The sequence below is a fragment of the Thrips palmi genome, unplaced genomic scaffold (genome assembly GCF_012932325.1).
Source record: "Thrips palmi isolate BJ-2018 unplaced genomic scaffold, TpBJ-2018v1 HiC_scaffold_19, whole genome shotgun sequence".
NCBI lineage: Eukaryota > Metazoa > Arthropoda > Insecta > Thysanoptera > Thripidae > Thrips > Thrips palmi.
Genome location: NW_023144628.1, coordinates 3,096,039 through 3,230,070, shown reverse-complemented (window position 1 = coordinate 3,230,070; position 134,032 = coordinate 3,096,039). Strand labels below are relative to the sequence as shown.

At 59.5% G+C, this 134,032-nt stretch overlaps 12 protein-coding genes across 24 annotated transcripts in view; 5 read left to right on the top strand and 7 right to left on the bottom strand.

Moving 5' to 3' along the window:
• Positions 1–36,539, bottom strand: part of LOC117646232 (amphoterin-induced protein 2) — a 208,054-nt gene extending 171,515 nt beyond the window's left edge. Inside the window, exon 1 of the mRNA XM_034387065.1 lies at positions 36,123–36,539. The gene's annotated coding sequence lies outside the window, so the exon portion shown is untranslated. The remainder of the gene's footprint in view (positions 1–36,122) is intronic.
• A 6,469-nt stretch (positions 36,540–43,008) lies between these two features.
• LOC117646000 (elongation of very long chain fatty acids protein AAEL008004-like) lies at positions 43,009–48,392 on the top strand. The gene is made up of 8 exons (XM_034386603.1): positions 43,009–43,139; positions 43,292–43,361; positions 47,149–47,339; positions 47,422–47,502; positions 47,589–47,645; positions 47,724–47,829; positions 47,903–48,039; positions 48,118–48,392. The coding sequence occupies exons 1-8, from the start codon at positions 43,119–43,121 to the stop codon at positions 48,283–48,285; spliced, it is 831 nt and encodes a 276-aa protein (XP_034242494.1). The 5' UTR covers positions 43,009–43,118; the 3' UTR covers positions 48,286–48,392.
• Positions 48,393–48,757: 365 nt separating this feature from the next.
• Positions 48,758–57,602, top strand: LOC117646024 (DNA damage-regulated autophagy modulator protein 2). 4 transcript variants are annotated; one of them, XR_004587757.1, is made up of 8 exons: positions 48,758–48,965; positions 54,302–54,375; positions 54,661–54,782; positions 54,861–55,087; positions 55,423–55,573; positions 56,025–56,182; positions 56,586–56,667; positions 57,351–57,602. XR_004587757.1 is itself a non-coding variant. In XM_034386652.1 (7 exons), exons 2-7 carry the CDS (start codon positions 54,305–54,307, stop codon positions 57,399–57,401), a joined length of 780 nt encoding a protein of 259 aa, XP_034242543.1. In that variant the 5' UTR covers positions 48,758–48,965; positions 54,302–54,304; the 3' UTR covers positions 57,402–57,602. The 4 variants fall into 4 exon arrangements, 3 of the variants coding, with proteins under 3 accessions (XP_034242543.1, XP_034242545.1, XP_034242544.1); XM_034386652.1 differs by lacking the exon at positions 56,586–56,667; XM_034386654.1 differs by lacking the exon at positions 56,586–56,667 and having other exon boundaries at positions 48,759–48,965; positions 55,423–55,561.
• A 77-nt stretch (positions 57,603–57,679) lies between these two features.
• LOC117646023 (prisilkin-39-like) lies at positions 57,680–61,020 on the bottom strand. The gene is made up of 3 exons (XM_034386651.1): positions 60,867–61,020; positions 58,717–58,819; positions 57,680–58,643 (listed from the first exon to the last, which is right to left on the bottom strand). Exons 1-3 carry the CDS (start codon positions 61,014–61,016, stop codon positions 58,096–58,098), a joined length of 801 nt encoding a protein of 266 aa, XP_034242542.1. The 5' UTR covers positions 61,017–61,020; the 3' UTR covers positions 57,680–58,095.
• Positions 61,021–64,405: 3,385 nt separating this feature from the next.
• Positions 64,406–67,453, top strand: LOC117645650. Of its 2 annotated transcripts, XM_034385929.1 has the most exons (8): positions 64,406–64,549; positions 64,686–64,802; positions 65,111–65,282; positions 65,389–65,489; positions 65,571–65,722; positions 65,830–66,014; positions 66,099–66,323; positions 66,460–67,453. In XM_034385929.1, exons 3-8 carry the CDS (start codon positions 65,157–65,159, stop codon positions 67,045–67,047), a joined length of 1,377 nt encoding a protein of 458 aa, XP_034241820.1. In that variant the 5' UTR covers positions 64,406–64,549; positions 64,686–64,802; positions 65,111–65,156; the 3' UTR covers positions 67,048–67,453. The 2 variants fall into 2 exon arrangements, with proteins under 2 accessions (XP_034241820.1, XP_034241819.1); XM_034385928.1 differs by lacking the exon at positions 64,406–64,549 and having other exon boundaries at positions 64,636–64,802.
• LOC117645648 (rootletin-like) lies at positions 67,117–72,775 on the bottom strand. 5 transcript variants are annotated; one of them, XM_034385924.1, is made up of 15 exons: positions 71,963–72,136; positions 71,379–71,569; positions 71,107–71,308; positions 70,858–71,021; positions 70,577–70,776; positions 70,326–70,506; positions 70,052–70,240; positions 69,891–69,944; positions 69,730–69,798; positions 69,592–69,630; positions 69,472–69,508; positions 69,042–69,388; positions 68,914–68,956; positions 68,574–68,788; positions 67,117–68,455 (listed from the first exon to the last, which is right to left on the bottom strand). In XM_034385924.1, the coding sequence occupies exons 2-15, from the start codon at positions 71,550–71,552 to the stop codon at positions 68,225–68,227; spliced, it is 2,145 nt and encodes a 714-aa protein (XP_034241815.1). In that variant the 5' UTR covers positions 71,553–71,569; positions 71,963–72,136; the 3' UTR covers positions 67,117–68,224. The 5 variants fall into 5 exon arrangements, with proteins under 5 accessions (XP_034241815.1, XP_034241816.1, XP_034241818.1 ...); XM_034385925.1 differs by lacking the exon at positions 71,963–72,136 and adding an exon at positions 72,649–72,775 and having other exon boundaries at positions 68,225–68,455; XM_034385927.1 differs by having other exon boundaries at positions 68,225–68,455; positions 70,861–71,021; positions 71,963–72,145.
• Positions 72,776–72,839: 64 nt separating this feature from the next.
• Positions 72,840–82,400, bottom strand: LOC117645651. The gene is made up of 5 exons (XM_034385930.1): positions 82,216–82,400; positions 77,421–77,789; positions 77,231–77,343; positions 76,355–76,609; positions 72,840–74,058 (listed from the first exon to the last, which is right to left on the bottom strand). The coding sequence occupies exons 1-5, from the start codon at positions 82,277–82,279 to the stop codon at positions 73,483–73,485; spliced, it is 1,377 nt and encodes a 458-aa protein (XP_034241821.1). The 5' UTR covers positions 82,280–82,400; the 3' UTR covers positions 72,840–73,482.
• Positions 82,401–90,879: 8,479 nt separating this feature from the next.
• On the bottom strand, positions 90,880–96,173 carry LOC117646034 (peptide transporter family 1-like). Of its 2 annotated transcripts, XM_034386676.1 has the most exons (16): positions 95,971–96,173; positions 94,623–94,729; positions 94,188–94,255; positions 94,029–94,106; positions 93,759–93,900; positions 93,599–93,685; positions 93,222–93,493; positions 93,055–93,137; positions 92,777–92,962; positions 92,494–92,621; positions 92,317–92,416; positions 92,003–92,242; positions 91,819–91,922; positions 91,513–91,726; positions 91,302–91,442; positions 90,880–91,225 (listed from the first exon to the last, which is right to left on the bottom strand). In XM_034386676.1, exons 4-16 carry the CDS (start codon positions 94,033–94,035, stop codon positions 90,932–90,934), a joined length of 1,998 nt encoding a protein of 665 aa, XP_034242567.1. In that variant the 5' UTR covers positions 94,036–94,106; positions 94,188–94,255; positions 94,623–94,729; positions 95,971–96,173; the 3' UTR covers positions 90,880–90,931. The 2 variants fall into 2 exon arrangements, with proteins under 2 accessions (XP_034242567.1, XP_034242566.1); XM_034386675.1 differs by lacking the exons at positions 94,623–94,729; positions 95,971–96,173 and adding an exon at positions 94,420–94,616 and having other exon boundaries at positions 94,188–94,292.
• Positions 96,174–96,729: 556 nt separating this feature from the next.
• On the bottom strand, positions 96,730–97,430 carry LOC117646036 (wiskott-Aldrich syndrome protein homolog). The gene is made up of 2 exons (XM_034386678.1): positions 97,395–97,430; positions 96,730–97,253 (listed from the first exon to the last, which is right to left on the bottom strand). Exons 1-2 carry the CDS (start codon positions 97,413–97,415, stop codon positions 96,807–96,809), a joined length of 468 nt encoding a protein of 155 aa, XP_034242569.1. The 5' UTR covers positions 97,416–97,430; the 3' UTR covers positions 96,730–96,806.
• Positions 97,431–98,871: 1,441 nt separating this feature from the next.
• LOC117646035 (wiskott-Aldrich syndrome protein homolog) lies at positions 98,872–99,681 on the top strand. Its single transcript, XM_034386677.1, has 2 exons — positions 98,872–98,914; positions 99,082–99,681. Exons 1-2 carry the CDS (start codon positions 98,894–98,896, stop codon positions 99,658–99,660), a joined length of 600 nt encoding a protein of 199 aa, XP_034242568.1. The 5' UTR covers positions 98,872–98,893; the 3' UTR covers positions 99,661–99,681.
• Positions 99,682–100,236: 555 nt separating this feature from the next.
• On the top strand, positions 100,237–101,596 carry LOC117646037. 3 transcript variants are annotated; one of them, XM_034386680.1, is made up of 4 exons: positions 100,237–100,251; positions 100,874–101,071; positions 101,185–101,298; positions 101,380–101,596. In XM_034386680.1, the coding sequence occupies exons 2-4, from the start codon at positions 100,897–100,899 to the stop codon at positions 101,529–101,531; spliced, it is 441 nt and encodes a 146-aa protein (XP_034242571.1). In that variant the 5' UTR covers positions 100,237–100,251; positions 100,874–100,896; the 3' UTR covers positions 101,532–101,596. The 3 variants fall into 3 exon arrangements, with proteins under 3 accessions (XP_034242571.1, XP_034242572.1, XP_034242570.1); XM_034386681.1 differs by lacking the exon at positions 100,237–100,251 and adding an exon at positions 100,252–100,263; XM_034386679.1 differs by lacking the exon at positions 100,237–100,251 and adding an exon at positions 100,537–100,664.
• Positions 101,597–118,528: 16,932 nt separating this feature from the next.
• LOC117646278 (putative fatty acyl-CoA reductase CG5065) lies at positions 118,529–127,532 on the bottom strand. 2 transcript variants are annotated; one of them, XM_034387119.1, is made up of 9 exons: positions 127,304–127,532; positions 122,395–122,596; positions 121,878–122,126; positions 121,433–121,578; positions 121,209–121,318; positions 120,950–121,139; positions 120,163–120,411; positions 119,775–120,035; positions 118,529–119,656 (listed from the first exon to the last, which is right to left on the bottom strand). In XM_034387119.1, the coding sequence occupies exons 2-9, from the start codon at positions 122,587–122,589 to the stop codon at positions 119,515–119,517; spliced, it is 1,542 nt and encodes a 513-aa protein (XP_034243010.1). In that variant the 5' UTR covers positions 122,590–122,596; positions 127,304–127,532; the 3' UTR covers positions 118,529–119,514. The 2 variants fall into 2 exon arrangements, with proteins under 2 accessions (XP_034243010.1, XP_034243011.1); XM_034387120.1 differs by lacking the exon at positions 127,304–127,532 and adding an exon at positions 124,472–124,493.
• Positions 127,533–134,032: the final 6,500 nt, after the last annotated feature.

Here is a 134,032-nt window from a genome sequence, read left to right as displayed (position 1 = left end):
GGGAGGGGAGGGGGCACCGCGCAACCAGCCGTGACGGACCGAAAACTAGTTGCGGCCCGATGCCTGGACCTGGCTCTTGTGCGCCTGTGTACGCGTGTTGGAGAGAGAGAGAGAGAGAGAGAGAGAGAGAGAGAGAGAGAGAGAGAGAGAGAGAGAGAGAGAGAGAGAGAGAGGCGGGTGCGAAGATGAGGGTCCGGCTCCCCGTCGGCGAGGTGAGCCGCAAAACGTCTGGCGACTCGTTACCCCGGAGTGTTAGGGCGCGCGGCACCGGGGACATCGACGGGGTGACGGCCTCCACGACCACCAGGCGGGAGGTGCTGCTATCGGCTCGACGACGGCGTCCTGGTGGCGGCTGCAACGCTGCACGGCGGCCCGGCATGGCGGTACCTGGTCCTTGGTTCCTGATCCACTGCGCAGATAGTGGCCCGGCCCCCGGGCCCCCGGAGGAGGGCCCAGGCAGGCCGCGCGGGCTCCACTCCACAGACGGCGCACGGCGTCCCGGAGGCAACCCGGAGGCGGCCGCACATTTCCGCCCGTACTCCACTTCTTCTTTCCGCCTCGCCTTCCCCTTTCGGTCTTTCGGTCGCCGTTCCAGGCCCGGCCCAGGCCCAGGCCCGGCCCAGGCCCGGCCGGGTTATTCCGAAGAAGGCGAAGGGAAAGTTTTTAGTGGGGGCCAAAGGAAGAGGGCGGTGTAATAACGTCACCCTTATCTGATAATGTGTCTCCATTTGGCCGGGCCGGGCCTGCCGGGCCCAGGTAGGTAGAGTGAATCTTTGCGTGGTGCCGACCACTTTCCTTTACTTTTATTTTGTTTCTGCTTTTTTTCTCTCTCTCTCTTATTTTTCAGAGAGAGAGGTTCGTGCTCTTCCCAGAAAAATACGTGGACGCAACTACTAAGTTCGGAGTGGGAGGAGCGAGCGAGGGCCGCGTTGCTCCGCGTCGCGTTATGGAGAGAGAGAGAGAGAGAGAGAGAGAGAGAGAGAGAGAGAGAGAGAGAGAGAGAGAGAGAGAGAGAGAGAGAGAGAGACGACCGTTCTGATTGATGGCAGTGGTGACGGTGTCTTCCTTGCCAGCAGACGACTGATTCCGAGCGGGAAGTCTCTCTCTCTAATTTGGGACGTCCCGCACGGGTGCGAGAGAGACAGAACGAGACAGCTCGCTCGCAATCAGAGTGCAGGGGTCGGCCGGGACGGGAACAGGGGCGCCCTTCCAAAAACAAAATTAGATAAATGGGGGTAAATTTTCCCTTGTCTTTTCCCGGGAAAACGGTGGCAGGGCGGTGGGGATGGCCGCCTGTAATAGGGACGGTTTCGTCCCTTCGGGTCCCTTGCAGGGCCTTGCAGGGCCTCCCTCGGAGGGACTGCCTTCTCACCGCGCCGCCGCTGCGTAGCGCCGCGCGCCGCCGAACACGGGTACCGCTTATTGTTAGTATTCACAACAAACCGCCCCGGTCCGGTCCATCTCGCAGCGAAACGGACCGAAAACTCTCCGTTTCCCAGGACTGCTGCTTCTGTTCCTCCTTCCTCGGCGTTGCTCGGCGCGCGGCGAAGGCCCGCCGAGAAGGATTACCCACTTAGTGAGGCGCACCAAAGCCGCGGGCTGCCGCGGGCTGCCGCGGGCCCGGCAGACTTTCATCGAGTTCCCGAGGCGTTACTTTGGCGCGGCGGGCGCGGCCCCGCGGCATCGAGCGCTGCGACCGCCCCGTCTTGCTTCGTCACAGACAGAAATTGAAATTGTTCAGAGAGGCCCCAACTGTCAACGTACTCGCACAAAAAAAAATCAAGGTGTTCACCTTGTTCGACTTGACAATAAGCTAACTCGAAACATAGCAACCTCAAATAGGAAACAATAATTATAAATTGCACAGTGAAGATGATTACATACTTGGAAAACCGACGCAGCACGAAACCGAAATATGTTGACCGAGTTGAGACAGAGGCAGGCAGGCAGGCTCACGCACACAAAGGCGTGCGCGGGGCCGCGACTCGACTCGACCCGGCCGCCGCGTCACTCTCGCAACGATTTATTACGGAAACAAATCTCATATTTTCCCATGGCTCTGTGAATGTCCACCCCGAGGCGTGCGACGGCGGCGGAGTAAACCTCTCTCACGCACACGCGCGCGCGCACACACACACACACAAGCAGGCGCGCGTGGCCGACGCTGACACCGCGAGCGCGAACCAAAGCACCTTTGTGACCCTGCCCCGCCCTCCCCACCCCGCCTGCCCCGCGGGCTCGGGGGGCGGGCCGGGACCGAAAGGCCTGCCAGCCTGCCAGCCCCCGCCAGGATAAGACCGGCCTTACCGCGTGCTGCGAGTGGCGCGGCTGGCCGGCTGGACGTCGAACAGCGCGCGACGACCGCAGCGGGATGGCCGAACAAGAGCCGAGGGGACGGCGGCACGGAGAGTGGATTAATTCATTAATTAGCCCCGCCCCGCCCCGCCCCACCCCGAGCTACACGTGTCGGCGCAAACGGAGCCAAGGAAGCCAAACAAACAGCAACACGCCGCCCGGCGCAGCCCGCCAGCCCCGCCAGGCGACGTGTTCGCCCGGAAAACAACGCTCACATTCACTTTCGGCGGCTTGGGGCGCGGGGCGGGGCGGGGCTGGGCGGGGGAAGGGGCTGCTGCTGTGCTGCTGTCGAAGGCGGGCCCAGCCCTGCGTTGTTCTAATCTCAACACGGTCCGGGCGGGGCCGGGGAAGGGGCAGGGGAGGGGGCAGTCAAACCGCAGGGGGTCCATTCTTGTGCATGTCGGGAAGCATTACCGCCAGCGCCAAGCACTCACGGCCACCCCCACCCCTTCGCCTCCGGGAGCCCCTCGGGCCGTAAGTCTGACGCGGCTCCGGATATCTGGCGCGGAGTCCGGCCGCCCGAACGCCCGGCCGCGAGGCTCGGCCAGGCCCGACACGGACGTCGCGGGGACGTGTAAAGAAGGGACCGCGATGGGTCGGCCGCCCGGCAGGGATTGTCCCAGACCGCCCCTGGCAGATGCGGTCTGATTTCCACGCGAGCCTGGAAGCCTGGAAGCCTGGAAGGACGTCCCCTATCTCTAGCGCCACCGCAGCCTGGCCGCGCAGGCCGCGCTGGCCGCCCCAGCCGCCACCGAGATAGCAGTGGGCTTGGCTCGCTCACCGCGCGCCCCGCCCCGCCCCACCCCGCCCCTCTCCGCGGCGCCACACCGCGCCTCTGCACCCGCAACGCGAGCGACAACCCTGACCCACTTTGTCAAGACCCGCACCGCCGTGCCGCCGCGCGCGCCCTTCTCGGAGTCGTGCAGGCGGTGGTCCGCGATCCCTGCCGGCCCTGCCGCCCTGCTGCAGCCCTGCCCGTCGCAGCAGCGCGCCGCGCGAGCAAGCCTTAATGCGCAGCCAAGACTTCGCAGTGCGCTGCAGCTGAAGCCCGAAGTCTCTCTCTCTCGCACTCAGGCACCCACATGACGTACCTGCGAGAGGAGAGGGAGGGGGCGGGTTGGGGCGGTAGCTCTCGGAGTCGGTCCGCAGTGAGCAGAGCGGAGCAGAGCCCGGTGGAGCCAGTTCCAGGAAGATGAGTTGTTTCCACCTGTCTCACCGGAACAAGAGAGGCCGCAGGACACCGCGTCGCCGCCACCGCCGCCCGGCACAGCCAAACTTGCGACAGCTTCATCTCAACAGTCCGCGCCGCCCCCCGCCGCCCCCGCCGCACCACCCCGGACGCCCGACAGCGCAGCAGCGGCGGAGCGAGACGAGAGCCATTTTAAAACGCCGCAGCGGACTGATTCCGGGAGGTGTTTTCTTCGTTGTCGTCTCTCTCGCTCTCCTGGGGCGTCCCGGATAGGCGCGGAAGAGAGACAGCGTCGAGACCGACTGTCGGTGCGCTGGAGGCGTTGGAGGCGTTGGATTCCCGCGCGTCCTTCACACGCCTCGTCTCGCAAACAATTATCCGCGCAATCACAACTTTCTTCATTTTACGTCCGCCGCGACGAGATGTCGTGCCGATTCCAATTGGCGCCAAAACGTCGGCGGCTGCTTCGTGCTTCGTTCGGCAACGAGGCCAACGAGGTTAGGCGGACGCCGCCGCCCGTCTCGCTGCGGATAATGGGGGAAAACGCTGTCGCGCTGCGAATAGTCATCAGGGCCCGGGCGAAGCGATGCGTGCACAAGGAGGTGAGCATTTGCCTTCATAATAGACAGCGAGCGCGGAGCGCACCCCGCCCCGCCCCCGCCCCGCCCCCGCCTCGTCACGGCGACGAGTTGAAAACTCTGGAAAGGCCGCGGCAGCGCAGCACTGCCGCCATCTCGAGCAAACTTTGAATGGACTGCCGGTGCCCTTACGAGTTGGATTCGTTTCAGTCGGTGCAGGGAGGGACGCCGCGGGGACGCCGTGGAGACGGGGCCGGCGCCGAGCGGGGCGCCGCGATAGGTGTTAAGTGGCCCTTTGCGGGCCCTGGTGGCCCCCGCCCTGCCCGCCCCGGCCGCCCTGTCGGACAGGGACAGACAATATCCACCTCAAGAGCGAGTCAGCTTATCTGGAACAGCCAGGCCGCGGGGCCCAGGCCCTCCTCGGCCTCGGCCCTCGGAGCGCGCAAATGACTCCGGTGCCGCGGGCCCCGCTCCGGCACTGGTTCCAAAGTGCTTCCTCGCTCTGTCTCTCTCGCGCCCCGACGGAACGCCCCACGGCTGTGAGACAGAGCGACGGCCCGCTGGTCCGCGCGAGTGCCGAACAGAGACAGGCAGATGCGGGAAACAATTGCGTCTCGTTTCCCGCACGGTAAAAACGGTACCTGGTTTTCCCAGGAACCCTATGGTAGAGACATAGGCGATTTCCAGGGAGTTCCTGGGAAAACCAGGAACCGTTTTTACCGTGCGTGCGTTCTTTCTCTCTCTGGCAATTATACGGCTACATGCGTTCCTCTTTGCTCCGTCTCTGTCGTGCGGCTGCACGAGGCGTGCCGCAGAGTCGCACAGGGCGGCCCGCTGTGTTCGGGACTGCGAGCTTGTTAGACAAACCTGCGCATCGAACTCGTTTTGCTGCTGCCCGGCCGTCCCACTGTTCGCGACACACTGGTACACTGTTGAGAAGGCCGCCTCGCCTATCCACTGTTCAAGGAAACCTTGACGTTTGTACCACATAAGAACACCTCCTAATAGAAAAATCTCATTCAACGAACGTTAATGTAAGCAGATGATCCGTCGCGTTCCCCAACTGCTGTGATAGCCGAGAGGTTAAAGACGTGGGATCGAGTTACCGCAGGCCGGCGTTCGAATACCAGCGTCACATCCTTTTTTTCGACTTACTATCCTAAGGGACGTGGTTCGAGGCCATCCGAGCGGAGCCGTGTGCAACAGACCCACATGCCGGAGGTTCGACTCCTAACAAATATTTCCATTTAATTTTACTGCCTCACCCAGTGCGGTTCAAACCCGTAAACGTGAGCCCGCTCCGTGCATGGGACGTGGTGGTCCAGGGAGTAGAGGCGTCGGTTCCCAATGCTAGGGCCGGCGGTTCGACTCCCCCAACTTCTTGCGAAATTTTGACCGGGTCGGTCGAGTCCTGTTGCGTCAAGAACCCACCTCACGCCGGTCCCCTCATCATGGGCCGTGGTGGCCGAGAGCGTAAAGTCGTGTGATCCCGATGGCGGGGTCCGGGGATCGAATCCCATCATTTCATTACATTTTTCGACCGCCTTCCTCCCAGTGCAACTCAAACCCGTCGTCCAACACGCTGCCAGACGTACAAGCGTGATAGCGTAGTGGTCAGAGTCACATTCACCTGGCCACTCCGCTGTGGGTGTCTAAAAAGCAATCCGCTTCGGCGGGTTGGCCTCGGCACTGGAGCGATGGCGTATTTGATCCATCAATCCAGACCACCCGGTGTGTGGTTGCGGGTGGTGCCTCCTCGATTCGTCGGGGAGGCGATGATAAGTCCTTTGAAGCTGGCCTAAAACGCTGTATGTTCGGTACGGGAGCGCCGGACAGTGGGGGTACCATGGGGTACACAACCAACCCTACGAAAACAAGAAGCTCCCACCAAACCTCTTCTCTGTCTGAGTCTCTCTCTGTCTCTCTGTCGTCTCACTCTACGTCCCGCCCCTCTAAGAGCTTCGTACTGGGTGCTCTCACCCAGCTGCCTGAGCTTTGGGGTCCTACTGGGTCCCCCGGCGAACGCTTAGAGTCGCTGACGGGATTAACCCCAGGTACCTGATAGCACCGGTTCCCATCCCGAACACCGAAGTAAAGCAGGAGGCCTCCCCATTAAGACTGGGGAGGGGGTGTAGAGCTCAAATTTTTTTCTTTTCCCTTTCAAATTTCTCGGTTAATACTCGTTTGGTTTCCTTATACGGGGTAGTATGCGGGCTTAGGATACGCGCTTCGTTTCTGGACTCGAGAGTAAAAGCACGCTGACACCTTCATGTGTAGTAGTTTTAAGTATGTTTCAAGTGTGAAGGTATCATCTGCTAAAAATTCTAACTGCCAGAGTTGATTGGTTTGAGGTTTAAGGATGGACGTTCAACAACGGCTCCGTAGCATGAGCCTCTCACTTTGGGAGATTGTAAACCATTATGTTTATTCTACAGAATTATTGGAGACCACACTCACTTGTACATTACTTCCGTCAAAGCGGACCCCCCCGTCATTTCTCACAGAGACAACGGCTCCGTCCGCAGCCGATCCGAGGAGGTCGCCGACTCCTGGCGCGCCCTCCAGGAGGCCCAGGTCGTCGGCACGCTCGGCATGCACCTCTCCGCCGATGGCCGCCTGGCCGCCCAGCCGCACGGTCACCCTGGGCCGCCCCGACGACGGGACCACGCCGGCGCGGTCAACTTGGTCGTCCCTTTGAGGTGGCCCGGTGGGCCCCGCCCGGGCCGGGGGCGGGGGCCAAGGGGGCCAAGCCTGGCCGGCCAAGCCGCCCTTGGGCGCCAGGCCCTGCCAGGCTCTGCCGGGCCATGCCCACCAGGCCAACAATGTCCAATCTCCTGCGAGCTAAATCACGACGCAAACTTGGCAAAACGGGACGACAAGGACCGGTTATTACAATTATTGCGCCGCCATGATGATGTCGCTACAGCTGCTACAGCTGCTGCGGCGGCGGCGGGGTCAAAGGCAGCGCCTGGCAGCGCCCCGTCCTTCCTCGGCAAACAGCAGCCAACTCGACGGTCGCTCGACGGCCATGTGGGTCCTGGACCTGGCGGTCCTGACGAGCGCCTGGCGTTCTGATCGCGGACCCGGCCCGGCCCGGCCAAGCCCTCCGCTCTCCTCTTGACGCCCGGGTGCCGCCCAGCCCGGCCCGGGTGCGGTGCCATCCCGGTCCCTTGGAAGGGCGGAGGGGGCTTCTCTTTGAAAGTTGCTTGATTAGTGTGTCGGGGCGGCGGGGGCCTCGGATTGAGGTGCGTTTGGGCCCCCCGACCCCACCGGTCCCGCAGACCCCCGGCAGGCCCCATTGGCACCTTGCCAACACCTGGCAGAGTTCAACAACTCCCCCCGGTTGCCTAACTTCTCGCGGCTATCTCCTGGCGGCCCCAGGGCCGTCCGTGCCGTGCCGCCGCCCCGGCCACCCCGCAGCAGGAGATGAAGGGCGCCTTGTCCTACAATGGCGCGCTGAATGCCCCGCACAAGCCTCATCGGTGCGCCGCCAGCGCTTGCGGCGCGCGCAAAGGACGTCGAGGCCACCGTCCCGGACGGCGTGCCGTGCACGTCGTGCACGTCCCCGACGGTCCGGCTGGCATGCCAGAGACGCGCGGCAGCCAGTCGGGGCGCATCGCGCCCAGCGGCCGTGACAATGTTTATTCTCATTGCCCGGGTCCGGGCTGGCTGGTCCGGGCTGGCTGGTCCGGGCTGCAGCGTGCAGTCACTGACAGTCGTTGGCGTGTCTTTGTGTCTGTGCCCCACTCCGTCTGGCTTCCGTAATGCATTCAGCCGGGTGGGGCGGGGCGGGGCGGGGTGGGGTGGGGTGGGGTGGGGTGGGAATGTACAGAGTGTACTCAACGCCCAACGGAGCGCAGCCAACGGCCACTCTGTCCCACGCCACGCTGTCCGCCGCGTCCGCTGCGTCCGCTGTCCGTCTCACCTGGCCTCCACTGGCCGCGCGGACCGACCCGTGTCCGTGTCGATCTGCATGGCCGAACCCATCGCACTAACTTGTAACGGTCGCAGCGCCCCGGGCAAGTTAAACGCGCACGCGTGTGTTTGGGATCACAGAATCGACACAGGGCTCGGGCCCCAGCACGCGGATCTCCCCGCCCGCAGCGCGCGGTGCGCGATCTGGGGCACGCGGGGGCGGAAGAAACCGCCGCCAAATAGCGAAAAGAAAAAAAAAGGGAGAAAAGAAATAATCGGGGAAAATGTCCCCGCGAACGCCGCGAACGGTCGGTAGTTTACCCAGCCATGATAATGGCCAACCGCACGCCACCTAGCGCCCCCTGCCGGCATTATTTTGAACTTGACGCGATTTGGAAGGCGGCCAGCGAGGGGTCAGCACGGACCCCTAGAGAGTTATGATGCTCCACCTTGCCCCGCCCCGCCCCGCCCCGCCTCGAGCGAGCCCTTGACCCACACCTTCGCATCCTCTCCCGCATCTACCCCCCTCCCTTGGGGCCGGCGCACAGACACAGCCGCGTACACAGCCTCACACACACACACACACACACACACACACACACACACACACACACACACACACACACACACACACACACACACACACGTGTGGAATGATAAAATGGAACAAGGGGAACGGGGAAGGCTGGTGATTATCGTTGTCCCTCGGTGCCAAATTTAATTCAGCGTCAGCACACACACACACACACACACACACACACACACACACACACAACACACCCGTACTCACACATAGAGGAAGCGCGTACCCGTGCGCCCCATTAACTGCTAGTACCGCAACCACTCAAAATACAGCCTAATGGAGTAAATTGGCTCGTTGCGATTCGTCACACAAACTAAAACTACACACTGGTAAATCTGAAGGCCACGCAGCTGTCCGGCTTCATTCGAACAAACAACACAAAGACCTTGAGCTCGAAGAAATTCTGCCATGCATTGAGGAAAGGCGCAAAAGTACGCCTCAGTTCGCCCAAAATTTCGCCCAGCTCTCTGAAGGGCCGAAACGATTCTTTTTTATGCAGACCGATATTTTTTCTCCTATCTCCGCCCACTCCGTGCGACCTTTGCCTTTACCCTGGCGAGGGATGCGGGCGACGCCCTCGCCGAGCGCGTTTACGCAGTTTGCGGACGAACCCCGGGGGGGGGCACCACCACACCGCAGGCGGCGCGGCGCGGCGCGGCGCGGCGTGGGGATCGTTAAAGTATTTTCCTAGATTCTACAACCTCAGGCCCGCCGGCCCGGCCCGCCGGCAAAACTATGCCGAAAGGGTTGAGGCGGGGAAATTCCGGCAGCGAGGGCGACCGAGGGCCAGACAGCGCCAGCGGGGCGCCACCGCCGCCCTGCCAATACCCCGCCAATGGGGACACGCGGCCACGGACGGACAGACAGACAGACAGACACGCCGTGACGGAGCAGCACTCCGTTGTAATGGAATCAAAGTCGGCAGTCGAAAATGACGGGCGTGCGCGTCGCGGAGGAGTGATTACAGTGAGGGAAAAGAGAGAGAGAGAGAGAGAGAGAGAGAGAGAGAGAGAGAGAGAGAGAGAGAGAGAGAGAGAGAGAGAGAGAGAGAGAGAGAGAGAGAAGAAATGAGGGCGTGCGTTCGGCGCGGAAGGGACGACGAAAGGGTAACGCGATTCCGGCGGTGGAGTCGCTGCTGGCGAGGCGCGGCGAAAAAAGGGAGGGAAACGGTGTAGGGGCAATGAAGCCATTATGACCGGCCCTTGTTTCCTTGCCGATCTGCTTCCTTCCGGTCCGCGCGGGCCCCGCCAGCCCCGCCAGCCCCGCCAGCCCCGCCAGCCCCGCCAGCAAGGCCAGGCGACCTCCTCGGCCTCCTGATCGCCCGGATACGGGGCAATGAAAAAGGCGCGCGGGTTCCCTTACAGAAATGGATCACGTCGTTGTTGGGTGCTAAAAGTGGGTGATAAAGTGTGTCAAAAAAGGGGTTCTCACGGTACCTCCTAGATGCACCACTAAAAGGTGTCTAGCCGCAGACACCCTTTTAACCGCGAGAGAGGGGTCCAAAAGGGGGTCTGAGGTGGGTTCCAAAGAAAGTGCCAAAAGTGTGTGCGGGGCATGCTCCGCGTAGGCGAAGCGACGCTGTAGTCGGGATTCGATCCTCGGACCTTTCTGTTATGAGACCTCCACTTTACACCTGAGCCACAGCGCTTCTCCTGTCAGAGGATCCGCGCGCCGCCCATATGCTTCTACAAGTCTGGACTTACAACGCCAGGCTTGTTTTCCTTGCCGGGCGCGTATCCGAAAACGAAAAAAGAAGAGTATTGCGACATCGCTCCCCCCCCCCCCTCCTTTCCCCAGGTCCAGGTCCGCGGTTTCATTCTCCAGTTACAGAAACAATAATTCGCGCGAATATAAAAGTTTACGATAGACCTGAGGCTAGAACCAGATTCTAATTATAGAACGCCATCCTCTCATAGAAACCAGGACTTTGCAGGACTTGGAAAGCCGCGACATCGTGACCGTCACTCCTCTGAATAACTTGAACTTGATAGGCTGGACCAGGTATGATCGTTAGCCGATTCAGGCCCGTCCTGGCCGCGCCAATCTTGCTGAGCGCAAACCAGTACGTCCTTACTAAGAGCGACCCCATCCCCGGCGGACCGGGACTGAACGCCCACAGCGTCCGGCCCCCGGCGGCTACTCGACCCTTAGTGTTGTATCCCACAGACAGAACGGCCCGCCGGTGAGTAGCTGTATGACGTTAGCCATCGGCAGACCTATCCGCCGTGGGTGTCAGACACCAGGACGTGTGAGTCTCCGGGGACACAACCGGTTCAGGGGGACGGTCTTCTTCGCCCCCGTGAAGGGGCAGCTCCGGGTCAGCTTGGCGATGGGTGGTGCACGCGCTCCGCGAGCTCGTCGTCAGCGTTGATGTGGGGGTAGTGCACCCCGGCGGCAGGGGGATCTCCTGGGTTGATTGTTGGCGCGGGTTGACGGGGTAGTGCTCGGGCCCTGACTGGCCTGCCGGACTGTCTGCTGGGCGCCCGGCCCATGCTGGCAGCGGCAGCCGGTCGTGCTGAGCGGCCAGGGTGAGAGGAGCCCCCTGAACCCTGGAGGCTGGAGGCGTGTGGTCGAGGCAGTAATCGCAATCGCTGTCGGACGCCCGTCGGGTAGGCAACCCCTCGGTGTTCTCCGTCGTTGGTGCTGCCTACGTGCCAGGCGCTGTGGCGGCTGTCACTACAGGTGCTCAGCTGGCCGTCCCTGCGTCGCTGGAGCGGCCGCGACAGCCGTCCAAGCAGCAAGGGGGGAGGACCTACACCAAAGCCAAACCCAACACCGAATCCAAACAGGCATGCTTCTTGCTGACTCCAGGCTGGGTTGTCGGGATGTGCAGATGTCGATCCTGGGTCAGAATCTGGCAACACGGCCTGGTGCCCGCGGGTCGCTTCTGACCGACATCTGGTCATCTGGTGGAGCCGTCGGTGCGAGACGAGCGGAGCGGCGAGGGCCTGAGCCGAGCCGAACCATGCTGCGGACCGGCACCGAGCCGAGCCGGGGTAAACCCCGGCCTGCCGACTGCAGCGACGAACGGCACGGCACGGCCCGGCCCCGCCCGGCCCCGAAAAGCCGCCCCGCCAGCCCGTCTCCCTCGCACCTTACGGAATTTCCACGGGTGCGAGAGAGACCGGCCGGCGAGACGACGCTCCGGAGCCCGGCGGCACCCGCCGCATCGCACGCGCGCCGCCGCTGGGCCTCCGGACATCTAGCTCCCGTTGAACGCCTCCCTGAACGGCTTGTTGAACGCAGGAGAACGGCACAGCGGGGGCGCGGCGCCGGCGCCGCAGGTGGGCGGAAGCGGGGCACACGACCACCGCGCCGGCGGATCCTCCACCGGCCAGTTGCACCACGGGCACGGCACACTGATCTTCACGACACAAAGCACTGGTAGCACTAGACACTGCACTAGACACTGCACTGGCGACGGTTGTGTACCGGCCGCTGGAATCTTGAAGTTTTCGGCTCTGGGGCTGGTTGCTCGGATGGCGTGGGCGCTGGTGTGGCCAGGTAGCTACGGGTGGCGCGCTGCTCGGTGCCGCGCCGGGGTAAACACTGACGCCAAAGCTGACGCCAAAACTAATTTGCACAGAACTCGGACACTGTTGCACCGATCGCCGCGAAACTTTGTAGCTCGACGCGCTAGATGCTCACGGACCGACCGATACCACACTCGACCCGGAAAACCGACTTTAAACCACCAAAATCGAAGGGCCAACACGGAGCGACGTGAAGGCCCGCTGCTTCCCGCCGCCATGCCCCCCACTCTCACTCCTCTGAATAGCAACTTGGTGGCGTGCATGGAGAGTCATCACATGCGCCGTTCTGCATCGCGTCAAAGGCACCCCTTTTTGGACCCCCTTCGCGTGAAGAAAAGGGGTCCACGTCCGTTGGAGGACCCCCTGAGCTTGAGCAGCAAAAAGGGGGTACTGAAAAGGGCCCCTCGTCTCTTTGAGAGGAGAAAACGGGGGTCACGAAGGGGTTCAAATGAAGGAAGAGGGTCGCAGTGGGTGGTTTTGGTCAAAAGGGGTATGAAAAGGGGCGAAAAAGTGGTCCGCAGTACCACTTATCGACCACCTTCCACAAATCCATTTCTGTAAGGGTTGACAAAGGGGGTCTTCTTTCTCGGCGTGCACCGACCCCGGCACCCCTGGGCACCCCGGCCCGGGGCCCGCGCCCCGCCCGGCCCCGCCAGCACAACGAGACCGGCGAGAATTATATTATTTCGGGCGGGGAAACCCAGGCAGGGCCACCCACCCTCGCAGTGGCGTGCCTTTGCCGCCGCCGTGCCGGTTTCAATTGTTGCACCTGTGTCAATAAATCGCGCTAAGCAGCGAGCCGCGGCGCCGCGGCCGCGCTAAAGACCCCCCTGGCCGCGCCGCCGCGCTGCCCACACCGTTATGGCCTTTTGTCCTTTGTGGGATGCCTTAACGCGGTGCGGCGGCCCTCTCGTTGTTCTAATTATGGCGATGGTCCAGCGCGGCGCGGCGGGGCAGGGCGCGGGGCGGGCCGACGGTGACCCCCGGAACGCCACGCACTGTGCCCGCCACACGACACCTGACTTGGTCGCGGCGTCTCCCTCTCACTGCGCTGTGTGTGTGTGTGTGTGTGTGTATGTGTGCGTGCCCACACAGTGTGCCGGCGCCCCGTTCTGAATGTCTGCTAATGGCGAGCGCGCGCCAAAGACAAAAACAAAACACAATCACGCTGCGTGGCCGCGGCCCGGCCGACGCGTCGCTCCGCGTTAATCGTGTGGCGGCGCCGCGGCACGCACAATCTCACGCGCCCACACACTGTCGTTATGTAGCATTTCGACCCATTTCGCGACTTGCCCGCTCCGAGACAGTTTGACGGACTTTTGGGTGTCGCTCGTCTCACTGGACCGGCGACGCGAGTGAGTGCATATCAGTCAATCGGTCTTGATTTTTACCTGCTGGCAAAATACACCGTCCCGTTTCCCTTTTTTTGCCGGCACACCTGCCACATCCGGCATCCAGGGCAGCACGGCGACCTGCGCGACAACGACTGACCAGCGAAATGGCGCACACGCGCGGCCGCATTTTTCTTTTACTGGTGTAGTAATGAATCCCTGGGCGCTGGGTGCCGCACTCCGGGCACTGCACTGCAAAATGTCGACGCGAGCAGAGCAGCAGAGCAGCGGGCAGTGGAGTGGATTTCCGCGCGGAAGTGGGGCTAATGGCCGTGCAGCCGCGTGCACCTCAACGACTTCCCCCTCTTCTTTCCCTTTCTCCCCCTTTTTCCCTTTTTTCCCAATTGGCCTCCGGATAACGGATGGAATCGCGAAAGTCGGCCAAGAGCGGCCGGCAGCGCGGGCAGCACCCAGAGGTGAGGCGGGGCATCAAAACAGCCTTTCTTGCGCCAATAATATGGCCGGGGGCGTTTCTCGAGTGATTTACATGAAAACTTGCCGGTGCAGGGCGGCCGCGCTGTGCCGCCATGCGCCGCGCGGGGTGCCGGGCAGGGGGAGGGGGTCTTGGGGTTGGCGAGGAGCGGGGACGGCGGGCAGGTGCATGCACGCCGAGGAGCCGGGGGACGGGTAGGGTACCGCCACACCGCGCCGCCCGGAAGAGGGGAGGCGTCAAGAATACGCTCGCCCGCGGACGTGGCGGACGTGGCCGACGTGGCGGGCTGCTTGTTGTGTAGCGCGCTGTTACATCACGACACGACACGAGTTGGGGAGGAAGAGCAGCGAGCGATGCCAGCGGCTACGATGGCAGGCTGCCTGCCTGCCTGCCTGCCTGGTTAGGGCCGTGCCGGGCGGGTGGCTGGGACTTCGGTAATTGCTACACAAGGTTGGAGCAGGGCTGGTTGGCTGGCCTGGCCCGCCGCGATTCAGCCGGATCCGGTGTCAGATGCGAATATCCATCCGTCGCGGGTCCCCCCAGGTCCCCCACCCCTTTCCTCTCTCTCCCCCTCCCTCCGCAATCCAATCACTTCATCCAGCCCATCCTTTGTACCGCATCTAAGCGCGCCCCTCCCCCTCCCCCTTCCATGTCCGGCCCCCCTCCCCCTCCACCCGCTGCGCTCCAAACTTAATCCAGGCCGCGGCGAAAAATTGGCAAAACAGCGCTTTTCTTCGCGTGGTCGTTTCACGCGCCGAGCCAACGCAATAATAGTGCAAATGCAGTGGAGGTCCGCCCTACGGAGCGGCGGGGCCAGAGAGCAAACTAGCAAACGGCTGTATTATTGTAGTTTGAGGGCGCCGCCGCCTAGAGGGCGCGCGGAAGGGACCGTCATCGCCAGCGCTGCCTGCCGCTGCGCTGAAGGGCTGAGGGGCTGAAGGGCTGCCGCTGTCAGAATTCGCAGGGCGGGGCGGGGCGGGGTGCGGGGTCCACTTCGACGCGTTCGAGCGGCGCGCAGGGCGTGCGGCAAAGGGCTGCGTCGTGCAAGTGGTGCGCGGCGTGGTAGCGCAGCGGCGGCAGCAGCGGCCGTCCCCCCGGGCCGTACCGCCCCGCCGCTCCGCCGCTCTGTGCTGGCTGGCGCGCTGGCGCCCGCTGCCTGCCGCCGCCCGCCGCCCCCCCTCGCTGCTCAAACAGTCGGCCGAGAGGTACTGCCAGCCAGGGTACCGCCAGGGTACCGCTCCCTTTGAAACAATTTGAATAAATTCGCGGAGCGCGCGCTAACGAATAAGTTGGCAAAGACGCGGTGGTGGCGGCGGGCCGTCGCGCTACCCGTTAACAGAATGGGAGGAAGTGGGGGGAAAGGGGGAAGCTGGGACCTTTTATTGAGGCGGCCCGACCCAGTGGCGCCCAAACGTTCACGGTAGGCCCTCGGGCGCCCTGGGCCGGGGAAGGAGGGGGGGGGGGGCTGCGAGTCCCGGGGCTGCTAAGTTGAGCGCACAAAGTTGACAAAGGCCGGCCCGCCTCGCAGCCTGCCTGGCCTGGCTCGCTCCGGTCCGGTGCAGCGAGAGGACTTATCAGGCCAATTGGGCCCAAAGAAAGGGGAAGGGGGTGGGGCCAGTGGGGCCGGTGGGGCCGGTGGGGCCGACAAACTCCGCGACAAGCGAGTTGGACGTGATGCCACACCTCGAGAACAGCGCTAGCGGGCAGCGGCCACCAAGTCGAGCCGGACCGGTGCGGACCGCTACCGGCTTACGCCTGAGCCGGGCCCGGCGCGGGCAGTCCGGCTCGGCCGCCACAGGGGCTTTTTCCCCCTGCATTTTTGATGGTCCCGTCGGCCAATTGTACTCGGCACCATCGCGTTCCCCTCGCCCCCCCCCTCCCTCCTCCTTGCCCCACTTTTTTATCTGTGCCTCCACTACGCGCCGCCACGGTCAGTCATCAAACCGCAACAAGGGAGAGAGCCCGCCCACTCAAGTGCTTACCCCACCCCCCTGCCTCAACAGGAGTTACAATTACAGGTGCGCCTCTGAGCGCGCGGGAGGGACTGGAGAGGATGAGAGTGACGGAGGGAGCGCGGGGGGGGGGGGGCTGGAGGGATGAGCACAGAGAGAGTCCTTGTGTTTTCCATAACAAGGGCGCTAGCTGCGCTGCTGGGGCCGGCCCGCCCAGGGCACCGCCCGCCCCGCCCCGCCCGCCCCGCCCCGCCCCGCCCCGCCCCGCCCCGCCCCGCCCCGCCCCGCCCCCCCGCCCCGCCCCGCCTCAACTCGACTCGAGGACACAAATACCGCAGACGTCTCCTCCTCCCGCTCCTCCTCCTCCGCCACCGTGAAGGCCACCGCTCCGTCCGCACCGCCTCGCTCGCCTCGCTGGCAGGCGAGAGTTTTCATTCCGCCGCGCGAAACGAGCCTCGGTAAGGCGCCGTAAGGCCGGCCTGATGAACGGCAGCGAGTGGCGGCCAGCGAATGGCGGCCAGCGTGTCGAATTCCCTAATTCCCCGAAACATTCCTCCCACGCCGTGCTGTACACTGTGCCGCACTGAACCGCTCCCCGCGACTTCTGCAGCACTCTGTGGCGGCCGTCGACAGCGATGCTCGTCTGTCTCTCTCTCTCTCTCTCTCTCTCTCTCTCTCTCTCTCTCTCTCTCTCTCTCTCTCTCTCTCTCTCTCTCTCTCTCACTAAAGCGTTTCTCGGAAATCGTCATCACTACCAGGGCTGGTGCGGTTGCGGTTATTTCCAGAAGCAATCCTCTGGCAATTATTCTAGCAATGCCTGTCCACGCCTCGCCATGCCTCTGGCCATGCCTCTGGCCATGCCTCTAGCCATGCCTACACGGTAAAAACGGTTCCTGGTTTTCCCAGGAACCCCCTGGAAATCGCCTATGTCTTCGCCATAGGGCTCCTGGGAAAACCAGGTACCGTGTTTACCGTGTATGGCCGCCTGACCATGCCTCGCCATGCCTCCGCGGCGCTTCCGCACTTCCGGTCGCTTCCGATCCACTGAGTGCAGCTCCAGCCCCGCCGACTGCCGAAGGACCGACCGACCGCGCCCAGCCCCGCGGCGACAATGCTAAACTTGTGCATTTTAAACGCGCGGCGCCCCAAACTTTCTGATTAGCCAATGCCGTGCCGGCGAGAAGATCCTCCGCGGTGGCGCGGCTGTAGGGCTGCTGTTGTCCTTGTCGCTTGTTGTTGTTTTTGTTGTTTTTGCTAGTGGGGCACACTGAAAGGGGACAAATAAAAGGCGCCGCCACTGCGATGCCGCCGCGTCACGAAGCGGCAGGGCGGCGAGGCGAGGCGGCACACTGAGAGTCGATTTCGTCGCCCTGTCTCTCTCGCTCTCGCGGGGCGTCCCGTGTGGGTGCGAGAGAGACAGAGCGACGCGGGGCGGCGCCGTATCCTATCGGCCGATCCAATCCCGGGCAATAGTTCCGATGTGCATTTGCATCCCCGCGGCGCCCCGCCAGCCCCGCCAGCCCCGCCTCCACGGTTTCTTATTTGGGTCGGGAGGCTGGAAGCGCTGGAAGTGGACAGAATGATTGTGTTGCAATTAGTTGGCGGCCATGGAGATTCCAGCAGCAGTGCTGAGCAGCGTCCCAATTTGCGAGAAGACGCAACGCGCGCGCGCGACGGAATGCGTCCCTCGTGCCAATACTTTTTATTATCATCGAGGTGGCCGGGGGCAGCCCGCCCGCCCCGCCAAGGACATTCCGAGAAGGACAAAGGACACAAAGACACCGCCATCCAGTGGTTTCCTGCGAAGAGAGAGAGCCACAGAGTTCTCTTCGCTGCCAAAAAGGGAAAAAAGAGAGAAAAAATTAGCTACTGAACCTTTGGAAAAAATAGAATTTTAAAACAATCCCCGACGCACTGCACGCATATTTGCCCGCGCCAGCAGCACAACTAGTCCCCTTTGCCACTGCAATATGAAAGCTCAGTGGAGAGGACAGGAATTTGAGCGGGCAAAGCGGAAGCAAAACGACTGCGTGCACATCGAACCCCTGCCGGGCGGTGCCGGACGCACAGCCTGTGTTTGTGTGAGTGTGGACGCGCGTGTGTGCGTCCCGTGCGTGAGCACACTGTGTGTGTGAGTGTGTGTGCGCGCGCTACTTTTCCGTATTGACCAAAAGCTGGGGCCGAACTGAAACCACGCGCGCTGCTGCCGCTGCCCCTCCCCCACCCACCGTCGCTGGATGCGGACGACTCTCCTGGACGGACCCGACCTGAGTCTGCTCCACTGCACAGCCACCGTATCCGGTCCGACCGCCACCACTGGCAGAGCCTCAAGAAAAAAGTAAAAATAAGAAAACAAAAATAAAATCAATCTGGACAGGCAGTCTGCACCTCCGAACGGCCGGTATGTCTTGAAGGAGGCCGAGCCCCTGGAAGGGCCGACGGCGTACAAAGGGCCAGGTGGCCGAGAGGGCGAGGACCACGGGGTGGAGTGCACCTGCAGGGCCTGCAGGGCTGCCAGCAAGTCAGGTGGACGCAGTGCTGACGTCGCGTCGCTCCGTCGCTCCGTCCGGCGGGCTGGCCGGGCTGGTCGACTCATGTCATCCCTGCGTCAACAACCAGGACCGGGGAAGCTCGGGCCGAGCCGACTCGGGCCGACTCGGACACACAGGCGGGGGAGTGAAGCACACCGGTCTGTATTCATTACCCTAACTAACGAAGGAACCAGAAGCGTGTCAACCCCCCGCCCCGTCCCGCCCCGTCCCGCGCCGTCCCCGCCGTGTCCGGAGTGAGAGTGCAAACACACCGGGAGCAAACATCCTCCCCCTTCCGGACACGGTGTGTGTGTGTGTGTAGTGAGTGTGTCCGCAGACAGACAGAGTGACAGATGAATGGCCGGACAGGCAGGTGCTGGCCGGGCCTGGCCGGGCGGACTACGGCAGCACGCCTGTAAAAACACGCCCCGTGATGAATCCCAGAGCCAGAGGCGCCGGAGGGGTGTGCAGCAAGGATAATCATCGTCTATATGCATGTCGTGGTGGGCCGGGCAGTCAGACGGGCTCCCAGCCAGACGGCCAGCAAGCAAAAGAAATCCTTAATTTTTGGGCCGGCCGGCCTGGAAGGAAGGCGGCTGGAAAGCGGCTAGTCTTCGGGGCAGGGAAGCTCACGACAAAGGCGACCACAAAGGGCGGTCCGGGTGGGGCGGGGCGGGGCGGGGTGGGGTACGGCGGGGTGCGGCGGCCCCCTCCACGGCCATATATCTCGGGGCCCAGATTCTCGGGCCGAGGTGACGGAGGCTGGACGCGCGGCGGGTTGCTGCGCCGCTGCGTCGCTGCGTTGCGCCCCCACTGGTAATTCCGCGGGGCCTCGGCCGCCCCGCCACGCCCCACCGTGAGTCCGTGAGAGAAAGGGGGTTGCGAAATATATTCATGGAATTGGGCGCGCTGCCGGCGGTGCCGGCGCTGCAGCAGGCGAGCGAGGTTAGGATAAGAAACGGTGGCGGAGGTGGCGGTCGGGGGTGGTCTCTGGAGCTTGGCTTAGGGCGGAACAGTTGGCAGCAGTTTTGCCGTCGGGAATATTTTTTGAATCGGGTCGGTTTCGAGGTGGTTGGGTGGGCCTGGTGGGCCTGGTGGGCCTGGTGGGCCTGGTGGGCCTGGTGGGCCTGGTAGGCCTGGTGGGCCTGGTGGGCCTGGTGGGCCTGGTGGGCCTGGTGGGCCTGGTGCAGCAGGGGCGCGGCAGTCGACAATGAATAAGGAAATAGGGTAGGCAGGGGCGTAGGCGCGGTGGGGCGGGGAGGGGCGGGTTGCGGTGCAGTGGGTCAATGGACCAGCAGGTCGCTGCCAGCCCCCACAGTGTAGGCTGTGGACCGGGGCGTGGCCGAACCTAGAATAGCAGAATCCAGCCCTTTTACTCCGCCACAGTAGGTGGGCCAGGCCATGTAGGCCCGGACCCCGGACACGCCACCAGACTGCCGCGCTGGCCGCACGGCCGGGCACGCGAGGTGGTTGGGTGGAGCGCGCCGCTCGCCGCAGTCCGCCGCTTTTTCCAAAGATGCTGTCCGCCATTACAAAGTTCAATTAGGCCTGCATATACATGAGGCCGGCCGATAGGGCCGTGTCCTCCGGGCGAAGGGCGCAGGGCGCGGCCCCTGGACGTATTCCACGCACACGGCGCCAATGGACTCGAACACCGCCCAAGGCCAAGCCAGGGCACAGCCAGGGCACAGCCAGGGCCCAGCGCTCACTCCGAGTCGAGCCGCCTTGGAGATCCCCCCGCAAAAAGGGCTCCTCACGACCGCCCCTGCCGCGGCCCTGCGGCCCTGCCACACTGGCCTGCGTGAGCCCCTGCGGTACCCTTGGCTTGGCCCAAGCCTTGGCGAGCCTTGGCCCCGGGGCCCGGCCGAGCCGAGCCGAGCGCCCGGCTAACCACCGCCTAACACCCCTTAATCCCAATCGAGATCTCGATCCCAATCCGCAGCCCTCCTACACTGGGAGACCGGTCCGACCTGCAATCCACCCGTCAAAAAACACACAGCCAAGTGCTTCAATCGGCTAGGAATTTATTGGTTTTACGAGGGTTGCGTACGGTCAGGGACAATAAGAGACAGTTTCGAAAAGAAATGAAATAAAATTCGTGACGAATTTGCAGACCACATTCGACCACCTCGCCTCGTGAAAGGGTTCAGAAACGCAGAGTCGCCGGGAACGGCACGAGGAGAAGGAGCAGCGCGCTTCTCGGCCTTTTTCGGCCTCGGCCGGTTTCTCGCCGTCCTTGGGCAAGGCCGGGGCGAGGCCGGGCGAGCCACTCATTGGAGCCGAGCAGAGCTGAGTTGCGTCAATGAGCCGCGTGCGGCACGCCGGGCCTCGGCCGGGCCACGTTGCGCCACGCACGCAACTTGCTCGCCGTTATCGACGGCACGTCTCTCTCTCTCTCTCTCTCTCTCTCTCTCTCTCTCTCTCTCTCTCTCTCTCTCTCTCTCTCTCTCTCTCTCTCTCTCTCTCTCTCTCTCTCGTTCTCGAGATTCCTTTTTACTTGTTTCTTTCTAGCCGCAGTGTTGATGGGGCGCGGTCACGACACACACACACACACACACACACACACACACACACACACACACACACACACACACCACCCAAACAGGCTGAGGCTGCGGTTTCTCGGCCGACACCCACAATCACACCCTCGCATGCGCCATAGACACCCAATAACACCTGCACACACCAACCCTCTCGCGCACTATAGTGAGAGAGAGCACACGCACAGTGAGAGTAGAGAGAGAGAGAGAGAGAGAGAGAGAGAGAGAGAGAGAGAGAGAGAGAAGGAGCGAACCCCCAGCACCTTCGTACAGTACCTGTCCGCCAGCCCGCTCCCGAGCCCGCTCCGCTCGCCTCTCCTGCCAGCGACATACCTGCAACAGTTTTAGCGTTAGCGACGCGTCCCCAAGTTTTCTCGTCGCCGCTTTGCGCAGCGCAGCGCCCCCACTGGAAAGCAGTACCCGCCGCCATGCCAGTGCGCCTGCCAGTCGGCGGGCGGGCTGTGCCGCCGAACCGGGCCGCGCGGCGGGCTGGCCTACCCGGCGACTGGCGGGCGGCGACGGCTGGCCGGGTCTCGGGGGCGAACAGGGTGAACAGGCCACACGCGCGAAGAGGCCCATCCAGGACCCAGCCGAGAGGTAATCGGATCCGCCCCACAAGGAAGCTAATTAGTGACTCCTCGTCAAGGCCGGCAGCCCCGCCAGCCACGCCAGCCACGCCACTGCCCGGCCGAGGCCCACCAAGGCCGCGCCTTCAACTGCAAATCGAGCACCGCAGCAGTTTCGGCCCGAGGAAAACTAAAACTGTGGTGTGTGTGTGTGCATGTGTGTGTGCAGCCAGTTGGTCTCATCGGACGTGATTAAGCAGAACTGGAGGCGTTCCAGGCTCATTACAGTCTCGAAGCTCAGCAGCAGGTGAGGCTCGTTCGGTGAACTCAGCAGAACGATTTTCGCCCTAGTTTTTCATGTGTGTGGCCTAACTTTTCCCGGTTTTGGGGTTTCGAGTGTGCATACCCCCTCGGGGGTTGTCTAGGACCCCAATGGGCATGTTTGGAAAAAGTTTCGTTACCCTGAGTGGTCCTGTTTACAGGCACTACCCAGGGGAACACAAAAGACAACCCACGTCGAAAATCGTCCGGCAAACAGTGGCAGGCCGCGCAGCAGTAGAGGCTTGCCCCGTTTCATTTCATTTCCTTCTTCTTTTTCTGTTTTCCTCATTTTCCTTTTTTCGTCCCTGGTTTTCCTAACTTATTGGCCCGGCATCGGCCATTGAATGAGAACACCCCCTCCAACTACTATTCCGGCAGCAATTTGTCATCGGAAATCGGCTGGTTTGGCGCGGCGCGGCGCAGCTCGGCTCGGCTCGGCACGGCGCCGCCCCAGTGCGTCCTATAATGCGGCATGAGAAATGACCAGACCTGTTCATCATCGGGAGAGGCCGACTTTTGACGCGGAGCCCGACGGTCGGCAAGGAACACACTCCCACTCACACACACACACTCACACACACACACACGCACACACACACAGACTCACTCGCCTGGCCGCTCCAACGCCCTCACGGCGCAACGACGCAGTGGTGTGAGTCGACTCAGGCCGCGATCTTGGCTGGAAGCACTTGAACTCTCGCTCAGCTGAGCCGCAGCAGAGAGGGCGAAGGGGAGGGGGGAGGGGGGCTGCAGCTTGGCTGTGTACTTATTACGCTGTCCAAATCGATCGGAACACATCTCCGGTCGTGGTTCCCAAAGACGGAAGGAGGCTGAAGGGGTGCGGCAGTGCGGGGCGGGGCGGGGTGGGGCGGGGCGGGGCGGGGGCGGGAGGGGCGGGGCGGGGCGGGGCGGGGTGGGGCGGGGAGGTGGTCTAAGGGGCCGGCCATCCGTATCGAGGGGAGATTCCCATCCGCCACTCCAAACCAGCAGTACGACAGGTATAAGGGGATCTCTCAGAAACTCTCTTTCCGTTCCGTTTCGCCCCCCCCCCTCTCTCTCCCTCTCTGTCTCCCCTCTGCTTCGTCCTTTTCTGCTCTCTTTTCCCTTTCAACTTTTTCCTCGGTCCGCACAGCTGTTGCGGGACGTCCCTAGCTGCGGGGCACGGCGGCACGGCCGCGTCAGAAGTGAAATTAACGGTGATGAAATCCGGCCCGTCCCACCGGCCAATCGTTTCACTGGAAAGTCCCCCCCCTCCCCCCTCCCCCACCTGCCTTCTTTTCCCAGGCGCGCCTTTCAACCTTTCTCCGGGCCGTCACTAATTCTATTACCGTCGTCCTTTTCTTATTCGTGCCGTCGATGTAAAACGGGGAGAGGCAAAGCAGGGCAGCCCCGCCCCGCCCCGCCCCGCCCCGCCACGCCACGCCCCCAGAAGGCGCCGACGGCCGTGTTCGAACCCGGAGTAGTGTGACGGTAGTGCCCCGGTAGTGCTGGCCATTGCAGCAACGCGCAGGTGGCGCCGAGTCGTCATGGCAACGCGACTGCTGCTTGGTAGGGACACGGACGACACGGCGGGCCCGAATGGCGGGGCGGGACGGGGCGGGGCGCACAGGTGAACCCATGTCCTTCCGCTCAGGTGGGCCGAACGAGGCCTGGAACGAGGCTACCTCGTTGCGCGACGACACCGAGTCGCAACTTATTTTTTTGCTTCTTTCCTGCCGGGGCATTTAAACCGTCACGCACCAGTGTACACGCGGTCGGAATGCTTCGCTTCCGCGGCGGTGCGACGCGGGCCTGGGCCAGCCCGGGCACGTCGCGGGCCTCGCCGCCAAGGCCCGCTTCAAGGCCGCCGTCCCTTCCGCGCCATCCGCGCACTGCGGTGAGGCATCGTGGGGGAGGGGGGGAAGGGGGAGGCCGTCAACTTCATTATTTGCGCCTACCCCCGCCCCGGCCGCCCCCACCGCCCCCGCCTCTCGCTTCGGCAGAGTTTACCGTCGCCTCGGCAACCCCGCCCTCGCCCCCCACCCCCTCTCCGTACATCGTCTGCCTCGTCACGGTCGACGCACCCTTAGTAGTGACGCCGCCGAACCGCCAGCGACGCGCCGCCCAAAGGATCAGCATACTTCGGGACCGCGGCGAGGCGAGGCCGGGGGCGGGACGCAGGGGCGGCCCAGCACGCGCGCCCCGACGCGCCCACACGACGCCCACGCCCTCCATCGAGGCGGAGAGGAAGAGGGAACGAGAAAACGAGGCCCCCGCCGGCGTCAATCGTTACTCTGCCCGGAACGACGACTCGGTGGCGTCATTCCGGGGCCCTCGGTCCCCCCCCCCCCCCCCCCCCCCGCCAGGGCGGTGTCTGCGCGACTCACTGCGCTGGCGGTCCCATGGCAGCTTTTACAACTCAATGGACGCGGCGCGGAGCAAGCGCGCGAGGCCTATCGCAAAAAGGCCTGGGCCAAACCCACATGTCCCTCCCCCCCCCTCTCCCACTCCACTATCTCGCCTAGCTTCCCGTCTCTATACCGCCGGCGTTATTTCAGCCCCCTGCTGCCGCCACTGCCGCCACTCCGCCGCTCTACTCTGCAATCGAAAGCCCTGGTCATGGCCGAACATGAAATATGGTGACATGCAAAGAGCCGGTCGTCCCGTTGGACGCGATAACCCTCAGCCTCCACACCGTCCGCCCTCCTCCCTTGAGACCGCCGCCCCCCCCTCCCCCCTCCCGCGGCCACATTTCCTTGCGGTGGCCACCCTGGCTGCGCCGGAAACCGGAAGCGCTGAGCGGGCCAAACATAATTCTCCTATGAAGACACTGCAAAGCGCTGCGGAGCGCTGCGGAGTGTGGCGCTGGCTCTCCGCCACTGTAAGCGTACCGCCCCAACCCGCAGTCAAAGGCGCGTTAGTTCGTCCTTTCCATCCCCTTCCAGTGCAGCTGCAGCGTCGCTGCAAAATTAGAGCGGGCCGAAACCGCGCGCTGTCGCCCTCACTCACTGCGGTGGCGCGGGGAGGCCCACGGCCCGACACTCGCCATGCTGGTCGCTAAAGCCCGCTCCCTTGCCGTCCGATCCGATGCGATTCCGAGGGATCATGGCGACCGGCGTCAACCCCTTCCCCTTCCCCTTCCCCGCTCCGAGCTGCTCCAGGCTCTGGACATTTTTTTTCGGCTGCCACCCCTTCGGATTGGCCGGCCGTTGTTCTGGCCCGTCACGTGCGGAATCTCACTACACTTGTCTTGATCACGTGTCGCACCCCCGGCCCCTCCGCCCCCGCCAGACCTCCCACGCCAGACCTCCCACGCCCCCGGCCCGCCCCCGGCCCGTACCTGGGCGTGCGAGGACAGGGGGCGGCAATAGTGTCTGGGACCTGTTTGCCGACCTCCCCCGGGGGGCAATTCCAGGTGAATCGCAATCAAGTCGGGTGAGTGGCAGGCTGCCGGGCGGGCTGGCTGCCGGGAGGGCTGGCTGCCGGGAGGGCTGGCTCCGAGGGCGAGGGCGAGGCCGGCGAGGCGGGCCAGTGGATCACTTCCTTGAGGTGAGTGCTGCCTGCCTGCCTGCCCCGCCTGGCCCTGCAGCGCGCGGGGCGGCGAGGCGACGGGGGCTCGGGATCGTCGGATCGGCTGGTGTGCGTGCAGGTGGGGGATTGGCCCAGGGCCGCCGAGGCCGGGGCGCCCCGAAGGTGGCCGACGGCGAGGTCGGCACGTCGCGGCCGTTCCGAGATCCTGACCTTATCCGGACGGCGATCCGTCGTGCTGAGGCCGCGCCAGCAGAGAGCCCCGCCCCGCCCCGCCCCGCCCGGATACAGCTGGATTCGGCGCCAGGGCGGGGCCCTTGGCGGGGCCGGCGGCTCGGATCGCCCAAACTGAATCCAAACGGCGCAGTGCAGCGTTTCCGTTCGGGAAAAGTGCCTCACTTTAAGTCCCCCGGAGAAATAAGGCGCGGGGCCGGGCCGTCCCTCGTCGGGGTGCCCGCCTCGCCCCACCCCGCCCCGTCCCTCCCAGCACGCTCGGGTGGCCGTCCTCGTCTTCACTCCCACGACGCCCAGCCCTTTGTTTACGTCCTCGGCGACTCCGACTCCTTTGGCCCCGCTGCCCCGCGACGCAAGCTCTGCCCAGTTTTCCTGGTGAAATTTTTTCCGGTCGAGTCAGTGGGGTGGCGACGGAATAACATTGGCTTAATTCGTGGGGGAGGGGGGGGAGAACGGCGGAAACTCAATACTCATCATGATCTTGATTCGCCTTGTTGTTGCTGCCTGTTTGCTTTCCAGATTGCTGAAAGGAGATTTGTGTTCCCGGCCAAAAAGCCTCGTTGGAGTCAAAGCGCCGTGGCGGCCTGCCCGGCCTGCCCGTTCGGCATTGACATCGACGTAGCGATCGGGCCGGCGATAGCCGGATAGCCTGTACCGAATCGGCCGGGTTGGGCGCTCGGCCCGTTCGGCCGCCACGCCCCAAGCTCCTCCTGCCTCACGTTATCGATGCTGCAGTTTTTCATATCCTCCCCAATCACGTGTTTGTTTGTGTGAGTGCCGTGGGTGAGGGCGCGCGCGCGCGTGCGTGGGAGGGTGTATGAATGGATGTGTGTGAGAGGCATTACAAATTCTGACAGCCCCTCGAGATAAATCAAAGCCGCGGGAGGGAGAGAGACAGACAAATATCCGGTTTGTCGGTTCGAATCTTTTGCAGCAGCCGCTCGGTGCGCGGCGGGGCGGCCCCTCTCCGCAGCATGTGGCACAGTGCGGTCCAGTCCGGTTGTGTTCAAAAACCCGCAGTCTGACTGGGCGGGGCGGGGCGGGGCGGGGCGGGGCGGGGTGTGCCATACCGTCGTGCACAACATGGTTGTGTTTGTGATATCGAAAGCCCCGGTGCCCCACAGCCCCGCTGCTGCCGCGTTGTCCGTTTTTTCCTTCTTTACCCATGAAATATAAATTGGGATTTTGCCTGCTCGCGTGCAAAGCGCGCTGCCGCGCTGCCGCCCCCGCGCGGTGCCCTGCTGGCAAGCCTGCTGGCCCTCCAACGAGTCCTGCGGATAAAATGTTAACAACGGATAATCTCTTCCGCGCCCCGCCGTTCGGCACACGCCGTCTTGCGATCAACTCCCTAAAAGTGAAAAATAACAAAATTACAAACATAACGAAATTGTGGTGACGCGAGCCGGGAGAGAGTGAGGAGAGAGAGAGAGAGAGAGAGAGAGAGAGAGAGAGAGAGAGAGAGAGAGAGAGAGAGGCGGCTTAGAGGCAGGTACGATAAATTTGCCGGGGATAAAGCGACAAAGAGCGGCGCGCAAAACAGAATAAAGGGCGCGTCAAATGAAGAACCCGCCAAAAAAGGGAATCTTTGTTTCCCTCGGCGCGTTTTTCCAGCGGGGTGCGACCATGGTGCGTCGTGGCCGCGGACGTTGCCGCCGCGCGGTCTTTGACCAGTGTGGCGTGTGGCGCCTCGAGTTGGGGCTAACGCCGCGGCATTACAGAGTGTATTACAGCGGTAATACACTCTGGCGAATTCGGGCGAATGCCGTCGAAGGCCGCGGCGCGCAAAGGCAGAGGCGAGGGCTCGCTCGGAGCCAAAAAGGGTCCCCCCCCCCGGCCCCCCGGAAACGCGCTGGTTCCTCCGCAGGTAAGGGCTGAGCGAGGCTGACGGAGTAAGGGGGTTAGGCGGGGTTACGGTTTCGCGGTGCACTCGTCGCACTCCGGCAGTGTAGTGGTCGGTGCGCCGCAGCGTCCTTGCGGGAATAACGGCTTTCCCATCAACTCAAAGCACGAATCGAATTATGGCGGGAACACGAGCCGAGCGCGCCGAGCGCGCCGAGCGCCCCAAGAGTGCATCGTGTGTGTGTGTGTGTGTGTGTGTGTGTGTGTGAGCTGCATTACACGGTGTCCTTGCACCAGGCACTTGTACACACGCTGCGCGCCGTACTTGGTGCTCCCGTTCCGCAGCGCGCGCCATGAAGGCGTTCCGTGTCTGCGCGAGGCGGGGCGGGCGGGGCGGGCGGGGCGGGGTAAACCCAGTGAGGGGCCCACAACCTCATCCCTCCACACACACAGGCACACAGAGTGGGGCGCACACGCTTCGAGAAACGACAAAAGGATGGAAATGAGTATTAACCGAAACGCTCCCCTCCTCAGCCCGCCTGCCCCCGCTCTTCACCAGGGCCGCTACCCCCGCCCCGCGTGCCTCCGCGCCCCACCCCACGACGGCCCGCGGCTGTGGGCCACCAACGCCGTCCCCGAAGCTGCACTGGCGCACGCTGGCGCCGGCGGCCCCCGGGACGGGCAAGTACCCAGTCCCGGAAGCCGCGGGCCCGGCAAGGGGCCCGGCAAGGGGCCCGGCACCGCCCGGGAGGCTTGCGAAGTGGAGCCGAATCAAGCCGCACATTGCCGCGGTCGGCGGCGCATCTTGGGGCACTGCCAATAACGTGCGGCATACTGCGGTTTTTCAACTCGGTGCTCCGGCCGTGCTCACTCACACAGACACACACTCACACACGCAGAGTGGCGGTGCAGTTGCCGGAGCAGTAACTGGAGCTGCCGGAGTCCAGGGAGTTGGCAGTGCCATGGCAGTGCTAGGCCGGCGGGGGCGAATGGTGCAATCACAGAAGTTCTGCAACAAATTACCACATGAAGTAGCTGGAGGCTGCTGGAGGCTGCTGGAGGCTGCTGGAGGCTGCTGGAGGCTGCTGGAGGCTGCTGGAGGGCTGCGCGGCCCCCCGGCCTGACTTGCCGCGCGGCGTGTCAAGCCCTGGAGCCTCCAGCGGGCCCCAGCGGCCTCCAGTGGCGCGCCCCAGAGGACTCCAGCGAGCCGCGATGAAAGCAGTCGGCGGCGCAGCCTGGAGTGCAGGCCGCCAATCTGACGGACAAAGTAGCGGGAGGGAGGCTCGCGATGAGGACGACGAGGACCCCGACGAGGGCGCCGTGGTGGACAACTTATTGCCGGCCTTCTTGTCCGGGAGCAGCTGGCGCGGGGAGTTTGATGGGCCCGGCGGTTTATAGACTGCAGTGGCCCGGAGGGAGGAAGGGAGGGAGGCTGAGGGCCCCAAGAGAGACAGGGGCAGAGGCAGCGGCATCACCTTAACTTTGCACCGTCTTTGTCGCTGCGCGGCCCCATTTTTGCCCCCGGCCTTCTCGGACTCGCTGCGCTCGCTGCCCGCGGGGCCGAGAGTCGGCTGAAGTTTAATTTGCTGTGCATGCGGTCGACACGACTCCGCCGTCGCGCGCCGCGCAGCGCCCCTCCGGCGTGGCGCGGTTGATAAACTGCCGGCGGACGATTGGGGATGCGCCGCGCCGCCGCGGGCAAAGCTGCATTTAAATGAATCACAACAATTTAAAAACAAGCTGAGCCCGGCGAAGCACGCCAAGGTGCGGCGCCGTTATAAATCGGCGCTGTACTCCCGCCACGCCGCCTCGCCCGGCCTCGCCCCCTACAAGGAGGGCCCGGTGCCGCCGTGCCGCCCCGGGGACCGTTCCATAAATAATCCGGTTGACTAAGAAGACCTGATATACTCGCCGCGGCCGGCGTACTCCACCGGGACTCGGCCGGGCTGCCGCCGAGGCTGCCGCCGGCGCGCGGGGCAGGGGGGAGGGGGATGGCGGCAACTTTGAATTTCAAGGCCTCGCCCCCAAGGAGGTGCACTACCCGGCCAAGAGAACTCGGCCGTCGCGTCGCCGCCACACCGCAACGAGGGGCCCTCAAGGCTCAGGGTGGGTAGCGGTTCCATTTATTTTGGGTGGGTAGCGCACGACACCAACAACACCACCCCCACGATGTGTCTCGAAGCGTTCTCGTGGAGCCCTTAGCCCTCCGCCCCCTAAGCCCGACTCCCTCGCCTCCGTCGTCTTTCGCCTTTTTCTTCAATGAAGAACCCCTCCCCAAACTCGGGCGCCACTTCCTCGCAGCTCGGCGCATCCTTCAAACCCTCCCCCTCCCTCCCCTCCCTCCCCTCCCTCCGCTCCCTCCCCTCCCTCCCCCCCCCCCTCCGCTCCCTCCGTGCCCAGCAGGCTTCCAGGGCTCAACCGCCCCCTCTCCCCCGGCGCCGCGTGCTTCATCCCCGCCCCCACAAGACACCCACCTTTCACCCGGCCGTCACGGACGTCACGCGGGCGTCACCCGGCCGTCCCTCAGGCCGAGCCGGCAGGAGCGGCTGACACTTCATCATCATGCAGGCGGCGGGGCCCTCGTAGGCCCTCGGCCGGGCTGGGTCACTCGCCCTGATGAGCGCGGCGCCGTGCCATCACTCACAAAGAATTGACGCTGCCAATACCCCGTGCGCCTCGCGTCCATACGGCAACAATGAGTGCCGAGTCCCGTGCGCCTCGCGTCCATACGGCAACAATGAGTGCCGAGTGGCGATACCCCGTGCGCAGCGCGTCCGTACGGCAACAATGAGTGCCGAGTGGCGATACCCCGTGCGCAGCACGTCCGTACGGCAACAATGAGTGCCGAGTGGCGATACCCCGTGCGCAGCGCGTCCGTACGGCAACAATGAGTGCCGAGTGGCGATACCCCGTGCGCAGCGCGTCCGTACGGCAACAATGAGTGCCGAGTGGCGATACCCCGTGCGCAGCGCGTCCGTACGGCAACAATGAGTGCCGAGTGGCGATACCCCGTCGACGCAAAATTGCGACAGGCCGGACGAATCAGGTCGTACAAACGATTTCGACCCTTCGGCGGGTCGTCGACTGGAGGCCGGGCCTCCTGGCCGCCCAGGGCCGAGGCTTGGCGTCGCAGGCGATTAGAAATTAGAATGCATGGGCCGCCCGGCCCGGCCCTGGGGACCACGGAGCACACCGTGTATAGTGTATACTCAGACCAGAAAACGAAGAGCCCTGGGTCCTCGCGGTCGAGGGCTACCTGCAATGCTATCCAAGGCGGCAGATGCCATAAACCGCGAGAACTCAGGGCTCTTCGTTTTCTGGCCAAAATATAGTCCCACCACCGGTGACATCTCGCGTCCCGCGCGCTGCATCGCTGAAGCTGCTGAAACCGAGGCGGTGACTGACGTGTTTTGGTTTCGCTGTCTGCGTTGCGTGTTGTTTTGTTTCCCAGAGTGCGCGCGGTGCGAGCCGGCCAGGCGTCTCAATTCCCCCGCCGAGCCGAGCATCATCCAGCATCCAACACGACACACCCGCAAGTCATCAAAAAGTTGTTCAAGTTGTCGCACTTCTTGTCGAGGCGCGCCAGGAAGCCGAGGAGGAGGAGAAGAGTGCCGTAATGAGGCGGGGTGGGCCGCCGGGGTGTCGTCCTGGCTCCTGGCTGCGCTCTGACGGCGTCCTGGCCGGGCTCCGACGGCATCCTGGCGCGGCCCTGACGGCGCCCTGGCCGGGCTGACGACATCCCGGTGGTCCACAGTGGGTTGAGGCGGTTCAAGCCGCCGGCCAGTCGCAGGCCCAGGCCAGGGGCAGACCAGCAGGGGCAGGCCAGGGCCCAGGCTCGCGCAGGGGCAGGTCCAGCGGGACGCCACGGCGGCCACGGCTACTACGCCACTTACCCCGTGTACCCATGCGCGGTCGATTCTCCCCTCGCCCCCGCACCCCTCGCCCTTATTTGTCCCACACAGGCCAGGAGTCGAGGAAGGCGGCGCACCCGAAAAGCAGCCCCCTGCCCCCCTCCCCCCGCAACCTGCCGCACAGCTTGGCACCAGCGCTATCACTCGGACGAGCGCTGCCTGCCCCCTCACCCCACCCCCTACCGCAGCCCCCGCTAGCCACAAACCGTCAGTCCCGATCCGGCGTGCAGACAGAGTTCCCCCACGGTTGCCTCCCGCCCCCACCGCCCCCGCAGCGCGCCCACCCCGTGCAAAGCCTGCTTCCTCTGCGCCGCGCTGCGCCGCGCCGCGCCCACAACACGGCAAACATGTGCAGGGCAACTAAATCCTTATGGGCCGTTGTATGGCGGCGGCCCCCGACCGGCCGGCGCGCTGCAGCGGCCCGTGTCGCGGGGACCATTTTACGTTCCCAAATGGTTTACAGCCCGGCGGTAAAACTGTCCCCTGATTCGATGGCAATTTTGCCCCCGCTGGCGCGGCTGGCTTACCGCCTCCCGGCCGACATTGTTGTTGTGGATTCAAAGCTGGATTGTAACTGCGGGGGGGGGGGGGGGTGCATGCACAGCCACCTTCCCAGCAGCCCACGCGTCATCGCGCGCTGCGCTGGCGTGCCGCGCCGTGCCGTGCCCTGCCCACGGCGAGGAAGGCTGCTTCGACAGCGCCACCCCCGCTGCCCCCTCCCGCTGCGGGGCGGCCTGGCCCGGGCGGCGTGGACCCTCGCCGTGCCTACAGTGCTTCATCATTATCGGCGTAATTATGGCCTAACTCGGTGACAATCTCCTCTCATCGCCAGTGTCGCGTCTTGGAGCGGAAAAAGTTGGAAGCTGGCACCGGAATAAACGGGGTTGGCCGGACCGGACCGTTTCTATACAGTGTGGGGGTCCCTCCGAACCGGCCCCGCGTTTAATCCGTCTGTCCTTCTCGTCACGCCGCGCACGCACACACTCGCAGACGCTCACTCGCATGCGCACACACCGCGTCGTTTACACGCACATGTTGCGCCGAGGGTTCCGGCGGATGTTAATCTTTGCGGTCGATCGAGTGCGCACCGCAGGCAGGCAGGCAGGCAGGCAGCCCGAGCTGGCAGGCAGGCCGACAGCCGCCCTTTGAGCGCGTCGCACGCAGCCCGATCCAACTGATAGCGTCCAAGTTGGGCGCAGTAGTTGGCCGGGGCCAACAGTGGCGGCAGTGGCGCGCCCTTGCGGCAAACTGTTAAGAATTAATACGGCCACTTGGATGTAAACGGGCAGCGGGCACGGCCGGGGCACGGCCAGGGCGAGGCTGTCCCGGATGCAGCCCGACTGCCGGCCAGCCCGGACCCCGGACAACAAGATTACACGATCTTCAAGTCGGGCCCGCCCCGCCACAGCCCGCAGGCACTCTGTATCCACAATTTCTCATGAAACGGCATGCGCGATTTTCCTGTTGTTTTTTTTTTTCAGTCGTCGCTGTAGCAGGAGCATCCGGGGGAGGTGTCGGGGAGAATCCCGGAAGCGAACGTGCACGGTGAAAAATGCACGGGCGGCCCGTGGCGTAAGCGGAGCGAGCGGAGCGAGATGGAGAGGGGCCGCGTGGCGAACGCGCACGCAGCACGCGGCACGCAGCACGCTCAGACGGAAACGGCGAGAACGGATGGGGATATGAGACGCATGACTCGATCCACGCGCTCCTCCTCACCGCCCCGCCGAGCTGGCAGCCGCTGGCAGCGCAGCCTGGATTGAGTCGGTTTGGCCAAGCACCGCCAAGCAAAGCACCGCCGAGCGCAAACAACACGGCGAAACGACGCCCCCGTCGGGTCGGCTTGACGCGGCTCGGCGCGGCTTGACGCAGCGGTACAATTCAGGGAAAACGTCGTCACCGCGTGCCGCTGCTGCCGCTGCTGCTTTAATAAAATTATTTCGTCAAAAGTACGGCGGGGCGCGGAGCCAGCAGAGCCAGCACAGCCAGGCACAGCGGAAGGGGAGGGGAGGGGGATAGTCCTAGACTGGCCATGTGCTGCCTGGTGCTGCCTGGTGCGGCCTGGTGCCGCCTCTCCACCAACTCCCTGGCTCTCCCTCTGTGAGGTGCCTGTCAACTCTTTACAGCCCAACTCCACTCCGTCCACTGCTGCTTGTCTGCTGAGGGAAGCGCGCTCACACACACACACACACACACACAAAGCCCCCCACACACACACGTCGTGCAAACACGCACACGCGCGCGCGGCCGGGCAAAAACACACACACAGCCGCACACAAACACGAGCGCGCGTAGCCATTTTGGCAAAAATAAATAATTGCTGGTCCGTTTAACCGCGGCACTACGAGGCACTGGGAGGCACTGCGCGGTCCGCGCTGCACGTTTTATTGTGAAGCCGTTGGCGGAGTGGAAGACGGAGACGCGGGCAGGAAGGGGGGGGGGGACAGAGACAACAAACGAATGGCGTCAGGCTGGAAAACCACCGACCGCTTCGCTTCATCAACAAATTGGCCATTTTAATGACCGGTCGGTCCGGCACAAGGCAGGCCACCTCGCGGCGCCTCCCTGGCTTGGTTAGATTAGGTTAGGTTAGGCCTACAACGGTCCGGCCACCTCCTGGCGCCCCACTGCGCTGCTAAAACATTTCTCATATTCCCTCTGTGTGCCCGCTCGGCTCGGCTCGGCGCGGCTCGGCCGTGGCAACGAAAAGACAAACATCGCCCGGGATTACTTGGAAAGGCATACCTAACAGCGTTTTGTATTTTCTCCCGTTCGGGTGACTTAAAAAATTTCTTCCACCATCAAATGGATTGTTCTTTAAATGTTAAACCAGTTTAAATACCCCCCTCCCCTTTTTTCCCTTAGCCGTTGCCCGGGCATGGCGGCGTCGTTGTCACTATCTCCGTCACTGTCTGACACCGCATGCACTTTGTGACAAAATTATTCACACCATTCCTCGGTCCTACTGTAAAACAAAACTGCCACTGTTTTAAAAAAAACCTCTGTGGCTGTCTGTCACAGGCGAGGCCTGGCGAGGCCGTGGCGCTGGTTCCCCGACCACCGAAATGCGCGAATATAATCGGCGCGGCCCGGCCCGTGATTAAAGGGACGCGTTTGCCGCAATTATCCGCGATCCGTCGAACGGGGAAACGCAGGCCGCACTTCGGACCGCTTAGCCTTAATCCGCCGCAAGCAGAACCAACCCTTTGGGCAGGGCTCCATTTGACGTGGGCCGGGCGTGGCTGGCGTGGCAGCGCTCTGGCGCCGCGGGCCGCGCCATGGCCGGGCCGACTTCCTGGGGAGTCGCCGGAAGGCGGCTCTGTGTGGCTAAACTAACCAGACCTCGTCATCTGGAAAACTCTTGTGTCCCTCCATCGAGGCGAACGCTAAGTCCAGACGGCCAGCCCTGCCTGCCCGCCTTGTGCGGATCAAGGAAGGCCCACTCAAAGTTGCCGGAGAACAGCCAGGCCGGCTACGCGGACAAGGCGGAGGCGGCCCTGATTTGTCCCCAATCACAGAAACAGACCGCGCCCCGCGCCTACACTACAGACGCCCACGTCTGGAGGGCCTATTAGGGCAGTCATATGCCCACCGGCGGGTTCGAATACCGTTTTTTTTTCTTCGTCGCTGTGCTGCGCCGGGTCACCATGATGAGGTACGCAGAGTGACTGCCCCGCCTTGACGTCCCCAGTGGCGGTGGCAGCGTAGCGCCCGAAAAAACTGTAATTGATGAAGGACTCGGAGTGAGGGGGCAAAACCTCGCCAAGTCCGCGCTGGAGCCTGCCGCTGGAGCCTGCCGCTGGAGTCTGCCGCTGGAGCCTGCCGCTGGAGTCTGCCGCTGGAGCCTGCCGCTGGAGCCTGCCGCTGGAGCCTGCCGCTGGAGTCTGCCGCTGGAGCCTGCCGCTGGAGCCTGCCGCTGGAGCCTGCCGCTGGAGCCTGCCGCTGGAGCCTGCCGCTGGAGCCTGCCGCTGGAGCCTGCCGCTGGAGCCTGCCGCTGGAGCCTGCCGCTGGAGCCTGCCGCTGGAGCCTGCCGCTGGAGCCTGCCGCTGGAGCCTGCCGCTGGAGCCTGCCGCTGGAGCCTTCCGACTGCCGCTGAGCCCACGGCGGGCAGGGCGTGCCGGCGGCCTGAGGCCCTGGCTTGAGCCCGATAGGAAAAGAAAACTTTGGCCTGCAGAGCAGATTGGCCCCGGGCCGAGTCTGGAGGGTACCAGGCGTATCAGGGTATCAGCCTCTGGCAGGCTCGCGCGGCTCGCACGCCGCGGCCTGTCCTGCCTGCCTTCCGGCTGGGATTCGGCCCGGACAGTAAACTGCTTACTGAATGTGTCCGGGCGAGGCCGGCGGGCTGCAGGCTCCAGTTTCGGCCGCTGGGCCACTGGACCGGCCCCCCGGCGCGCCCAGTCACTGGGCCCCAGTGCCGACCTTCACCTGCTCCACATGCCACCGGCGGTACCCCTTCGCTGTGAGGTAGATGCAGCGCGGGGTAGCGTCGGCGGCGCATCGCGCCACTCCGGGCAGACGCCAAGCCAAGACGGCAGGCGCGAACTGCCAAAGCCACAACGCGCTGCGCCGTGATCGCCGGTCACTACAACCACACCATCAATCAGCACGGCAGCCGACGGCAAGCACAGCACGCCGTCAGCGCCGTCAGTCGACCGCCAGACCCACCGCCAATGCCGCGCTTTCTCCGGCATTGGGATATTGCTGCTCGGGTGATTTATACTCGAGTTTTTCTGGCGCGATGTCTTACCTTTGGCTGCGCGGTGCGCTTGGATCCGTGGGTGGCGGGGTGTTGGTGCACACGCCGGGCGGCGTCGCGGCGTCCCGGTCGCACTGTTTGTACACTGGCAACGTGACACTGGCTTGCGCTGTGGTGGCACTGACAGTCGCACTGATTGTCGCACTGATCCCTCTGCACTGACAGTGTTGCACTGCTTGCGCTGCTTGCACTGGGCGGCGCTGGCCCGCACTCGTGTCAACACTCACAACACACACTGTATCCAGACACCGGCCGGCCAAGTCGACGAGACGAGGCTTGCGCGGGGTTGCGCGGGCGTGCGTCTCGCGCGGCGCGGCGGGGGCGTTGTCGGGCGTCGAGGCGCCGGGGCGTCGTCGTGAACAGGGCCGGCGTCGCGAGGCGTCGCGAGGCGTCGCGGACACAAGGCAGAGCGAGCAGGACCAGCGCCCGAAGCCGAGCGCAGCTGGAAGCCAACTAACCTGGGTACGGCACCCTGCCACCCCCACTGGCGCCACCCGGCGCCACCCCCTCCCCCAGGCGAGGCGCCCCATCCCCAGGCCCGTCGCGGCCCCGCGCGGCCCGACGCGGCCCCGGGGGTGGACGGGACGGCAGGGCAGGGCAGGGCCGCGGCACGGAGGCTGCACGGCGGCGACGACGCCTTTCGAGATACGTATGCTTTTGGCGCTTTTGAAAAACCGCGCGGCAGAGGCGGCGCTCCCTCGAGCTGCGCGCCCACGCACACCACCAGAGCCCGCGGAGAACGGCGCACACCCACGACACAGGCACACAGCACTCCCGCACCAACACACTCACAGACGCACACACACACGCGCGTGTCGTTACGTGCACGGTTTAATTAATTCGCCACGGTGCGGCCCCCTAACCCAGATCAGGCCCATGGACAGGGTTTTCACGCCTTGCGATAGGCTCTGCACACACACAGGCACACGCAGACGCCCCCCCCCCCACACACACACATTCACACACACACACACATTGAGGTGCGGGCGGGGCGCCCCCTTCCCAGAGGACAATCGCATCGAGCTAAACTCTTTTTTAGCCCAGTTAATCCGAAAGCGGCGCTGGCCGCCGTTGGCGCGCGGGGGTCACAAATACACTTTTTGTCGAGATTGGCCAAAGTATTCGACGACCCCTTCCCCCCTCCCTCCCCCCCAGTCTCTCGGTCCCGCGGGGGGCGGAGGGGGGGGGGATGTCCCGTGATAAATTCGTTTCCATAAAGCTAATTTAGTGGGAGTTAACGAACCGTGCGCAGTCAATACGATATCGGAGATAGGCGCACGGGCCGGGAGGGCCTGATAGTGAGCCAGAGATATGAAGGAGCCACGCATGACTTCGATAAGTTCCGCCATAACCAAAAAGTTTAGGGCGGGAGCGGGGAGGGAGGGGGGGGGGAGTTTGTAAAAGTGGCTTGCGCGGTGCGCGCGCGAGTCAGGCGAGCCTAGCGGAAGGGGGAAAGAGCAACGGAGCGAGAGGCGAGGGGAGGGAGGGAGAGGGTGGCGGGGAGGGGGGTCGCGGGAAAGCCAGTTTCCGAACCAGCCGGGAAAAGTAAATGGAAACATCTCCAAAGTACAAGCCCCTCAAAATGCCCCTGGAATCCTCGGCTGCACGCAGAGCGCGCGGGGGCCGCTCAGGGCGCGCAGGGCGCAGGGGCTCTCCATAGCCGTGTGGAATTTGATCCCCAACAAAACGTTGCGAGGCGAGCGGGCGGTGAAAGCGCGGCGGCGCAGGGAGGGAGGGGAGGGGAAGGAGGGGGGGGAGGGCGCGCCGAACGGTGGTCAGGGCCCGCCGATTTCATTAGGCATCGGCCGAACCGGTCTGCAGCCTGACTCCGAAACGCTTCGTCGCTCTGCCTCCATCGCACCCCTTGAGTGCGAGAGAGACAGCGCGTCGAAAGCAGAGTCCGGAACCGGCTGGCCCGCAGGCCTGGGGGAGGGCGCAGTGGCACGCAGTGCAAAGCGGCCAGCAGCGGGTCTTGTGTACATCATTGCGCGCGAGCCTCGCGGAGCACGCCGGGCCTCTCCGGGCCTCGCCACGGCCGCGGCCGCGCAAAGTCGGGTTCGGCCAATTGAAGCGATTCCGGGCGCCACGGACTGCGGACTACGGCCTCCTGCTGCCGAGCGGCAATTTGCACAATGGGACCTCAGGAACAAAGCGTGGCACCGCGGCGCCCATACATCCCTCCATTCATTCTTCTGGTAAGCTCGAAGTTTGCTTGCCAACACGGCAAATGCGAAACACTAAGTCGGCGCTCGGTGGCGCGGTGGTTCCAGGCTGGAGGCTGCTGGAGGCTTCCAAGACTTATTGCCAGACCGGCCCGCCGGAGCGTCGCTGGGACCACGCCGACACCGCCACCACCCACCACCGCGCCGAAGCGGCCGAAGCCCGAAGCGTGGCAGCGTCCTCTCGGGGGAGCCTCGCTGCAGCAGCCAGCGAGCCAGCGAGCCAGCGAGCCAGGGCCGCCGCCGGACACGGCCTGAGGAGCATTGCTGCATCCTCGCCAGCCCCGCCAGCCCCGCTAGTCGGGCGGGTGGGTTTTCTCCCCGCCCGAGGCCCGAGGCCACAACTTGCTCCAGGCAAAGAAGGGCCCGGAATCGATTCTCAGGGAAGCCTTAGTTTGTGGCTTGGTGTTCTTATACTCCCCTGGGCATCGCTGCGTCCCGTCGGCCCCGTCCCGTGCGAGGCGAGGCGAGGCGTGTGGGCCCGCCCCGCCCTTTTTGCATGGAGAGGGCTCGCCTCGCCTCGCCTCGCCTTGCCTCGCCTTGCCGGGCCACGCCGGAGAACGGAACGCCCGGAACGCCCGGAACGCCCGCAGATCGACAACGCTGCAAACAGAAATCCGCGGCGCCAGCCATCGCTCGCCGAGCCGGATGGAAAAAGTGACACGCTCCTGGCCCGCCGGGACCCGCCCACGAAGTGCAGGTGTTTCTCGTCAGCGAGCTTCCGTAAATCGTAAGAGAGGAAGTGAAATTTTCCCTCAAATGTCACCGTTTACGTGATGACACCTGCCGACGGTGGGTCAGGGTCGAGTCACTTTTCCCATTTCTGGGCCGAGCGATGAACGCGTAGTCGCGGCGAGCGGACGCCGTGGAGGCAGGCAATCCTCGGAGTCGCAGCGCTGCGGCGCCGGGCGGGCGGCCTACCCGGGGCATCGCAGGCGCTTCAGGCGGGGGCGCCGAGCCGAGCCGAGCGCCGCCGAGCGGGCGGGAAAGTATCGGGATCGGGGCGCTGGGAATGGATTCGAAATTAATGCTGGGCCGGGCAGGCCGGGCAGGCCGGGCCGACAGTCATTGAAAAATGCGACAGCCATGGAGGGCCCGGCGCGGAGACGCGGAGCGACGGACAGGCGACGGTCTGAGCCGCGTCCCTTGCGTCGGCCGCGCACTGCCACCCCGCGAGACGCGGCCGACGGTGATAGATTATTTGCTGTCGATCATCGTAATTAGATACAAGTCGCGTACCAAGTAATCCCTCAAACTTGGGGGCAGCACGGCAGCGCTCGGGCAGCGGCGGTCCTTTCGTCTCACAGTCAGTCGCAGCGATTGGGGCGATTGGGGCATTACTCAAGCCAGATCATTGATTGCCGCCAGGAAGGTTTCGCGTCTGTCCGTCTCTCTCGCGCCGCGACGGGGCGCCGCATGACAGAGAGACTTTCCGCCGGCGTGCCGCACAGTGGGCCAGAAGACCGGTGGAGACGGCCAAAACTCCAGACGCGTTTTGAGCTCCAGAGTCGCTAAGTGGGACTCGAACCGAACGTGTGACCCCACCAATGGATTCCTCGTGCGGAGAGCAATCCATTGGTGGGGTCACACGTTCGGTTCGAGTCCCACTTAGCGACTCTGGAGCTCAAAACGCGTCTAGAGTTTTGGCCGCCTCCACCGGTCTTCTGGCCCACTGTGTGCCGGTCCAGGCCGTCAAGAGCCCCGCCGTCGCTGCCGCTCGACGGCGCCGAAGGCGCGCGCACATCCTGCAGTCCCTGTAGTCCTGCGGGAGGCGAGACAAACGCAGGCGGAAGCAGCTGCCGCTCTCGCTGCCAACGCTTCGCCAGCTTCGCCCGCTCCGCCCGCTTCGCGCACTTTCCATAATGCGGTTGAGGGGGGCTTTGCGCGGCGGCGTGGCGCGGCCTAATGGAATCAGATGTTATTACGTTTTAATAAAACACGCCGCGGTGGCGCACACAGTGTACCACACAGCGCACCACACAGTGTGCCACACAGTGTAGGCGGCGCGCTGACGTGCCATCCGCAGTGCATGGCCCGTCTGGAATAAGCGCTGCCTGCCCCCTTTTCGCGCCATGGAGCCGTCGCGTCGCGGGCCGGCCCGAGTTTGTTGTGTTCGAGCCAAGGAAAGTTGAACTGCCGAATCAGTGGGCGCGGCGGATGTGTGCGCGCGTGTGCGCGCGTGTGCGCGCGTGTGCGAGCGCGAGAGAGAAAGAGAGAGTGCGCGCGTGTGTGAGTGTGTTTCTGTGTTTGCGCTGTTTCGTCGGGGGAGGAGGTTATTGACGACTCTCGAGTCGCCTCGGTGACACTTCAGGATGAGGGAAACGAGTCGTTAAAGACGCGAAACGTCGGCGGGGCTGGATGGGGGGAGGGGGAGGAGTTATCCCCGCATGCCCCTATCACCCCCGGCCCGGAGTGGAGTGGGAGCATGCGGATGGGAAGAAGTACGGTAATATGTACGATGTCGGCCAGGGATGAGAGCGGGGGTGGGGGTGGCGGAGCGCATAGCCCTCTCTCTTTCTCTCTCGCGTGTGCCTCCGAGAGGACTATCGAGGGAGTGGGAAATAGAGCGTGGGAAAGGAAACGAAGGGGCGGCGCGGGCGGCGCGGGGGGAATCCCGCTAAAAGCGCGCGCCCCTGCAGCCTGGAACACTGGAGCGGCTGGAGCGGGGGGCTGGATGTTGATTCTGAGGCCGGCGGGGCGGGGCGGGGCGGGGCGGGGCGGGGTGGGGTGGGGTGGGGTGGGGCGAGACGCGGGCAGCGCCACGCGAGCGATGCAGGCAGAGCACGCATCGACCTTGATTTTCAGCGTGCGGTGCATAAGCAACCGGGCCACCCGAAAAAAAAGAGGAAGAGAGACGAAAACTTTATGGAGTGGACAATTTATTCTTTTGAGCCGTTTCTCAGCTTCCTCTCTGCCGTCCGGCGGCGGGGCCGGGCGGGGCCGGGCGGGGCCGGGCGCGGGGCCGGGCGGGGCCGGGCGGGGCCGGGCGGGGCTGCGCCAAGGGCTGCGCGCTGCGCGACGAGGCCCACCCCGTCGCCCACCCCAGCGTCCCCTTTTCTCCATTATAAGGCGAGCAGCAACATGCTGGCACAGTCCCATCTTACATACATTTGCACTTGAATTATGTTATCTTTCCTCTTGGTGTGGGATCCTGTCCCACCCCGCCCCGCCCCGCCTCAGACTGAAGTGGGCGTGGGCCAGGCCATGCTTTGTGGGGCGCCGGCCGGCTCGCAGCCTGCGCGTCGTAGCGGGCGCAGAGTGCGGCGGGCGGGGCGGGCTGCAAGCACAACGCAACAACCATCAACCAGAGCGAGAGACGCCCCTGACACTCGGAACGGAAGGAGGGCGTGGAGGGGGTGGGCCAGGCCGTGGACCAGGCCGTGGGCCAGTCCCCGCGGCCCCCGCATCCGCCCCGCTACGCCCCGCTCGCCGTGGTGCCTCGGAAAGAGAGGCCTTTGACAGCGAGGCGGGCAAGGCGGGCAGCGCGCGGTCAGGCAAAGGGACTTCCGCCCGCCCCGCCCCGCCGCGCCCCGGGACGTCCGAGGTGCCGTTGGTGCCGCGCAGGGCCGCCGTGCCGCCGTGCTTCTAGACAAGCCTTCTCTCTCACTCCCACAGCCGCCCTGCTTCCAGACGATCTTCCCCGCTCACTCCCACAGCCAGCCGCCGCGCTCCCAGGCGATCCTTCCCTCTCTCTCCCACAGCCGCCGCCGCCGAGCCGCCGCAGCCGCAGGGGTACACACACAGCCCCGGGGCGCGGCGGGGCGGGTGGCGCCACCTCGCGGAGGGCCGCGGAACCGCCTGGTGTTGTGCGCCAGTGACGCCCGGAGACGGATCGCACGCCGCCGCTCCGTCTCTCTCGCGCCCACGCAGCTCGGCCAACGAGTGCGAGCGAGACAGAACAGTGCCGCGTCCGTCAGCGTGCATTATGCACTTCGGTTCACGCCGAGGGTTCAGGCGACACTCGATGACGTACATGGCCTAGTTGCAGTGCCGCCAAAACTGGCGGTCTTTCCGGCGGTCAGTGTAAGTACCCGCCACGCGCCGCCACGCCGGGTGCAATGTGCCGGCCGAACCGTTGAGGCAGGTGAGACCGCCAGGAAGTGAAAGGTCGGCCAACGCCTTTTCCTGAAGCACGAGTCACCCAGTCGGCGCGCTTTGCTGACAAGACTAAAAACAGCGACGGCCCACGACCCACGGCCCGCGCGCGGGGGCTGACTATTCCAGTCCTGGCGTCCGCACCGCGTCCGCCGTGGCCGCGTGACCGGGAAGGGACCAGGTCAGCGACCACGACGTCGACCCGACCAGGAACACGCCGCCACGGCCCGCACTACGACGTACCTGGACGTACGCACGGTGGCCCACTCGGCACCATGTCGGCACCACGCAGGGCCACGTGCCGGTCGCCCTCAATGAGCTTCCGAGGGTCGCTTTCGTCGCTCTGTCTCTCTCGCACTCGTGGGGCATTCCCTTTAGGTGTGAGGGAGACAGAGCGATTTAAACGACCCTCGGAATCAGTCTGCAGGCCGGCGTCGACGCGCGAGCCCGGTGGCACTGGGTGGCACGCGGTCCGCCTAGCCCGGCCCGGCCCGCGGTGGGGGCAGCGCCCTGCCGCCCTGCACTCGGCCCTGCCTCATGGCCTGCCCACCTGCCACCAGTCGGTGGAGGACTGCATGCGAGGCAACCTGGCCGCGCCGCGGAAGCGCAATCGACACTCCTGTCACCGGGCTCAGCCGGCTCAGCAGACCCTCCCGCCCTCCACAGCTCCAACATGGCCATGATGGCGGAGAAGGTTCGCTTTCCCTTTCGGTGTGGCACTGGTAGAGCTGAAGCGTACTTTCAAGACTTTTTCCAGGCGCACTGGCTTCAGTTTTGCCAGTGCTTGCGTGGATAAAGAAAGAACAAACGTTTAAAGTTGCGGTCGTGGGCCGTTTTGCCTTCCAGAACATCAACTCGTCGTCGTTTATGGAGATGATTGCGAATGGATACCACACCCACATCATAGACAAAATCGGTGAGTTTTGAGTCGTGGGAGAACGCAGAGGCCCAGAGGCTGAAAGCGGCTCGTGGAGGGAGTCATTGAGCCCGTCTAATCGTGAAATCAGAGTCACTTCCAAGTCATCGCGACCACACATTTCAGCTCGGGTCCAGTCCAAGTCCAAAGCCCCATGGAACTCCATCTCCATGATATCTCTCCAGGGGAAGCCGTCCTTTTGCATGAGCTTCGATTCAGCCCCATGGGGGCGAACGAGTCCCATGGGAGAGTAGCATGGAAATCCTTAAGCATCCCCTGGCGTGAAATTTCATGGGACCAGGTCACATCAGAATTCCTCCTAGTTCGGTGAAATAATCGCTTCTCCCGTGCGTTGAAGGAGGGCCTTGTGAGAAAAAACTTCAGGGAATCCCGTAAATTTCTGTGCCAGCCAATAATATTTTCAAAGTGGACATCCATTTGTAGAAGTTGATAAATGTCAAAGTGTTGCGGGTTTGGACTCGAAATGAAAAGGTTATTGGACGTAAAAAGTGGTCTAAAGGCCCGACACGTCGTTTTCAACCTTTTGAACACTTTTGCGTCCAATAAATTTCGCAGTGTTCAGTCACTTAAATTATCACGCTTCTTGAGCCATTTCGACACTGGCTCCTTCTCGCTCGCATCGACGTGAGACACCGTGCGTCTCTCTCTCATGGCTCTAAAGTCCGGCCACTGCAGGCGCAGGCTAGTCAAAGCTGCCACGCTTCTCTGCTCAAATTTTGGAATGGGTTGCACGGGCTGATTGACTGTTGGGAACTGGGTGCAATTCATTAATAATTAAGTCTACCTGGGTTCCGAAGAGGCCGCGCCGACGGCACACCAGGCGACAACGAACGAGCCGCGATTAGCATGCCGCCACGCCGGCCATGCCCAGTCAATGACCCCACTAACGCATGGTGCACGCGAGTTCAAAAACCTCACCAAATGTGGTGTTTGGAAACAAAGCCTCCTCAGGAGTCTATATCATTTCTCCTACCTAAATGTTCGCCTACCTGTCTATTTCGCCTACCTATATTTCGCCTACCTAATAAAAATATTGAATAAAAATATTCAATTAATATTGCCATTTTTCGCCTACCTATAGTTCGCCTACCTAATAAAAAAATTAAATAAAAATATTCAACAAAAAAACGAAAAAATCGGCGGCAAAAAGTGGCAATACGAAAGTCTCAAGGAGACCCGCCGATCAGCTTCGGTGTTCTTATGGGAACCGGGCCTTCATCCGACGCTCCCTGCCGCGCAATTCGACAGATTAGTGGGTTCGTATTAGGCTGGCCCACCCGAAGTGCGCGCGGTTTCTGTGGTACAGTGAGAGTCCAGATTCAGAGGCCTTACCTCAGAGGGGTCACATTGGGTATTTGAACCCGCGACCCCGAGTGCCGAGTCTAGTCAACTCCTCTACCCTGACCGCTCAGCCACCGAACCAGCTTGTCGGCGGCGATGTCGCAACTCCTCTTGAGCTGCCGTTCGAGAAATCTGGTCCCGAAAAAAGGGTACCTGGAGCGGTCTCGAACCCGGGACCTGCTGCTTCCCACATCATGCTCTTAACCACTGAGCCACCGGGACGCCATGGCACCCGCCCTGCCTGCGCTGGTACTCAATCTTCTCTGGATATACCTCCCCAAGCAATTAGTCGCCGAAAAAATTGTGTATACTACCGGTCCCGAACCCGGGACCTACCGCTTCCCACATCATGCTCTTAACCACTGAGCCACCGGGACGCCATGGCACCCGCCTTGCCAGCGCCGGTACCCAATCTTCTCTGGATATACCTCCCCAAGCAATTGGTCGCCGAAAAAATTATATATATTACCGGTCCCGAACCAGGGACCTGCCGCTTCCCACATCATGCTCTTAACCACTGAGCCACCGGGGACGCCATGACACCCGCCTTGCTAGCGCCGGTACCCAATCTTCTCTGGATATACCTCCCCAAGCAATTGGTCGCCGACAAAATTGTATGTATTACCGGTTCCGAACCCGGGACCTGCCGCTTCCCACAACGTGCTCTTAACCACTGAGCTACCGGAGGATCATGGTGCCCGCACTGCCAGCGCTGGTACTCAATCCTCTCCGGATAGACCTCGTCAAGAAGTCGGTTGCCTCTGCCGAAAAATATGGTCATGGTACTAGTCTCGAACCCGAGACCTGCCAGTCAGGAACGCAGCACTCTAACCACTGCGCTACTAGGTTGCTACGCACAGCCCTCACCCCATAGCCGAACTTATTATTTGTCCAGCATCAAGCAAGATGGGTGGCCATTGAAGTTTGGCGCTTGGTTAGTAGCGGGCATAGCAACCTGGTAGTACCGTGGTTAGAGTGCTGCGTTCCTGACTGGCAGGTCTCGGGTTCGAGACTGGTGCCATGAGCAAATTTTTCGGCAACGGCAACAAACTTCTTAAGGAGGTCTATCCGGAGAGGATTGAGTACCAGCGCTGGTAGAGCGAGCACCGTGGTCCTCCGATAGCTCAGTGGTTAAGAGCATGATGTGGGAAGCGGCAGGTCCCTGGTTCGGGACCGGTAATATATATAATTTTTTCGGCGACCAATTGCTTGGGGAGGTATATCCAGAGAAGATTGGGTACCGGCGCTGGCAAGGCGGGTGCCATGGCGTCCCGGTGGCTCAGTGGTTAAGAGCATGATGTGGGAAGCGGTAGGTCCCGGGTTCGGGACCGGTAGTATACACAATTTTTTCGGCGACTAATTGCTTGGGGAGGTATATCCAGAGAAGATTGAGTACCAGCGCAGGCAGGGCGGGTGCCATGGCGTCCCGGTGGCTCAGTGGTTAAGAGCATGATGTGGGAAGCAGCAGGTCCCGGGTTCGAGACCGCTCCAGGTACCCTTTTTTCGGGACCAGATTTCTCGAACGGCAGCTCAAGAGGAGTTGCGACATCGCCGCCGACAAGCTGGTTCGGTGGCTGAGCGGTCAGGGTAGAGGAGTTGACTAGACTCGGCACTCGGGGTCGCGGGTTCAAATACCCAATGTGACCCCTCTGAGGTAAGGCCTCTGAATCTGGACTCTCACTGTACCACAGAAACCGCGCGCACTTCGGGTGGGCCAGCCTAATACGAACCCACTAATCTGTCGAATTGCGCGGCAGGGAGCGTCGGATGAAGGCCCGGTTCCCATAAGAACACCGAAGCTGATCGGCGGGTCTCCTTGAGACTTTCGTATTGCCACTTTTTGCCGCCGATTTTTTCGTTTTTTTTTTTGAATATTTTTATTTAATTTTTTTATTAGGTAGGCGAACTATAGGTAGGCGAAAAATGGCAATATTAATTGAATATTTTTATTCAATATTTTTATTAGGTAGGCGAAATATAGGTAGGCGAAATAGACAGGTAGGCGAAATAGACAGGTAGGCGGACATTTAGGTAGGAGAAATGAACAACTCCCCTCCTCAGCTGGCCCTTTTGGCCTAAAGTTCCTAAAATTTCCAGATTAATAAAGTAGCGCGTTGTTCGGAATTATTGACATTTTTACTGTGGTCACTTGAGAAGGCCAACCCAAGAAGGACGTGTTTCCGTCCTATGTATGCATATTGGTATGTTTACCGCGGCCAGTACAAACGACTTCTTACAAACAAATCAAATTCAGTAGCCGTACTGATTTACGTGTCATTTTTTGTGCCCCTCTGGACTCAAATAACTCAATGCATGTCAGAATGGACGTGAATGGAAACTTTGACCCGTGGCGAAGACAAGGAGTCACTTCCTTCCTCGGTGTTCCTTGGGTGCAGTTGCTGACCAACAATTCTGTGCTTTGCAGACCCCCGCTCCGAGGACTGGCTTCTAGTGTCCTCACCGTTCGTGCCGTTGGGCATCGTCACCGCGTACTTGCTGTTCGTGAAAAAACTGGGCCCCAGCTTTATGGCCAATCGCTCTGCGTACAGGATTGAACCACTCATCATCCTCTACAATGTCATCCAAATCGTTGCCTGTCTCTACATCTTCATTCATGTATGCCCACAGCAAAAAATTAAAGCCGTTTGGCCGGAAAGTTGTTTTTTTTACATTTTTGTTGTTGTTGTTGTTGTTGCAGGGATTGACAATGTGGCGGCAGCTGGGATACAATTTTACTTGCCAACCGGTGGATTACACCGTTACCGAACAAAACAGAGCGGTAAGTATTTTTTGTTGTTTCTCGAACCAATCGCACGGCTTCCTTTCGGTGCACAATAAATTTAAATTTAATTTTTATCTTATCAGGTGGCGAACTCGGTATTTGGCTACTACCTCATTAAAATCTCAGACTTGGTCGACACCGTAAGTCCTCATCAAACTACTTGATGACATATTCATCATGTCAAAACAAGTGAGCAGCCTTCTTTTTCTGCGTTGCAGGTATTTTTCATTTTGAGGAAAAAGTTTAGCCACGCCTCGTTTCTGCATGTGTACCACCATGCGGGGATGGTCATTGTAGGATATCTAGCGTGCAAATTTTCGCTCAGTGAGTACTTTGAAGCAAACCCCTTCTGGATCCTCTACCGTGATGATCTATGCCACATTTTCTTCTGTTTCAGATGGCCATTTCGTCCTGCTAGGAATCGTCAACTCCTTCGTGCATGTCTGCATGTATTCTTACTACTTGGCGACTGCGATGTGGCCTGAGACCAAACCATCACTAACCGTTAAAAAGACCCTCACCATCATCCAGTTGGTTAGTCGGCTTTCTCTTACAGACACTAAAGCACCCTTCGGGTAGAATCATCTCATTCTTTGCTGTTGCCCGCTCTAGGTGCAATTCTACGTCCTCCTGATCCACGAAGCCCTGCCGCTCTTGCAACCCAACTGTGACGTACAGAAGCACTGGGCCGCCGCCCTCGTTGTGCAGTACACCTTCATGATCGCCCTCTTCACGGACTTCTACAAGAAGGCCTACTCCGGAAAAAAGAAAACGGCTTGACACACTCTTTTGGACACCGACCAAAATACTCTCAGACTCGCCTGGACGTAACTAACAATTGTCAATAGTAATAATAGTGATAATGTTAATAAATAACTTTTAAGGAACTGGTATGTTCTTTGTATTTGCCCTGACATTTAGCACTGCTGTTGTGGTGTCCGATGCATTTTACATATGAACCTAACCTAACTTACAAGCAGGATTCTCTACGGTGTGGGAAAGTGGGCGTAGTGCCCCATTTTTTTCTTATTTTCCTTCAAGCTCTACTATTTTTTTTAATGTTTTACAACAACGGCTAAAAACAATTACCTCTCCAATCTGACTTCCCACAGTGCGTTATCCACATATCTGGGCAATGATAGCGATGCCGATAGGGCCGATAGGCAGGGCGACACGGCGGGGAGTGGGAGGGGGCACTCGACTCGGTGCACGGCCTGACGGCCTGCACGGCCTGGCCCAGTCGGGTCGGGCTGAACGCGCCGAGGCCCCACGGCCCAGTCCCCGCGCCGCACTCCGCCAGACTCCACGGCGAGGCCGCAGAGTGCAGGCCGACCGTCCAGCGCCTGTCCACGCCAGCCCACGCCAGCCAGGCCCTCGGCAGGACCCGCACCACCAAGAGGACCTCCCTGAGGACCTCCAGGAAGGCGCCTGAGCCTTCCCTCTCTTCGCCTGGACGGCAGGTCGGCTCATATGTTTTGAGGCTTCCCTCCCTCGTCCGTCCGTCCGTCCTACTCTGTGTTCGTGTAGTGTGTCTCCGTGCTTTTGTGTGGTCAGTGCGTCCCAGTGTCTGGGGCGGTGTCGGAGTTTTGGTTTCATTTCTACCCACCAGTCTTCCCAAAACGGCCGCCGTAAGTACGACTTGCAAATTTATCAGATGTTATGGCATGTTTTGGCGTGTATGGTGGAATGTGAATGAATGAATGAATAAATGAATGAATGACCGAATGAATGAATGAATGAATGAATGAATGAATGAATGAATGAATGAATGAATGAATGAATGAATGAATGAATGAATGAATGAATGAATGAATGAATGAATGAATGAATGAATGAATATTGGGAGCCATGTGAACTGTTGCCACAAAACAATTGGCGTGCTCCCCACGGAGCAGAGCGCCCTGCAGCGACGCCCCCTTCCTCCTCCGCGGCCGGCAGCAGCAGGCGGCAGCAGGTGAACGGACCCGACCTTGCCCCCCCCCCCTTCCCCCTCCCCCATCGCCTCCCGGGATCTGTGCGTAAGGCCGGTGGCCGGCCGGCCGAGCCCGCGCATTCGCATTAACGCCTCTGCGCTCAATAACAAAGCGATGAAACGAATGCCGTGTCGCAACGCGCGCCCGATTAACGTCCATGGGTCGAATTTTTCATACATGGTGATGCGAAAATTCTTGAGAAAATGGGCGAGCGTGCGACGTTGGCGAAAGCGTTTTGGCGCCTGGCGCTGTTGCGGGCAGACCTTTCGAGTGTCGTGGCGCCTTTGTCAGTGGAGCGGCACAAGTCGTGGTTGCGCACGCCCCACTGCCATGCCGCTGCTCGAGACGGGACCGAGACCTGCTCCCTCAAAGACGCGGGCGGACCCACAATGCGAAATTCGCCGCGAACCGATGCAGTTCAGCACACTGTAAACGAACACGACTCGGCCAAGCGAGAGTAACCGAGCCTCGACTCGCGTAAAGCCCAGTCCGGGCCAGTCCGACCAAACTCCAGTCAAGGGCACCGCAGAGGCGGACCGGGACGTTGCTGCAACACGCGTTTCTTGGTGTTTTTGTTGTTGTTGTGGCCCTACTCGGCGTCTGCGCGCAGCGGCAGTAGCAGTCGGTCCTTTTTGGCGGGGAAACGTAAACTCCATGTACAGCAGGCCACACAGGCGATGCGGGCGATGCGGTTCATGCGATGCCACCTTGCTTCCAACTCCACCGCCTTGGCATTTCGACACACTGCTTGGTGCGGCCTGCGCCTCGGCCTGCGCCGCCGCAAGGGCGCGGAGTAGCGCGCTGAGCAGCACGCTTCGTCGCTCTGTCTCTCTCGCGCCCTCACGGCACGCGCCATGAGTGCGAGGAAGACAGAGCATGCTGTTCGGCGTGCAGCAACCATTATCGGCCCGCCCTGACAAGGCCGACAGCGAGTCCAGCGTGGTCCAGCGTCCACCCTCTGGTCCATCAGGAGACCGGTTTCACACACACACACACACACACACTGCTGCCATCTGTCAAACAATACAGTCCAGTGACGCACACGCTGGGATACAACTTTGCACTACTGACTCACTCGGTGAGCTCTCCAATTCGTGCCTCCACTTCTTGGGACGACTAGTGGTTTTCCTGCAGCACGGAATGTGTGCCAGTTCAATCAATGGGCACGGTTGTTCGCGGCGTTGCCCAAAGTGGCGGTGGTGGTGGCGCCGGTGCGAGAATTAAATACGCGTCCTCGGCGGCGCGGTCGAAACCTTGTCAAAACTACTGACCGCGCGGAGCACTCCACTCGTAGAGCGATATTGAAGTCATAAATCAAAAGCGGTGTTTGCCGCGTTCATTGCCTGGAGTGATGAAACACGAAACGGACGGGCAGCCTTGGCGATGCTCGAACCTCGATGCTCGAACCTTGATGCTCGAACCTCGATACTCGAACCTCGATGCTCGGCCACGTGCCGCCGCGTACGGCCGAAGAGTCCGGTGGAGGCCCGTCGGCACAGTGACCCACAGACTGGCTACAGGCTGGCCACCGCTACGGCACGGCCACAGGGTCGGCCAGTGGCATTTGCAGCAATCACACAGTCGTCAATTAATTTTTCGCAGGGAACCACGGACGGGGCCTCGGGAACCCAGACTCGCGTGTGTTTGCTTTGGACTCTCGTTTGGAATAAAAGGTGGGGGGAAACGAGAAACAATTGAAGGAGGAACATAACCGGTTAATTCATACGACATGAGTGAGCGAGACGGATGATGAATGGTGAGGCGTCAGGACGGCACCAAAGCCGGATGGAGCGGGCAATCACGAGAGCAAATCGAACGTCAGTGCGACATTGTGGTGTAGCACACTGACCAGGTTGCGATGGGTCTTGAGGCAGAACGAGAAAAAAGTGCCGCGAACGAGCCACTCCGTGACACGGGACTGGTTCGAGAACGGGAATACTGACAGGGCATGGCAGGACGGAACCCTTGCGCCATGCCGAGTCTGCCCGAGTCCCGCCGAAGAAAAGGAGAACCTGACTAGGTCAGCGCGCGGCGCGCGGCAGCGGAGTGGAATACAGAAAGACAGAAACAAACGGAGTTTGACCAGCCGGCGCCCCGTCTCGCCATGGCGGCCAACAATAACTTCCTCCGCCAATGAGAGCGCGGTACTCGGTGTACTCGGGTTCGCGCCCATGCGGCGCGCACGCACTCGAAGGCGGGCCGGCGGCGCGGGGCAGCGCGGCCGGCAGGGCCTGCTTGGCCTGCTGCAGGATGGCGGCGGCCCTCGGGTCTACCCTCGGGGCCACCGAGGCGGGTCAAGGTACAGTGGCGCCTCTGGCGGCCTCTGGCAGCCTCTGGCGGCGGGGGCAGAAGGCAGAATGGCTGTCCTGTCCGTCGTGCCGCCCTGCTTGTTGCACCGCACGGCCGGTCTGGGTGTGGGGCCCACACTGTGGGCAGCCGCCGAGTGCGGTGTGTGCTGCTGTGGCTGCGGGCACTTTGAGGCAACCTGCAGCGGTATGAATGGCGCGAGGCGTGAGCGCGCGTACGACGACCAACGACACAATGCACGCCCAGGATTGTTGCGGCGCCTCCCAGACGGACTGACAGACACGCAGACAGACAGACAGACAGACAGACCGGTGTGTGCAGTGTGCGTTAGCGAGGTGAATCGAAAAGCAGTGCAAACGGACGCAGGATGCGGAAGAGTGACATTGACCTCTGACAGCAGAGACAGTTATCCGCGCGCAGACGGACGGACTGAAAGCGAAAGAGGAAAGAAGGCGAGTAGTGGTGAGGTCGTTGGCTCACCGTCTGCCAAACCGACTGCCGCCGCTTGCTGTGTTCGGTGCCCCCACCCCCCCACCCCGCCCCGCGCCGCCGGCCCGTCGTCCGTGACTCCTGGAGGCCGGCAAGGCCAAGGTCCTGCAGGGCGACGTGTTACGTGTTATGCATGCTGGCTCTGAAAAACACTGGTTCTGGGACGCTTCATTCCAAGAGGCTTCAAGTGAAGCGTCCCATGCATTAAGATAGGCGGCAGAGGAGCGGGCCGCTTGAAGCCGAGCGTAGTGGTAACCGGTGCCCCCAAACTAAGTGCGGTTAAGGCGTTCCCGAGGCGGGGCCTCAAAGAGTAGGGTCCTGAGAGTGCCGTCCCGAGCTCGTCAAGGATGAATCAGGCCGGCACCCGCGTCACCTGCGTCGTCACGGCGGTGATAGGGGCGTCAGCGCGTCAGCCCAGCCCGGTGAAGGGTCGAAGGCGATAGCGCCGCGGTATTGGCGGTGAGCTGCTCTGCTGCTTATCGTGCCGCGGGTGCGGGGAGTGCGGCTAGCGCGGCCGGAAACGCGGTCCTTGCCGCCTTGCCAGCGAGCCGCCAGCGGCATGCCACGCCATCCCAATGGACGTGGACGTCCTTTCTCTTGGAAAACCTTGGCGCCGCGGCGCTATGCAGCGGGACGCGAAGCCACGCGAAGCCACGCGAAGCCAAGCCTCCGTCGCCTCCAAGCTCGCTGCGAACAGTTGTTGCAGTCGTCTGGACCGCCGGCAAGACGTGTGTCTGGGCGGGCCTGGTACGAGGCTCGGCCGGGTGTCGCCCGAATTTGATGACGGATGGAGGAGTCGGCTCCCTTCAGGCATCACAGCGGCGTGGCCGTTGGGCAATCGTGGAGCTGCACAGTGCGCCACGGTGGCGGCGGCCAAAAATTCTAGACGCGTTTTGAGCTCCAGAGTCGCTCAATGGGATTCGAACCGAACGTCGTGTGAACCAATGAGTTGCTTTCGAGGAATTCGTTGGTGAGGACACTCGTTCACTGTAAGCTGTGTCGTCCCGCCTGTCCGCGATTCCACGCAGATGAAGCTGCCGCTCTCAGGCTGCCCGCCCTGCCCGCCCCGCCCCACGCACCGCACCTTTCTCGGACACTGTGCCCGACGGCCCGACGGCCGTTCCCGTAATGGCGGGTCACGTCTCGGCCGGGCGGGCCAGGAGAGAGGGGGAGGGGGAGGGAGATGCAGTCGTCGACCTTGCAATCCACCGAGATACTCCGCGCGCCTCGCCGGCTTGCGCTGTGCGCGCCGTGCGTCGCCATCCCGGCGCGTGGTTTATTCAGAAGGATAATTGTGAGCAGACGAAAAAAAAACCTACGCGCAAAACCATTTAACCATTGTGTCGTTTATTTTATTTAAAAAAAAAAAAAAACAATTAAAAATATTCCCGTCCGACGAGACGACCCGTGACATTTGAGGTGTGGCAAGTTGTTGGTGCTGAGGACGGTGTTGACACTGGTGAGGCTCTTTCTCGGCCAGCGCTTTGCAGTGCTTTTCAGCGCGTCGCAGCGCTTTGCAGGTGCGGAGGGCACCTGCATGGCGGCACCGACGTGACGCGCGTCGGATTGTCCTCAAAGCCACTCCAAGCCCGACAAACCGATAATTTTCTAGTGGAGACACTTCAACTTGTCTCTGGGATATCTTTTCAGGGCCGCCGGAAGTACTTTCTGGTGGGGGAAGGGCGAAATTTTTATGAAAAAATTTATGGGTTGCCTACCGTTAAGGGGCAGCATCCAATACGGTCGAGCTAGTAGCCAAAAATCAAAGAAATTGCGACTTTGCTATAGTTTTCTCTCTATTTCGAGCTCAAAATGGCACTTTTGCGTCTGAAAGTAGGGGGGTTTGTATCAGGAAGTCCGGCGCCCTTGCATCTTTTGGTGTACTGTACTGAACTTTTTTCTGCGCGAACAAACCCTGCGTTGGCCCAGAACGCATGCTTGTTGACAAGTTGAAGAGTCGTGGCGGCAAAGCGGTCGCAGCGCCCGACGGCATGGCCGTTTGAATTGACACCCTGTTGTCGTTCCAGGTTATGGGAGTGACCAACTTCACGATGCTTCTCACGATCCTCGTGATCACCCTCCTCCTCACCATCACCGTCTCGTAAGTGTACCTCTGCCAGTCGTCCGCGGACGACTTGGACCGAGATCTCCGCCTCGACTCGGACTGTGCTTTGGTCCAAGCGCGGTAGCCCTTCGTGGCTAGACGCTTGAGCCCGGACTTGACTGTGCGATGGTGTGTCGGGTGTGTCGGTGTGCTTGCGGGTCGGCCGGCCGGTGCGCCGCCGGTCTGTCGCGGTGGTCGCGGCCGCGCCGTGGAGGTAGGCCTCCCATCCGCCTCGGCCGCTGTGGGGGCAGCGCTTCAACCGGCGCCTCTGTGTTGTTGCAGCTACGGCGTGTCCGTCAAGCTGGGCCATGTGCCCCTCGCCTTCCCCTACATCAGCGAGACAGGCAACACGCAGCCTGAGAGCTGCATCTTCAGCTTCGGCATGAACATCGCCTCCTTCTTGTGTCAGTAGTTTGCTCACAAATATTTCATTCATTTTTTTTTTTAAGTATTGTATTTGAACCCGAATCTTTCGGTTCCAGACGCCGTGGCCGTGTACCTGCGCTACCGCGAGCTGGTCCACTTCCGCGCCATGAGCCCCGAGAGCCGCATCTCCGTGCCGTGGAACCGCTTCGGGCTGTGGCTGGGCTCGCTGAGCGCGCTGGGGCTGTGCGTGGTGGCCAACTTCCAGGTGGGCAAGGTGCCCGTGCCGCACTACCTGGGCGCCATGTGCTGCTTCGTGGGCGGCTCCGCCTACTTCGCCCTGCAGGTGGGTGCACCGAGTGAGCAGTGCGGATCCAGGGAACGAAGGGAGTCAAATGGGGGTAGTTGCAACCTCGTACTGGATGGGCAACAAGCAGTTTGCCCATGTAAGTAGGCGAAAGGCGCTGCAGGAATTCCTAGTCCCGCGTCATCGCGCGGCATGCCAGCGCCAGCCGGGCGCGGTCCATCCAAATGGCATCGCGTGATGCAGAGACGCCATTTGACGGCGCGACCGCTCGCGGCGGCATTTAGGGGCATTTAGGCGCGGCCGGGACTGCAATGCCAGTGCAACACTCTCCTTCCCCTTTATCTGTGACATTTGTTTAATTTTGTGGATTCCAGACCTGGTTCTCGAAGCGCATGTGCCCGCAAGTGAGCACCAAGCAGATGGTGGTGCTGCGGACGGCGCTCACCGTCATGTCCGCCGTGGCGCTGGTCGTGTGCGTGGCGTCGGCACTCGTCGCCATCCCGCAGTTTGACGGTAACATGCACTGTGAGGACACACTGCAGTGGACCCTGTAAATGCAAGCCTTTGCTGTGGTTTCGCTGCTGTTGTCCAAAGGCCCATAAGACGTTGTTTTGAACACCTTTTGACGGCCTTTCAAAAAAGTACGGTCGTTAACCCTGTACCTGAAACTACAGACCTGAAACCACAAGAACGGCTGAAAAAAAATTATCGGGATTTTCTGTGTTCCGCTTCTTGTCCCTGTCCACGTCATAGCTCTACTCACTCTAAAAGTCTTACAGTGAAGATTCTCCGTTTTCTGGTGAAAATTCTCTCCGTTATGGTGGTACTACAGCTTTGAAAATTTATTGTACCTATTATCGATTTTTTAAAAAATTATGGAGACAATTTCTCCTTAATGATTCGGTGCAGCCTGTAAGACGTTTAGGATTGAGGGCCCTGGCAGCCCGTTCTGACCGGTGTGACGGTGTGTCGGCAGGGACGGACCAGGTGGACTGGCGGCCGGAGCACAAGGGCTACGCGCTGCACTGCGTGTCCACGGCGGCCGAGTGGCTCGTGGCGCTGCTCTTCGTGGGCAGCATCGTCACCTACATCCCTGAGATGCGCGCCGTGTCCCTGAGCCCGCCCACCTTCAGGGTCAGTACCGAGCCGGCAAAGCGCGCAAAGCGCGCAAAGCCGCGAGGCCACAGATCGCTCCTCGGAAACCGAATCGAATCCAACCAAGCTACTTTCACTCAATTTGAAAAACAAAAAAAAAAAAACAAAAAAAAAAGTGAAATTTGTACGAAATCGGAGTTTTGTATCCAAAACAATAGAAACGGTGGTATTTTTGCCTGTTCGGACAGGACTACGTCTTACTCGGTTCGTTTTAAAACCCCGCAAGTAACATAAAAGTTTTTTTGGTTTTTTTTTTGGAGATTCGATTCGAGTTGGTTCGAGATTGTGCCGCATGACTTGCATGCCCTGCATGCCCTATGCACGTCACCCTCTCCCCCCTCCCCTCCCACGCAGCGCTCTACGTGTGCTTCTCGCCTTTCAGATCACCGTGATCGCGTAGCCAGGCGTGGCCAGGCCTAGGCAGTCCTTGCCTACCAGCGCGGCGGCGCCTGTCCCACTTAACGGTCAGTTTCAAATCACGTCGCCCCGATTTAAGCGAAAACTCCCACCGGAAGACAACACATCACTGACTCGCGCGCGCGCACGCGCGTCCCTGGGCGAATGCTAAACCAGCGCCTGCCTCGCCCGCCTGCCTGGCACTCGCACTACTTCTGCTCATTCTTCTTCGCGGGATAGTTTGAGTCGTAATTGAGGTCATTAGACAGTTGCAGTGCACTGTTATAAATGTCCTGCACGCAGTGCGAACTTTAGGAAATTCCCAACAGTCTTGCTGTTTACGACTGTCGCCGGCAGTTCGATAACAATGTCCGGTCGTTACTGGATTCAAGTTTGGAAATTTCCGTTGGAATTTTCAGTTCCATCCTCGTGGCGCTTCTAGTGTAGGCCGCGCAGAAACGGGGCGTCTGGCCGCGTCTGGCTTTCTTCAAAGACTTGCATGATTAACAGTTTGAGCCGGTGAAAAGGGTGACTAGCCGGTACGGAGCCATAGAGAGCCCAGTCTCGGCTTGATGTCTCGCGCCTAACGCTTTTGCATGAATGTGCCTGCCCAGCACTGCACGGTGGGTCGAAGTCCGAGCAGAGACACTGTAGGTGGGGGGTTTTAAATTATGGCCTCGTTTCTGGCCTAGATTCACTGTCCTAGAGGTCTAATTCTATTGTTGTTTTCTCTCCCGGGGTGGTGTTTCAGATTTTGTTACTGGAATCGGTAACAACGACCAAAGTAGCCGAAAAGTACTGACGACCTCATCTCGACGCCATGCTCAATTAGGTGAAGCGCCTGTATGAAAAACGACAACTCCGGGTGTAACAAGTGTATCTGTGATAACCATGTTTCATCATATCAATCAATTTAAATTTAACTTTTTTGCATATTTTTTTTTGTTTGTATATTGTAACTTTTGTTCTAAAATGAAACGAATATATGTGATCATTGTGGTTTTGTGTGGATCAGTACTATTTTTTCCTGTCACCGGGGTGAAAACGTGGGTCAGGTTGGGAAACATTAGAAACACGAAGTCAAACTTAAAAAGTCGATTTTATTTCGTTATGTACATAGCCGTAAAAGATGAGAAAAATACGTCGTAACATCGGCAGGCGTGACTCGGCCGCTGGCAAGAGAAGCGAAACCCGACGCCAATTCAAGGCCGATTTTTTTTGCAGTCGGCGTCAAATTCGAGTTTGCAAAAATGGCTTCGGCTTCCTCTTCTCAAAGCAGAGTTCGCCCTTAGAGCTAGATTTCCTTAGCCTAGTATACTGGTTGTCATCGCCACCTGCTGCAAGGAACACGAGTCTCCCCACTCGACGAGCAGAGTGTCGCCGTACTGTGATGTTGGCAGCGGCGCAGCCTTCAGTGCTCGTTCCCTCAGGTTGGCAGCGCCGTCCCGCGGCGTGTCTTTTCGAAGCATGCAGTCACTGCACGGGCGCGGCACCGCCTAGTAGTTCTGCGAGTAGCTGCCGCCACTGTAGGGGTTGCTGCTGTAGGAGTTGCTGCCGTAGGGGTTGCTGCTGTAGGGGCTGCTGCTGTAGGGGTTGGAGCTGTAGCCGCTGTTGTAGCCCGATCCCTGTCGCGAGTAGGGGTTGTTGTAGCCGGAGCCGCTGGGGTACTGGCTGTACTGGCTGTTGTAGCCCTGGTTGTAGCCGTTGTAGCCCTGGCTGGACTGGCTGTAGGGGTTGTAGCCGCCCATCCCGGTCGGGGAGTAGGAGCGGCCCGTCGGGTACTGGCTGCTGTACTGGCTGCTGTACGGGTTGTTGTAGCCTTGGTTGTAGCCCTGGTTGTAGCCCTGGGACCCGTAGGCAGATGAGCCGTAGGGGTTGGATCCGTAGGCATTGGAGCCGTAGGGGTTGGATCCGTAGGCGTTGGAGCCGTACGCGTTGGAGCCGTAGGGGTTAGAGCCGTAGGCGCCGTAGGCACCGGACGCCGACGGGTTGTACCGGCCACCCGCCGTGTACACGTTGTAGCCCTGCTGGTCGTAGGGGTACGCTGCGGGGCAGAAAAACAGAGTTGAGAACAGGGAGTCCAGAGCGCAGCTCCTGGAGCGGGCAGAAGTGCTTACTGGAGGCGGTCTGCTTCTTGGCGCGCACGAGCTTCTCCGCGTCGTCCTCCACGGGCTTGGCGTGCACCGCGGCCAGCAGGCACAGCGCGGCGAGGGCCCAGACCTGTCGGACACAGAGGAAGAGAGGTGGCGATGAAGGCCGAGATCGAGAACCCGCTGTGCGAGCGGCCGGGCGGCCTCGGAGCCCCTGCGAAGGCGGGGGTAGGCCACCGCGCGACACGGCCGCTCGACGGGCGTGCCTGCCTCGCAGGCGCCGTGGCGGGCCTGCCTATCTAGCAGGCGCTCAGCGCAGCCGGCGACTGTACCAGAGTAGTGTACCTGCCGAAGGCTTTGCGTTCGGCTTTCGGGCCGGGGGTGGTGGCAACACTGGTAACCGAGGGTCAGGGCCGCACCAAGTTCGCAACGAGTGACCGCCAGCGAGTTGGCCGGCCTTCCGGATGTTGTCGTGTCACTGCCGAAAGCCGAAGACTCCCAAAGGCGCGGCGAAGGCAGCCGAACGAGCCTTCGGGCTTCGCGCCATGCCAGGATGAGGGCCGGCTTGGGCGTCACCATGGCCCGCGCCACTCCGCGCCACTCCGCGCCACGCCGCGCGCATCCCGGGACCTCTGCCCCGCCAATCACCAATGCAGGTCAGCCTAATCAGCGAGGAGACTCACTATTGACAAACAACGGCCGCCTCATGCCGAAGGACCGTCGCTGCGTCTCTGTCGCACTCGCGGTGCGTGCCGTCGGGGTGCGAGAGAGACAGCGGCAGAAAAATACAGAGTTCTCCGTTGGGCAAAACGACTCGCTTGCACGCACACCGCCAAAATTGCGTTTCCGGTGTGGTGGCCGCACTGCCAATGGCGGTTTGGCGACCAGGACGGGTCGCGCTGTCGCGCCCTGCAAGGCCTAGAGGCCCACTCATTACGTCTGTTTGAAGACGAACAAACGGGAACCGTGCGACCCGGTTTGGGAACTGAGTCTCCCTGACTCAGGAAGCCAATCCAGCCAGGAGGAAACGAAAGAGAGGGGGGAATCACTGTACCGTAATAAATATGAGTGCACTCGTGCGAAATTAGCGAGGGAGTCTGTCAATGCCAGCCGGATGGGCTGGCCGGCACCGCCTGCCTAGGCAGGGTCACCGATACCACACTCGTAACGTTTTTAACGTTTCAGACTCGTTGGTATACAACGGTGAAGATTTTAGCCATCAGACGAAAGAAATTCGACAAGACGTCGATAGGGCACAGAGAATTTTCAGAGGTAACCTACAGAGTCAGCTGCGCCAACAAATTACAAAGACTCTTCCCAATTAGACTTTTAGAGTTCACTTGACGGAAACAATGAAACAAGCACGCGGTGGACGCGGTGGAGCTAAGCTAAGCTAACGGTGCCCGGTCCAATTTTCGACTAGCACACTGTCGTCTCCAGGGAAGTCCTTGCGGCCGCCCCGCTCCAGGAGACACGCACGCGAGCGGCTGCCGGAACGCCGTGCCCCCGACTCTGATACACTCTGCAGCGAGATCGGAGAGCTCACTTCACTCACTCGCGTGAGTGAGTGACTCACTTCGAGGGAGCTATTTAGAGAGATAAATACGGCTTCAGGAGGCAAATTCCGCGGATAAAGTTGGGTAAAAAGGTAAAAATTACCTACTACTTCACTTAATAGCCAATTAAATGACCTGGATATCCCGCAGACACGTTTTATTTCATACAATCGAATAAACTCGAAGTGAGTCACTCGCTCGCGCGAGCGAGTGAGTCGAGCTCCCTGATCTCGCTGCAGCTAACGCACGGACGCCAGCGGCGGTGGCTTTTATGTTGTGTTTTTTATTTCAGGCGTGCACAAAAATTAAATACATAAGATAAATTTTAAATTTGAGTTTAAAGCAAAAAGCCTGAAGCTTTAATAAATTTCCCAAAGTTATAAAGGATGAGATTTTCGCCGCTTGAACTGCTCACTGAGGCAAAATCTGTTTCGATCTACCTCGGTGCAAGAACGAGAAAATGGTGCCTGAAATTGGCATAAAATCGCGAAATTCGCCTCATTTGCCACTCGGTGCAAAAGCCGTCGTTTCGAAATTCAGCGCCGATTTTCATTCCAAATTGTCGACCTCCACCCGCACTGGATCAGTCCGGCCCCTCGCTGGCACCTCGCCCTGACTCACCATCTGCTTCTGCTTGCTCTCCATGTCGACGTGCGGGGTGTGGCGTCGTCGGCCGAGTGATGCCCCTCGCCGGCCTGCTCGCCGTTTTATAAGATGCGGGGCGCCGGTCCGTCCCTGAAGGCCTGAAGGAGGCGCGCGCCGCGCGGACATGGCGCGAGGCTCCGCGGCTCCGCGGCAAGGGACGGTCGACGCCGTGCCCGGCGCCACGCCGGCCGGACCGAGCCGGGCCGGGCCGGGCCACGCCGAGCCGAGCTGAGCCGTGGCGAGCCGAGCAGAGCCGAGCAGAGCCGAGCAGGGCCGAGCCGAGCCGAGCCGAGCCGGCCCCAGCGCCTAGAGCCGGGAGCCGAGCCGGGCCCAGCGAGTTGTTCGGGCGTGCACCCATCATTAGCAGGGTGACTTGGTGGCCATAGACCACGACCAAAACAAAGCTTCCAAAACAAGGAGCAGATGGTGCGAGGGACAACAGGTCACTGTTGCACCCAGCAGAAGACGCGCACACACACTGCACGCACTAACCTATCCCGCACTACTTCATCTCACCGATCCTTAAAGAAATGGGACACTTCTGGGTGTCCACTACACCAGCTGTTACTGTTCCAAAACAACAAATTCCCCTCAGGTTCCCTCTGTTTGTCAGGCAGGTCCTGCAGTGTGCGTGAACAAACACAAACCCCCGCCTATTTCCGCAGTGCACGATAGCGAGGCAACAACAGAGTGGCCTGCGAATAAAAATTTTCAAGCAACGAGAAAAGATTGATCGCTAGATGGTGTTTGTGGAGAAGTGATGCAGCCCCCCCCCCTCCCTCTTCGCGGACCAGAATGGACCAGAATGGCTGGGCTGCGTCGCGTCGAGTTAATGCAGATATAATTGTTCCGACGCTCCATCGCTACTGTTGTTGGAATCCCTCACGCAGAGGGTCCCATAACAGCAATCGAAGCTTCGCTGCTTCGCCGGCGACTCCGTCACTCCGTCATCCTCACGCACGCACACGTTCACTCTATTTTTAATGCGGTCCAGCCGAGGCATTCAGGAGAGCTGTCTCTCTCGCACCCTTCCGGAGGGCGCCGTGAGGTGTGGTCCTAGCGAGAGAGAGAGAGAGAGAGAGAGAGACGGAGCGACGAAACGACTCCTGGGACTCGCTCGGCAGGCAGAGGCGCTCCCTGGAAATGATCAAGCTGGGCCACTGCAGGACGGTCTCCGATCGAAGTGCGCAGTCAGAGCACCGAAAGACGACACCTATGGAGCGCGGGGGACATGAACATGGGGACATTGTATACATGCAGCTGGCATACACATGAGTGTAGGATGACATCTGGCCCGCGCTGCACACTGCAAATCCCGGGTGTAAACACGCCGCGTGGTTATCACACCACCGGCAGGGCATTCCCTAATGTTTAGCGGATACCACCGCGAGAGTTCCACGCTTCCACGGCAAACATTTTCCAGCGCACGTCATAATTAGACGGCCGAGTGATGACGTCACGGCCGTCGGCGATAAATGAATTATGGTGGCACGGCGCCGCGTCCAGCAGCAGGCTGGCTCCGAACCGCTGCGCTTTCGTCGCTCTGTCTCTCTCGCACCCGCGGGGCGTCCCGTGTGGGTGCGAGAGAGACAGAGCGACGGGACGCTTTCCGGAGCCGGCCTGCAGCCGCTGCAGAAGCTCCGGCGGCAGCTCTATTGGCAGTGCCGCAGCTAGGGCCCAGTCCGGGCATTATGACTCATGACAGTCGCTTTTCGCGTGCGGCGTGCGAGGCGGCGTGCGGGGCTGCGCGAGGGCGGCGCGTCGCTTCGGACTCGCTGCCCGTCCGAGTGGTCCGCGCGTCCGGGGCAAAGCAGCCCAAGCAGGCAAAGACAATGGCGGCGACGCGGCGGCGATGACAAAGACGGATGAGGCGTCCTGCTCCGCCGCGCTGCTCCCGAACGCGGTTCAAACAGCCCGCCAAGGTCTCTTAAGGTAATAATGACGATCCAATGCTGGGCCCGGCCCACGGCCCGGCCCGTGGCGGCCCATGGCCCGGTCGGTGGTCGCTGCCCGGCGTGGCTGGGCTTTTGGCCCAGGGCGTGCTAATGGAAGTATTTCCGCGGAACGATTCCGCACATCGCGGCCGTCGCTCTGTCTCTCCCGCACACTGCAAGGGCGCCCCGCGAGGGAGAGAGACACGCAGGGCGCGCAGAGCGACGACACGCTTTGCGGAATCAGTCCGCCGCTCCGCCGAAATGGAGTACTCGGTGTCCGCGCGTTCCGCGTCCGGGGAGAGGCGCGACTCTAGGCGCGACGCACCGCGGACAAAGAGGGCCTCCTTTCGGGCGCGGCGCAGCGGGCTGCTTCCGAAAACTGCACGCGTTCGTCGTTGTGTCTCTCTCGCTCTCTTGAGGCGCGGGGCGCCGCCTGGGTCTGCGACAGAGGCAGAGCGACGAGCCTGCCGCACCGCACCGCACCGCACCGCACCGCGCGTGAAGCGTGATTCAGTTTTTGTCAGGTTGGCGCGGCACGATGCGGCGCCCGGAAGGACGCCACTGCTCACGGCCCAGGCCACGGCCCAGGGGCGGATCCAGGATTTGAAGGGGGTTGTGGATTGCACCTCGACCACTCGCAGGGGCAGCGCAGTGCTGCTGCCTACCGTCATTCCCACCGTGCTGGCGAATGGCCGCGAAATGGCCTTCCCCGCTCGAGTAGCGAAAACACACTCCGGCGTGGTCGCAAGGCTCCTGTGCGCAGAAAGAAGAATGCCCGTGCCTGGCGGCAACGCCAGCAACGGTCCCGCACGAGTGCCCGCCTTGTCCACGCGTCGTTCAATTGTTGAACCGTCGCTCACGTCGTGCCTGCCGGGCTGCCGGGCTGCCGGGCTGCGCAGCGCAGGGCCACCTCCTTGACACTCCCTGGCTCCTTGGCCGGCCGACGATTCGTCGCACGTGAGGGCGTTCGGCTCGTCCGTTTGTCCACTGTAGTATCCGCGCTTCGCGCCGCCTCGGTAGGTCCACCTCCTCTCCGCCTCGGCATTTCCGCATGCACGCCGCCCCACCAGGAGCACACTCACTCCGAGAGTCGTTTTCGTCGCTCTGCCTCTCTCACTCTCAGGAGGCGTCCCGTACAGGTGCGAGTGAGACAGCGCGAGGGATTCGACTCTCGGAATCGGTCTGCGGGCAGCACTCTGCACACTCGGGGCAATTAAATTGGTGCCGTGACTCGGTGGTCGGGTCGGAGCCGTGCGGATATCGCGGCGCGAGTCATTGCGAATCCTGCTGCAGACTGACTCCGAGAGTCGTTTTCGTCGCTCTGTCCTTCTCGCGCCTGTCGGGGAGACCCCTTGAGAGCGAGAGAGACAGCGCGTCTTCGTCGTCGTGCCGTGGAGGTAGGCAGCCCACCAGACACGCTGGTGCGCGTGGCGTCGGCAGCTGGCTTCTTCTGATTTGGTGCCACTGGTGCGGGAAGTAAAGGGAAATGAGATAGCGTCGCGGGCGCGGGCCGCGTGCCGCGTGGGTGAGTAGCACCGTGCATTTGGCAAGGAAGCATGCAATGCCGGGCCGGCAGCCGGCACCGTGGCCTGGGTGCTTTCAAACTGTTGCGTTTTGCCGGCGACACTGGTGCCAACATTCGATTCAATATGTTTTGGTGACGTTGCCGTTATCAGTCCTACAGATTGGCGGGCTGTTTGCTTTGGGCTTGTGATAATTGAACCGGTAATAAATCTGTTTGCACCGAGATAGAAACCATATTTTATCTGTAATTTGCCACAGGTTGACACGACACTGTCTCTCGAACTGCTACCAACAACATCCGGTCAGCTGTTATGTCAGTCTTTGAAAGTTGTTGTAGTTGCAGAAATTCCTTTGCCCGCGCCCTGCCGCTGCGAGATTGACAGGACAGGCCGAGTTCTGGCGTCGCTTGAACCGCCCCAGTCCCGATCTTTGGTCCATGAACCCGCAGTCAAAGGTAAGACTTAGGCCTCGAAGAAATAATGGGTCATCATGAGTGGGGTTAAGCGTAAAACGACCCAAGTCAGTTAACCGGGCCACGTAGGTTAAACTTTCACAGCCGAAACTTTGATACGTAGACCTGGTTTGCTACCCACCTACGTTTCATTTTTAGTGACTTAAACTTTTTTCCTGGATATATGATAGATTATACTGAGACTTGCCCTGTTATTTAAATTGAGGTTCAAGTGCACCACCTTTGTTTCTATTTTTATATTCATATTACCATATTCATATTATCTCATTTGCCCTTTTAATTTTTTCTAGCTGTCTTGATCTATCTTAATCTTGATTGGTCAAGATTCAGTTTACAATGGACTTGAATAAAGCCCGCAGCGGTCAGCGTCTCCTTCGTTCTCCAACAACACCGCCTGATTCTCCACCGATTCCGACTGTTTCTCCTGAGGGTAAAGCTAAAGTCGATAGACTCATTGACCAGGTAATATTACAATTTATTGACATAACGCCTTGATGTGAAACTTTGATATGAATTTCACACTCTATTTGTTATTAAATGATGAACTGAGTTTAATTTTCCTTTACAGGTAGACAGTATATTGCTCTCAGATGATGTATTAACTTCTAAAGTTAAGGAACCGTACGTTACTTGGTGTCTTCAAGCATGTGTCAGTAGTGACATACTAAAGTGAGTTCCATTTCATTCTCAACCTTTGTCATACTATTTTGTTATTCAGGAAGTATTGTACAAATAAATTTGCTGTTCTAGGTATGCTGTAGAGAGGCTCCATTACTATTGGCTTGGTAATCGATCTGCTGTTGCAAAGGCTTCACTTTTCCTTTGCGCAAATTGGTTCTTTGAAGTTGATGGAGTGAAAATGCGGCAAGAGCTTCTGTTATGTCTTCAAGGCGATTTTGAAAGTAAGTCAGCTCTATTAATTTGTGAAGTTGCTAATCATTACTGAGATGTTATAGATATGTTATAGATTCTTGAAGCTGAAATCATTCATCTGGGTTGTGTGTTTCAGACAGGCTTGAGTTACAGGGTAAATCACCTCAGAGGTTCCTTCATTCAGTGGCATTCCTTGTAGAAATGTTCACTAAAATTAGGATTGAAAACCAACCTATGCAGTTTCTGACAACCCCAGTGTTTCAATCTCTTGAAGACCTTTTAACAGGAGATGATTCAGAGATAGAATTGTTTGCTCACTTGGTAAGCATATGGAAGCAGTCACTATCACAATTTAATTGCCATAGCATCCATTTTTCCCCCCTAATAAACTAACTTTTTAAATAGGTTGTTGGCATTGGCCCTACGTTGCAAGATGCCAATGGTTCAAGGGATAAATCTCTGCGTACCTTTATGCCACTTCAAAACTTGTTTTGCAAGATTCGCTCCACTTTAATGTCCCGCAACCTTTCAAGTCAAAGCCGCTTATGGTTACTTTTTATCATGGATATTTCAAGCAGTGGAGATTTTTGTCAACCCTCATCTACTCTTCAAACATTCTACCTAGACAAGGTACAATTGTTATCTCTGTTGCACTGTGCTATCGTGAAAATAATTTTGTCAGTTAAAGCTATTTATGTGGTAGTGCATTTGTCCCTTGTCATCCATTCACATTACTTAAGTTCCTCTGTCCTCTGTTTGGTTACAGGAAAATTTAGGTCCTGCTGTAAATTGCTTAATTAAATCTATTGATAGTGCCATTTCATCACATGCTGAAGCTGAAACTCTTCTGAGTGTGCCTCAGGCTGAGGAAACTGTGAGTGCACCATTGGTAAGCCAGACAGAGTTGAAAGAACCTGATTTAAGGGAGCAGATGTCAGATTTCAAGATTTCTCCAAAGCCTCTAGTAACTAATGGAGCATTCAAAACTGGATTTACCCAAAAAAATCCTAGCCAAAATGAAGTAATGGATAAGAGAGAAGGTTTTCGCAGTGCGCTCAATACAGAACGCAGCAAAGGAAACAGAGGTAAAAGCTTTTGGCAACACGATGACCGCTTTGAGAGAGATGACTTGCCAGTCAAAGAGAGAAATACAGGCGGCCTCACCAAACCTCGAGCTAGTGATGGTAACTGGAGACGACCCACAACTCCCAAAGACGAACAAGAAAAGAAGTCAAATAATGAAGACAGTTGGAGGCCACCATCTACTAAGGGCAATCGCGGTAGAGATATTGTGAAAACCTACTCAGAGAGACAGCCATCAGATTCTTTGTCAGGGGGGGAGAATTGGGACTAATGTGATGGACATTTAGTCTGGAGGCATGAACCCAACTCTGAACTTAAAGGGGTAAATAATGAGAATATCTCAGAAGGTGTTGAATTTATTTCTTCACATAATCATGTACATCTAATAATCTGAACAATGTGCAAGTGAAAACAATTATTACATCTTTGTAACGTAAATAATAATATATTTATGTATGTATTTATAATTATAATAGGAGTCTGAAGAAAGGAGAGTATTAAGACGGTCCAAATTAGTTTGTTTATCAACAGATATTGTGGTACTGTACTAGGAATTTTAGTATGTGACCAGTATTGTGATGTTTTATTTTTATAGACCTGTAATTTACTAATGGAAGATTTCAAAGCTCATGTGACGGTTTTGTGAGGATATATTAAAGTATTATTTAATTGTTTAATTTTTTCATTTGGTTGAGTCAAACTACATAACACTTTTCTCTTCCTTCCTTTCATACCCAACAACAAAACATCAACAGAGAAATTAGAGAGATTACAGGTGCTGCCAAGAATCTACTGTTCATTTGTGCATTAGTAACACCGAGAATCAACCTATTAGAGGATACTATATATTATAATGATAATAATCCAAATGGAACATTCAGGAGACTGGAGCATTACACTAGGATATCCTTCGCTAACGGACATCTAAGCAATAGACATTATGAAGAAACTACACTGTATGTCAGTAAAGAGAAAGTAAATGGAGCATGCCTCAGCATTGCTTCAGTGTTAACAAAATTATATGATTAACAGTGTTAGAGATTAGAGATACAGTAATTAACTGAATAAAATAACAAACAATTGCAAGGCAACTAATGCTGAAATATATAACAACTTCTAATGCTATGTATAAAGCCAGAAATTAATTAAATATCAACTTTATTAAGCCATGAAGAACCAGGCAACTTAGCTTCAATACAGAAATGTAGCTGCTTTATGTATACAGGAAACCCATCACGAGAAGGTAAGATAGTGTCACATGGATGCCACATTGATGATTCGTCTTGGACATACCGCATAAAAACAGCTACAAAGAGGTAAAAAAAGTGGGCCAGAATAAAAACGGATACAACAAAAACTGCAAGGACTAAAATGAACATAAAAATTAAGACAAGAACAAACCGGAACCTGTATAGTTCTGGCCATGCTGCCCTTGCAGTTTGCCACCATCACATTAATTCATCAACAATTGCTCTCCATGAAGAGCTTACACTCTTCAAAAACTCAGTTTTGGCAGAATCTACTTCTGATGTGTCGTGGTTGGAACGAGAGCTCTTCTTAGTTTTAACCTTTTGTTGGAGTCGTGATAACTTTTCTTGTATTTTTATCTTCTCTGTGTATAGTTTCTTATACTCCTCTCGAGCCTCTTCCAAATTTTTCAACAAAGTAATATTAACGTCCTGGAAACACAATATTATTTTCATTATATGCAAAGGTAGAACACAACCGCTATCTTCAATCAATAAAAGGAATCAAGGGACGAAAATCTTTTACTGAGGTAGATATGTGCTCTCTCACCTTTTCCATTTTCTCCCTCAGTAACATACACTCTCTGTCCAAATCGGTTCTCTCCATACGCAAAGATTCAATTTTTCTCTGAGCTTCCTCCAAGGCCCCAGCAGCATTTTTATGTTGGTTCCATGACTGAGAAACTGCTAAGGCAACTTGATGATTTAGCTTTTCCTTTAAAGCATCTAATTCCTTCTGCATAGCATGTTTGGAGGACCTTTCATCTGTTGAATTAAGTATATTTGATTATCAGGATTTCTCACATTAAATAATAAAATACGTAACTGTAGAGAAAACACTCTGTCCAATAGAAATTTCATGTTGGACTCACAGATGAGAAAACACTTACCTTCAAGTTGTTCTTGGAGTTCATTGAATCGAGCATCACATTCCTGTAAGATTAATAATATTTGAATGTAAGTAAAACTACACAAAAATGCTAACAAGTAAATTTGATTTTTTTTAAATTAAACATACAGATTTTTGCTTTCGCTCTCTTTCCTTCCAGTACTCTTGCTTTTTCATGTATTCCTCTCGGAGGGTGCGATTAGTTCGGTTGATGGCTGCTTTACGGGAACGAAGGACCTCCATTTCCTTCATACAACATTCAAGGGCTTCCAATGTGCTGTTCATATTGTCTTCCATTTCTCGTATTTTGTCAGTATTCCCGGTTGTATTTTGAAGTCCAGAAAGGTGGGTAAAATTGTTCTCAAGGTTGCTTAACTTTGTTTTCTCAAGTTGAGCAACATATTTTTCCCGTTCCGCCGATAATTTAAGTTCTTCCTGCAGTTCAGCCTCTAGGGTCTTCCTGATAACTTCATAGTCTGTTCAACCAATAAAAATAATTCTTAGCACAACATTTTATTAACATTGCAGTAAACACATGTGCCATAAATGAAACACATACCTGATGATGTACCATTATTTCTCATGTACTTTTCACACTGCAAAATACAAAGATAAATTATTTTGAACCAAATGTTTCTAGTGCATCTTTCATTTAGAATTCAAAAGTTTCAAGACTTACGTAACATTGTTGTTGCGCCGGTTCTCTCTCACTTTGAAGCTGTAATTAAGAGTGAAAACAGTAACAATTAAGCAAATGAATAGAAGGAACTAGAAAAAGAATGTAAAAGGCTCATTCAAATCAGATAAAAATGATCACCTTAATTTGTGTTTGAAGATGAACCACTTCCTCAGTCAAGTAGCCATTTGTGCGAGAAGCAGCACCAAGCTATGAAAAGTTATTAAGAAAATTATTTATACATTAAAAAGCCTTTAAAAGCCTAAAAATTGAATCAAAAAAGAGAATGTAAAGAAACACACCTGCTCCTGCAGTGCCTTAATATCTGGCAGCAACATATCTTTCTTAGTTTGTTCCTAAGGAGCAAAACAACAAAAATGAAATAGTATACTCATATATGAGGGTAACTGCGAGAATGAACTAAAGCAATATTTAAAATAAAGTGATGATGGAAAGTTGGTACCTGAAGGAGATGTTTCATGGTCTCCAGTTCATTATTCAGGCGGGAATTTTCAGAACAGAGCATTTTATGGCTGATGGTCAACTCAGCATTACGCCCATCAAGTGACTCTTTCTCTGAGCGTACTGAGGCCAAATCTTCAGCGTACTTCTTTACAGTAATCAGTAGTGAGTTGTACTGTTCCTGAAGCCACTGGAGAAAACAACAAGGGCCGATAAAGTTCACATGTTAAGGCTGAAAACAATGAATTAAGTAAAATACTGTAATCATATCTTACTTTCTTTTCTTCAAGAGCCTCTTCAAAACGTTGTTTGTAATGTGAAGACTCTTCTTTCAATTGGAGCTGAATAATATCCTTATCTTGGCAGGTAGAGTCCTTGGGTGGATCACGGGAAGTGCAAAAGGAATCACTATCATCATACTCTTTGATGCTTTTGTCCCAGTAAGACACGTAGAATCTGAAAACGCAAAGTTTGTGGTTAGTTTTAAATTACCTATGCTTGGAGTCCAGCACTAAGGTACACTTGCTTTTTCTTGGTAGGCGCTTTGATAAAGTCATCGCTAGAGCACGCATCACTCTTCAGGGAGATATTATCACAACCCTGTGGAGAAACATCAGCCTTCCCTTCAGGAAAGATCTGGGCAGGTTCAACCCTTACTTTATCACTGTCACTTTCTGAAAAGCTTGTTCTGCAACTGCAAGATAAGTTTTGTGCTTGGTTGTTTTCCTGGAAAATAAATTATTTGTTGTCAAGTACAAGATTTGAAAAACACATTTTTCTCCAGGAAAATGTGCTAAATGAACTCACCACCTCATTGGCTCCAGCTTGTGGAACACTTTTCTTGCTTTCAATTTCACATCGTTTCACATCAGGAAGTGTGAACTGGAATGGAGTGCTTGCTCCAAGGACAGTGAAATCACGCAAATAACAAAATTGGTAGAGATTGGTTGTGTCCTTTGGTAAGAGATGTTCTAAAATTCACACAAGAACAAAGTTTTGATTAACAACTGATATGCAACAATATGCTTATAATTTAACTAAAAGATAGAAAATTACCTGCGAGTAGCACACGTCCGATTGGATCATTGTTTGGCTCTGGTACAGGAACTGCACAAATGAAGTCACGATGTGTCACCCATCCCACTTTGAAGAGGTAGATGGCATCCTTCCAGCTCTCTTGCCATTTGTCAGGACGAATGTATTCACAGACAATACTCCGATCAGCACGATACTCTTCATCCACAGAGTGGAAAACAATCTGTTGATGAAAATAATGTTAAGATGGAGCAACACACAAATTAATTATATTTCTTCAATGACCTACTCACCACAGCCCGATCCTGCTCAGACACATGCAGACTCTCTGGAAGGCTGCTTTTGTCAAGATATTCGAAATCATCCTCTTCAGTAGAATCATCTGGATCTGGTATCACACACAGTGATGCTTGATCTGAGGAAAGACTGGATGGACCAGAGCTGCCTTCCTCTTCAGCGACATCCATCTTCCTTGGTATATCAGCTGGAAAAGTTCAAACAAATAGATGAATAAGTGCATATGAGAGTCGAATCAAATATAGTATTAATCAAAAGTGTGGTCAAAAGCAACAGCACCCCATTAGAACAAACTTAGGAACATATGATTTTCCTTTGTGTGCTACATATAAAGGCACTTTATTATTAAGACATAATAGAAAACGTAAGGAAAACATCAGTTATGTATATTTTCATGGATATGGACATGTGTAGACCAAACAGGGCTTTGAGGTGTCACTAGGCTGACCTGTCACAAATGCTATCAGCTGTAACAACAATCAGGAAATCGGGGCCAAAGTAACTGGGTGCCTAGGCCAGGCACATTATGTCATGCGTAGCAGAACAAATGGAGGGGAATGAGCGATAAACGTTGTCTTACGCCTTGTTCGACCAAGATATGGCGCACTGGTAGCTATCTCTGATTGAAACGGGCACACGATGTGACGAAATCGGACAAACCCAATCAGAACTGAAAATATTGATCCGTCTACAGACGAAATTCACAAAGAATAAATGTAAACAACGTTGGCTCGGGGCCTGTTCAGTTTGCAGGGAAGGCGCTGGGCACTTCGCCGCTGCGCTTGCGACGTGGTTTCGTGAATGACAACTACACAGGGGAGGAGACCAACTTATAAAATAGCAAATATAATGCAATTTGATTGTCAAACGAAATGTGTCTCATATAAATCGCACAACACGATAATACATCGGGGTTGTTTTGCCGAGGTTACAGCGGGCAGTGCTGGTTTCTGATTGGCCAAGAGTAAAGCTCCAAGCCAATCACAAGTGAGCCACCGCCCTCGCACTCGCAGAACGTGAACGTAGCGACGCACCGCGCGTCTGCGCATGAGCCGCGTGATTTGACTGAAGGAGTTGATGCGCACCGTCCAGAGGACTCTTCGCTTTTTCTTATCTTTTTGTGCCTGTTTTCGCCCTTGCCCTTTTGTGTTCGTAGGGGATCTCTTTCCGTCGCTCTGTCTCTCTCGCAACCAAACGGGACGCGCCATGAGTGCGAGAGAGACAGGGCGACGAAAACGACTCTTGGCTGCTGAGGCGTAAGCTTACCTGAGTCGTATGCAGCGTGCAGCAGCTAGGCCGTGACTAGATGACTGTCGAAGCGCCTCGCCAAGTATTGGGTGTGGTCTGTGGTCCCCGCCGATTCGTTTCGTTATCGTGGAGTGGCAGCCCTGGCAGCCCGGCGGATCCGTGCAGCGACTTCCCATCAACCAGAGCCCAATAAAATGCAAACGCACCCATTCAAGGATAAATTATACTTTATTTGTATTTTACGCTCATTTACAAATGAATGAAAGTTGTACATATGTTTCGACAATAACGACTATGCATAATAAATAAGGTTAACGAAACCATAGAATATGAGAGGTTCATCTGTTAGTGTAGGATGATACTAATCCTTTGTTTGAATAATACGGTCTCTGCTTAGACAGCCCACGATCCAATGTACATTCTGGACTCAATCAGAATGCTTGACACAAAAACTTGACTCATAGATGAAATCTTTGGCAAAAGTTCTAACTCGTAACCTGTTTACTCTCTAATACTTTTTCGTTGTTTTAGTGACCGAAAGAAAAACTGAACCCTTTTCTTTCCCTTTATCACAGAGGTTGCCACATTTGCTTCATAAGTGGCCACCACCCTTCTATCTGTCCTCCACCGTATTTACAATGACATACGAAATGCTACTTTTCGTTTCGGAATGTTCTTCGTATCCTGTGGTCCCGTTTCGAGTGGCCCTGGCCACGAAAAGAGAGAGAAAGTTCTGCGCGCGGTTCGCGGAGTCAGTGGAGTCCTAGCGCCTGGCGGTGCCAGGGTAGGCATCCCAACTGGCTCGGGCGCGCGGTGGGCGGCCTAAGCGCAGGGCCGGCAGGGCCTCCGCACTCAGCGCGTCCAGGACAACGTCTCCCACGACGGCGACGCCGTTCTGCGGGCCTGCCTGCCGGGCCTGCTGGGCCTGCCCGGGCTGTAGGCGCGCACCACCTTGCCGTCGCGGACGTCCATCAGCTCGGCGTCGGGGTCCACCATGATGAGTCCGCCGCGCTGGTGCTGCCGCTCCAGGATCACGTTGACGAGGGTGTCGCGGCTCAGGTCGCCCTGCTGGCGCGGCTTGTCGAAGCCGTCGACCTGGTTGTTGTTGGTGGTGCCGGCGGGCAGCAGCCGCAGCTGGCCGCTCTGCTGCGTTTGCTGCTGCACGTCGAACACGGGGACCTGCTGCTGCTGCATGTCGAACACGGGGACCTGCTGCTGCTGCACGTCGAACACGGGGACTTGTTGCTGCTGCACGTCGAACACGGGCACCTGCGACTGCTGCGTGTCGGGCTCGAACACGGGCATCTGGTACTGCTGCACGTCGTCGTCGTCGTCGCCGTCGTCGCCGGTCGAGGCCATGTCGCCGCGGGCGGGGGCACGGGCGGGGGCGGCACGCCTCTGTGTGGAGCGCACGGAGCGCTTCAGGGGCTGCTTTGGGGCGGGCATCACCACGTTAGCGACCACACACACAGCACCGCATTCGCTACACAATCCCGTCAAAATCGTTTTCACAGAAGACATTTGACAAGTTTGAAACCAAGCGCGATGTAGACAATAGATATTTTCAAAACTGAGACTAATTTACTGAGGGTTCCAACAGGACCAGGAAGTAGACGAGAACTAACTGGGTATCATCATCTCTCATTAGCGTTCTTTGAACGCGCGTAATTATAATATGGTAACGCGAGTTCGAGTCCCTGGCGCCTGGCCTTCGTCCCGCTGGGCCCTGAGCCCCTTGGACTTGGCGTCCTGGCTCCGTCTCCTTGCAGACTGATGCCGAGAGTCCTTCTCATCGTTCTGTCTCACTCACACCCAAACGGAACGCCTCATGAGCGCGACAGAGACAGAGCGACGAAAACGGCTCTTGCAGTGGCTGAATTACGGAAGCCGCGAGTCCTCGCTTCTCCTCTTTTTGCCTCCGAGGGAAGTCCGCTGGCGCCTCTCCTTGCGAATGGACGAATCAGCGAATAAATGAATGGCCACGGCGCCACGGCGCCTCGCAGTGTGCCGCCAGGGGCCGGGCGTAAAGCCGCGCGTAGACCTCGCGAAGCTGCCAGAGGCGTGTTTGTTGAAGACGAGGCGCTAGTCCCGCCACCAGGCTAGCAAAGTGCTCTCGCATCCATGCTGGATGGCGGCATGCTTGTGCTTGACGGGGAGCATTCCAGAGCAGGCCGAAACAGTGCGCCGCGGCGGCGAGGCCGGCGGAGGCCGGCAAGGTGACCCCTGCCTGCACTCTGTACAGTGTGCCGCGCCTCTCTCATGTACCGGTTAACAAGCCACGCACACCAAATGTGCGACCAGACACATATCTGGTCACTTTTCCTCTTTTGGAGAAACGCGCCACCAAAAACGTCTTTCCGGCTAATCCGATCCGAATACGAGGTAAAATCCCTAATTTGGCTTGTTCTGATCGTACTTACGTACTGTACTGCGCACTTGTTTCGTCTCTGCTGCACTGTACAGAGGACTGTGGGTGAGTGGAGGGGGAGGGCAGTGAGGGGGTGGAAGGGAATGTAGTTCAAGGGCCTGGCAGTCGTCATGCGATGGGTCATAACGCATTGGAAGGCGTTTCGCGGCTTCCCGGCGTAGTCCCCCCCCCCCTTTTCCCCCTTTCCCCGCCCCTGCGCCCTGGCCTGCCTCACGGGTGACCTTGGACTTGCGGAGATCCGACGCCGCGACGCCTAACTTGCTTCAAAGAGCGTTTAGAAAGAAGCCGCAAGCGCTCTGTTTTGCTCTGCTTAGGTGTGGGCACGGCTTGCTTGCTGTGTGTCAGTTTGGAGGCGCTCCCGTGTCTGGCCCCAAAGTCGACGCCCAGTCAATGGCACTGCCGGGAAGGCTCTCGCGCGTTAGTATCCAGCAGTTTGTCCACTCCCAAGGGTCGAAATATCGAACGTAGTCCAGGATTAAGCAAATTGATTTGACAGATTTGATCTCATTTGGTTTAGAGTGCGAGTAAGAAGTTGTTAAGTCTGTTATGATTAGCCGCTCGTCATCGGGGAGGTTTGTTTGAATTGAATGGATTAAGGAAGGAAGAAGGTACTAGGAAGCGTAAAATAACAATTCGGAAAAAAATAAAATTGTCGTTCTCAATTAATCAGCAAAATTTAATAAAGCTCTCTTTCAAGTACATGCAGGCCGGCACCTCAATTTTAAAATGCATGTGGTATATACAATATTTTGTAAATTGAAAATCTGGCGTACGAGGCAAGACAATAGTTAGTTTTGTAATTAAAGCAACTTTCCATGCATGACGAGAAAACGGAGCATCGCAAATTACAAAATGTACAAAAAATACACATTTGGATGTTTCTACAGGCGTTCGGTGGTAATGCTACAGAATAAATCTAAAAAAAATATGGCATGCAACTTCTGTTACCATAAGATATACACATGTAACACCTATATGCTCAAAAATGTACAGTGCACAAAAACATCTTTTCAGTCTTACAAATTTGGTGTAAAAAGTTATTGTCCTTTTGATTGATATTTTTAAAAAAATCTTTCATAATCACACTGTCTTCTCTGTTTTTGGTTTACGTACGAACTGATCACGATCACTGTACTTGTGACATTTCTATGAATTGGCTCGAACAAAAGGAACAACGGTAGCACCGAAAAGCTAGAAAAACCACCGGAGCCACTATGCGACTCAGATTTTGATCACGGTTTTCGTTTGATTCGCTGGATCTACTTAGCCGTTGAGGTCGTCGACCTCGCTACCCACCTTCATGGGGATCTCGTTCTCGCTGCGGCTGGGCTTCCTGCTCGTCACCTCGTTGCTGCTCTCGAGGGGCTCCACGTCGCGGTCGCTGTCCTTGTCCTGGGCGCTGCTGGGGGTGGCCGCCTGGCCGGGGGCCTCGGCGTCGGCGGGGGACTCGGAGGGGTGGATGTCCACGACGCGCACGTGCAGGACGGCCGAGTCGCCGTCGTCGCCGCCGATGACGGTCTCGTTGACGGTCACGACGTGGCCGTCGACGACCTGCGGGCGGGCCAGGCGGCGCCAGGTTACCGATGAGGCGGGGGCCAGCGGGGACAGCGGGGACAGCGGCGACCGCCGCGGGGGAGGCGGCAGGGGCGGCAAGCGGCGGCCGGGAGGCGAGAACCTGTGCGGCCGCTGCGCGAACTGCGAAAGCAACAACAACACAACGCGGAAGCAACAAGCGTTAGTCAGGAAGCAGCTCACTAGACCTCAGAGAAAGCAAGCCCGTTGTTAGAGCACTTGGAACATGAAAGGTGGTTAAGGCACTGCAAGGCACCCTCGAGGGTTGAAGCGGCCATAGAGACTCGGGTAGCACCACAGACAAAGTAATAGCACTGAGAGAAGCTCGCCTCGCCACATGAAGGGCTGACAGGACGGTGGAAGAATGAAGCAATGAAGCAGAGAGGCTTATGCGGGCCGCAAGTTGTCTCCGGAGGCACCGAGATTACCTAGTTTACCATGGCAATCCTCGGGGCAAAGAAACGGTTACACCCTCTGATTTGACTTGTCGATTATGACAACAATGTGCTCCAGGTACAACCATTTCTTTGTCATGCCTTACGGGTATCGAAAAATTAAAATATTGATCATGTAAATTGATTTGAAGTGTGGCACGCATACCTTGGTCGTGGAGGTGGTGTTGCCCAGCTTGGAGAAGTCCGGCCCCTCTTCTCTGTCGATGCCTCCGCGGCTCAGCACGTCAGCCATCTGGCGACGCATGGCGGCCATCATCTCTGCAGGGAGCAGGAGGCGTTAGTGTGACGACGGACGCCGCGCGCAACCACGCGCGCCAACGAGTGGGCCACCTTACCAGCCATCTGCGCCATGAAGTTGCTCATCGGGTCCACGAAGTAGGGGTGCAGGTAGCCGCCGGGCTGCTCCTCGTCGGAGTCCTCGGTCGAGTCGCGGGGCCCGGGCTGGCCCAGGGTGCGCACGATGACGGGCCTGACGGGGCCGAAGCCGCCCAGGCCGAGGCCGCCGAAGCCCCCGATGCTGCCGAGGTCGCGGATGATGATGCCGACGGGCACCTCCTGGGGGCTCTCGTCGCTGGCGTCGGCCTCGACGGGCACCAGGCCGCCGCGGCCGCCAGCGCGGGATCCGCCGCCGCGCACCGGCTCCACCACCTCGACGTCGCGGTCCGGCGACTCCTCAGAGGCTCGGCGCCATGGTGCTGGACGTCCTGGAACGGATAAAATTTGTTTATTAGTGTTTGCGCGCCGCAGTCCGCGGACCATGGTTCGGGTTGGTGGAGGCCGCGCGGGGCACGTCCGCCTGCTCGCCGGGTGCTCGTTGGGCAGTCGGCGCACGCGGAGCGCACGCCTCGGCGACGCTTATTAGAAATGACGGGCGTGCACTGAGGGGCGGCCGGGCACACCACCACGGGCATTCCTGGCAGTACAGTGCGCCGGCGGCGCCACGAACCGCGATACCTCTATTCCCCGGCGTATGCATGGCATGTGAAAAATCACGGCGGGTGTCCGGTAACGTGAATCCGACTCGCGGTGGACTTCGCCCCCCAGGCCCCTCCAGGACGGCGTCGGCGTGCCATCGGCAGTGGGCCGTGCGGGGCGGCGGCTCGACTGCGCCACTACACGCCGAGTCTGCCCGAATTGGCCGCGATGGCCCGCCACTGTAATGGCCGTCATTTGCCTGCCGCGGCGTGCCGGGATGATGCCATTCCCATTATTCCGAGAAAACGGCGAGATGGGTGACGCGGCTCGCGCGGCGTGGCGGCCACACGACGAGACGACGCGGTGCCCGTTGTTCTGGACGCCATCCTCGCCGTGCTGGCCGTGCCGGCCGTCCTCGCGGAGCGCATCGCGGCGGCATTCTTTCTCCCGGCGTGACTTTTGGCTCCACTTCCTGCAGTGCAGTGGCAGTGCAGCCAGGCTGCGGCCTTGACCTACCGCCCCGCCGCGTTTGTCTCGGCACGCGCTGCGCTCCCCGGAGCACGCCGCGCGCCATCATCGCCACGCCGCAACGCCGCACCGTCACGCGGCGTTTATGTCTTCCGCGCCTCGCGCCGTCCCGACGGCTTGTCCAGCCGCGCGGCCCTGCGCCTCCGCGGCTCCGCGGCGTCGGATGAGCCCAAACCGAAATTACACACAACAGTCTTATAATTGCGCGGACTTTTCGGGACGATCCGCCGCCGCCGGGCGCCGCGAAGCCGCGGTGACTTGAATGAACGACGGCCAAATTGGAGCGGCACGCCCGAGCACGCCCGCTCAGCGCTCTGTCTCTCTCGCACGCGTGGGGAATGCCGCAGTGGGCGAGAGAGAGACAGAGCGGAATCAGTCTGCAGACCCCCTCCCCACCCCCTTTCTGACTTTCTGGTTCACCGCGCCCGCCCGACCCGCCGGACGACACAGGACATTACACGGCCTGCCTTTTGGCCGCTGCCGGCTGCCCTGTGTGCTGTCAGTCTGTCACTCGGCCGGGCGGACGGACAGAAGGACGGACAGGACGCGATGAAGCCCCTCCCGAAACACAAACAAGAAACAAACGGACGGATAAGTCACCTTGCGGCCGTTCGGCTGAGGATGGCCACGCGGCACGCGACGGGGCCAAATCATTCGCAAACAAGAGACTGAGACTCGGCCGATTGGCGATACTCCCTGCGGACGGGGTGGCTTTCCACGCCGGTCACACGGCCGTGTCTCTTGCGCACGGGGTATCGACGCGGGGTCGTTTCTGGCGGCGGCATTGCCCGTGACATGGGAGCGTCAACGCCCCTCGGAAGGGTTACAGAGCACAGAGGCCGGCGCAGCAGCCGTCGCTAAAGCGCGACCTTGCCGCCAGTGCGCGGCGGGCCGGCGGGCCGGCGGGCCGCGTGGACCAGTGACCGGCGCCGCCCCGCGACTTCAGCAGACTGATTCCGTGTCTCTCTCGCGACGAAAACGACGACTGCAGTCAGTCAGTCTGTCAGTGGGCCGCCGCTGTACGTATCCTGCTTCCTGGTGGCGGCTGCGTCTGTCCTGCGGGTCCTTTTGGTCTTATTCCTTACAGTGGCGCTTTGTCTCTCTCGCGCCCCTGCGGCACGTCCCACGAGTGCGAGAGAGACGGAGAGACGGAACACTGTTCGGAATGATGAGCTTGCGGGCCCCGCGGCTCCGTCTCGTACGGACTCTACGGACAATGGCAATTATCATTTCAAACCGGCGGCCGTGCGAGTAGTCGAGAAGTTGAGTGCGCGTTTCAAACCGCCTCGCGACTGGTCCGCTGGGATTTCGAGGAGAAACATTGGCAATGCCATGGCAACCGAATGGCAGCAACAAAAAACAAAACACTATCGCGGTGATTACGTCGACGGAGCGCTGCGGAGCGGAGTCGCGCCTCGGCCCTGTGAGGATCGACGTCGGTTCGATTTCAATTCGCCGTTTTGAAGTCGCCTCTCTTAGTGAGGCGACGCACCGGCCGCACCTCGCCGCGGGGCGGTGTGTGCCGCACCTGAGCGACAAAGATTACTCATGGTGGGCTGAATTCGTGCAAACAGAGGCACCCACCACACTCCCATTCCACTCCCACGCGCGGCCTGCGCGGCCTGCGCGGCCGGCCCACCTCCGAAAGGCCCCAAAGGCGCGGAAGAAGACACGTGGCCAGCGAAGAAGCTTGCAGGTGGGGAACGCGGGGTCGTCGACGGGGGCTGCGATGTTTGCTGGCCTGGCTCGCTGGCCGCGCGGCCATACCGAGTTTCCCGCCGGAAATCAAAGTGCGCCGCCGACGGCCGAGCACGCCGCGCGTCCCTGGCGGCGTCCTTCCACCCACGCCGCGGACACCGCGCGGGGAACCCCGAGGCGCCGAGGCCAAGGGCTTTCGCCGCCGGCGGTGCCCCTCACACGAAAATCTCGGCGTGCTTGACCGAAGCCGATTCGGCTCGGCGGTTGGCCGCGTTTTGCACGGCGCATGACGCCTGCTTCGCGCTTCGCGCCGCGTTACACGCTGTTAGCTTCATCGCGTTGGCGGCCCGGGTCCTCCGGGACGCGCTGCAGGGCCGACGGCCGACGGTCAGTGGCGGCCAGCGGCCCCGTGGTGTCACTTTCGGCGTCCTTGGCAGCCGACCGTGCAGTGCACGCATTACATTATGTACACACACACACGCGCGCGCCCAGACACGCACAGTGAGAGCGTTGCACCAAGCACCTTTCTCCGAGTGGTGCGTTGTGGTGCGCGCGGGGGCTGCAGCACCCCTTCCCGCCGTGCCGTGCCGTGCCGGGGAAGTTGCCTCAGCCGGCGCCCCGCCCCGCCCCGCCCCCCCCCGCCGCACCGCTCTCCGCGCTGCACGCGGCGCTGCATGGATTTCCCTGCCGCCCTGCATGGACCGGCCACGCCGACGCGCAGACGGACAGGTTCGTCGCCAAGCTGTATCACTGCCCGGCGCGCATTGCCGGTGTTTCCGTAGCACCGTCATTACCGGTATTGTTTTTTTGCGGCAGCGCCGCGGCTTCTGAATATGCATGCCAGTATGCACCGCCTGACTCACTGACTGCCTGGCGGCGTGTCGGCATGCGCTCCTGCACTGCATGCACTTGGCGAGAGAGAAGAAAAACATTGGCCGGGCGCGGAGGAGGAGGAGAAGGGGAAGGAGAAGAAGGAGGAGAGGAGAAAGAAGAAGTGGCGAGGAAGCGGTAGGTGATAACTCGAAATCCGTGCCGAAAAAGTTTTGCAGTGTCGTCGCTCGCGCGTCGCGCGCGGAGCAGCGACGACGCGACGGCTCAAAAGTCTTCCCCCGCGAACAGCCGAGCCACCGAGCCGGGCCCGCCGCGGCACACCGGCCAGAACGCCAAAATCCCAAATCAACAAAAATTTTGTTTGGCGCGCTCCGTTCACTCGCCTGCCTATCCATCCAGTGCCTCGCGGACACGCAAGCGAAAAGTGCGCACCGCTTTGAACGCACCGGACTTGCGCAACCCCGAGGGGCCGACTGCACTTGCGCTGCACTTGCGCTGCATGTGCGCTGCGGAGCGGAAAGCTGGATGACTGCAGCGCACTGCAGCGCACTGCAGCGGTGCTAGGCGGCGCTAGGCGGCGCCACACAAGGATCGCAACACTTTGGGGCCGGCGTGAGTGCGTGTGAGTGTGCGTGAGTGTGTGTCGGCCGCGCTTTGACCGCTTTGACGACGGTCGCGGCCCTGGACTCAGCTGCATTCGGCACTCTTAAGTACCAGCACGTACCGAGTTTGGGGCCCCATTTGACACTCTTTGATGGCAGCACCGAGTTTGCAGCCCCATTTGACACTCTTTAGTACCAGCACCGAGTTTGCAGCCCCATTTGACACTCTTTAGTACCAGCTCCGAGTTTGGAGCCCCATTTGGCCCTGCGGCCTGCACTCGTGTTTAGAGGACACAATTGGCAGTAACGCGCGAGAATGACAGCGGCAGCACTCGCGGCTGCCTGATTTAGAAACGGATTTGGAGAGGGCGCGGAAAATAAATTAAATTAGCACAACGTGCAAAAAAACAATACTGCTTCCGGGGCAAAAATTTTAAAACTTGCAATCCACTAGAAAGAGAAATATCGCAGGTGTCGCGACTAAGTTGCCAAAAAGAGTTTTTACCAATGTCAACAAAACAAAACTTCTTTGGCTTGTTGAGGGAGGCTTATTTACCTGGGTGGGCGACGGCCGCTCCGGCCAGGAGCAGCACACAGGCAAGGGCTGCCAGCTTGTCCATGTTGGCTTGGTTCACTTTACTTTCCTACAGCGCACTCGTCACAGTCGTACAGTGTGGTCACAGTCGTCACTGCTGCCTCGCTCGCGGTCCTACGTCAACTGGCGAGAGCGCGGCGCGGCGCGGGACTTATACAACCGCTGGCGGCGAACGCCGGCCGGGCCGCCGGCCAATCGCGTGCCGGCCCGCCCCGGCTGGCAGCCAATGGGAGGCCGCCGTCGGACCGCCGCCCCTGCAGGGCCTTAGGGTTGCAGCCTGCATGCAGGCCACGACGCCGACCGCGTGGCTTGGGGAGGATTGGAAGACACAACAGGACTCACGCACAGATTTTTGTGGAACCAAAACAAACACTGTTTCTGAGGATTTGTTGATCACATACGCAGTCAGCGTCTCGGTAAAGTCTCACTGCCGGAGCCGATTGCTTTGTTATCGGAGTCCTCGTCCAAGCAGCCATAGCTCGTCAACGTCGAGGCCCTCCTCGTCCTTCTCACGCGTGTCACGTGGTTCAACGTGTTGTCCGAACCTTTTCTAGGAATCCAAGCCTTCCCTTCTCGCCGCCTGCTTATCACCAATCTCCAATGCCCCACCTCGCCCCCCCCTCCCCGCCTCGCCACGCCCGGTCACAGCAGTCTGAATCACTCCCACACACAACAGGTAGGCGACTGAGTAAGCGTCTCGGTTTATACACCACTTTTTATGAGCTGTTTTGAGAGTCACGCTTGTCACTACAAATCCAAAGGTCAGACTTTACGCCTCTGGAGAGGCGAGACAAAAAGTCTCGCCACATTTTGGCGATACTTTCATGTCTCGCCCCAATATGGTCAGATTCAAATGTCTCGCCAATTTATGGCGAGACTTTTTTGTCTCGCCAAAATATGACCCAAAATTATTGAATAGGGTAGGCAATGCATGGATTCATGGCAAAATAGATAAACTACTGCATTATTCACAAAATTCACGAGAAATCATTTCTGATCACCACTGATAGTTGTTTGACCCACTGGGGACTCTCAAGAGTAACGCTGTTTGTTTCGCTCATAAACCAAGAGGTGCGTCTTCACATAACAGGGCCGCTCACATTCAGTTTCATTGAAATCAGATTGTACTCACAATAATCACAGTAGCACTGTGGCTATGAAGAAATTTGCAGGCAGGTTGAGAGTTGATTCATCCAATAAAGATTGTGTACAAACATGTAGCTGTGAGTACTGTACAACTTGGTCCAGAGCACAGATGGTGTAGACTGTTGATGAACTGAACATTTTGACAATTATCTTTTTCCACACGCAGTTTGACAATAGCTCGAACGATAAAAAGACATCTTCGCGAACAGATAACCCAGTTGGCAACAGTCGTCATCGCTCCAAACTAGAAAAAACTTAATTTTATTGATGCAAAGTCGGGAGGAAAACATGATAACCAGCGGCCATTTCCTCAGGTTACTTTTGTTTACGAGATGTGAGGATGTAACTGCGAATACTGGTTTGGTCATGCGTATAATTTCCCAACCCGAATCTGAATCTAAATCGTCACGCCCATAACTGCCCATAACCTCTTCTGTCCAAAAACAAAAACATAGCCTCTAAAATGGCTGCTAGCCTCTGAGCGATTGTTTGACTTGCAACGATATAATTTAGTTTTTCCTAGTTTCGAGCAATGACGACTGTTGCCAACTGGGTTATCTGTTTGCGAAGATGTCTTTTAATCGTTCGAGCTATTGTCAAACTGCGTGTGAAAAAGGAGAACTGTCAAAATGTTAAGTTCATCAACAGTCTGCACCATCTGTTCTCTGGGCTAAGTTGTACAGTACTCAAAGCTACATGTTTGTAGACAATCTTTATTGGATGAATCAACTCTCAACCTGCCTGCAAATTTCTTCATAGCCACAGTGCTACTGTGATTATTGTGAGTACAATCTGATTTCAATGAAACTGAATGTGAGCGGCCCTGTTATGTGAAGACGCACCTCTTGGTTTATGAGCGAAACAAACAGCGTTACTCTTAAGAGTCCCCAGTGGGTCAAACAACTATCAGTGGTGATCAGAAATGATTTCTCGTGAATTTTGTGAATAATGCAGTAGTTTATGTATTTTGCTATGAATCCATGCATTGCCTACCCTATTTAAATAATTTTGGGCCATATTTTGGCGAGACAAAAAAGTCTCGCCATAAATTGGCGAGACATTTGAATCTGACCATATTGTGGCGAGACATGAAAGTATCGCCAAAATGTGGCGAGACTTTTTGTCTCGCCACATTTTGGCGTAATGTCTTTCCATTCAGTTTGCAGTGGTCGGCACCACCGCGGCCTCATCCGCGGTCCGCGGCCCGCGTGGGGAAGGTCGCGGAGCGGAACCAAACACGCCGACAAAAACGGGCCCTTCGCGTGTTTGAACCCGGGGCGCCACCTCGGTAGCCGCGACAGTAGCGCCAGCCTTGACCTAGCGGTGTTGCTGTCGTGTAGTCTCGCACGCGAAATGTGTCAGCCTGACTGCGAGTCAGAATCTACTACCAAACGCCAGCCTCGCTGTCCTGGTGACCTATCGTCAAAACGTTGTGGAAGTTTCAATAAAGTAAATACTGTAAGAACAGTGCCCCGGCCGACAGTCCGCGGTTCACCCCTGTCACCCAGTGCCCTCCCCGCCTCCCAAATTCCCAGCGGACGGCGGTGACGGCTGCATCAATCGCGGAAGCTGCGCGAAGGTTCGTCGCGACCGTCTCCGCGTTGCGCCCCGCCCCGCCCTGCCGTTCGGCGAACGCGGCACCGGGCATGCCCCAGTCGCGGCACCCTTCGCCCGGCGTGCCGCGGCGTGCCGTGTTCGTACCGTCTCGTTGTTATCGAGTGGGAGTGGTGACGTCACCGGCCCAGCATCGCTCGCATCGCCGTTGATAATGACCGCGGATCGCGAATCGCGGACCGCCACGCCGGTCCTGGCACAGCGCGCCGCGGGAAGCGCTTCCCAGTACGGAGCGGCTGGCCGGTTGTTATTTTCTGCAGCCGATTTCCACAGTCCGCTGCCGTTTTCTTGGAATGCTCGCTCGAGGGGCAGATCATTCAGAAGCCAATCACACTACTCTGGCACTCAGTGACGAGCAGTCCAGTGAGCCGTACTCGAAAAAACATGCCTCGGCGTGCGCGGAGCTCATGTCGTTTCGACACTCTTGATACAAGTTTCGGGAAGTCTGAGCGAAATCCTGCACCCGTTGTTCCGATTCCGTCTTAGGACGGACCCTTTCCTGGGGCTGTCGATTAGTCTCGATTAGTCACTCCGCTTATCACTGGCGTTTTCTAGAAGCCAGGTCTGGCCGCGCCGCCGTGCCGCCGCCGTGCCGTCACGACGGGCCGCATCTGTTCTAATGTTTACCGCGGCACAGAAAAGCAGGAGCAGCAGATGAGTGACTCAGAAGCAGGGAAGGGGCCACGTATGTGTGTGTGTGTGAGGGGGGGGGGGTCCCTCCGAAACGCGTTTTGCCAAGACGTGACCCCCGATCGAGTTAGCGCCCGGTCACGCTCGCCTTCCATCACGAAGACGCGCTGCTGCGGCGCCTGGTCGGCCTGGTCGGTCAGGCGCCAAGGTGGCCGTGCCCGCCGTGCCCGCCGTGTGCGCCACGACGGCGTGATTAGACGACCGGATGTACCTGCACTGTGTGGAGGCGGTCGAGGCGCGGCGACGGCGAGCTCGCGTCGAGTCCGGGCCCACTGCGGGACGGACTACTCCATTCCATACCCGCGTCCGAACACTTCCAGTAACGAGCGCGATCGCGAACCTCACACCCTCGCGAACGGGCAGAGCACGCTAGCGAGGGGCGCTGACGACGCACCGCGGGCGTCGTCATCGTTGACATCGTCGTCATCGTCGGCGGCGGCGGCGCGTCGGGCCGGGTGCAGCGGGCCGGGCGGCAGGGCAAGGGGTATCGCCGAGGGGCCGCCGCGACGGGGATACGCCGCGCCCCACGTCGCCCACGTTGCCCACGTTGCCCACGTTGCCGGAGCAGCAGCATCACGGCCCGGAGGCCCGGAGAAAAAGGCGGGGCAGGACATCGATTCCCCGGATTCGCGTCGCAAAAAGCGGCCGCCGATACCCCGCGCGCGCCGCACTGCCGCCGCGCGGAAAAAAGGAGCCAGCGGCGGGTAGGAAAGTTTTATTTATAAATAAACGCGGATACCACCCTTGCCCGGCAGCGGCCCCACTCGACAATAAAAATATGAAGCGACATGCAGTGCCGAAAATTTTTGATAACCTTATCAAAAAGTTGTAGATTGTTGGAAATGGTGCCCGGCAAGTAGGAACGGCGAAGAGGTGGGTCCAGCATTTCGGCTCCAGCGGCCGGGCCTACCACCCCCAGAGCCGCACCGCCGCCCCCGGGGCCCCACCCCGCCAGAACCCACCTCGCCCCACCCCGCCCCTCCCCACCCTCGCCGCGGCCCGCGTCGCTGCGTACACATCGCGCCTCGGAGCCCCGCCGCCCGCTCCCTCACGCATAAATTAATTCAGGCTCCGTGGCGATCGATATCTAATGAATACTGAATAAAAAGCACCAGGGCGCCAGAGGCTGCGAGGAGGTGGACTGCCCGGCCGGCTAGGGCAGTCTGGCAGTCCAGGCCCGGGCAGCACCCCGCCACGCCACGCCCCGCCACGCCCGCACGCAGTGCCTCCTCGTCCTGGCCGTGACAATGCACCTCCCCTCCGAGCACTCCGAGCCACCCACCCCCACGGGGAGCTTGGCTGTGCGTTGCCGGCCTAGGGGCGGCCTAGGGTGCGGCCCAGGGGGAGTGCACGTGGCGCCGAGGGCAAGCCGACGCCAAGCCGAGGGTGGCGGCACCAATCAATAACGCCAAAGTTCGGCTCAAATTTCAAAACCCGGAAACGGTTCAATTTTTTGGTTGAAATGCCGAACCCGTTTGGCGACGATTGACAGCCTACGGTGTTCCTGTCCGCACATCCATCGCCAAATCGCAGCGGTGCCGGCAAGGGCCGGGCGTTCCATTGGCCCAGTGCGATGGCCCGGGGCGTGGTGGGGCGTGGCGCGCGGGGCGGGGCGGGGTGGATTTTCACGGTTGGGTGCACACGAACAATGGAACCGGCTTGTTAACGACCAGGAGGCCATGCAGGCTCAGGAGGTGTACTTGTATGAAATTTCGACGAGCGACCGCACTGCCGCCGCCGCCACCGCCACCGCCGCCACCGCCGCCACCCCCTTCTCCTTCGCCGGCGGTGTACAAGAGGGCTCCGGGATAAGGGACCCTCTCGGTGCATTATCTCCCTCTCTCTCCCTCATCGGCGTCCTCCCCGCCTCCTCGTCCTTCCTCCGTCGGGAATGCGGCGCGGGAGCAGAGCGTCGGCCCGGGAGGACTGGGAGGACGACACGAAAAACGGAACGAAAGAGGAGGGGAAGGAGAAAGGGGAGACGGGCGGGAGGGGAGGGGCGTGCTCTGTGAGCCCTGACTTCGAACGCCGAAGGGCTACCGCACCTCCTCGCGCGTCTACGCGCCGGGCAGCCGGCCCTTCGGAAAGGCTCGTGATTGTCAACCCACACAACAAAATGGGTGTTGCAGTGCCGCGCGGCCTGGCCAAGCCTGGCGCTCGGACTCGCTGCATGCGACGCATGCTGTGCGTGTCATCCTGTCCTGTGAAGCGGTGGCCAGCACCAGGTTCCGCAGAAACCGAGGTGACTCGTCTGTGCGCTGCACTGGAAATTTACTGGAGACCGCGCCTCATGTGCCCGTGGAGCTCCCAGGAGGCGTGCAGTGCACACTGCAAGTACCCGAGTCCTCGAGGTCAGAGCTCTACCGTGTGACTTTGTGGCAGTGTTCAGCACACTGTACCGCCCTCCTGAACCTGGCCGCGTTTCCTCTTCTCGTCGTTCCCAGGGTATGCAGTGGGTAACCCAGCCCAAGGACGGGAATAGCCGGATGGCTGCCGGGATGGCTGCCGGGATGGCTGCAGGGCAGGCCCTGCCCAGATGCAGCTTGGTGCCGCGTGGTGCAGCCTGGTGCATCCTGGGCCGGGTCGAGGCCCTGCCGAAGGGCCCCAAGGACAGCGGGAAATTACCCCCTCTCCTCCCTCTCCTCCGCTCCACGCAGCTCCACGGCCCTTCCCCGCCCGGCCCTTCGGCCGAAGGCCCTTCCTTCCCCCCACCGAGCCCTCCGCCCGCCTCCGCCGTGCACGTGCACGTGTTGTAGTGCGCGGCGCGCGGCACTCCCCGCCTTACCTGGCCCCGCCCCGCCCCGCCCCGCCCTCGGTAGCCCTGCGGCCCTGCCTCTGTCTCGCCCTTCGTCTTCCCGTGTCCACCTCCTCGCTACTGCTGCGGCCCTGGCCCCTAGCCCTTCAAAAAGTACTTAAGGGCTCAACCCTTTCTCTGGCTGCCCTTCGGCCTCTCGGTACACTCGTTGCAGTGCATGAGGCACGCGTCATGCCCCCCACTCCGCGACCACTTCGTGCTCGGCGGGGCCGTCCCGCACCGCCGCCCCGGATTAATCCAAGTTTGATATCAAAATCAAATCCATAAATTTGGGTAAACAAAGACCAGGGCAGCAGAGGCGAGCGGGAGGTGGACGGGCCCGCAGCACCGCGACGTCCAGCCGAACGGAGGCCTCCGCGCCTCGCTCCGAGCCCCGCGCAGCCCCGGGGAGAAGGGGAGGGGGCTTTTGGAACATCTGCGCCCGCGTCGCCCCGCGTTGCCGCGCGCTCCCCACCCCGCGGAGCCTCGGCTTTATATATCCGAGCACAGAGGGGAGGAATCCTTGGTGTCTTCTTCTCCTCTCTGCTTCTTTCTGTTCCGCCCCTCCTCCCCCTTTCTTCCAAGTTCAAATATTCTCCCGGGGCATCGACGCCCTGCCGTCGAACCAACTCCCGGTGTATCGTCCACCGAGTACTACGAGTACCGAGCTGCTGCACTGCAAACCCTGTGGTCAGGCGGCCACTTCGAGCACCTTGAGCGCGTCCTGGACGGCGGGCCGTTGCATGCGCGTGGTGCACTGGTGCACTCCATCTGCCTGTGGCCCCGCCTTGCATCAGGACGAGGGCGTGTGTGTGTGTGTGTGCGTTGTGTGTCTGTGTGCGTGAGGCAGGTGCAACAACGAAGGGCCAGGTATAAGTGCAGCCAGTGAGAGTGGGGGCAGGGCATAGCAGTGTAGGTCCCGCCAGGTCAGAAGGAGAGGAGGAGCACGAAGGAATGCATCCAAAGAAATGGACGCGAGGGAAATAAAAGAAAGGGACCCGGGGATGGAGGGGAGGCATCCTTCGTCGGAGCTTCACCCTCGCGCCGCGTTCGCCTCGCCGCGCACCTCAAGCAGGCCGTGTAGTCCCTGAGCGCGGCCCGCCCGGGGCTCGCGGACACCTCCTGGCCGCCTCTGGCCGCCGCCTCCAAATGTTCACACCTCTGCGGCTCCCCGTGGCGCGGCCACGCCCACTTTCACTAATTACTGCACTGATGAGGACGCGGCCGACGCCCTCGAGAGGCAATCTGAATCGATCCTCGATCAGGACTCCATCGGAGCCCATAGCGCACAAAAAATGTCATGAATATGCTCCCATTTCGGAGCGGGCCAGCAGAGGCGGTGAGGAGGTGGCCGACGGTGAGGTTGCCGGCGAGGGGCGCGGCTGGACGCGCTTTCCTCGGGCCTACCTGGGCAACCTGGGCAACCTGGGCCCGGCAGGCAGCAGGCGGGCTTCGTGAGGAACCAGGTGAACGAACGGTGGGACGGCGGCGTGCCGGCGCAGGGAGCAGGCCTGTGAGCGGGAGAGGGGGGGGGGGCAAGGGGCCAGGGCAGCCCAGAGGTCCACGCCAGCATTCCGGTACGCCGTGCTCTCTCAAAATGAACGCGGGCAAGTTTGGAATCTGCAACGTTGTTCTAGTGGTAGAGGGCAAAGACATAGTCGATCACCAAGAGTCCCTCTCAGTTCGCGGATTGGCCGTCGGTTGGCGCGAGGGGCCCCGCCTCGCCACCTCGACTCACGCACTGACGCCTACATCGAGTCCTAGAGGCCACTAGAAGGACCTAGGCCCGCTGTCCTTCGAGGTTTTGATTCGGGGCATCGTCCTCCGCAGTCCTGCGCGATGCTCCCCTCCTTCCAGCCGGCGGAGGAGGGGAACCAGGACGGGCCGCGGAAGCGGGGAGGAGGGGCGGGGCAGGGCGAGGACGCGGACGGCGGCGACGGCGGTACCTCGAGGTGCGTGGCGGCGTGGCGACCTCCTGGCCGCGCATGCTCCCCCGGTCGAAGTGTCCTTATAGTTATCCTTAGGGTCCTGGCGCCGAAAAAAAATGGAAAGTCTTCCACCTCTCCACGGGTAGCGCAGCACAGCCCAACACGCCTATGTACGCCGATGGAAGATCCGTTCAGAGGCCGCGCTCATGGGGTGGCTGACGACGCTACTGGGACCGCGTCGTAGTTTGTTTCAAATATTGGAAAAGACAATTTGGACAATTGGGATTGAACTGAGAAGAAAGTTGCGTCTGCTTTGCCTGTCCGCGCGCGAAGTCCTCGGAGGGCGTCGAATGGGATGCCTACCGCCAGGGCGGCTGCGGGTTGTCGGCAGCGCCGGCAGCTAGGCCACCCATCCGACACAACGCGGGAGCAACTCAAATAAAGACAGCGCCATATTTGTCGGGACACGCGTGCCCCGGTTCTTTATTTTTTCCAATTTCGAATATCATTCCTTTTCCTTCTGGGGGTGGTCCTGGGGCGTGGCGGTGGACGGCGTGGACGCGGTGGAGTCCGTCGTCTCCTCGTCCTCGTCGGAGGGGGGCGGAGGGACGGGCACGTAGCGCACGGCCAGCCAGATGAAGATGAGCATGACGGCGACCATGAGGCCGGCGAACAGGAAGAACTCGCTGGACTGCAGGGGGAAGAACTTGACGGTCGTGATGAGGATGATGATGACGTTGCCGATGGCGTCGGTGAGCAGCCAGGCGGACGAGAGCAGGGACTTCATGCTGTTCGGGGCCTGCGTGGACGGAAAAGCGGATTTAAAACTTGTACAGCGGCTGGCGCTCCGTCCTCGAACCGAAAGGGTGCCTTACTTGGGTGAAAGAGAACTCCAAGCCCGTCACCGAGACCATGATCTCGGCCACGCTGATGACGATGTACTGCGGCATGAGCCAGAACAGGTTGATCGTGTTGGCGGTGATGACTGTCAGGATGCTGGCCGGCTTCGCGGTGTTCTGCAACGACAGCACGGTTACGGGCTCCATCGGTTATACTTGGCGGCTTTAGCTGTGGTCCACGACTTACCGTCTCGTCGAGGAGGATGTTGTAGACGCCGCCGACGTCAAGGAACTCGGCGGCAACCTCCTTGTCATCCACGCGGATGGAGTACTGGCCGGGGGTCAGGACGGGGGTCTTCTCTGAGGCGCCGACGCCACTGACGCTGTCCGAGTACTCGACCTTGCCGTCTAGAACGAAGTCCACTTTGTGCTGCTGAGAGCCTGTGAAGTGGTACATCACCCTGGGAAAGAGAAGAAACTAAAATCAGTCGTGGTTCTAAAGACCAGCCCGAGCCACCCCTTTCGACTAGAAGAAGAGAAAGTTGCTGCCCACCTCGTTTTCGGGTAAGCATCCTTGTCCAGGTCGTCCTCGAAGGGACCGCTGAACGCCACAGTTTGTTTAGCAGCGTCGGAGTAGTACATGTTGAACGACAGCGACTGCAAGGCGAAGGCACAGTGTGTCCGTGTTAGTTCCTGCCCTACCGCGGGGCTGTCCTGCTTCTGCACGTGGGGCTCACCGCTTCGTCCTTCAGTTCGTGGCTGAAGGTGGCGCTGCCGCAGTCCCCGCTGGCGACCAGGTTCAGGGGGGCGCCGCTCGACGTGAAGTCCGTGTCGGCCCAGAAGCCCATGGAGGGCACTTGGTAGGGGCCGAACTGCTGGCTGCCGCCGATGTCGCCGTGCAGCGTCATGTTGCAGTGCAGGCTGTTGAAGACGCGCACCTGGGAGAAGCCGGGCGTCGTCTCCACGGGCAGGTTGGGCTGCGGGCAGCGGGCCGGTTAGACGTGTGCGAGGACACCATACCCCCTTCAGCAGCGCTGCCGCGGCCAGTCACCTCCAGCTGCAGCTGCAGCACCCCGGAGATGATGAAGGCCACGGCGCCGAGCAGCCCGCCGGTGGCGATCCTCTGCAGCGGCTTCCTCAGGAGGTGCATCCTGCGGACAACGACGCCGAGGGTGAGAGCCGGGGGTGACGGGGACGGGGTGAGGGTGGTGCGACGGGTTTCACGCACTTCTCCAGAGCGGGGTAGATGACGGACTCGAACAGCGGCAGCAGGATCATGATGAGGATCGGATTGACGACCTGCATCTGGTCGGGCTTGACCACCCACGACCCCAGGCGGCCGTTCATGTTGTTGGCCTGCAAGAAATGAAGTTAGAAAAGCAATTGGCACGGACAAGCAGGCGGTCGCACGCACGCACGAGGACGCCGTCGGTACCCCACGCACCGACGCTGCCCGTAGAGTCTCTCGCGCGCGGAGTAGCGCGAGTGACTCGGGACTACCCCGCGCTCACCTGGAAGGTCCAGCGGGAGCCCTGCTGGTCGTACAGCGCCCAGAAGACGGGCAGGGGCACGAACAACAGCAGCACGCGCAGCACGGCGCGGATGTCGTTGCGCAGCGTCTCGCTGTACTTGGCGTCGGCGTAGTCCAGCCAGTTGCCCTTCTTCTCCTTGCTGCCGACCTTGTTCTTGATCGCGTTCTGCGAAGGAAAGCAAGAGCAGGCGGGTCAAGACAACGGTGTGGTGCCAAAATCTAAATTTCAGCAACCACAGAGCCCGCTAAGGGACGCACCCCGATGCACATGGAGACTTCCACCATGATGTTGCCCTTGGGGTTGACCATCTTGTAGCCGGGCTTGCCGACGATGAAGATGACTGTGACAGAGACAAGAGTAAGGTGTGCGTCGCGGGCCTGGCCAAGGGCCTAGCCACCCTCCGGGCGCTCCCTCGCTCGCTCACCGATGGCCACGATCATGAGGATGGCCGGCACGCCGAAAGACAGCGGGTAGCAGGTGTCCATGCCCATGCACTCCGTGGTGCGCAGCTCGGGCGTCAGCCAGGTGGAGATGAGCGAGCCCGCGTTGATGGAGAAGTAGAAGACGCTGAAGAAGGCGGCGAGCTGGCGTGCCTGCTGCGGCAGCGCGAACTGCTCGCCGCCGAAGGAGGACACGCAGGGCTTGATGCCGCCCGTGCCGATGGCGATGAGCAGCAGCCCCAGGTACGTCAGCTCCCTGCGGACAGCAAAGTCAGCCAAGGACATCATGCACCAAGTCAAAATTCTGACTGCTTCGAGCACTCCCATCGACACCATTTCCAAGACATCTTTCTTTTCTTACTTGGAAGGAATGTTGAGCGACGTGGCCGAGGCGACAGACACGACGATGTTGCCGATGGCGTAGACCACCGACAGGTAAGCGATTGTTCTGGGAAAGGAAGGCAGTTAAGTATAAAACCTAACAAAACTCTTAAACGGCGCGCTTGTCCGAGGCTCCTTACTTGTACTTCCCGAGCCAGCTGTCCGCGATGATGGCCCCAATGACTGGGAAGAAGTAGCACAGCATGCTAAAGACATGGTAGATGATGGTGGACAAGTCTTCGTCCAGCTTCAGGGAGTTTTTCAAGAACAGAGACAGGACCGCTGTGGCAAGAATCATCGTGTTTAGCAGTGTGTCTATAGCTGCCAGTTTTGTACTTGTCATTTTTTAAAGTTAACAATTTTAACTTTAACTGAAAGCCACATGAATGTCTCCACGGATTTTTACTTACTTCGCATGCCATAGTAAGTAAAACGCTCGCAGAACTCATTGCCGATGATAAAAAGACGACTTTGGGGTACTTGAGTTTCTGTAAAACGAAAATAATCGTTTGGTCGCGTTTGTGGAAGAGCAGCCTAGCCTTGTCAGCGTGGCGGTGCGCTCTGCTCACCTTGGTGGCCTTCTCGGGGTCGGCGACGGTGCTGCGCCGTTTGTCTAGGCCCGTGGGAAGCACGCCACCTGCAGGCAAGCCGAGGCAAGCATTGGCAGTCATGCGCTGCTCTGACGACATGCAACGGCGAGATAAAATGCAGCGTGTTTGTCGCTGCTCTAGCGAATATTGCAGCCAAACTCTCAACCGGAAACTGCACACCGGGCGGAAATTCTTCGGCGCGTTAGCTCACCATGAAAAACAATGCCCCCACTCCCTCTACCTCGCAGACACACACACACATGGGCGGGCGGGCGAAGGCCGGTTAATGGCTGATTATCTGCATCCCCGTGTGAAGTCTGCCACGCCGCTGACGCACCCTCCACACCTCGAGCTTCGCCACTCTGGCACTCTGGATAGCATACATCTGATTTCCACCAGTGCTCCATCACCTACCTTTCTCAACGACCAGCGTCCCCGGTCCCTGGTCGTCGCCATCGGCCGGCGTCCGCTTCGGACCCTCCCCGTTGTCCTTCCAGTCGTCCGACATGGCGGCCGCCGCTCTGGACACGGCGAACAACAAAGAACACAACAAAATGAGCCGGGAACTTCCTTATGAGCGAGAGAGACACTTGTCGAGATAGTGGCGGCCTCTCCCACACGTGTCGTGGCGACACGCCTTTACGGAAAACCCTTATCGCGTCGTCGCTGATCAAGGAGATTGACAGTTAGACAATGGCGGACGCCAGGGCGACGCCTGGGCGGCCGAAGCACGCCGATGACGGCCACGGCTCCGGCGGGATTACCGGTTAAGACGCCAGACTGCGCCAGGCCGGCTGGGATTACTGCACAAAGTGGCAACGCCGAGACCCATTGCCCGTTGCCGCCTTTCGGAATGTCATTGGGCCTTCAGAGGCACAGACCGGCGCCGAGTTGATTCAAGATATTTTTCAATACGAGTAAGCCCACTCTGCCCCCCCCCTCCAAAAAATATCGACTCTTCCTCTAACGACGATGTGATTCCAACATCTTTCAGAGAAAGTGACTGTGTGGAGGTCATTCTTTTTGCAGCATCATCGTTGAGCTCATTGAATGCCAAGTCGTGTGCAAGTTTGGCGAGCGTGACAACTTAAAACTAGTAATCAGGGCAACCGCACTGATCACGAGATTAGGCAAGTATGCGATCTTAATCGTGCACAAATCAAAGATACTGAGATTAACAGTACCCTCACAAAGTGTCAGAAACTTGATGGAACAGTCTTAGGAAGATTACAATTGTTCGCAAGTACATTACTCAATGTCCCTTGGACTCTGACAAACTTCAGACACTATCACAAGATGCATTGCAACAGGTACTGCCTACCCGCAAGGCGATGGCACGGGTGTCGATGGGACGGTTCAGGGCTTAAAGGAGCGTTGTTTATGGACCACCCTGAGCGTCTGTTAAAACTTCTCTAACGCTCCAAACTTGGAGCGTGTCAACAAGTTCCTACTTTCTGGTTCGACATTTCTCCACCGCTTTAACACTAGAAGCCCACTGCTAAGAGCTCGCACACAACGGCAGAACTTTTTTTAAAGTGATGGCTATTCTACATAACCTTTATCTCTAGCCGTGCGCACTAAACCAGTCCACATTCCAGGTATCTAGTACACATTTCTCGCAACGAAAGCACCTTCCTTTGCATCCTCAGTTTTCTCAAACAGAAGACTCTCATTGAAGTTGGAAGCTCTTCGGCGCTGCGTCCATCGTCACTGCCCGGAATTTGTTATCCACCCGCGCCCGTTGACGCCGTGCTTCACTCACCAGACGAGACGTCCTCCCGTGTTGTCCTGGAGGTGGCCGCGCTGCAGCACACACTAGTGCGGCTCGGTGCTGGTCCTGGCGCGGCGACTTTCAGGACTCACGGCGCTATCTAAATACGAGGCAGGGAGCGGCACTGTCCGGGGCAGTTTGCGGGTGACGCGGTGCTGACGCGGGTCAAAGGATGTGCCGTCTATCTAACGCCGTGCCTGGCCAAGCCAGGCCAAGCCATGCCGCCGCCACCGAGGACCGCGTGCCTCTGATACCGTATCTCGGTCATTATCGTCACTATCAGCCGGCGGACAATTTGCCTACGGACCGCGGCACTGGCCGAGAGCAGGCAGACAGGCCAGTGCACGCAGTCCGCAGTCCGCTGCAGTGCGCCCAATAACAGTGGCAGGCGGTCATGACTCACTCTGGGTACGTCAGTTTCGAGCTCCGCGGTCCCCAATGAACCTGGAAAACACATAACAGCACCAAGATGTACCTGCGTAGTTTCGAGCGCCTTTTACGAGTGGCTTAGTATCGTGTTGCGAATTCAATTTGTCAGATTTCCCGAGAGGACCAAAAAGTTGCAATCAAGTCAGAATCAGTTGAAATTTTTGAGATGTTTTGAAAATATTATAACATGATACCTTGCTCTTTTTGATTTACAAGGCTATGGGTTTCAAGAGTTCTCCATGTTTGTCGCTGACGAAAGAAGCATATTGCTAGCCCCTGCGGGCCATCCTGAATGGAAGGATCAAATCAGAAAATAAATGATTTTTACAATATAATTTTGTTTATTTCAGCCACTGATTGTAAGCACTGCTCCTCAAAGGGACTTGTCAACTTCTCCCCTAGGCGTCGATCTCAACGGCGAGGGTGGTGATCTCGATGTCACTGCCGTTGCTGGGGGGAGGGGGAGGAGGAGGTGGGGGTCCGCTGCCGTTGCTGGGGGGAGGAGGGGGGATGGTGCCGTTGCTGGGGGGAGGAGGGGGGATGGGGTCGCTGCCGTTGCCTGGGGGGGGGGGAGGGGGAGGGTTGGGGTCGCTGCCGTTGCTGGGGGGTGGAGGAGGGGGTCCGCGACCTCCCGGACCGTCACGACCACCAGGGCCTCCAGGACCGTCACGACCACCAGGGCCTCCAGGACCGTCACGACCTCCAGGGCCTCCAGGACCGTCCCGACCGCCAGGGCCTCCAGGACCGGAACGACCGCCAGGGCCTCCGGGACCACGACGACCACCCTGTCCGCCGTCCTGGCGCTGGGCCTCCAAGAGCAGGGCAAAGCCCACCACGCACAGAGCCTGTGGACAGAAACATAATAAATTGTATATCGGGTGCTAAAAGTTACTAGAAGTCCACTAAGAAGAGCCCTATGTTAGAATATCTGATGGTATAATCGTTTCTATGATTATAGGTACTGAAAAGAAGGGCACTTGTCTTACCACAATGAGGATCTTGGCCATTGTTCTAGCTGTTACTGAAGCTGGAATACTGTCTGTGGCGACGGCGTCTCCTTATATACTCAATGCTTCCCAGACGTTTTGTTTGGACAGGTGCTAGAGCTCCAATCTGTGCTGGTCGAACCCTAGACGAGCTATTGTTTACCTGCTTCCTTATGCGTCATGTGAACCTTCTGCTCAATAAAAAGTAATTTATAATAAAGGATAATCGTAGGACCTTACTTTTTCATGCCATGACTCGGAGACGCTCTAATCACAGCTATTTAGGGAGCACGGGTCATGCAAAGTCAGTCAACAAGTTGGAACAATCATACTCTTCGAAGTTCAATCGCCTTTTGACCAATTTTGCGAGGCTACTCCTCCCAAACTAACTGCGGTCAAAGCCTTTCCCAGGCGGGGCATGAAAGAGCGGGGTCTTAAGAAAAGTAGGTCGTTGAGGAAGGCCTTTGACCGCAGCCAGATCAGACTTAGTAGAACTCTAAAGTCAGCAAAAACGGTTGTTTTCTGAGATTAAATCACTTTTTGACCAATTTTGCAAGGCTACTGCTACCAAACTAGCTGCGGTCAAAGCCTTTCCCAGGTGGGGCATGAAAGAGCGGGGTCTTAAGAAAAGTAGGTCGTTGAGGAAGGCCTTTGACCGCAGCCAGATCAGACTTAGTAGCGCTCTAAAGTCAGCAAAAACGGTTGTTTTCTGAGATTAAATCACTTTTTGACCAATTTTGCAAGGCTACTGCTACCAAACTAGCAGCGGTCATAGCCTTCCTCAGAGAGGTCTTGAAAGAGTAGAGGCCTAAGAATACTAGTGCGTTGAGGGAGACCTTTGACTGCAGCTCGAATAGACGCCGTGGATCTCCAAATTTAGCATAAAAGAATGCGTGTCTAGATTCAATCACTTTTTAACCAATCTTGCAAGGCTAGAGCTTCCAAACTGGCTGCGGTCAGCGCCTTCCGCATGTGTGGCTTGAAAGAGTAGAGCCTTAAAATACTATTGCGTTGAGGGAAAATCTTGAGTAGGTCGCCCCTTCTGCGTGAACGTGGCGATTTTTTTGTAAACATTGGGGTTTTGATGAATACTTATGATACAGAATACACAGGGGGTGGGTAAACAGAGAACTGAACACCCCTCGCACCATAGGATGAATGAAACCAGGCTTCACGATTACGTGAACTGTGCACTCGGGCGATGTGCATCCTGCGCAGAAAGGCACGCAAGGCCGTCATAATAAGCATAACACAGGTGTGCTGGCTCGCGGACGCCCGGTGCACATTGTGTACATAGGCATTTTTGGCTCCGTGGCACGCCAGATTGACCCAGACGCAACGCAAATTGACGCAGTTTTCTGTTTGCTTCTTGGCCATAGGCAAATGATAGCTCAACCCTGCAGACGCCATCTGTCCCAATACGGCGGTTGAAACTAAGGAGTATATAAGGAGCTGCCTTCGCCATCGACAGTATTCCTGCTTCAGCAGCAGCTAAAGCAATGGCCAAGATCCTGATTGTGGTAAGGCAGCCGGCATTGACGGCGTGGGGTTGCGGCAGGACGGGTGCACTTTGGAGGAACATCAGTCTGCCAAGACCACCTTGGTGGACTCCGGCCAAGTGTAGACTCTCGCCAGTCTCAAGAACACTAACTAGTGATAATGGTTTATGGTTGATTTCTGTCCTCAGGCTCTGTGCGTGGTGGGCTTTGCCCTGCTCCTGGAGGCCCAGCGCCAGGAGGGCGGCAGGGGTGGTCGGGGAGGCCCCGGCGGCCCAGGTGGTCGTGGTCCTGGTGGTCGCAATGGTCCCGGAGGGCCAGGCGGCCGTGACGGTCCTGGAGGCCCTGGTGGTCGTGACGGTCCTGGAGGCCCTGGAGGTCGTGACGGTCCTGGAGGCCCTGGTGGTCGTGACGGTCCTGGAGGCCCTGGTGGTCGCGACGGCCCTGGAGGTCGTGGACCCCCTCCTCCTCCTCCCAGCAACGGCAGCGACCCTAACCCTCCCCCTCCCCCACCCCCCAGCAACGGCAGTGACCCCATCCCCCCTCCTCCTCCTCCTCCATCCGGCAACGGCAGCGACCCCATCCCCCCTCCTCCCCCCAGCAACGGCACCATCCCCCCTCCTCCCCCAGCAACGGCAGCGGACCCCCACCTCCTCCTCCCCCTCCTCCCAGCAACGGCAGTGACATCGAGATCACCACCCTCGCCGTTGATATCGACGTCAACAGCGAAGTTGAGTTCCTGTGAGGAGCAGTGCTCGCAATCTGGCTAAAATAAATGACGTCAAAAATCACTTGATCTATTTCATTTGAAACCTTTTTTTTTTTCACACGAAGTGCATTGGGAAAGCTTGGCGCGGTGGCTAGCTGTGAGCAGAAAAAAAAACAAGCACTTTACTGCGTCCACCAGGAGATACCCCGCGCTGCAATGCCGCTACTCCCCCTCCCGACGCTATCCCACGCCGCTGCACAAGGCCCTTCGTGAAGTCCGCAGCGTCAATCAAACCACCTCTTTCCTTTCATATTATGCCATCAAACTCGTAGCCCCCTCTCAGTTTTGTTTCCCCGCCATGCCGCCGTTGTTTTGCGCACATTCTCAACCGGTGTGCCTGAGCGACCGCCGTCATTTTTGCAGACACTCTCTTCCCATTCACAACACCGGCGCTGGCAGGCAAACCTGCGTTCGCAAAACTGCTCCGCCGCGTGGCGGGGTGCAGGGAGTGGCGTGGCGCGGCGTGGCGTGGCGTGGCGGCCCTCGGCCCCTGCGTTCGGCCACATCGCGTCTCGCGGCCCGCGGGTACAGGCGGGCATGGCTCCACCGCGCGCCGCTCCGCGCGCCGCTCGCCTGCTGCTGGTCCTCGCAGGTAGGCCTGCAGGTAGGCATGTTCCTATCGCACTGCACTATCGCGCAGGCTGCAGCCGGCTGGCCGCAGTGCCCAGTCTGCTCCACGCGCACAAATTTGACCCCTAGTTGCGTCGCCTGCCTCGGGGTCGCTCGGGGACGCGCGGCGGAGTTTGCCCTTGGCCACGGTTGCTTTTCCGCGCCCGAAGTGACGTGTGGCTGCCCTGTTGGCAGTGTCGTGGGCCGGCCCCTGGGCCCTCGGCCCCTGGGCTGGCGCCTCCGACATGCACGACCCGATGCACTGCGAGGAGCGCGGCGCCAAGGAGGTGGTGCGGCCCGTCGAGCCCTTCCTCTGCACGCGCGCCGGCAACGTCAACGGCGTGCGTCTCAAGGACGAGTGCGAGGCCGCGCTGCGCAACATCGTGGACGGGCCCGGTCAGTGCCTCCAGCCCCACGGCCCTCGGCCCGGCCCCAACCCTCTCCGCGGCGAGGTGTGGCCCCGGTTTCACTTTCGACCCCCTCGCAGGCTCGGTTTTTGTAGCGGCTCGTGAGAGCAGTGTCGTCTGAGAGGCTCCAGGGTCGAAAGCTTCTATGACTTGGCTCCGTGGACCGTTGGCCCCGCACTACAGAGACTTGTCCCCCAGGCCCCGCGCAGGGCCCCGCGCGCATGCAGACGCTGGGCTCCAACGCGTTCTGCCGGCCCGGCCGGGACGTCAACATCGTCAAGGCCGAGTTCACGTGCTACTGCACCGACAAGAAGCAGTGGGACTGCCACAAGGGCGCCACTCCCGAACGGCCCATGCCGAGCAACAAGAACAAGGACAAGTCCCGGGCCATGAAGGGTGCGTACAGTGGCGCAGGGAAAATGTTTCCATTCTGTGGATTTCGGCGCCATGTCCTTCGACTTTCTCCATTCCCGAGCTCAGTCCCTGTTACTTGTCATTTTTTTGCGCAGTGCCTCGTAAGTGTGACTCTGACATCGTGGTGCACAAGATGTACACCGACTTCTGCGACATGTACGGCATGTTCGTGACGTACGACGACTGCGTCTCTCCCCGGAACCACACAAGTAAGTTGGGGCGGCACTGCAGCGCGCTGGGGGGTTGCGTGCCTTGACGGCGTGTCTTGACGGCGTGCTTCGTGTCCGCAGTCACGGCACAGAACTGGATGCAGCGCGACACCCCCGTGGTGTGCCTGCCCGGCTCCTACACCATCTACATGCGGTGCCAGCTGTGCCGCTGCGTCATGGGCGTGTACCAGCAGGACTGCGAGTTCGTGGACTGCCCGTGGACCGCCACCTGAATCACCGCCAACACCGCCCCTATTTATTCTGCGTCAAGTCAAACAAAGACCGTTGCTGATCGCTATGTTTGTGTCTGCTTTCGTGGGTGATGGCGATCAGCGCGATCGCTCGGCCCGGAGTGGTCCGGGGTCTCTGGGGGTCGCGAGTCGAGTCGCGAGTCGTCCACCGCGGCGGCCAACTTGTTGAGCAGGCCGGGCATATCGACGGCGGCATCGACAAGGCGACACCGCCAGCGTGTGGCCGACACCCTCCCCTCCCCGTCCAGCCCGTCTCCGCGTTGACGAGGCGCGGCGACAAGCGCTCCCCGCGAGCACCCCCTGGTCGGCAGTACTGCTGGACGCCCTCACCTCCCCGACGACGCCCTGCCGCGTGTCCACGGCCACTGTGCGCCACTCGCGGCCACTCGGCGGCATTCCCCCGCCGTGCGCGGGGAGGTCTTGTCAGCGCCGCCCCTCCGCGGCCGCGGCCCGTGCAGGCCCGTGGCTCCACGGCGGCACCCCTATCCCCGCGGCCGGGCGTCGCCGGGCGTCACCCCCACCACCACTTTGCGGTCGGCGCTACCCCTTGGCGCACCCCCACCCCTTCCTCGCCCCCACCCCCGCCGCGGCGGCCTCGACGGCCTGGACGGGCCCGCGTCATTATCTCATTTGGCAAGCCACCGCGGATCGCGCCGCGTCGGTTGACATCGCCTGCGCCGCCTGCATCGCCTCGCCGCGGGGAGGGACCGCGTCGTCTGCTGGAGGGGTCGAGGCCGCCGCCACCGCCGCCGCCGTCGTCTGCTCGCCGCGGCTGCCGCCGGAACGCGTCGACAGCCCGTCGCCGCCGTCCTCCAGGTGAGTGGTGCTCTATGGGCCTGCTCGTCCTGCATGTTTCCACGGGCCTCGGGGTGTGTTCAACATCGTGCGCCTGATTGACTTATGCATGTCGGACAGTGTACTACACACAAAGCGCTTGCGCGACATGACGTTCTCGCGCGTGTCGCGGACTAATACCTCTCACTGTTATCTAGTTTCAAGGATGCGCTTGTGCAGCGATGCGTCACGGTGAACGCGAATAGTAGCCAAATCTTGTCAACGAGGGTCGAAGCTTGCGTGCGGTGACGTGCGGTTTCGTTGCGACTGCCGAGAGCCGTGAGCGCCGCCTGCGGTCTGCGAGGTAGGCAACCCAACCGGCGCCAGGTGTCCGTCGGAGAGTCTCCAGCGGCCGCGCTGCTTACTTGGCAGATCGCTGCAATGCTTGCCCACGTTAGTACGCAACGCTAGAACGACCAGCACGAAAAAAGGACGCCGGAAAAAGTCTGGCAGGTGTTGACCCGCGGCGCGTCGCCGCGCTCCTCGTCGCGAGGGTCGCGAGGCCCTTCCGGCTTGACGGCGCGGTGCGCGGTGCATGGTTAGTGCTCGATAATAGCCTCCCCACCGCCTCCCCCCTCCCCCGTACCTCCGCCCGCGCACCGGTGGCTCGCGGTCACCGCCGTGGTCACCCTCACCGCCGCGGTCACCCTCACCGCCGCGGTCACCCTGGTCACCCTCACCGTCGCGGTCGCCCTGGCCAAAGGCCCTGGCCGCCCCCGTGGTCGAGGCACTTGGCCATGATTATTGTTGCACACGACCACACCGCGCCGGGCTGTGCCGTGCCGGGCTGCGGGCTGTGGCGGTGGAGTGAGGAGCGTGCACCGAGGCCCTGTAGACCAGGTGCGATGCGGTGATAGTGCGCGCATAGATGAGTGGGTGCCTCTGTGTGAGTGTGAGTGTAGTCCGTGTGCACAGGTGTGTGTGCGTGTGTGTGTGTGTGTGTGTGTGTGTGTGTGTGTGTGTGTGTGTGTGTGTGTGTGTGTGTAGGTGTGTTTGTGTGTGTGTGCGTATGTGTGTGTGCGGGACGCGGTCGCGCGGAAGGGCGACGGTGACGATGACGCAGACCCGCAGTATGAAAATAAAAGATGAAATCGGGAGAGGGGTGGGTGTTCGTTCGGTTGTGGGGTTGGAAATCAAACTGTCAAACTGCTGACTCCCCCGCCGCCAGGTTACACTCATAATCACGCTGTGTCGCACGGATATCCTTCACACCGCGGCACCGCGGCAGCGGCGAGGATTTTTTGGCAAACGAAGCATGGAAATCGCGACGCGAGCGCGAATTGCAGATTGGAATTAGCGGCGTCATGACACACCCCTCGGGCCCGGCCCGGCCCGGCAGCCCCGCTTGCCCCCGCCCCGCCCGCTTGCCCCGGGCAGCCGCAGGCAACCAGCAAACCAGCGCGGCCAGCCGAGCCAGTGAAGCCAGCGCCCCGAGCCACGCCGTTCAATTTTTAATGAGTGATGTGTGAAGTGATCGATATTCGGGCCAGCGCGGCCCCGCACTGCCCCGCGCCGCGCCACTCGGAACACGGCGAGCAGGGCGAGCTCGGTGGTGTGGCCGATCGGACTATCGCGCGTCGGGGGACCGCAATCGCGGGGCACTCTGGACAGACAAACAGACGGGCCGACAGACAGACAGACAGACAGACCGGATCTGAGCTTGTCGCGCCACTTGTCTTTCGATCCGTGGGCAGCCCGCGCGGTAGCCACCGAGGCAGCCACTCAGACCGCCGCCGCGCCGCCACGCCGCCACTCCGCGACTCCTCGACGCGGTCCTCGGCTCGGCGGGGACCCCCCGCCACGGCGGCGGCGACGCGCTGCAGGGAGTGGGCGAGCAATAAGTTCGCGGCCGATGATTTGGCGGGCAGGTTCAACATCGGCGGTGGCGGTCGTGGGGGCGTGCGTCGCCGAGCCGAGAGGGAAGGGGAGGATGAGAGGCCTCGGGCTCAATGCGTCGCAGTGTAATCGGCCTGCACCGAGGGCTGCAGCGTCGTCGCTCTGTCTCCCTCGCACTCATAGGCAGAGCGGTGAGGCTGCGCTGGACGGTGAGGCATTGATTCCAACGCAGACCACTGGCTCGAGAGTAAGCTCGTAAGCAGCGCTCAATAAAGGCGGATCAGCGCGGCTTTGCCTTGTTGGCGCCTTGTTGTCCTTGCTGCTCTTGTTGTCCTTGTTTCAAGTTATTGTTTGTCGCTAATCGCCCAGGGATTTGGCCGTGCCGAGGCTACGGAATTTTAAAACTCATCGCAGATTTTGTTGCTGGCCGTAGTTGCTGTGGCTGTGGCCCCTCTCGAAGGCCCCTCGAAGACCCCCCTAGCGTTTAAGTCCCGGACGTCGCCGTGAGTCAAACCGGGGGGCCCCACAGTCACCCTCCTACACTCTAACTCTCTCTCTATTTCTCCCTCTGTGTCTCGCTCTTTCCCCGCAGAATTCCGAGCAGCAACAGCCGGCGAGGCGCTGGCAGTCCAAGTTTGGAGCGGGAGAAAATAATTTGCGTCAACGCGGCGAGAGTCATTTTTATACATTTCGGGACAATCGCCCTCGCCCCCATGCAACTCGGTGGCAGACGGCCCGCACGGGCCCGGACTGGCCCGGACTGCACTGTGGCCGAAGGCAACGAAGCCCTAGTTGGCTAACTCGCGGTGTAGCCTCGAACGAGAGCGAATTAAGAAGCAGAGTGGCAACAGTGAAACTACCTGCAGAAAAAAAGTTGACGTAATGTAGCAGGAAATGGATCTTTGGAGGACGCGCCGGCATTTTCGCGAGTCCGCGCTTTGCATTTAGAAACATCCCCGTCCGCGAGGCGTATTAATAATTCTGCGGAACGCAGATGGCGCTTCGCTTCGCCGCGCGGAACTTTCCGGATCCGGCTGCAGATGCTGAAGGGACACACTGCGACCGACCGGGCCGCGTTCCCTTCCCGCAGTCCTTTACGCCTCTTCTACTTTACGCGAAAAGTACAGCTGGGAGCGGAGACAGAGGCAGCGCCGCGGCTCAAACACAAATATATCACGCATTCATTTTTCACTGCGCACGCTTCCTCTCTCTCTTTCTCGCCTCCCAGCAGCAGCGGCGCAGTTATCACTTTTCAAACTCGCGGCCCGCAAATTTGTCTAGCGCCGGCGACACCACGCGCTCTCTCTTTCTTTCCGTCTCTCTCTCTCTCTCTCTCTCTCTCTCTCTCTCTCTCTCTCTCTCTCTCTCTCTCTCTCTCTCTCTCTCTCTCTCTCTCCTCTCTCTCTCTCTCTCTCCTCTCTCTCTCTCTCTCTCATTCCCCTCCCCTTCATCACTTTCTCATTGAAAACAACCCTTCCCGGCCCGGCGACCCCCGCGGCAGCCGCAGCAGCGCGTCCGGGGACCGCGCCGACCGCGCCGACCGCGCCCACCACACCCACCACCACGCCGCGGTGACGGGGCGGTGACGGGGCGGCGACGGGGACGGCACGGCGCGGACACGAAAAAGTCGGCCTCCAAAATGTGAAGTGAGGGAGGAGATATTAACATGCAGAAGTGAGGATATTAATTGTCTCGCTGCCGGGCGTGAGGGGGAGGGGGAGAGAGAGAGAGAGAGAGAGAGAGAGAGAGAGAGAGAGAGAGAGAGAGAGAGAGAGGAGAGGAGAGAGAGAGGGGGGGAGTCCGCCGAGCATTGTGTTGGGCAGGTGGGCGCGTGGCGGGAGAGGGGGAAGGGGGAAGGCCCCTGGAAGGCCCAGCGATCTGGGTCGCGGAGTGACACGCCGTGTGAGTGGGCTTCCCTCCGAGACGCCGCGCCACGCCGCGCCACGCCGCGCCACGCCGCGCCACGCCCCCGGGGACGCGGAGAAGGGTGCAAACCGCTACAAATTGAAGGGGCGGCCGGAGGCGTGACACCGCGGGGCGAGGCGAGGCGAGGCGCCGGGAGGCAACGCGCGGGTTAACGCCGAGGGACACGTCGCGCAGCCCTGCTGCATCGAGCTCTGACAGGCTGTGGCACTGAAACGCTGAAACGCTACCGCCGTCGCGATTCAACTACTCGCAAAATCAACGGCTGGATGAAAAAAAAACTCACTTTTTTACGTTGTACAGGAGTTGGAAAGGTTTTCAAGCCCCCGATGGAAATTGGCTTAAATCACCACCCGTTTTTCTGTGTGCACACAGCGAGGGTGGAAGCGAATCCTTCCCTTTTCCTTCTTTTTTTATTCACTTGGCCCCTCTATGTGACTCGACCACCCCTTCCCAGACCGCGCACGCACACATGCATGCGCACACACACACATAAACGCACACACGTACACACACACTCACACTAACGAGCGCCTAAAATGTCATCTCGTCGGCGCACGCCACGCCGCGCGCTGCCACCCCCGCGAAGGCCATGTCCCCCGACACGGCCGTGGCGTGTTGAGGTGGCCTGGCGAGGTTTTAATTTGTGGCTCGTTCGGGAATCGAACCCGCGAACAACGGCAGGCACGCTTGTGTGCAGCGCAGTGCCGCGCGGGCTGCGTCACTCGGCGAGCCGTCAGCCCGGCGCGCGCCCCGTGGGGATGGGGCCCATGGGGCCCATGGGGCACTCAGGACGACTCGGTTCCGCTTGTTTCAGGAGTGCTTGGAGGACAGCGGAGCGGTGGAAGCGTTCCCCGATCCACATCGAAGCGGCTGGAAAGTCGGCAATCGCTGAGAAATAGTCGAGTTTTACGGAGCAGGATTTCCAAAAGTGTCCACTTTGTCGCAGGTAGAGAAAGTAGGCAGCGCGCAGGCCGTCAATAAAGACCTCGAATCAAACCGCCGTCTGGCAGCACTCCGATCTGCACAATAACGCCCTCGAGCTGGTGAGGGTGCTCGGGGCTGCCCGCCCTCCCCGCCAGGCCCGCCAGGGCCGCAGGCTGCACGCGGTCCACTCCGTGCTCGTCCTCATTAACATGAAAGTCTCTTTGTGGCGCCGGGGCGAGCCGGGGCGTGCCGGGGCCGGGCTGGGCTGCGGGGAGAAAGGCAGAAAGCAAAGAGAGTGGGATCGGCCGACATATTAAGCACCTCCAGCGGCCTGCCGGCCTCCGGGCCTCCAGGGCCGCCAGCGAGGTTTAGGGCGCGATTAAGGGCGCGATCCGAGGCCGGGATTCAAGGTTAGGGCCTGCTCGGCCAGCTCGGCATGCTCGCGGCTCTCGGTGCTCGTCCGCCGGCCCTCGCGGAGCCCCGTAATCCGCGCCGTGCCGAGCCGAGCCGTGCCACTGCGCTGTAAACCGGGGCTGTCTGCCCGCCTCACTCACTATTCATAACGGCTCAATCTTATCACATTAATTCCTTCTTGGGAAGCGCAACCTGGTCCCCATCGTCGCCATTCCCGCCGCCCCGCCCCGGGTTGGCGCCACCCCCAACCCATCCCACGCTCTCCGTGGTCCTCGAGCAAACAGTGGTTCCCGCTGCTCATCCTCCCCGTCTCTGTCTCTCTGGTCTTCCGTCGCCATGGGGACGCGGTGGCGCGCGGTGGCGCTCGGCGCGGACCTGGTTTATCTGTCAGTAAACAATTAAACTTGATTAAATCATCCCCAGCGGCGCCTCGCCTCGCCGTCTCGCTCGCCGGGCCGCAAGACAAAGGACGGCGTCGTCGGAGCAGGAGAGGACTCTGCAAAACGAAGCCGGCCCTGCCGGGATTCGAACCGCGGACGCGTCGTGACGCGGCGGTAAATTACCCTCCCCGTCGCGTTTCTTCCCTCTTCTTTCGCCTCGTTAGGAGCCGCTAATTAGAAGGCGAAATCGATCCGTGGGGCGCGGCGCGGAAACCGATACACGCCGCGAAAGAGTAAAACAGTAAACGAGGTTTAGGTAAACAAACGATCGAGCGCCGCCTACACCGTAACTCGCCAAGGAGCCCCGCCCTGCCTCGGCCGTGCCTCGGCCCTGCCGGACACCACAAAGGCGGGCTCGTTTACGGGCAGCGCGGACCTGCCCGACCGGTGCCCGACCGGCCGGACGTTACCGCCTTTGTTTACGACGGCCTGGTGCAGCGCAGGCAGCGCCGCCCCCGAGGCCGGCCGTGCCGCACTGACCGCCACGCCGCCGGAACGGAATCCATCTTTCGGCGAGCGGCGCCAGGTTTTGTCTCGGCGCGTCGCCAAGGAGCGCGCGGCCCTCTCCACAAAGGCTCCTCTCCTCCTTCTCGGCCCGCTCCTCGTCCTCCAGCGCGCCGAAAGATTAATCGTCATGCACGGGAACCTCCTGCGCGCCGCGGCGCCCTGCCCAAGACACGGCTAATGGCTGCGAGATGGCACCGCGTCCTCGGCCTCCTCGGTGTCCTCGGAGAGGGCGGAGCGGCGGCAGGGGATGGTGAGAAATGGTCGGTGACGCCTTGTCATGCAGTCTGTCGAGTCGGGGGTCCGACGACGCCGACGACGCCGACGGCGCGCAGTATCTGGTGGCCGTCGGCCCGCACTCCGCGCGCTCCACCCCCGACAACCCCCTTACCCTTTCGTGCCCTCACCTTTGGGCTGGCTGACTGGCTGGCTGACTGGCCGGCCGGCTGGTTAGTTGTCTCGGGTGTCGGCTGGCGGAAGCTGCCCCGGGGCCACGCCACGCCACGCCGCGCCACGGCGGGTAGGGGTGGCCGCGTATCAGTGGTCACGCGCATTGTGCCGTGACAGCCCGACAGGCGGGCCGCCGTGCGCACCCTGGCACTGTCAAAATGAAGCGCGCCTTTCCACAGTTGAATTAGGATTGGACTGTGCGAGAATGCGAGAACTACACCTTTTGTTTCTGATACTTTGCTCATATTAGAGTCGGGCTGTTCGCTTGTCGGTTTTTCCGGGCATCAGTTTCGCAAAGTACCAGTCCATGCGTGGACTATCCACTCATGCGCCCCCCCCCCCCCACCCACACACACGCATTCACACACGCCCGCGCACACTCACGGCCCACCTAAACTCATTTCCCTAAAGCATAGAGTGTGCTAATGTGAATCGATTCTCGTCCCCCTCCCTCCCTTTGTGGAGTAGCACCTGGACCGCACCGCAACGCCCGCCGTGCCGTGCCACGCTACGGCGAGCCCCGCTCGGGCAAAAAGGGTGGCTTGATTTGCATTCGACATTTCTGTCTCTCTCTCGGCCGGCTGCAGCGAGGAGCACTCCGGACAGGTAGGGCCTGCAGGGCCTGTCCTGTGGGGGCAGTGTAGGCCCGGCCGCCCTGCCGGCCCGTCCCGCAGGGGGCGGGGAGGACTCCACTCTTGCGCGAATCCCCGAAGGAGCGTCAACGCCTCTGCGGCCCGCCTGTGAGGTAGGCCGTCCCGTCAGACAGCGGTGCACCGGCACTGCCTACTTGCAGGCGCCTGCGAGGCTCCTAGGCAACACGGATGCAGCGCTGTCTGACGGGACGGCCTACCTCACAGGCGCCAAGCCGCGGGGCAGGATGAGACTGCCTTTCCGATCGAGTTTTCTCTCCAGGTTTGCTTTGCTGCCCATCCCTGAGTCCTGGCTTGGTCGGTGGCGAGGCGGGGCGCGGCGGGGCGGGGGCGGGGCGAGGCGTTGCCTTATTGCCTTCGATACCCCTAGTAAAACTTTTGTCCGGGGCTCATATGCGCGGCTTAATGCCCTCGAGGTGGCCGTCGAGGCTCGTCGAGGCTCGTCGAGGCCCGGCCGTTGATGGGCCCTGGCTTGCAATAAAAGGGCCGTAACGCAGGACAATGCAGGCCGTCTTCGCGCGGCCCCCGCCCCCACCCCGGAATAAGCCTTCCGCGCGGCGGAGAGGAACGGATCTCAGTGCCTCCGCGGATCACCGCCGCAGCAGCCAGAACGCGCCGAACAACTTAATCGTCTCCAACTCGCTGGGGCGGTGAGGTGTCCCGGGGCGGGGCGGGGCGGCGCAGTCTGCAGGCCTCGAGCCACAACCATTACACCAATCCCTCTAAAAGCGCGCGATCTCGCCTGCAGCCGCCCCGCGCCGCCCCGCGCCGCCCCGCGCCGCCCCGCGCCTCAAGCAGACGCGCGCTGTCGCGCTGTCGCAGTGAAAGCCGAAAGCGGAAGGCGGAAGGGGAGCGAGGAGCAAGAGGCGCGGGAGGAGCGCGACATATTGAAATCTCCCCGACCGCGGTCGCTGGGCCCCGCCGCCCCGTCCTCTCCCTCCCCTTCTCCTCCTCTTCCCCTCCCCCTTTCCTCCGGGGCCGAAGCGAGTAAAACTAATAGGTGGAAAATCTGAGCGACGGCGCGACGCGGACGTCGGGTGAAAATGATAATAATAATAATAAAAAAGAGAGAGAGAGAGAGGGGGGGAAAGAGGGGCGCGGGAAGAGAAAAGAATAAAAAGTGAAAAAATAATAATAAAAGTGACGCGCGCTGCCGCGCTGCTGCCGCCAGCGGCACGAGAGAGACCTCGAGAGCGACGGAGAGGGAAGAGCGAAGGGAAATGAGAAGGGCTGCAGCCGGAGATCGCCGCAGCGCCGCAGCGCCGCCCCGTGCCCTCCGAGACCACGACCAGGACGACGACGACCACCACGACCACCACGACCACGACCACCACCTCGACCACCACGACCACCACCACGACCACCACGACCACCACGACGATCAAGACGACGACCAGCTCTACCACCAGGACGGCGACCACCAGGACGGCGACCACCAGGACGGCTACCACCAGGACGGCGACCACCAGGACGGCGACCACCAGGACGGCTACCACCACGACGGCGACCACCTCGACGGCGACCACCACGACGGTCACGATGACGACCGAGACGACGATGATGGCGCTGCGAATTTGCCTCGGATTCGCATCAATCTCGGCCGGATGCCATATGGCCGGTCGACCCCCGTCACTGCACTGTACGTCGTCGGGGTCGCTGGAGGAAACGCCGACATTGTTGCGAAGGGCTTTCATGGGAAAGCAGTACTGCTATGTTCAGTTTAGAGCAGTTTTTTGCTGAACGCATTCAAACCTATGTTTGAAATTTCATCACTGGCCGACAGTGATGCTCCGTGCACTGTTTTTTTTTGGAAGACATTCTCAGTCGTATAAAAGACTTCCGTGTCGTTTTTCTGCGAGCAACATTTGAACGGCGGCCGCCCCACCCCGCTTCACCGCGTCACCGCCTCAACCCCCGCGCGCGGTGAATCTCGCTCTGTCCCAACTCGCTCCCTTTCCGGCACACCGGTGCGGCCGGCGCGGCTCCGGCTCGGCTCCGGCTCGGTTCCAGTGCGGCCGGAGCGCGCGAAAGGCGCTTTAGAATGTCGCCACTCGTAAATCCGCGTGAAAATGTCAGCCCGGTCGGGAAGGAGAGGGAAGGGGAGGGCGAGGGAGGGAGAGGGTGGAGGACATAAACAGGAGGACGGCATCCGTGACGGACAAAGGAGCCATTCGTCAATCCCCCGGGCAATCAATAACGGCGCGCTCAAATATTTATTAAAATGTCAGGCCAAGCCAAAGCACGGCCAAGCACGGGCAAAAGCTCGGCAAAAGCTCGGCAAAAGCACGGGTCGCTTAGCGCACCGTGCCGTCGATTCTCGTGATGGTGGTTGATATGGCTCTCAGCGCAACGCCGCTCTCACTCTCTCTGCGCGCGTGTGTGTGTGTGTGTGTGTGTGTGTGTGTGTGTGTGTGTGTGTGTCGTGGGGCTGCGAGCCTCAGAGGGTTGGAAGGGGCTGGTTCACCGTGTTGTGAAGCGACTCGTGCATGAAGTGTTGCGTCTCTTGTTGCTCGCGCTCTCGCTTCCGTCTCGATGCCCCGCTCCCCCACCCCCTCCCCCACCCCCTCCCCCACCCCCTCCCCCAACAGCAGCTCGCATCGAAAGTGTAGTGCACAGTGGTTGCGTCTTGGTGTGGATCCGCGTGTCGACGTGACGCGAATGGGCCCAGGTGCCGAGTGGGATGGGATTTGGATGTCGGGGCGGGGCCGGGCGGGGCGCGCACAGGGCCTCGTTCATGATTTGCGGCCCCATCCTGTATCTTTCCAGGCGACTGACTCCGCGCGGCTGATACGCCCGCGTTGTGCTTGCCTTGCCCGAGCGGCTGTTGTCGTCAAAGCAAACTACTACATGTACTTCTACACAGTAAAAGAAAACGAAAATAGCATTTATCTATACATTATAAACACAACCGTCTATTTATTTTTCAAATTCTTTCTTTTCTTACAAGAAAAACTAATTGCATTTCACTTTTGACCACACCTTGGCTGTCAGATTCTGAGTAACGACAAACTCAAACATGCCAACCGAAAAGAGAGATGCCAGTTTCCACAGATTGGCAACACCGCATACGCGCACACTCGCACACCGCCACGCGGGATTCTTTCAAACAGCCCTTTCATCTTTATGACTCGGGCCGCGTGGACTTCCCTGCTCCGTTTTAAAATCTCTGCCGCATCTGGCGCCCCGTGCCGCCCCGTGACTGGCCGACGTCCCGCCGCGCGCCCCTTTCTCCGCGTGTGTGTGAGGGAGGGGGGGGGCTTGCAAGGAAGGACACCACCAGCCGTGGGCGGCATCCCCTTCGGTAAAGCAAGATGGCATACCGTCACGTCAACCTGCATAATGAATTACCTAATTACTTTCCTTCCTTCCGCAGCCCGACGACGGAATGAAAAACTTGTCGTCACCGCCGTTTTGTCACTCCAGTTGCCTCGTGAGCCACTAACGCGCCAGTGGCGGCTGGTGGTCTGGTTCCAGTCGAATCACTCACGCTGGTCAACTATCAAAATCACGAGAAAAAAAATTCCAAACGAATGTCCTCAAAGATTTCGAGTTAATACCGCCTCGAAACCAGAAAAAACAAACTTGTTGAGAAATGAAATTCTAAAAATGTTTAAAATACGAGAAAAATAATGAGTTCCTCGGCATGGTCCCGCACGCCGTGATCACGCCGTCGGTGTCCCTGTCGCTGTCCCTTCGGAGGCACCGAATTAATGCCCCAAGTACAAAAGGCGCCCTCATTACAGCGGCGGGGCGGGGCGGGGCGGGGCGAGGCGGGGCGAGGCGCCGCCTGGAAGTATAATCCCCTTATTCACATCCATCCGAACCGCGCGTCGAATCTGCGCCTCTCTGTCAGCTCTCCTCCCCCTCTCCTCCCCCGCCCCGTCAACACCCCTCACTTCCTTTCCAACGCCCATTCGCACCTAGCCGCATTTGAGTCCCCCAGCCCCGCCGCCACCGCCTCCTATTGTGCGTGCATTGCAAAAGCCCGCCTGACTCTGTATGTGTGTGTGTGTATGTTTGTGTGTGAGTCGCGGTGTGTCTGTGTGCGCACACGAGTGCACATTTCACATTCAAACGCTCCCTCCCCACCCCCTCCCCTTTTCATGCCCCGTGCATCTCTTGACGACTCTTTCCTTCCCGCACTCCCCGCCACAGAATGTAGTGTAGTACAAAGCCATCCCGCGGTGTCGCGCCGTGTCGTCGCGCCGTGTCGTGTCCCGTCGTGTCTGCGGCGCCGTCTTGACGAAAATGATGCGCCGCGCTGCTGCGCCCCGATGCAGCGAATGCAGCGGATGCAGCGAATGCAGCGGATGCAGCGAATGCAGCGGATGCAGCGGATGCAGCGGATGCAGCCCCACTGACGCGGCCCCCTCTTCTGCCCCCAGGTGCAGCCATGGCGTCCGTCGGCGACGTGCAGGACAAGCCCGTCAACACGCTGCGGCCGACGCGAGCAGGTACGTCATCCTTGGTCTCCACGTTTTGGCGTGCTGGAGTCTAGCGGTGGAGGGGAGGGACTGCAGCCCAGGCCTTGGTGTTGCAGAGTCCGACATGGACCTGCGGCCGTGCGACCTGGTGTCGCGGCTGCTGGCCGCCACGCCGCCCTACCTGTACGCGCCGCTGCTGCACCCCACCTCCTTCTTCTTCAGCGAGATGCTGCGCGGCCTGGTGGCGGCCAAGGCGGGGCAGGGCGGCCACGACGGCCCGCCGCACCACGCGCCGCCCACGCGCCGACCCCGCAAGCGCACGTGGCGCGACGCCGCCAAGCACCAGCAGGGACTGGCGCAGGGCCTGGCCCAGGGCCTGGCCATGGCGGACAAGCCCCTGGAGCTGACCACGCCGCGCGCGCCGCCCCTGGGCGACGACAAGCTACCGCTGCCGCCGCCGGGGTCGCCGAAGCCCCCGATGCACCCGCCGCTGGGCATGCTGCCTCCGCTGGGGTCGCCGCCCCACCCCGGCGACATGCTGCAGCCGCCTCTGCAGCCACCGCTGTGGTACCCGCCGCCCGCGCTGTACCCGCTGCCGCACCAGCCGCCCCTGCAGCCGCTGCAGCCCCTGCAGCCGCCGTACCCCATAGACCCGCTGCACTTCTTCATCGACCTGCGCGTCTCGGGGCACATCAAGGCCAAGGAGGGCGAGCAGAAGCACTGCTCGGCCTTCAGCGTGCCCCTGCCGCGCGGCAAGCAGCACCCCGCGCCGCCGTCCCCCGGCCCCGGCGAGGCGCCCCTCAGCCCAGGGCCCGGAGCGCCCGGAGCGCCCGTGGGGCTCGGCGGACACCCCCCCGTCACCGGCAGCCCCGGGCCCGGCCCCAACTACGTGCTGCAGAACCTGTCTCGGATCTACGATGACGTGCGGCCCGGCCAGCGACAGCTCATGGACGCCGACATCAAGCCCAACAACAACAACAACAACAATAGCAACAACAATAACAATCATAACAACAATGAGGACGAGGAGGACACCAAGGCCGAGGGCGAGACGAGCGACGAGGAGACGAAGAAGAAGAAGAAGGACATCCGCGCGCTGCTGGGGCTGGAGCTGGTCGTGGACTACGTCAAGCACCGCAAGACCAACAAGGAGGCCGTGTCGTCGGACGACGACGACTCCCCGCAGTCGTCGCCGCGCCGGTCACCGCACCCTTCGCCAACGAGGTCGCCTCGGACGTCGCCGGCAAGGTCACCGCCGCCGTCGAGGTCACCGCCACCGCGATCGCCGCCGCCGAGGTCTCCGCCGATGTCCAGGCGGTGCTCGCCGCCCAGGAGGTGCTCGCCGCCGCGTTCGCCAGCCCTACGGATGTCGCCGCCGTCGCGGTCGCCCGGTCGGCCGGGCTCGCCGCCGATGTTCCTGCACCAGCACCCGCTGAGCGGCGCGCTGGGCCACCTCGGCCAGCTGGGCCAGCTCGGGCAGCTCGGGCAGCTGCAGCCACCCTTCCAGGGGCAGGCGCACCTGCACCACCACTTCATGCGCGAGGCCGCCGCCAACGCCGCCAACGCCGCCAACGCCCTCAACCTGCACGTGCCGCACCACTAGGCAGGCCAGCCAGCCTCGGCCCTAGGATAAATAATCCAACTTTCTCAATAACCTTCTAGTCAAACTGTCGATAGTCTCTGATGGCGGAGCGCGTTCCTCGACTCCTGGAGGCGAGGGTGCCGTCGGTGATAGTGGATCCAGGTGAAATGGGAGTCCCTTAGAAGCGCCCGCTCTGGCGGGGCGCCAATATTAATCGTTTTCGTTCATAGTCGCTGTGATGTAATCCGAAAAACGCAGTTTCGTGTCTAACCATTACCCTCTAAGTTTAAGTAAAGAGTCGTTAGGAAATTGTTTGAAATATGTGTACATATATACTTAAAGTACATTTACTGGAGGGGTTACCACTGCACCTGCAAGTAAACCTCGTTACCGCTGTTTGCCCACGCGGCCCGTTCGCTTCTGAATGTGATGTCGTAGTATTATGTTATAACGATTAGAAAGAAAAGAAATAAAATCGTTCGTGCGTATCAAAACTAGAATGTACTTTTTTCGGCGAGGGCGTGTGACAACCTCCCCTCGAATCAACAACAACACACTGTCAAACTGCCGCTGCGTTGCCGATACGGTCCTCGAGTCAAGCAGCAATCGCACTGAGTTACGCCTCGCAAACAGACCGAAAGGGGGGGGGGGAGTCTCGTGCTGCCGCCGCCGCCACCGCAGCATTATCGTGTTGTTTCAGGCGGGCTATTGCGGCCGACAGCCGTTTTAATCCTATTCAAAAACAACAGCCTCTTCATTACGGGCGGATCGGCCGGGCAGCAGCCAGTGAGACTCATAGAGAAAAGGGGGGGGGGGAGGGGGAGCCTCTCACACTCGGATACGGCACGGCGGCGGGGCGAGCCCAGCCACCATTTGATTCAATTTTTGGTTTGGAGCCGTCCTGGTGCTGCTGTGGTCCGGGACGGCGGGGGGACCACCCTCTCTGTTGGTCCGTCCTGCGACGGCCATGCTTTATCTATTTGCATAATAAGTCGCGCAATCCGGGGCCGCCGTCGCCGCGTCGCCGTCGCGGCGCTTCGAGTGACAATTTTGACAGGCGGCGCCGTTAAACTTTATACGACCCGCCGCGCTGCGCTCGCCGCCCACACCGTGATGGAATCGAGCTGTCCCTCTCGCACTCGTGGAGCACACCGTCAGGGTGCGAGAGAGACAGAATGGCGACAGAAGGCGCCCAGTAGCTCAACCTTAAGGACGAGCCGCGAATTTGGAGTGGATGCACGATGTCGAGTTTTAAATCTGTATCTGTTGAGACGGTCACCATTGACAGCACTTGAGTGAAGCTGCAAAACACAACTCTCTATGCAGTGACGGAAACCTATGCAAAGATAAGGCTGCCATCTTTCTCGATTTAGCATCACTGTCGTGACATTTCAAAATTTACGTCGATGCAAAGCGCAAGTAGGCGCGTGCGGTTAGCGACACCGTGACTCGCAACCCCCACACTGTGCGGAGGGCCAAGAGCACCTGCCGCGCTGACCAGCACACTGGGTTAGTGCAGTGTCCCCGAGCTCCATCCCACCGTCCGGACACCAGCCAACGGCCGCCGCCACACTGTGGACGAAGACACGAGGGGGTGGGAAAGAAAAAGAGGAGGGAAGATTACAGCGTCAAAGTAAAATAGCCGTGCGGGTAATAGGTGGAGGGACAGAGACAGTGAGGACGCGAGGCGCAGTCTAATGAAGAGTAATGAACGGGGAAGGGCGTGAACGAGGGGAGCGTGAGACTGAAAAGGATGTGTGCGATGTGTGTGTGCGTGTGTGTGTGTGTGCGTGTGTGCGCTGCGATGAGTGCTTTCAGAATTAAAAGTGAGGTCCGACCAGCGTGCTCTTGCTTCGCCTCGTTGCGCTGGCCCTGTCTGCCCGCCTAGCCGCCTGCCTGCCTGCCTGCCTGCCTGCCTGCCTGCCTGCCTGCCTGCCTGCCCGTCTGCCTGCCTGCCTGCCTGCCTGCCCGTCTGCCTGCCTGCCTGCCTGCCTGCCTGCCCGTCTGCCTGCCTGCCTGCCTGCCTGCCTGCCTGCCTGCCTGCCTGCCTGCCTGCCCGTCTGCCTGCCTGCCTGCCTGCCTGCCCGTCTGCCTGCCTGCCTGCCTGCCTGCCTGGCCGCGAGCGCCGGCGAGGTAGGCAACAGCGCGCACGCCCGCTGGCCGGGTTGCCTATGCCGTGGACAGCAGGCGGCGTTCTCCGCGAGTTGGCTAGTTTGTCGAGCGTCTCGTTCCCGGTGCTCGCGGCCGCAGATTCGACTGACCGTGGAGCGGGGGCGGTGCGGGGGCGGTGCGGGGGCGGTGCGGGGGCGGTGCGGGGGTGGTGCGGGGGCGGTGCGGGGGCGGTGCGGGGGCGGTGCGGGGGCGGCTCCAGCCCCAACCCTGCCCCCCGCGGCCCCCGGTGGGGCGTGGCCGAGGACGAGGAAGGGGCCGCTCGCCGGCCAATGAGAGACTGAGCGTGGAGGGGCGCCGCGGCCCGGAGGAGCAGGGGGCGCGGCGGGGGCGGGGGTGGGGGTGGGGGTGGGGGCGCGAGGAGAGGGTGCTGAAGAATGTCTCTTTTTCGCGACGGGTAATTCCACACCGGGCCGCTGCCATCAGCAGGGAAATTTCGATTTGTGGTGTTTGCGGCTTGCCGCCCTCCCCTTCCCGCCCCGCCACTCGGCGAAGTTGGCGCCGCCCGCCTGAAATACGAAGCGACGGCCGGCTAATTTTTCTCGCTGGCCGCGTCGCCGCGTCGCCGCGTCTCAAGCTTGCAGGTTTCATAATGGATAATCCGGCCAGGCCGACGAGCAGCCAGAGCATCGTGTCTCCTCCCCTCCCACAGCGATGAGACGCTGATCGTGTCAGAAACTTTTTGCTGTTGGCGATCATGAGCGATTCTCCGCGCAATCCGCTTAGAGGAGGACTTTTAAAAGTGGCCGGATGCCGAAGTAGAGGCGTCACTTATACAGACTGTTGCTACTGGGAACAAGGTGCAGCGGGAAGAAGACAGCGTGGCGGCAGTTCACATGTTTTTTATTTTGGTACAGGCATACAACATACAACACAGTGAAAAAAAATACATTTTGATACAATCAATAAATACACTTTTCTTCAAAAGAAGACATCATTTTGAACACAAGGCGCGTGTTGACAAGAGAACATGGCCGTACACCCAGAAAACGCTTTTCATTGAATTGATGAAAAAGTATCGATTTCACCAAACGGCTTAGAATCAATGTGATTTTTCGACACTGATTCGAAAGAGTTTCCAAAACGCGACAATTTCTCTTTCGATGAAACATTTTTCTGCGTGCAGTATTTGGTGACTTACGTGGTCGAGTTCGCTCGACCCAACGTACGGCCAATCTCGCCGTCATGATTCGATGGAGGGTGACTTAGGTCTAAATTCGAAAACGAAACAACAAAAGTTTGAGCAAGAGCGTAGACAGGAGGACATTCATCGTTGACTACATTAACAACGTTTTAGCAGTGAGCTGCACTGTACTATAGACTCGTACACATACCACCTCCGCAAAATAAAGGTACACAAATGCTTAGCCCGAATGACTAAAATCAGTCTCCTCGTTTGAGATTACACTTCTAGATGACGATCAAATGAGCAATATACATGAATGTGATGGGCCCTTATTTGTTAGAACGCACTCGCCTTAGTGCGGAATGGAAACCAGCCCAGGAATGCAGCTTACACCACTACGATTAAAACGATGAAACAAGGCAAAAAGAAAGTTTCAGGCGCTGCACTTAAGTCAGAACCCATGGCAGAGGTGAAGGCGCCAGTAAAAAACTGTTACAAATCTGGGAAACGAATCCCGACCCAAACACGGGGCCATTGCAACGAGACCGCGTCCCAAAGCTTTAACAGTGTCCCGGGGCGCGCGACAAGAAGCGTGCTGAGGTGAAGCGAAGTACGTAAATGGCAAAAGGGGGAAGGTGTTGGGGGCGAACGCTGTTCGCTGAGCGGCACTGCGGCACTGCGGGCGCCTAGAGGGACAGGCGGTCGTCCACGGACTCGGCCATGAGGCCCTTGACGGAGTCGCCGGCCAGCCAGCTCAGCACGCGCACCGCGATGTAGACGCACCACATGTAGAACAGCGCCACGCACGCGCGGTGCACCACGTATTGCCTGCAACAGCAACACCAAGGCCGTCAAGGCCGTCAGGGCCGTGAGCGCGTCCCCCACATTCATATTCATATCCGCGGCCGCCATCGTGCAGGCCCGAGATGACCCTGGCGGTACTCACACTTTGATCCGGCGGCGGCAAGCCTTCAGGGACGACACGGGCTCCTTCATGCAGTACGTGCGCGCGCCGAACACGCAGCTGTCCAGGTAGGCGTCCTTGTCCACGGGCAGGACGTTGTTAATGAAGAAGGTCTCCTGGTCACGCGGGTTCAGGCCCTTCCACAGCGACCAGCCGTTGTCGTTGGGGAACTTCCACTCGCGCATCGTGAAGAAGGCCAGCAGCTCGTTGCCCGAGTTGATCTTGCTCTGCACGCGCACCATGCTGCAAGCATGCAAGTGGTGGGGGTCAGTGGCGGCTGGGTTGCCTGCCGCGCGGGCGGCGAGCTCTTACGCCGTCGGATGGGTCGTCTACCTGCCGGGCGCAGGGAGAACCGCACTGCAGTACTCACAATCTCTCCATGAAGAGGCAGAGGAAGATGAAGTCGATGAAGTACGCGGGGAGGGTCTGGAAGAAGAAGACGATGAGCGTGTGCGTGTACCAGTTGGTGCGGATGTTGCCGTCCGGGTACCAGATGGCCCACTCGAACGGGTACTTGATGAGCTTCTTGTGGCCGAGCTGCAGCACCTCCCGCCACGTGGTGCGGTCCTGGGTGCCGGTGCACGCGTTGTACACCGGCATGTCGGACATGATCTTCGGCCTGAGGGAGGACAGAGAGGCGTTGTTAGGTATGGCAGATTTTTTGCAGAAAGTTTGCTGTTGGCGGAGCATGGTGTGGGCGAGCCAGGGCAAGCTGTCTGATCGGGAGGTGGACGGCTGCCCGGCGCTCCGCGGCGGGTCGCGGCCCGAACCCGGCCCACTGCAGACCGCGGCAACTGCAGCGCGGTGCAGCGCCAGTTACCGGCTTAGGGGCCTTCGGGACGTCGGGTCGGCCTGCAGAATGCTCAGAATGCGGGACAGCGCCGCGGAGGCAGCGAACACACACACACACACACACACACACACACACACACACACACACACACACACACAGCCACACTGCAGCGCCGCGCCACGCCGCTGCCCTCACATTGCGTAACCATTCCTCTCCCCGTTGGATATCGTGTGTGCACTTTATTTTACGGGTCTGCTCGTTCGGCCGTGATGCAATAATAGGGGCTTAACAATCGAAGGCTCGATCGTCTCATTGGAACTGGGCGGCCGAAGTTGGCCGGAGGCTGGACGAGAGGTGCACTCACTGCTGGAAGCGCTTGTGCACCGCGGCGATGATGAGGTTGATGCAGATGTCGACGGGGATGACTTCGGCGGCGTACTTCTCGTTGCACATCATGGAGCGCAGCACGCCCTTGCCCGAGGCCACAAGCACCCCCATCGGCCCGTTCAGGCTGTCCACCCACCCGGGGAAGGGGTCCTTGAGCGCCGGCACCACTGCAAACGACATCTTATTCAATACTGTTATATAAAAAGTATTTTGAATCGAGTGGTGGACCAACGTACCAATGCCCGGCCTGATGATGCAGATGGGCATTTTACTGCCGTAGTCGGCCACGATCGCCTCCGACAGGGCCTTCGTGAAGGTGTAGCAGTTGGGGTGGCGGCCAAGCAGACTGCAGGGAAAACCCAGGCCGAGGTTCAAGTGCCAGTCTTGGCTTTCTTTAAAACGCAGTTGATGCCCTCTCTGGCAGTAGTATAGGACCCCCAACCTACTCCGCGCCACTCACCCAGGGGTCATGGCCTGCAGGGCCTCCTCGTCCAGCTTCTCGCACAGCTCCAGCACTATCTCGGGGTCCACCCTGGGCTTGTAGGTGCGCTCCTCCAGCACGTCCTCCTCGCACTGGCAGAAGGCGGTGGACGTGTAGGCCAGCGCCTGCAACACCAACGACATCAGCTACCATTTTGACTTGAAAGTTGGGCAGTGGAGGGCGAGAGCTACCAAAGACGAGCAAATCGGCCAGCTCTTGACCTGCCGTCTTGCGGTGTCCATTTCTCGTAAACAGTGAGATTTACAGGTGTTCAGCGCAAGGTGACTTCTTTTGAAAATTTCGTTTCCATTTAAAGTCACTCTTTAGTTAAGGACTGTACCGGTCACCGTTTACGAGATACCGCGGGTCACGACGGTTCGGGTGCCACTCTCATCTCTTGCCAGCCTGACCCTGGCGGCCTTACCGTGAGGTTCCGGATCCTGGAGCAGAAGTCCATGACGTTCCTCGTGCCCACGGTGTTGTCGGTGACGGCGCGCTTCAGGGAGCTGCGCCAGTCCAGCGACGCGGCCAGGTGGAAGACGACGGACACCGTGTCCACGATGAGCTGCTGGTCCTTCTCGCTCAGGCCCATGTTGACGGCGTTCACCTGCCCCTCCAGGGGCACCACCTTCTGCAGAGCCTTCGGGTTCTGCTTGAGGAGCGGCTCGAACAGCTGCAGCCAATTAGATTGTTGTTCATCTCATTTGGCTGTTGTGTGAATTGGTGAATTGAAAACAGTCAGGTTGTGTGTGACACGGTCATTAACGACGGAGTTTGAGCCGTGTTACCGAGAGGTTGCCGCTCTGGGAACCTTGCGCGCACAATTGACGGGAATAGCGCTCGACTCTCTGGGGAATCATGTACGTGAGTGTGGCTGATTTATTTTCTTCTCAGGAGATAGGGTAGGGTAAACAAAGCATGCAGTTGTTGCACTCGCTTACCGCGATCTTGGAGAAGGCTTCCAGCCGCGCGTTGGGGGCGACGCCGCGCTTGGCGCGCACCAGGATGTAGATGGTGCGCACGCCCGGGCAGCAGCGAAGCAGCTTCTCCACCAGCACCTTGCCCATGAAGCCCGTCGCGCCCGTCACCAGCACGTCGCGGCCCTCGAAGAACTCGGGGATGCCGGGGTCCGCCATCGTGGATCTGCAACAACAACAACAGTCAGGCGCGGGTCCAGGGGCGGTGGGGGCAGTGCCTAAAAGGTATGCAAAAACTCGCACTTTGCTCCTGGAATTAGACAGCTAACCCGTCTCTGCATCACCCTTGACACAATACGAGCACGCCGTCGTCAGCAACTAGAAACAACCGCCGGGGAGTCAACCATCGAAGCCCATCCCGACAAGAAACCAGATCCTGATTTAGACGCGGTCGACTGCCCCTCTTCGGGGCACGTAGAGCGAAATCGGAGCAAGTGAGAAATGATGGGAAGCGGAAGTGAAGAGCAGAAAAAGATAGCAAGCGGTGCGTTGCGACCCAAGGGATGTGAGTTCATATTGCGTAAAACACAACACACGCACTTACACACACGCTGGCAGTGGAAAGCACACCACGGTCATGGTGCCCGTTAAATAGGCACCGGCCAGGATTGTAATAAAAGGCAGTTGACTCCTGGCGTCATTTAACGACGACTCAGGAACCATAAAGCAGCCGACAACTGTTGGCGGCGTGAAGTGTTTGAACTGTGAACCTCGGGCCTCACCACGCGCGGCGCGGAGATTCATAGATTCATCCAGATGCGCCGATTACGGGAGGCGGGTCGAGTCTAGTCGGGGCGAGTCAAGCAGGTTACCACGCGGCGCGTTGCAACGCGGCTCGTGGAAACAACGCGGCACTGCGAGGCACTGCAAGCAAGCACGCCTCTCCAGTGTCGCGTTCCACGTTCGTTTGCAGTGGAGATACAATCCACGGCTTGCAGCAACGCCAGGGCCTTGTCGGGCTTGGCTGGAGCCGAGGCTGGAGCCGTGGCTAGAGCGGCCTCGCCGCGAGTGTGTCGCCTGGGCAGGGGGCAATGGAAAAGTACTGGAAAAGCACTGGCCTGAAACTAGGCGGGCAGAATTCGGCCTCTGGAAGGCTCGAGAGCCGCTGCAGGAGCCTCCAGAGAGGCTAACGGTGACACGGGGCTACGTGAGACAGACAGAGAGAGCAGCCAGCTGCCGAGGCCGAGGACACTACGCCGTGCTCTCTTTGCGCTTCCCGGGGACCTTTCCCACGCCGCTCAAAAAATAAAGATAAAGGACACTGCGGCGCCATTGAGTCTGGCGGAGCACTCCAGCCTGGAAGCTTGGCACCTTGGAATCCGCGAAGGCCTGGACGACAAACTCATCCCGAACGCTGAAATTGCATCAAACGGTTGAGAAACTGAGTGTATTAGCGACCGGTCGGCTTCCATCTAGCAGCGTTGCCACTTATGCTTTCGCAGAGGGAGAGAGAGCGCGCCGTTGGCACTCCGAACCGTTTGTTACGTGAGGACAGGATTTACGATTAAAGCATTCCCTTGCGCTGCCTTGCAGCACGCCTCGGCGGTACTAGAGACCTAGAGTCTCTAGGTCTCTAGGCGGTACGAGGCGACGCAAGGCGAAGCAAGGCGAGGCAAGGCGACGTGGGACGCGGAACGTGCGGTACGCTACGCGCCACTACTCGCCGCGCACATCTCATTCGCGTGGTGGAGCGGTGCCAAGCCGCGCCGAGACGCTCCGGCAGGACATCGGACTCACTACTACAGTCACGGATGCAGTCCCGCCAACAACGAGGTGCGCGGCACAAGGTGGCACTTACAGTATAACGCGTCATCTCATTCCTCAATTAGATTTCAGGTTTTTAACTGTCCTTTTTTAAAACTGGTATTTTTCACCGAAAAAAAAAAATTATTCACAAACCCATTTATTCACAGTCCTATTCATTCATTAGTTCATTTGTGCATGCATTAAAGCGGTCACTTAGTCTTCCTTTCATTCGGCCACTTAGTCTCTCTTTTTCTCCATTCGGCCATTCATTCAACCCGTCCATCCACGCACTCACTTAGTCGGTGTGCGAACTGCCTGACATTGTCCGTGTGTGCGTGCCGGACTGCCGGACTGTGGCGACTGGCCGGCTGGCGGAGTGGCGGCTGCCTGGACGAGAGTCTAATTCCCAGCATTAGTGGGGCCGCGCCTACACCAGCCTACACCCGCAGCCACCCGGAGCCACGCTTGGCCGCTCGTCCGTTTTGCCGCGCTGCTAACAAAATGAAAGAGTAAAGTGCGACGCCCCGACCGCAAAATGGCCAAATGGGATTGGATGCGCACTAAGTGTTTTTGCGCCGCTGGCCTTGCACGCGATTCACTCACGTGCCGAACAGCGGCGGTACTATCGAAACCACGGTGTCAGTAGTACGGATGCCCCGTTGTCACTGGCCGCCAGTGTCAGTAGTATGGAAGCCCCTTGTCACTGGCCGCTAGTGTCAGAAGTATGGAAGCCCCCTTGTCACTGGCCGCCAGTGTCAGTTGTAAGGATGCCCCCGTGTCACTGACCGCCAGTGCCAGTAGTAAGGATGCCCCCGTGTCACTGGCCGCCAGTGTCAGTAGTAAAGATACCCCCGTGTCACTGGCCGCCAGTGTCAGTAGTAAAGATACCCCCGTGTCACTGGCCGCCAGTGTCAGTAGTAAAGATACCCCCGTGTCACTGGCCGCCAGTGTCAGTAGTAAAGACGCCCCCTTGTCACTGGCCGCCAGTGTCACCTCTGCCCCGTTACTCACACGCGCGCGCAAATTAATATTCCTAACTTTTTGGCGGCAGTTGGTTCCGTCTTTTACGAGAGGTTTCTACGGGCACGGCGAGTGCCGCGAGTGCGTTCGCCTCAAAACAAAGGGAATTAGGGGCCATAACGCCGCGAATCGCATAGCGGGTGCCACGGTACGCCGGCCACGGTTGTACGCTGGCCACGGGGAGGGGCCGAGTACGGAGGAGGAGGGGGGCTGTGTTATTCACCGTGCACCGCAGGGCACCGTAGGGTTCACGTGTTGTACGGTTCAGTCGTCCGGGCGGTGGCGACTGGAAGGCAAGGCCCTTCCGCACGCATGCCGGGCACCGCGCGGCACAATGGCGCTGCAAAAAGCAATCCTATCACGCTGTTTCGTTCAGCCCCACGTGAGAAGAAGGCTACAAAAGCGGTTACGTATTAGATTCGCCTTATTTGCGAAAGCATTTTCCTGTTATTCTTTGCAGCCAACGCATTTACCGGCGCGCTCCAAAATTGGCGCCCGAGTGTGATTTCCCTGCAGAGTGGCTCCTGCGGCATGGCGAGGCCCCGCACCGGTCGGACAGGCGAGGGGCGGGGCGCGGGGCCCGGGTCGAGGTCGAAGCGGGGGCCACGGCGGCGCGTTGCCCAGACGTTGCCCAGACAGCCAAGAAGCGGGGAGCGGGGTGCGGCCGGCCTGGCCCAGCCTGGTCCGGTGGAGCGGAGGGCGCTGCTGCACGGTTCCGCGGAGCGTTCCGTCGCCCTTTCTCTCTCGCACCCTTTCGGGACCGCCCTTGAAGTGAGAGAGTCAGAGTACAGTGTTGCTGGAGTCGCTACGCGGCGCTACGTGGGCCGCTAATCGTTTTACGGGTGGTACTTGACGGACAGCGAACAGTCGGGGAACATGAGGCGGAAATTAAAGAGTGTTTGATGGCGGCGCCACAGGAAAGGGTCGCATCCTCGCGGGAGTGCCACGCCCGCTCGCCGCCTTGAGCCAAACACACGATTCTGAAAGCGGTCCAACCGACTGCCTCGCCCTGCCCCGCCCCGCGGCCGTGACGCAACGAGGACGTCGTCTGCACCGCCCCGCTCGCCCCGCCCCGCCTGCAGCCAGGGCCCGGTGGGCTGACCGGTGGTCTGGTCGGCTGGAATTGCGGCGGCGCGCGGAAACAGCGTCGCGTTCCTCGTTCCTTGGTCCGATCACAGAAAGAGTATCAATGTCAGCCGGGTTGGGTCTGGCCCGGCTTCTCGCCCGGCTTCCCGGCCTTGTCCAGGCCCAGCCGACTAGCGAGACCTTTATTTTGGCGTTCCGATACTGCCAACTTCTTAATGCTACACCTTTTTATGGAGAGATGGCAACTGAAAAAATATTGAATTTAGATATTAATTTCTCTTTTGAAGGCGTTGAACCTTCATCCTCGCGGTAAGAAAGCAACCACATACTGAGTCGGGGCTCATTCTTGATCCAGTCTACTCCATAAATAAAATAAAAAATAGATTGGCAGCATTGCAGGAATTTAAGTTGGCAAGATACCAGAACCGTTCAGAAAGAAACCGGAAATGGCTACGCCAGTCGCCTGCTCTGACGGTGACGGTCACGCTGAAGAAGCCAGCCCGGCTTTTCTTCTGTCGCTTCTGTCGCTGAATGGCTCATTCTCCTTTCTCACCCGTCGCGCGCCCAATCAAACCCGGCTCCGGATTTTTGCCTTGCGCCTTGCTTTGTGATTGATTCCCACACAGACGTAAGGCGACCGATGCGGTAATCAGCATTCCATCCATGCATCCGGCCAGCAGAGCGTGGCTCCACGACATTGTCGAAAAAAGAAACTATAAAAAATTGATACGGCAATAAAAAAGAAAAGTACTGCGATAATTTTTGAATTGTTAAGTTGGCACAACCCGTAGGCTCCGGCTGCCTATCAGTGTTTTGTTTACCTCTGCTTACCTCCAAGATAATCGCATTCCCGCAAGACTAACAACACCTTAAAGTTTTTGTATCCAAATTAAGATTGCAAATCTGTAAGCAGGCTTACAAACAGTAAAGAATTTTAGTCTTCAAAAATTGAAGAGTGCCGGGTAGCCTGGAGAGTTGGTCCCGCCCCCGCAGACCGTCGGCCCGTGCCATGCTTGCTTACCGGTGCACTGCTGTAAGGGCTGGAAGGCGGCGAGGATGGTAATCCCTATCACGACCGGACACTCCCTGGTGCGCTGGCTGCTGTTCGATGCACTCACTGGGCGCGTGCTCTCACGCCCATGCGCACGCGCGCTCTGGAACGCACTCACGAAACACTCGCGCACGGGTGCGCACGGGGCGGCGATCGAGGCGGCGTGCTGCTTGGGCGGGAGGAGAGTGTGGACTGGGGGCCGCGGTGCCTCTCTGGCGCGGCCGGGCCTCGGTCCGAGGCGGGGACACCTGCAGGCAGAGGCGGGCAGAGCCGGGCAGAGGCAGGCCGGCCGCAAGCCGGGCGGGGGAGCGGAGCGCGGAGCGGCGGCGGCATCGGGCGGGGTTGCCGGGATCCAGAGGAGCGCCTCTCGGCTTGCCGTTGCTCGGCCGTCCCGCAGGCCGCCGCAGAGCCGTAGACCTTCAAAGGGAAGGACTGCGAATAACGCAATGACATAATGCAGTCGGAGATTACTGGCAGCAATTTTCGTCTGGAGGTGGCGGAGGCGGTGGGAAGTGGCAAGGCGCGCACGGTGACTGAGGCTCGTGTCGCCCTGCCGGACATCCAGGGCTGCCTCGCGTTCAAGTTTCCGGCAGCTAACGGTCCGTAACGGTCGCTGCGGGTCAGGGGTAACGCACGAGTCAGTGGATCGTGCCCTCTGCGGTTCGAATCCCGCCAAGGCAGCGCCAGCTTCTTTTCGGCAGGTGCTCGGGATGGGAGGATGCATGCATATGCATCACGCCGAATCGACGGCGGGCGCTGTTGTTATTGTTTTGAATTCACCTTTTAGACTTTTTTTTCTGGTTCCTTTGTGAGCATTAGCCTTGTTTTGCGCGGTCCGTCGGTCCGTGCGCGACCTCTCGTGGCGTTAATAGAATCGCACCTCCAAGGTGCTCCGGCCGGACGGCGGGCCGGACTGCAGTGATTCCCATTCCTGGCGATCCGGTCCGCCCGGTCCGCCCAGTAGCGTGCCCAGATGACCCAGTACCCAGTCTTTGTTGCTTCTAACCTCGTCTGGGGCGTCGCGTCTGGCTGGCAGGTGGCAGGCCTGGCCGAGGGCCCGGCCGGCCGGACAAGCAACGTGCAGATGCACCGAGATGCACCGCATTCACACTCGGCTGAGTGAGATGCACCGCACGATAGTCTTAATGAACTGAATCTGCCTTACCCGCCGTACAACGGCCACCGGATGCTTAGTCATACACGCTCGCTAACGCTTGCTAGTGTGCACGCGGCGAAGGCGCGCGATTTTCGCGCCGTTTCGAGCCACTAGATCCGGCCAACCTACGCTAGATGCTCGGCTAATTACAACAATTCCGGCGAAGAGGGGGAAATTGTTCCCTTCCGAAGCAGTATAGTGCGGCATCAGGACGTAGGCGGTGACTCAGCTCCAAAGTGCCAAACTGTCCGAATGCACTGATCGGAAGGCGCTTGGCCACGCTGCAGCGCGCTGTGGCGGTGGCCCGGCTGGCCGATGGCTGGCCGATGGCTGGCCGATGGCCGACTGCACCCAGCTACACCACTCGCCTCGCTTTCGGCAGCGTGACTGGCCCAGCCCTTCGTTTCGTAACCACGCGGGCCCGTTTTGCAGGCGAGGTTTGTTAAAGGGACTGGTGAGTGGGAAGTCGAGACTGACACCAAGGGTGGAGAGAGAGGAGAGAGAGAGAGGTTCCCCCACCCTCCACCTGTTCCCTTTTCCTTCCAGCAACACCTGCTATTAGGTGCCATGCCGGCCTTTTCCAGGTCCACGGCCGCGTCCAAGACCTTCCGCCTGCAGCCTCACTTCTGTCAAACAACAACAACGCAAACAACAGCAACACTGAGTTGAACTGGGTCCGATCCGGCGGCGGGTCCATTTAATCGACCTTGCCGCCGGTGCCTCGCGGTCTTCTAGGGCCTTCTGGAAATGTTGCAGAACGCAGCCTGAAATTTAATATGCATAATTAAATTTCAGGTTGCGTTCTGCCGCCAGGCACCGGCGGAAACTTCTTTGATGGAGTCTATCAACGTCAAAGATGCTCTGGGAACAAGAACAAAAACGGGGAGTCAGAGACACATTCTATGATAATTTTACGCGGCAAATTAGCGCAAGACCTAAACCGCCCTCCCGCGTGTATCTCTCATGGAAAGCAATAGAAAGTGTCATGTCTGGCCTCCGCTTTTGTCCTTCAGGGCACCTTGAATGCGCGGCCGTTGGCGCCGTTTGGTGAGGCTGATAGCCTCCCTCCAGGGGCAACTGGCGGTAAGACTTCGTCATTAATTTTCGGGCGGCGTTTGTTCCCGACTTTACATTATTCGTGCTCATCAGACGGTCCCGGTGTACGTGCTCGACGTGCACACATTAGACGCGCGGCATGAAGAACACCGTCCTCCTCGCCGCCGTGGCTGCGCCGTGGCTGCGCCGAGTGCAGAGGCGTGACGACCGGCCTCTCCGCCAGTCTAGCTGCCCGCGCACTGCATGTCCGGCCCGGCGAGCAGCCGCCACCGTGCCCTCGCCCGCAACGAGGCAGTGAGTGAAAAGTCTGCAGCGGCCGAGGTGTTGCTGTTGCAGCAGGCCTTGAACGTGTTAGCGCGCGCACGCAGAGTTCGCGCCGCGTCGCCCGGCCGCGCATTTTGGCATCGCCGTCGCTTCGACCGCCACACGCGCCACTCAGGGGGCATGGGTCGTGCCCGCACCTGGCTCTGCAAAACTAACTCAGCAGGCGTGAGCGGAGTGCGATGGAAACCAAAACGATCGAAGCCACTCGTTTTTCACTTTCTAACCGGAGTAAAAACCGTTCGGCGGCGCGGGCTGGTTGCCCAGACACGTGACCTGCACCGATTAATGAGGCGTCCGATGGCGCGAATGCCAGAGAGGTGTTCAATGACACCATTGTTCCCGTGAGATTGCACCTCGAAGAGCTCCAAGAGCAAACATAAATACACGCTCTCCCCTTTGCAATGGCATGAAAAAAAAAACTGCACACGCGTAGAGGTGCGTGCGTGCGAGTGTGCGTCTGTGTGCGTTTGTGTGTCTGTGTGGGAGGGGAGTGGGGCGCGCCGTTAATACACACCGCAAACACTGGGCCATGCTGGTCTGCAAAATTGCCTGGAGAAAAATGTAAAAGCTGGCGAATTCCTGTAATCAACGACAATGACGCTTCAGCCGTTCCCAATCCGACTTCGGACTGCTGACGAAAGCACCCCCGCAAAAAAAACAACCTCCTGCCGAACAAAGGCATCATTTGCCAATGACGTGCGGGGCGCCTTCGAGCCCTCTCTATGGTCGTCCAGGCCATTCCATTGACGCATTTGGCAAGACTTTTTAACGGCGGCTCGGAGTCGAAATTTCAAGAGGCGCTAAACTTGTTAATGAATGGTAGTCCTCTCAAGTATCGCGTTGTTGTTGTTGTTGTTGTTGTTGTTGAGGCCGTCCGTCTTCTTCTGCTGCCGGACGGACGCAACGCTTTGGCGTACGGCCCTGATGCAACGCGCAGTGGACAGCGTCCTGCACAGGGCTCGCAGCCAATGCCGCCTTGCAGCGGGGCCTGGCGGGGCCTGGCGGGGCCCCTCGGCATCTCGGGCCGGGCCGGGCCAGGCCGGGCCAATCGGAACCGGTTCTGAACTCTCCACTGCACGCCGTCTGCCCGGCCGCCCCGGCCGCCCTGCTCCGCTGCAGCACTCCTGCACTAGTTGCTGCAGCCGATATCGCCTCGGACAGGGCGGGCCTGCGCCTCGCTGCGCCTGCAGTGGCGGGTCCAGAGCCACCCTGAGGGGGGCGATGGTGCACTTTTCGCCTCCTTGCAAGGGCCAGAGAAGGGCTTTTTGCCTGCCGTTCGGACGGCTGTGTGTGTGTGTGTGGGGGGGGGGGGCAGTTGCCCTTTCGCCTCCCCACTGGATCCACGTCGATTACTAGTAAGAAAGACTCAGTTGTGCTGAGGCGCTCGGAGAAGACTTACGGTGTAGCGGCCCGTTCGAGAAACGCTCAGTTAGGAATCCAACACCAACTCTGGGTCTTTTTCACTATTTCGGCTCGGGGTGGGCAGGTGGAGAAACGCCCTGAGAAGGGAAGGGAAGGCCCAGCGACAAGCCCTGCGAAGGACACGGGGGACACGAGGCAGGGCCATTGTAAACGTGCGAAAGCCAAGGCGAAAGCCGGCCACAGCGCGCGGGCTTCTCAATGAATAGGGAGGGAGACGAAAAAGAGAAAAAGATTCCGTTTCGGTCGCGGCGTAGCTGGCGTAGCCACACTGTAATTATGTCGCAGAGACGCTGCTCACGCACACACGCGTTCAATGCACTAGCCACTGTCTCTCTCCACTGACCCGACTCTGTCTCTCTCGCGCACTCCGTGTGTGTGTGTGTGTGTGTGTGTGTGTGTGTGTGTGTGCCGTTGTGGCTTGAGACCCTCCTGCACCTGGGCCCTGCCAAGCTGCTCCGCCACGCCCCGCCACGCCCCGCCACGCCCCGCCGCAACGCATTTCTGTATTACGCCACGGCCGCCCTGCTGCGAGCAGAGCGTTTTGGGTGCGCGAGAGGAAACGAGAAGTTGAAAACAATAACGAGCTCAAATTAATTGCAAACTACTACTAATTGTTTGAGTGGTTGGGTTAGGTTAGGAGTAAAAGTGCGCGAGGGGAAACTGGCTGTGATGTGTGGCCGGCGTGGCACAGTGGGCCAGAAACCGGCGGAGGCGGCCAAAATTCGAGACGCGTTTTGAGCTCCAGAGTCACTAAGCAGGACTCGAACTGAACGTGTGACCCCACCAATGGATTCCTCGTCCTGAGAGCAATCCATTGGTGGGGTCACACGGTTGGTTCGGGTCCCATTTAGCGACTCTGGAGCTCAAAACGCGTCTCGAATTTTGGCCGCCTCCACCGACTTCTGGCCCACTGTGCGGCGTGGCCGCGCGATGCTGGAATATTTCGGCCGCGGGAGTACGCGTGGTGGAAGAAGGGAGGGGGGCCGCGCGTCTCACGTGGAGGGAAACGTGGTCCGGTCCTTCCCCCCGGCCGTGCGCGCCCGTGTCCACCTCCAGCAACAAAGCCCCCCTCCCTGGGCCCCTCCAGGGCCCCTCGCCTCGCCCTTCCGTAGCCTCTCTCTCTGTCGCACTCGCCGTGCGAGCTGTGGGCGGCTCGTTGGGAGCGACAGAGCCAGGAGGCTCTCCCGAGGGAACGAGACGCACAGCAACCGAAAAAGGAGTACCCCCCCCCTCCCCCGCCGCCTCTACTTCCTTCCTCCCGATTGCCGCGTATCGCCCGTCGCTGCCGCGGCGCCAAAAGGACCGCACGCTACACTGGCGGACTGGCGGACTGGTTTAGCGGGCCGAGAGAAATGAAAGTGTGCAATAGGCCGGGTCGGCCGGACCGGCGACAAAGTCCGCCGAAATGTGATGATAGCGTCCGCAGTGAAAAAGTGGGTGTATTGGCAGAGCGGGAGTCCCGGCAGGACAGCGTGTCACGGCGTGAGCAGTACCGACCCGCACCCGCACTGCACTTTGCTCGCCGTCTGCGGGTCCGTGGTGCGTCTGTGGGCGGCCGGAGCATAATTGGGCTCCGCGCGCGGTGCGCGGTGGGGCGGCGAGGCTGTGGGCTCGTTTCCGACAGTGTACGGACGGGCCGAGAGGCCGAGGATTGCAGCGGATTGCAGCGCGCAGCCGGTGGCGCGAACGCTGGGTTCTTTCCATTCATAAGTTACTTGTCGCCCAGACGAGCCGCCGAGCCCCGGCCGGCCAGGCACACCTGCGGACCCGAAGGCCTGTAGCAGCCTGCAGCGCTTCGGCCGCGCGCTTCGAACGGCCGTCTGGCCGGGGCATTATACTCTCGTGACCATTGACTCCCGGACACTCCCTAGGGATAGTACACTACCCTAGGCAATGTACCCCCCCTCTCGAGGTAGGGGAGTACACTATCCCTAGGGATGGTGTACTCTCCCTATATCCCGCTTACACCGGCACTCGCCCCGGGAACGGCTGACGATGGCAGATGTCGTGTTGGCAACGGCTGAAGTAATTTAAATGCTTAGAGTCAAGTTGGCAGCAGTGGTGAGGTGCACTGCACCTCGTAAGGGTAAACCTGATTGCTGTTTCCATGCCGTGTGTTTCCTGTTTCCGGCTAAGTCGGCGTGACAAATAATTCACGTAGAAACGGTGATTTTAATGAGGTAAACCACTGTGCGAACAGGGGCAACGTGGAGCAAGGTGTGCGGTGAGCACCAAGGACGGCGTGCTCGTATCGCCACTGCAAGGACGCGTACGCATCGCGTGGGGCCAGCCTGAGTGGCCGTGGATGTGACCCGGGATGGTAATCGGGATGGCGAAATTAAGGGAGGGGGAGGGGGGGACCCTGACTGCAGCTCGGGTCGGGCCTCAGTGCGAGCTGCTTGCCCCGGCTTGCCCCGGCTTGCCCAGACCCAGACGGCTCTCGCTCGGCCTCCAGGAGCACGGCGTCGACGACAAGGAAGCCGTGCCCGGGCTGCGCAGTACGGCGGCGCTGCAATGTCGGCACGCGAAAAGGCGGCGGCGCGACCGCAAATCGGACCTCCGCGCCGAACTGGAAGGTGGAAGCGGGCGTGGCGCTGCCGGCCAAGTCCGACTGTACAGCACCACCGCGGCGGCAGCGCCCGGAGAAAGATGTGGAGTGACGCACTTGCGGTGTGGACGTGGACCGACGGGACCGGACGGGACCGACCCAACCTGGCTGAGTGGTGCGGCAGCCATGCGGC

Coding starts and splice junctions, on each gene's coding strand:
- LOC117646024 (XM_034386652.1), top strand. CDS start 54,305: ATGGGAGTGACCAACTTCACGATGCTTCTCACGATCCTCGTGATCACC. Junction 55,574..56,024: donor GTTTGACGGTAACATGCACT/GTGAGGACACAC, acceptor GTGTGTCGGCAG/GGACGGACCAGGTGGACTGG. Junction 56,183..57,350: donor TGAGCCCGCCCACCTTCAGG/GTCAGTACCGAG, acceptor GTGGTGTTTCAG/ATTTTGTTACTGGAATCGGT.
- LOC117646000 (XM_034386603.1), top strand. CDS start 43,119: ATGGCCATGATGGCGGAGAAG. Junction 47,503..47,588: donor TTACCGAACAAAACAGAGCG/GTAAGTATTTTT, acceptor TTATCTTATCAG/GTGGCGAACTCGGTATTTGG. Junction 47,646..47,723: donor TCTCAGACTTGGTCGACACC/GTAAGTCCTCAT, acceptor TCTGCGTTGCAG/GTATTTTTCATTTTGAGGAA.
- LOC117645651 (XM_034385930.1), bottom strand. CDS start 82,279: ATGGACAAGCTGGCAGCCCTTGCCTGTGTGCTGCTCCTGGCCGGAGCG. Junction 77,344..77,420: donor CTTCATGGCGCAGATGGCTG/GTAAGGTGGCCC, acceptor TGCTCCCTGCAG/AGATGATGGCCGCCATGCGT. Junction 74,059..76,354: donor AGAACGAGATCCCCATGAAG/GTGGGTAGCGAG, acceptor GCCCCAAAGCAG/CCCCTGAAGCGCTCCGTGCG.
- LOC117646034 (XM_034386675.1), bottom strand. CDS start 94,615: ATGGAGCACTGGTGGAAATCAGATGTATGCTATCCAGAGTGCCAGAGT. Junction 93,494..93,598: donor TCGCTCAACATTCCTTCCAA/GTAAGAAAAGAA, acceptor TGCTGTCCGCAG/GGAGCTGACGTACCTGGGGC. Junction 92,243..92,316: donor TGCTGCAGCTGCAGCTGGAG/GTGACTGGCCGC, acceptor CGCTGCCCGCAG/CCCAACCTGCCCGTGGAGAC.
- LOC117646278 (XM_034387119.1), bottom strand. CDS start 122,589: ATGGCGGACCCCGGCATCCCCGAGTTCTTCGAGGGCCGCGACGTGCTG. Junction 121,579..121,877: donor CCAGGATCCGGAACCTCACG/GTAAGGCCGCCA, acceptor TTGGTGTTGCAG/GCGCTGGCCTACACGTCCAC. Junction 119,657..119,774: donor TGCCGCCGCCGGATCAAAGT/GTGAGTACCGCC, acceptor TTGCTGTTGCAG/GCAATACGTGGTGCACCGCG.
- LOC117646023 (XM_034386651.1), bottom strand. CDS start 61,016: ATGTCCGCGCGGCGCGCGCCTCCTTCAGGCCTTCAGGGACGGACCGGC. Junction 58,820..60,866: donor AGAGCAAGCAGAAGCAGATG/GTGAGTCAGGGC, acceptor TGTGTCCGACAG/GTCTGGGCCCTCGCCGCGCT. Junction 58,644..58,716: donor CAAGAAGCAGACCGCCTCCA/GTAAGCACTTCT, acceptor TCTGCCCCGCAG/CGTACCCCTACGACCAGCAG.
- LOC117646037 (XM_034386680.1), top strand. CDS start 100,897: ATGCAGACGCTGGGCTCCAACGCGTTCTGCCGGCCCGGCCGGGACGTC. Junction 101,072..101,184: donor CAAGTCCCGGGCCATGAAGG/GTGCGTACAGTG, acceptor TTTTTTGCGCAG/TGCCTCGTAAGTGTGACTCT. Junction 101,299..101,379: donor CTCTCCCCGGAACCACACAA/GTAAGTTGGGGC, acceptor TCGTGTCCGCAG/TCACGGCACAGAACTGGATG.
- LOC117646035 (XM_034386677.1), top strand. CDS start 98,894: ATGGCCAAGATCCTGATTGTG. Junction 98,915..99,081: donor TGGCCAAGATCCTGATTGTG/GTAAGGCAGCCG, acceptor TTCTGTCCTCAG/GCTCTGTGCGTGGTGGGCTT.
- LOC117645650 (XM_034385929.1), top strand. CDS start 65,157: ATGGACTTGAATAAAGCCCGCAGCGGTCAGCGTCTCCTTCGTTCTCCA. Junction 65,490..65,570: donor GTCAGTAGTGACATACTAAA/GTGAGTTCCATT, acceptor TTGCTGTTCTAG/GTATGCTGTAGAGAGGCTCC. Junction 66,015..66,098: donor TAGAATTGTTTGCTCACTTG/GTAAGCATATGG, acceptor CTTTTTAAATAG/GTTGTTGGCATTGGCCCTAC.
- LOC117646036 (XM_034386678.1), bottom strand. CDS start 97,415: ATGGCCAAGATCCTCATTGTG. Junction 97,254..97,394: donor TGGCCAAGATCCTCATTGTG/GTAAGACAAGTG, acceptor TTCTGTCCACAG/GCTCTGTGCGTGGTGGGCTT.
- LOC117645648 (XM_034385925.1), bottom strand. CDS start 71,552: ATGGATGTCGCTGAAGAGGAAGGCAGCTCTGGTCCATCCAGTCTTTCC. Junction 70,507..70,576: donor AAAGCGCCTACCAAGAAAAA/GCAAGTGTACCT, acceptor TTGCGTTTTCAG/ATTCTACGTGTCTTACTGGG. Junction 68,789..68,913: donor ACTCCAAGAACAACTTGAAG/GTAAGTGTTTTC, acceptor TTAATTCAACAG/ATGAAAGGTCCTCCAAACAT.